This window comes from Gobius niger, assembly GCF_951799975.1.
Source record: "Gobius niger genome assembly, chromosome: 6".
Classification (NCBI taxonomy): Eukaryota; Metazoa; Chordata; class Actinopteri; order Gobiiformes; family Gobiidae; genus Gobius; species Gobius niger.
This window is the reverse complement of record NC_136857.1, coordinates 29,946,792-30,069,349: the sequence shown is the minus strand read 5'-3', so window position 1 is coordinate 30,069,349 and position 122,558 is coordinate 29,946,792. Positions and strand designations below refer to the sequence as shown.

The 122,558-nt window shown below is 43.3% G+C and overlaps 3 protein-coding genes across 3 annotated transcripts; 1 reads left to right on the top strand and 2 right to left on the bottom strand.

Moving 5' to 3' along the window:
* Positions 1 to 1,019: 1,019 nt before the first annotated feature.
* Positions 1,020 to 77,357, bottom strand: prkcz (protein kinase C, zeta). Its single transcript, XM_079558128.1, has 18 exons — positions 77,248 to 77,357; positions 74,425 to 74,546; positions 74,166 to 74,255; positions 72,300 to 72,350; positions 48,428 to 48,513; positions 47,967 to 48,098; positions 46,995 to 47,079; positions 44,913 to 44,968; positions 43,130 to 43,444; positions 31,721 to 31,818; positions 29,421 to 29,507; positions 24,353 to 24,488; positions 23,801 to 23,888; positions 22,594 to 22,713; positions 20,259 to 20,338; positions 19,081 to 19,170; positions 3,582 to 3,697; positions 1,020 to 1,803 (listed from the first exon to the last, which is right to left on the bottom strand). The coding sequence occupies exons 1-18, from the start codon at positions 77,316 to 77,318 to the stop codon at positions 1,716 to 1,718; spliced, it is 1,911 nt and encodes a 636-aa protein (XP_079414254.1). The 5' UTR covers positions 77,319 to 77,357; the 3' UTR covers positions 1,020 to 1,715.
* A 19,233-nt stretch (positions 77,358 to 96,590) lies between these two features.
* Positions 96,591 to 100,486, bottom strand: LOC306964640 (uncharacterized protein). Its single transcript, XM_079558723.1, has 4 exons — positions 100,422 to 100,486; positions 99,359 to 99,409; positions 99,094 to 99,288; positions 96,591 to 96,918 (listed from the first exon to the last, which is right to left on the bottom strand). The coding sequence occupies exons 1-4, from the start codon at positions 100,483 to 100,485 to the stop codon at positions 96,638 to 96,640; spliced, it is 591 nt and encodes a 196-aa protein (XP_079414849.1). The 5' UTR covers position 100,486; the 3' UTR covers positions 96,591 to 96,637.
* A 10,402-nt stretch (positions 100,487 to 110,888) lies between these two features.
* On the top strand, positions 110,889 to 122,179 carry renbp (renin binding protein). Its single transcript, XM_079558686.1, has 10 exons — positions 110,889 to 110,996; positions 111,257 to 111,332; positions 111,406 to 111,481; positions 111,631 to 111,809; positions 115,001 to 115,228; positions 117,567 to 117,648; positions 119,733 to 119,908; positions 120,046 to 120,177; positions 121,438 to 121,525; positions 121,615 to 122,179. The coding sequence occupies exons 1-10, from the start codon at positions 110,896 to 110,898 to the stop codon at positions 121,710 to 121,712; spliced, it is 1,236 nt and encodes a 411-aa protein (XP_079414812.1). The 5' UTR covers positions 110,889 to 110,895; the 3' UTR covers positions 121,713 to 122,179.
* Positions 122,180 to 122,558: the final 379 nt, after the last annotated feature.

The window sequence follows — 122,558 nt, the reverse complement described above, 5'->3', positions numbered from 1 at the left end:
AAAGCTTCATGTTGACATGGAAAAGAATTCAGCTCCAGTTTGAAATTTTTTAAAATCATTTTCAAAATTCTCTCTATTTGATCAATTTCATGGTGTATTCATTGGGAATATCCGATTTTTGACATTTAAAGCTTCATCAGATTACATTTGATCTAAAACAGAAATCTGACATTTACTTAGTACTCAAGCATTTTCACCAAATACTTTTCTACTCTTCAATAATTATAAGTACGACGGCTTTTTACTTCTACTTGAGGAAAAATAGAATTACTCTTGACAGAGTAATGTTTTGGCTACTTCCACATTCGAGCGTAGCAAAGCGCCCTTTTGCACCTCTGTAGATCCGGGCCTGACAGTGGACATGTTGGCGCCAAACATACAAAATACAAAACAAAAACTACGAAAACCCTCATTTTATCTGCGTAGAAGACCGTACGTTGTATGGCTAGCCAGGTTAGCTAAACACAATAAACACATGGCCAGAACAAAAAAGAAAACGGAGGCACTTCTTAAATTAAAATCCCACTGAAATATGAAATGTGTCGACAATAAAAAGTGCTAAGAACAGACGGATGTGAGCTCAGCGTCCATAAAAAGGCATCGTTCATTTCACCCACATTAATTTACACATTTATAACTTAACATAGTATCATTACTTGTACATTCTGGTTTTGTGTACCAAGACAAAATAGAAAAAAAGGATTGAACTCAAAAGTGCAGGAGATGTTCTGGACGCGTGAGTCTGTCCATGTGTCCATCTCATCCCGGGACATTCTGAGGAGACTGGGGTGGCCCCATGTAGGGCCACTAAGAAAATATCCTAAAAGATCGATATCTCTCCTTCTGAAGTTCAGGAGAATACAGTCTGAGAGAAACAAGAGACAAGAAGTCTAGAAGATCCCAGGCCGACGAAGGACTTAGAGTCTTCAGAGGACAGGAGGCTCCCATCCAGCGGAGGACACATGGTCTTCATAGGATAGATCTCCATCCAGTGGAGGACACATGGTCTTCATAGGATAGATCTCCATCCAGTGGAGGACACATGGTCTTCATAGGATAGATCTCCATCCAGTGGAGGACACATGGTCTTCATAGGATAGATTTCCATCCAGTGGAGAACACATGGTCTTCATAGGATAGATCTCCATCCAATGGAGGACACATGGTCTTCATAGGATAGATCTTCATCCAGTGGAGGACACATGGTCTTCATAGGATAGATCTCCATCCAGTGGAGGACACATGGTCTTCATAGAATAGATCTCCATCCAGTGGAGAACACATGGTCTTCATAGGATAGATCTCCATCCAGTGGAGGACACATGGTCTTCATAGGATAGATCTCCATCCAGTGGAGGACACATGGTCTTCATAGGATAGATCTCCATCCAATGGAGGACACATCGTCTTCATAGGACAGGAGGTCCCCATTCAGTGGAGGACACATGGTCTTCATAGGATAGATCCCCATCCAGTGGAGGACATAGGCTCTTTAGAAGACACGAGATCCCAGGCCGGTGAAGAACATGTGGTCTTCATAGGGCAGGAGGGCCTGGTCAGGGGAGGAGATGTGCTCTTCGGAGGAAACATGCTCTTCAAAGGATGGGGACCCCTGGTTTGAATAGAACATGTGGCCTTCAGAGAGTATGAGATCCCTGTCCGATGGAGGACATACTTGTCCCCGGCCGGTGGAGGACCTGCCTGGACACTGGTCTTCAGACTGTCTCCTCGGAGGACAGCAGCAGGGGGTTGATGTAGTCGAAGCCCTCAAACTCAGACTGGTCTATTCTCTTGATGACGTCCCTGGAAACAGCAACACCAGGAGGAGAAGTTGGTGAGACATCCTACAACTAATCAGATCATGATCTTCTAAAGTAAAGGCCATTATTTAATGACATTAAGAGCTATCTGCTTCATCAGAGAGCTCACACTTCAAAGCCATCTATCACTCAAGTGGATGCCTGAGCTGACCAATAGGAGTGAGTAGAGAGAAGCAGACATACCTATAATAACACCAAGTGTGTTTGTTTCCCCTCGCAATTTTATATTATTATTTATAATCCAAAATGTTTGTGGAAGCTCTCAGTTGTCCAGCCGGTTCTATCATAATAAAGGTTTTCATCTGATTTGTTGCTCCTGTATCTGTGCTTTTACTTAAGGCGAGATGCTGCAGGTGAATAGAGAAAATATATACATTTAGCTCTATCTATTTGAAACTAGATGAATTTTGGATCTTGTTTTGTTTTCGAATAAATTTGTGATAAAAGTTATTCAACAACAAAATGCCACCTTGTTTTTTTGAGGTTCAAAGCTCAATAGATCAGGCAGGGATTAGATATTGAACAATTCCTGTGAAAAAAACCTTCAGAATATGAAGTTCTTTAGTACTTTGGTATTTGTAGTGGAGACAATGTCACAACAATGTGAGAAAAAAATGCATTTCAAGAAAATGGCCCTTCAAGATAAATTTAAATAAAAGATTAGGTCAATTATTTGTTTCCAGGCCAGTGTTTATACACGCCTTTCAGTCACGTGACTTTTGTTGTCATGGTGGCCATTTTGAATACCGAATTAGAATTATGCAGTACTACAACATGTAACAATATCTCTACTCGGGATGAAAAAGACAACTGATTGACAGTGGCATTTTTATGCACTCAAAATTATTGCTCAAGAAGTCAGAGTCAGTGTTTAAGCTGCTCAAGACGTTAGCATGCTACCGGCTAGCATTTCAACGCAGTAAGCCTCTCCAAGAGAAAGCCCTGAACCAAACTCCAAACATCTAGCCTTGGATACAACATGTGACAGGGGTCAGAGTTTGTCGTGTCGATTGTTGACAGTTGCTAACCGGTAGCATGCTAACGTCTTGAGTAGCTTAAACACTGACTCTGACTGAGACTCTGACTTCTTGAGCAATCTGTCAAGCAGTTGTTTTTCATTTTCATCCTGAGTAGAGATATTATGCATGTTGTAGTACTGCATAATTCTACTTTGGTATTCAATATGGCGGCCAGAACTACACATGATGTCTTTGGAAATGCATGAATATAAGTTAAGTTAAGTTACACTTTATTAATTCCCGTAGGGAAATTCATTCTGTGCATTTGACCCATCCTCAATGCCGCTGGGGCGACCTGCAGGAGCAGTGAGCTGCCAGCTCGGGCCGGCACTCAGGGACCCATCTCCATGATGTGCAACCAGGCTGGTGGTCAGAAACACCTCGCTGGAGGATTCACCTATTGTACATGTTTTTAGTGGTAGGGGAAACCGGAGTACCTGGAGGAAACCTACACAGGCACGGGGAGAACATGCAAACTCCACACAGAAAGGCCCCGTCCCTGGGAATCGAGCCCCGACCTTGTAGCTGTGAAGCACGAGCGCTAACCGCTGTACTACCGTGCCGACGTGTACTACCGTGTACTACCGTGTACTACCGTGTACCGTATCTTAAGAGCAAACAGTTTCGTCTGCAGTGTCGCCCCTGAAGTTTAAAAAATTGTACTCATTCCACCACGGTAATCATCAAACAGGCGAGAAACCACAATGGCATGTCTGGCCCTGACAGCGCGGCGGATACTCACTGGTCGTCAGGCGTGAGCTGCACTGGCTCATTAGTGAACTGCGTGTCGAAGTTCTCCAAACCCAGCTCGTCTGAGATCTGAGGCTGGAAGGGCGGAGTCACCTGCTTCTTCTCCAGCTGCAAACACAAAAGCACACACGTCAGGGGTGTCTTCATACACACTGACGGCTTATTAACAGGGGCATGACTGGAGGGGCGGCGTCATGTCATTACTGAAAATCACAATCCAAATCCCTGGGACTCAAATGGTTTCCTTCAGGAGAGACTCGTCTTAAGTTAGTAAATAATGTATTCCCAGTGAAACAATTTCTTGAAAGAAGATTTCAATTTGATGTTGACCCATGTACTTTCTACGACCAAGATGTGGAAACCATTTGTTTTTTGATTGTCACTATTCAAAGGGTTTTTGGAATGATGTCCGCAGTTGGATTATTCTAAAGCTCAGTATTCCCCCTTTGAATATGTCACATGTTTTGTATTATATATTCTTCATCATCAAATGTCATCATTATTATTATACTTTTGGCCAAATACCATATTCACTGCTGTAAATGGAGGGAAAATATGCCCTCTTTTTTTCATGAATTTCATATTACAGCTCCTTAATAACACTAAAAGCTTGGACGATCAGCCACCAAATTTCTTATTTTGCTCAACACTTTCAGTGTTTTTACAGTTTTTCTCCATTGGTTTGGCTCATTTCTTGAAACAGAAATTACATTCTCAAAACAACATGGAAAAATCTCCAAGTGAACAGATCTCGTTGATCTAAACTGAATGTTGATTCTCAGTCTAATGGTTGTTCGCTACAAAACGTGTCAGTGTCATTTCATTGTAATGAACATCTCAGATGACCACTAAAACCCTATGTCTGATTGGTTAAAACATCTCTGTGTGAGGATATTACAGGAGAGCAGTGTAGGGGATGCAAGGGAGAACATACGCTGTGATGTGGACGAGAATCCACTGCCAGACAGCAGCGTGTGGATGGCCAGGAGAGGGAAGTGAGGACAGCGACCAGTGAAGAACTTTTGTGAAACTCCAGCTTGATTTACAGCACTGTAGACTGCATATTTTCATGTTACAGTATGTTATGCTGAATACATTGTCTTTTTACTCTGATGTATGGAAATTACTTTATTTGTGTGAATGATAATGGTTACAATTTCTTTGGCAGTGTGAGTGTAATGTGTGATGTCAAACCTTGGAGGCCACTCTTACCTTCTAATCCTCTTTCTTTGTTGTTGTTTTTTGGTTCAGTTTTATACACAATTGTATTCTGTTAGCTAGACAAAAAGTTACAGGAACCATTGTCAATGAAGGACTGGGCTAAGACTGAAAGGTGGACATGAATTTCAATGGTCCTTTGCCATCATGACAAAACATCTAAACATTTAGACTTGCAGTGCTCGCACAAAGCCAAAGGGACAAAGCATTTTGGGGGCACTGACTGTTTAAATGAGACGGAAATGTAGTTTTGACACATGAGTGAACTGTTTTGGGAGAGATATGAGCTTCTGCAGGTGAACCATGGTGTTGTGCCGAACGTCTGGTCTGTTTCAAGAAATGAGCCAAAGCAATGGAGAAAACTGTAAATGCTCTGTACGCCCCTAGCGTCTAATTTGTACATAGCCTCTACGATAGTTTGTATCCTTTTGCTATTCATTAAAAAAACATGTCATAAAATAAAGTTTTGTTCTATGCAAATAGTCTCTTTTCTTCCTCCAAACTCTATTGACTCTGTGCACATTATTAGAATGAATCAATCTAATTGTAGCTCCACAAGACGCACAGTGAGTTTTTTTTTTTTTTTTTTTACAACGGATTGAATGCTAGTTTTAGCTATGCTGCTAGCACAAATGCCGCTGATACTCCATTAGCCTACCGGTTTATTCATAATTCTTTCTAATTACTAAATTGCTTATAGGATGATTTATGCTTTAAAGGTGCATTACGGAACTTTTTATGTGAAAAAACAAACTTGATGTTTGTGCATGACTGATCTTTTCTGTGACCCAGAGGCTGTATTGTGGTTACTATGGCGCCTTTACTTCCCATCACAGTGGCCTCTACAACGCTCCAGGATCTGTTTTATTACTTAACTTTCCGTCAGTGGAGAAAACCTGCCAGAAACTCTAAAAACACTGAATCCTGGAGCGTCATAGAGGCCACTGTGATAGAAAGTGAAGGCGCTATGCTAACCACTACTGAACGGACAAATACCCACAGATGGGTAAAAGTGGTTTAAAGGTGCATTATGGAATTACGTTTTTTTCCTCGCTTTTGGTGGCAGTGGTGAGTATAAAATGACCAACTTGCATATAGCCCCTTTAAATGTCATTAAAAAGCATTCAATTGGATTCAAACAGTCTCTAAATATTTATGAAAACAATATTTTACAGCAGAAGTTTGTCGAATACAAAACTGATGGTTCAAGACACATTCAGCCACAGTTTAGGCTGAAACGGATGACGGTACAGGCGGGTAATCCTGGATTTAGTTTTAGACGGTAAAGAAAGACTGATTTGAAAGAATGTTGTTTAACCAGATGATAAGCCCCTTACATTGGAACAAATCCCATTAAGGGGCCCCTCATGACGATATTATTTAAAACTCCACACAGTCAGGAGGAGCATGCACACTATCTAAGAATCAAACCCAGGACAGGGAGCCTCACTCTGCCGCCATTGTGCCACTTCCATACGTCGGATAATCTGGGCACTCCACTCTGAACAGTCTCTCTGTAGAGTTGCTGCTTGTTTGTGGTTGTCTGCGTGAGGCTCCCCGCTGCTCTCGGCTCACGGCGTTTCATTAGTGTCCTCCTGACGCTTCAAAGTGCAGAGATACGAGCCCAAATACACAAAGCTCGCGCTCCCCTGTGACCGTATGTGGGGAAGACATCTTCATCCTCCCTCTCCTCGGCGTACCTCCCTCCAGTGGCAGGCTGATTGCTGAGGAGCGCCAGCTTTCTGCACTTCCACTCAAGCTGTTGCAAAAAGATTTGTGCGAGAATAGAATAGAATAGTTTCTGTAATGGGGTCATGTCGAGTTTAGCGTTCCAGCACTTAGAATTGTGTGCACGTTAACCTCTTAACTCCCGCCTAAACTGAGAGAACTTTTCCTCACGTCATCAGATTTTTTTGCCATCATTTTTTTTTGTTGGGTATTCAACTCATTTTTGTAACTTTTTTGTCATTTTTTCGTCAATTTTTTTTATCACATTTTTGTCACATTTTTCTCATGTTTTTGTCAAATCTTTGTATTTTTTTTTTTGCCAAATTTTTATCACATTTCTGTCATTTTTTCGTCAATTTTTTATCAAATTTTTCTCATTTTCTTGTAATATTTGTGTCACATTCAATGACATTTTTTCGTAAATTTTTTTAATCACATTTTTGTCACATTTTTGTCAAATTTTTGTATTTTTTTGTCACATTTTTATCAATTTTTGGCCGTTTTTTTGTCACATTTTTGTCATTTTTTCGTCAATTTTTTTATCACATTTTTGTCACATTTTTGTCATTTCTTGGTCAATTTTTTTTTTTTTGTCACATTTTTATCACATTTTTGTCGTTTTTTGTAACATTTCTGTCATTTTTTCGTCCATTTTTTTTATCACATTTTTGTCATTTTTTTCATCCATTTTTGTATTTTTTTGGGTCAAATTTTTATCACATTTTTGTCGTTTTTTGTCACATTTCTGTCATTTTTTCGTCATTTTTTTAAAATCAAATTATTGTAATTTTTTTGTAATTTTTGTCAATTTCTTGTGACATTTTTGCCACTTTTTCATCCATTTTTCATCACTTTTTTGTCACATTTCCATCATTGTTTTCGTCTCAGTTTTGTTGCTATTTTCACAGCTTTTTTCCGAGAAGCTTTTGGACTGGGGTAAAGCCAAACTGGAGAAAATGTGCTCGGCTCAGGTGGGAGTTAAGGGGTTAGGGATTGACCTTTTGCAAAAGCCCCGCCCCCTTAGACAATGTATGGAGTTTAACACGTATCATAGCGGGGGGAGAAGCTCGTGTTAGTGACTCTTTTTGGTGTAATACCAGCGCGACATCCTCCAGATCGAGGCTAAATGGGTTGCAATGTTCAGTGGGGGAATGTATCTAAAATATGGACCAAAGGGGACACTATAACGAAAGAACCAGGACGCTTTAGGAAATCAGACGATATCCCTTTGTTAGTCCAGTGTTCATTCAAGAAACTCTTCCAACTTCTTCAACATCTGCACCTCTGATATGACGAAGCATTGGTTCCCTTTCCTACAGGCCAGGATTGATTCAAATATGTCCATCTCTCCACAGGCAGCCTCCTGCAATGGAAGAGGGAGAGGCTGCTGTGGCTTTGTCTCCCCCACACAACTGTGGCCATATTGATCCATCCTGACTGAGCTTTAGTCTCTATCGGCCGATCGGCAGTTCTAATCCTGCGCAAACAGGGTTTAAGATGGCTGTAACTGTACATGCTAGATTTGTGTATAGTAAGTAGTGAGTACAGCGGTGGAGTAAAGCGGTAGAGTACAGCAGTAGAGTAAAGCAGTAGAGTAAATCAGTAGAGTACAGCAGTAGAGTAAAGCAGTAGAGTAAATCAGTAGAGTAAAGCAGTAGAGTAAATCAGTAGAGTACAGCAGTAGAGTAAAGCAGTAGAGTAAATCAGTAGAGTAAAGCAGTAGAGTAAATCAGTAGAGTACAGCAGTAGAGTAAAGCAGTAGAGTAAATCAGTAGAGTACAGCAGTAGAGTACAGCAGTAGAGTACAGCAGTAGAGTACAGCAGTAGAGTAAATCAGTAGAGTACAGCAGTAGAGTAAATCAGTAGAGTACAGCAGTAGAGTAAAGCAGTAGAGTAAATCAGTAGAGTACAGCAGTAGAGTAAAGCAGTAGAGTAAATCAGTAGAGTACAGCAGTAGAGTAAATCAGTAGAGTACAGCAGTAGAGTAAAGCAGTAGAGTACAGCAGTAGAGTAAAGCGGTAGAGTACATCAGTAGAGTAAAGCAGTAGAGTAAATCAGTAGAGTACAGCAGTAGAGTACAGCAGTAGAGTAAATCAGTAGAGTACAGCAGTAGAGTACAGCAGTAGAGTAAAGCAGTAGAGTAAATCAGTAGAGTACAGCAGTAGAGTAAAGCAGTAGAGTAAATCAGTAGAGTACAGCAGTAGAGTAAATCCGTAGAGTACAGCAGTAGAGTAAAGCAGTAGAGTAAATCAGTAGAGTACAGCAGTAGAGTACATCAGTAGAGTACAGCAGTAGAGTAAAGCAGTAGAGTAAATCCGTAGAGTACAGCAGTAGAGTAAAGCAGTAGAGTAAATCAGTAGAGTACAGCAGTAGAGTAAAGCGGTAGAGTAAAGCGGTAGGGTACAGCAGTAGAGTACAGCAGTAGAGTACAGCAGTAGAGTACAGCAGTAGAGTACATCAGTAGAGTAAAGCGGTAGAGTACAGCAGTAGAGTACATCAGTAGAGTACATCAGTAGAGTAAAGCTGTAGAGTACATCAGTAGAGTCAAGCGGTAGAGTACAGCAGTAGAGTACATCAGTAGAGTACAGCAGTAGAGTAAATCAGTAGAGTAAAGCTGTAGAGTACATCAGTAGAGTCAAGCGGTAGAGTACAGCAGTAGAGTAAAGCGGTAGAGTAAATCAGTAGAGTACAGCAGTAGAGTAAAGCAGTAGAGTAAATCAGTAGAGTACAGCAGTAGAGTACAGCAGTAGAGTAAAGCGGTAGAGTACATCAGTAGAGTAAAGCAGTAGAGTAAATCAGTAGAGTACAGCAGTAGAGTACAGCAGTAGAGTAAATCAGTAGAGTACAGCAGTAGAGTACAGCAGTAGAGTAAAGCAGTAGAGTAAATCAGTAGAGTACAGCAGTAGAGTAAAGCAGTAGAGTAAATCAGTAGAGTACAGCAGTAGAGTAAATCAGTAGAGTACAGCAGTAGAGTAAAGCAGTAGAGTAAATCAGTAGAGTACAGCAGTAGAGTAAAGCGGTAGAGTAAAGCGGTAGGGTACAGCAGTAGAGTACATCAGTAGAGTAAAGCGGTAAAGTACAGCAGTAGAGTACAGCAGTAGAGTACAGCAGTAGAGTACAGCAGTAGAGTACATCAGTAGAGTAAAGCGGTAGAGTACAGCAGTAGAGTACATCAGTAGAGTACATCAGTAGAGTAAAGCTGTAGAGTACATCAGTAGAGTCAAGCGGTAGAGTACAGCAGTAGAGTACATCAGTAGAGTACAGCAGTAGAGTGCAGCAGTAGAGTAAATCAGTACAGTAAAGCTGTAGAGTACATCAGTAGAGTCAAGCGGTAGAGTACAGCAGTAGAGTAAAGCGGTAGAGTACAGCAGTAGAGTACAGCAGTAGAGTACATCAGTAGAGTAAAGCTGTAGAGTACATCAGTAGAGTCAAGCGGTAGAGTACAGCAGTAGAGTACATCAGTAGAGTAAAGCGGTAGAGTACAGCAGTAGAGTACATCAGTAGAGTACAGCAGTAGAGTACAGCAGTAGAGTAAAGCGGTAGAGTACAGCAGTAGAGTACATCAGTAGAGTAAAGCGGAAGGGTACATCAGTAGAGTACATCAGTAGAGTACAGCAGTAGAGTACATCAGTAGAGTACAGCAGTAGAGTACATCAGTAGAGTACATCAGTAGAGTACATCAGTAGAGTAAAGCGGTAGAGTACAGCAGTAGAGTACATTAGTAGAGTAAAGCGGTAGAGTACAGCAGTAGAGTACATCAGTAGAGTACATCAGTGGAGTACAGCAGTAGAGTACAGCAGTAGAGTACATCAGTAGAGTACATCAGTAGAGTACATCAGTAGAGTACAGCAGTAGAGTAAAGCGGTAGAGTACATCAGTAGAGTACATCAGTAGAGTAAAGCGGTGGAGTACAGCAGTAGAGTACATCAGTAGAGTAAAGCGGTGGAGTACAGCAGTAGAGTACATCAGTGGAGTAAAGCGGTAGAGTACAGCAGTAGAGTACATCAGTAGAGTACATCAGTAGAGTAAAGCGGTAGAGTACAGCAGTAGAGTACATCAGTAGAGTACATCAGTGGAGTAAAGCGGTAAAGTACAGCAGTAGAGTACATCAGTAGAGTAAAGCGGTAGAGTACATCAGTAGAGTAAAGCGGTAAAGTACAGCAGTAGAGTACAGCAGTAGAGTAAAGCGGTAGAGTACATCAGTAGAGTAAAGCGGTAGAGTACAGCAGTAGAGTACAGCAGTAGAGTACATCAGTAGAGTACAGCAGTAGAGTACATCAGTAGAGTACATCAGTAGAGTACATCAATAGAGTACATTAGTAGAGTAAAGCGGTAGAGGACAGCAGTAGAGTACATCAGTAGAGTAAAGCGGTAGAGTACATCAGTGGAGTAAAGCGGTAGAGTACATCAGTAGAGTACAGCAGTAGAGTACATCAGTAGAGTAAAGCGGTAGAGTACATCAGTGGAGTAAAGCGGTAGAGTACATCAGTAGAGTAAAGCGGTAGAGGACAGCAGTAGAGTACATCAGTGGAGTAAAGCGGTAGAGTACATCAGTAGAGTACTGCGGTGGCAGTTAAATGATATTCAAAGGTGTCATCTCTTCAGAGAGCCCGCTCCCTCTGGACTGTCTGTTGAATATTAATGCTCTCGTCAGGTGGAGACGGCGTGCGCTGCCAGGGCACACAGCGCTCCCGTGCGTTTGATTCGCTCCCGTCCGCCCCTGGCGCCTTTGGTGTGCACATCAAATGCTCCCTGGCAGCTCTCATTAACCCCGTGCCAATTGTTTTCTCCTCTTTCACCTGGCTGTCCCCGGGGAGGCAACAGAGCGCACACTCACACGCAGGAGTAACAAGGACTGGGCTGAATGAATCATCTTCCAATATGTAGACAAATACTGTACAAATGCAAGTACATCCACACGGTACTGCGACACTGGGGAGTCCCTCCAGGATATAACGGGTAATTGTTGAAATATGTGCTAGAATGCCTTTCCAAAAGTTGTGATGAAAAGTTGGTTTCATTAATTATGTCTGACTTTTCAATGTAAGTCCATGTTTTACACATTGAGTTACATTTGTATGGATAAAGCTTGACTGATGCTTCCACAGCCCTCTTCCCCTCCTGCTCCTCCACTTCTTCTTCCCCTCCTGCTCCTCCACTTCTTCTTCCCCTCCTGCTCCTCCACTTCTTCTTCCCCTCCTGCTCCTCCTCTTCTTCTTCTCCTCCTGCTCCTCTTCTTCTTCTTCTCCTCCTGCTCCTCTTCTTCTTCTTCTCCTCCTGCTCCTCTTCTTCTCCTCCTCCTGCTCCTCCACTTCTTCTCCTCCTGCTCCTCCACTTCTTCTCCTCCTCCTCCTCCTCCACTTCTTCTCCTCCTGCTCCTCCACTTCTTCTTCTCCTCCTGCTCCTCCACTTCTTCTTCTCCTCCTGCTCCTCCTCTTCTTCTTCCCCTCCTGCTCCTCCACTTCTGCTTCTCCTCCTGCTCCTCCACTTCTTCTTCTCCTCCTGCTCCTCCACTTCCTCTTCTCCTCCTGCTCCTCCACTTCTTCTTCTCCTCCTGCTCCTCCACTTCTTCTTCTCCTCCTGCTCCTCCACTACCTCTTCTCCTCCTGCTCCTCCACTTCTTCTTCTCCTCCTGCTCCTCCTCTTCTTCTCCTCCTCCTGCTCCTCCACTACTTCTTCTCCTCCTGCTCCTCCACTACCTCTTCTCCTCCTGCTCCTCCACTTCTTCTTCTCCTCCTGCTCCTCCACTTCTTCTTCTCCTCCTGCTCCTCCACTTCTTCTTCTCCTCCTGCTCCTCCACTACCTCTTCTCCTCCTGCTCCTCCACTACCTCTCCTCCTCCTGCTCCTCCACTTCCTCTTCTCCTCCTGCTCCTTCACTTCTTCTTCTCCTCCTGCTCCTCTTCTTCTCCTCCTGCTCCTTCACTTCTTCTTCTCCTCCTGCTCCTCTTCTTCTCCTCCTCCTGCTTCTCCACTTCTTCTTCTCCTCCTGCTCCTCCACTACCTCTTCTCCTCCTGCTCCTCCACTACCTCTCCTCCTCCTGCTCCTCCACTTCCTCTTCTCCTCCTGCTCCTCCACTTCTTCTCCTCCTGCTCCTCCACTTCTTCTTCTCCTCCTGCTCCTTCACTTCTTCTTCTCCTCCTGCTCCTCTTCTTCTCCTCCTCCTGCTTCTCCACTTCTTCTTCTCCTCCTGCTCCTCCACTTCCTCTTCTCCTCCTACTCCTCCTCTTCCTCTCCTCCTGTCCTCCTCTACCCATCCTGCTCCTTCTCCTCCCCTCCTGCTCCTCCACCTCCCCTCCTCCTGCTCCTCTTCCTCTTCTTTTCCCCCTCCTTCTCCTTCACCTCTTGTCCTCTTCCCCTCCTACTCCTCCTCCTCTTCTTCTTCTCCTGTTCCTCCACTTCCCCGCCTGCTCCTCCTCAGCTCCTCGTTCTCTCCCTTTCCCCCTCCCCCTCCTCCTCCTTCAACTTCCCCTCCTCTTCCTCTCCTCCTCCTGCTCCTATCCTCCTCTTCCTCTACCCCTCCTGCTCCTCCACTTCCCCTCCACCTCTGCACCTCCTCCTGCTCCTCTACTTCTGTTCACCCTCCTCTTTCTCTCCCCCTCCTTCTCCTCCACCTCTTGTCCTCTTGACCCCCTGCTCCTCCTACTGCCCCTCCTCTTCTGCACCTCCTCTCCTCCCTTCTCCCACCTCGAAATCCATGTTATATATATTGAGTTACATTTGTATGGATAAAGCTTGATTGATACTTCCACAGTCCTCTTCCCCTCCTGCTCCTCCTCTTCTTCTTCCCCTCCTGCTTCTCCTCTTCTTCTTCCACTCCTGCTCCTCCACTTCCCCTCCTTCTCCTCCTCCGCATGTTCTCTTGCCTTCCTGCTCCTCTTCCTGTCCTTTCCCCGCCCTTCTCCTCCTACTGTTTCTCTTCCTCTCCTCTCCCCCTCCTTCCCCCCACCTCGCTCCTCCTCTTCCTCTCCTCCTTCTGCTCTCCCCCCCCTTCTCCTGCTCTTCCTCTCCTCCTCCTGGTCCTCCTTTCCCCCTCCTTCTCCACGTTCTCTTTCTCTCCTTTCCCCCCTCTTCTTCTCCTCCTACTCCTCCCGTTTCTCTTCCTCTCCTCTCCCCTCCTTCTCCCCGCCTCTTCTCCTCCTCTTCCTCTCCTCCTACTGCTCATCCGCTTCCCCTCCATCTCCTCCTACTCCTTTTTTTGCTCCTCTTCCTGTCCTCTACTGCACCTCCTCTTCCCCTCCTGCTCCCCCACCTCTTCTCCTGCTCCACATCTTCCTCTCCTCCTCCTACTCCTCATCCTATCCTCCTGCTCTTTCTCTTCTCCTCCTCTTCCTCCTCCTGCTCCTCCTCGTCTTCCTCTGCTCCTCCTCCTCCTCCTCCTCTTGTCCTCTGCTCTCCCAGGCCTGTATGGCAACAGTCGCCTCCGCTCACTCAGACCCGCCGTGTCGAGTGCTCCTCCCTCTTTCAAAGCTGCTGCTGCTGCTCCGTCTGTGACGAGTGGGAGACAGACGCTCCGCTGTAGCGCATGAATATTGGATGGCCTGTGTTCTGCTTTCAACTAGTTTTCAAATGAGCGAGCGCGATTACCCACACAGGCGCAGCGCCGCTCTGCCGGGCCTGTGATTACAAATTCACTTTATTCACTGGAGCTCGAGGGAGGGGGGTTTACACACAATGTCTCACAGCACGTCATTCGGTACAACCTGCTCCCAACGCACCTACAACTCCGCTCTCAGCCAGGGGGGAGGAAGGCTTCCATTTGTTGACTCAAAGAAAGAATGCAGTCCAACAGCTGAAGGTAGCACCTGATCTGAGAACAATCCAACGCCCGGGCGTCGAACTGCAGCGGCTCGTGTTCAAGTCTCCTGTAAAACTGTATTAGTCCGGAGCGGGTTTAGAATGTGCCCGGTGAAATCAGTCATATCTTGTTTACAGTGTACTATACCAGTCAAAAGTTTGGTGTTTCTTTATTTTCAACCCTTATAACCGAGCACATTTTCTCCAGTTCAGCTTTTCAACAACAACACATAAAGACACTGAGATGGCGACAAGAAAGTTGGAGTCATTCGGACATTAACAATGGCGCTCCCTGCCACAGTAGGGAAATGACTTCACAGTTAAGTAAATGTTTATGTCAGAAAAACTTAAGAATATAAGCATATAAGCAAACCGGAGCATTATGTGAAGTGGAAGCTTGTGTTGAAAAACTACAAAACAAAGGCGCAACAACGTGACGCCCGTTCAGGGAGCTGCTCTGATTGGTCGGTAGGCTCCGTGTTGAATCAACCATCCAAAAATGTAATTTAGGTGTACCACAAGGGTCCATATTGGGCCCCTTGCTGTTCTGTTAATACATAAATGATTTACTGGAAATCTGCAAAAAAACACCAGTTGTATGCAGATGACACAATCATCTATGTAGCTGCAGACTCCCCGAAGCAGACCTCAGAGTTGTTGAACAGGCAGCTTGTCAGCATATCTCAGTGGCTGCGGGACAATAGTCTGACCTTAAATTACACTAAAACTGTTGCCATGTGTTTTTCTCTTGAGAGAAATTCACCAAATGAGCTAAAAATGAATACTGACAAAAATAAAATCGAGCAGGTCGATGAATTTAAGTATTTGGTATTATTTTAGATTCTAAACTGAAGTTTGATGCCCATGTCAGGAAAATGTCTAACAACATCAAGACAAATTTGAATTGTTTCCATGATTAGGTCTTGTGTAACAACTCAAGCGGCACAAGTTTATCTACATGCTATGATTTTATCTCATTTGTCGTATTGTTCAATGGTTTGGGGCCAGGCCACACAATCTGTCCTAAAGCCTTTAACATCACTCTACAAGCACTGAAAGTGTTTGATCAAAAACCAAGGAAGTGGCATCACTGCACTATTATTCAAAAGTATAAAATGATAACATTCGATAACTTCATCAGTTTTTTTTAAATAAAAACTATATTTAAGTGTCTTAATGGTCTTGCTCCGTCTGTTATGTGTCAATTAGTACAAAAATAATCCAGGAGTGAGCACCAGAGCTGGAGTCAGTGGGAAGAGCAGAGTGAAGCGGTGCACAACTGCTCTGGGTCAGTCTTTGCCACTGGAGCTAAAGTCCCAAATGGACCTGAGACTTTTCTCACAAAAGCTGAAGCTGTGGCTAAAGAACAAACAAATGTGTGAGCATGAACTGTATGGCTGGACTTGGGATGGGAAGTGGTCAGAGATTTCTTTCTCTTTTATTGTTGTATTGTTTGATACTTTTTACTGATTTTTCATCTTTCTGTTCTGTGATAAACCATTTGAAAAGCCTAAACAGGGACGGGGGCTGCAAATTAGCCGATGGCTAGACGCCTTATGGACATAACATCAGCCACCGAGTTGGCAATGTTTTTGTGTACTGTCCCTGTCAAATAAACTAATCCATTTTTTTTTTTTAAAGCAGTACTAAGTAACTCTTGCCCCTAGAGGCCATTAGCGCAACTGCAGGTGTCACAGAAAGTTGCACATTTTTCAACGTATTAATTGTCTTGGAGAGTAAATACTACACTGACAGAAAAGACAAAGGGAGAGAGGGATATTGTACATCCAATTAAACAATGGAAATAATGTTTTTCACTCAAACTTGGCTGTAAATACCGTTCAAGTGGCGCTAGCTTTGCCCGTTAGCCTGTTAGCTTCTTCTTTGTGATTCCATTAGTGTGTATTGGTGGCTCCGGTCCGGTGGCAGTCAAGTTGCAACTGTGGTTTTCTGGCCAGAGACACCAGGGGGAGAGGAAAGACCCCCCAATCATCCCATTAACACTTGTATTACCCCCAGAGGGACTACGAAAAGGATTTATTAAGGTAAACCCGTTACTTAGCACTGTTTTAAATGAATGTACTCTATTCTTTCTATTTAATGGAATTTGTTATTATTTTACAGCTAAAGTTCTATAAAAAGCGCTGTGTAGCAATGACAGTGAGCTAAATACTGGTTTAAAGTCGTACATTTTCAAAAATCATTTTCTTTTTTTAAATGTAGGTATCTGAAGCTTGGGAGCAGGACCACACCCTCACGTACGCCCTTTCCGGTCTCCATCCTATAAATACCTCTAAGTCCCTCTCAGTGTTCCCGTTTCCATGCCCCTCTGTCCCCCCCTTATTGCACTACATTTCATTGCCATTATCTTTCATGTCAGAGGGGATGAAAGCCTGAGAGCTCGCCGTCGTCTCCTACGAAGCCCCAAAACGACAACATTATTCGGCTCCGAGTCTCTTCTTTTCATATTTTCAAAGTATAGTCAACGGAAATCTCTGGACATTTTAGTCACAGTGTTAGTCTCATTAACAACTTAGTTTTAGTCAGCCAAAATGATGACTTAGACTAAAATTATGACGACAAAAATGAACACTGCTTTTGGAATGCTTCAGTTTTCTGCTTCTGTGACGTCTCCTCGTGAATCCGACAGACGGGATTAACTGTCAGATAAAGCAGAGAAACACCTGGTCCGTACCCAAACTAATATGATTATATCAGAACCGTGTGAGACGAGCGCAGTGTGAGAGCTCCTCGTCACTGTCAGAGCGGCTGTCAGCGCTCGGCTCAGAGCCCCCACATGTCAGCCTCACTGCTATCAAACAGCTTTAAACAAATCCACATCAGCAGGTCATATCGAGAGTGTGACAGCGCGGGATCAAACATGTTACAGGTCATATCGAGACGAGTGTGACAGCGCGGGATCAAACACTTTGGGGAAAGTGGTTTGACATGAATGAAACTCCTGACGAGCCAATCAGGATCTGTTAGCTGCACCGCACACACATCTTTAAACCAGGGGGCCAGTTAGGAACCACTCATTCACTCAGGTGGTGGTAAGCTGTTATTGAAGCCACAGCCGCCCTGGGGCAGACTGTCCATTTACCACGTGGCTATATAATGTGTTGTTCATATCCTGAGCTTTTATTATGTCAGTGCCCTCTGCTGGACAAGTGTGGAACTCTTTCCTTTAAAAAATAAATAATTTGAAACTTTTGCTGAACATTGCAGATATAAATATGAGAAAAAAATATATTGCATTTTTTTCTGTCATTTTATGTTTTCACAAAAAAAAGGCATTTTGAGCATTAAAATGGCCAAAATTGCCTATATTTAGGGCAACGAAATCAAAATAATGAATTGAGCCAGATTAAATTTGATGGTTTTATTTTATTGACATATTAGTAACTAAGATTTTTTCAGAGGGGATTTTGGATATTTTGTTTAGTTTTTCAATAAACTAATCATCAGTGAAAAAATCTGTAAAAACTCAAATTTCGCCTGTTTTTTTTATTTCAAAGCTGAATAAATCAGGCTAGGAATTAGATATTAAAAAATCCCTCTGAAAAAACCTTCAAAATATTGTTAGGTCTCAGACTGGAAAGTTTGGAGTCTGTGGGAGCTTCAATAAGGGCTCACCCGCTGCCCGTGTGCGGCTTCTCTCATTCAGAGAAAACCAGCCCTGAAGTTCTGTAGTGACTGCGCATGCACGGCCCGTTCTTCCACTTTTCCGCACCTGCGTCTCGGTGGAGGAATAATACCATATTTGGGGGAAAGCGTCATCACGGGGACCCTTAGCAGGACACGTGGATGTAAAATCTGTCAATATTTATGAATGAAAACCCGCTTGAAAGACGGACTTTCTACGCAGCGCAGCAGCTACTTCCGGGTTGCCCCCACCTCGCAGGCGGACAAAACATCATAAAATAAACATCATGCCGGGTGAGTTTTGTCATTTTTATACTCGGGAGGAAAATAGATAAAAATCTCCACTTCGACCACTGCGTGAAAAATCAATACTTTCACCTGCCGTGTCTCCACTTAAACTACAATACAAACACTTGGCTTCAGCAGTGGTTAATCTAATGTTTTAGGCTTCTTTAGGTATTTCTATCATAGTTTCTGACCCAGCTTTGGTTAGTTTTCGTTAGCAATAGCATGCTCCTGCTAGCTTTAGCATGCTGTTACTCGCGCAGCATTTTGCGTGGCGATCACATGACATACAGCATGCCCATATTCGTTAGATTTAGTTGGTAAAAGTTGTGTTTTTAAGCCGTTGAGATTAGCGGATTTTAGAAGCCGATACCCATTATTGTATTTTTTTCAGCATCGGCTCCGATATCCGATATGAGTATCGGGTCAGTGCATCCCTAACCGAGAACATCGCGTTACGCTCTTTTTCGCGGGTAATTTAGGGTAATTTGCAATAAATAAATGCATAATTTTTTCATATGTATCTACAAATATAATTTACTTACAACAGTATTAACACTTGTTTACGTTTGTTTCAATGTGAACTTGTACTTTAAAATCTTAAAGCACAGACGTACAGGGAATCAAAATGATGCTACTCTCAAACACTTGGTCCAAAAAGGAACTTGTTAACACGATGTACAGAACGACATCAAACACAAGTGCATGTACACAAGAGGCTCAATCAGTTGTCTTGTTTGAACATCTCCTTTCTGATTTGACCAGAGTAGGTTCATGGCGTTGTCTCTCTAAGCTCAAAGCCACAGAGGTCAGTCTTACCTGGTCCCAGTCTATACTCCGGAAGAACGTGTGGGACTTGATGTCTGTGTAGCCCGTCTGAACCTGGCACCCCAGCCGCTCCTTGGGATCCTGAAGAGGTTAACAGAGCAAGTGTTCATTCAGAACTCTCAAGACACTCTCAATTCTGGATGATATCTGATAAATCATTTTGTTTTGGTAATTGCGATAAGCGTCCAGTAAATCAAACCAACTGGATTATCTTGGCCTAAAAGTTACAGCAATTCAGTTTCCTACAGCAGGGGTCGGCAAGTTTGCGTTGTGGAGGGCTGATTTTCACCAAAACACCCAAGGGCCGAACCTCAACATTGTAGCCTAAAGTAAAGAACTATTTTCTGCAAATACCAATGCTTTACATCAGTGGTTCCCAAGTGGCAGGGCTTTGGGACCCACCAGGACCCAAATAAAACTGTCATTTGTCGTTTATATCGTATAAAATATTGTATTTTCCACTCAAGTTTTTGTTGAACAAGTACATTTCCCTTCAAGGCTGAAATTATGACCAAAACAACCCAGTAACATTCATTTTAACAGACACAGTTAGTGCTTCCATGCAGTTTCAGATGGAAAATATTGAATTAAAAGTTCCCTACAGACTCACGACCCACTGAAAATGGTTCCGTGACCCACTTTTGGGTCCCGACCCACCAGTAGAGAATCACAGTTTATCATTATATGACCTAGCGGGATGTTCTGACAGGACATTTTTTTTAAATACTGACACAACTCGCATTTTAAGACTACTTTAATAGGTATTTGATCTCTTATTTGCATAGTATTATTTCTCAAAATATCTTGGGGGCCAGAGGTTCTGTGCTGGAGGGCCGGATTTGGCCCCCGGGCTTGAGGTTGCCTACCCCTGTCCTACAGTGTCTCCTCACTAACGCTCTTTAAACCTTCTCAACATCATTCTTCTGTACGACAACTCTCCTGTAGCGTTTCATATTCGTTTCATATTCCTGTAATAGAACACTCATCCCCTACACCAAGTGAGAGCAACAGCATCATAATGGTCAATCTCTACATAAAAGCTGTTTACACCTCTCCAAATGTATGTGGTGGTTGTTGTTAGATAAGCAGTTCAGATTTGTTATCTTCCCTCAATGCTAACGCACAACCATGAAGTGAACCAAAAAAAAAGCGTCACATTACAGCCGTACCTTGTTGAGAAAGCCCTTGAGAACGCTGGCTGCTTTCACCGACAGAGACCTCGGGATCCGAATGGGCTTCTCCAGAATCACTGCGGCAGAAGGACGGGCGCAGAGCGAGAGGCGGCGTTATTGTAAAGGGAAAAAAATAACAAATGTTCAAACTGATTCAAAAGAGAAGGTTCAGTGAATGGTTAAAAAAAAAACGAGGACACAATCATGTCTCCGCCACAGAAAAACTGGAAACACAACTGCTCGAATTTGCAGTTAGCGCTCGCGATTCACAGCAAGAAGGTCCCAGGTTCGACTCCCACCTGGACGGGGCCTTTCTGTGGAGTTTGCATCATCTCCCCTTAATCTCAGTGGGACTTTCCTGGTTAAATAAAAATAATATAAAGAGATATGGACATCTTTATGAAATCATTTTGCCTTAGTTCAGATGTTCTGACAGAGAGGACGTTGAACTTTGCGCCAATTTCTGTTTCACGTGGATACTTCCAAGAATTACAGATATTAAGAAAGAAATCTTCATTTGACAGTTACCATAGAAACCATCATAGAATTCTCAGCTGCCCTCAGGAATGTTGTGAAGCACCGGGAAAATATGTAAGGGATAACGTATAGAACGCAGCACCGACAGGGCGAACCGGGGTCTTGTTTCGCCCTGAAGGCACTTCTTTTCCCGATAATGACCAGCGTTCTATACATTATCCCGCTTATTACACGGCCATTTGCCAACTGAACACCATCCATCCATCCATTCATCCATCCATTTTATTTTGCTTTATCCAGGGCGTAATAATACCAGGAGTAGTTCGAAATCCGCGCAGTAATCTTCACTTTACTGCACAGTAACATCTTCACTTTACTGTGCGGATGCCAAACTACTCCTGGTATTATTACGCCTTACAATATAGTTCCCCCTTTTATCTGCTTAGAAAATCCACATTGTTTAATTTTGTGTGATTATACTTTGTAGTGGAACACTTCACGTAACCATATCTAAATAGGGAAAACATGGAAGAGCTTGGTAGCTTCTATCTTGACCTGTTTTGGAGCTATAGAGGAGAGAGGGAGAGGCTAAATGCTAACGCCGTCTGCGCTGTGTTTACGTGACTGAAGGCACGGGTGAAGACCAGACAGGTCCTAAAGAACTCGTTAAAGCTAAGGTAAGAACATATCTCAGTATGTAAAAATGGTGGCCTATTCCTTTAAACAGCATAAAAGTGAAATAACTCCTGCCCACTAGTGCTGCATATCGGTGTTTACTTCCACGGAAAAGTGCCGGGTTAGTCCTGTTGTGTTGTGATCCTGGCAATGCAGCGTCTGAGACGAGCCTTCAGTGACCGGCTAATAACCCACATAAAATAATCCCGGTAGTCTGGCATATTTAGTGAGTTTAGTAAATGAAAAAAACATTTGCTGTAAATGCTACGTTTGTGGGACCATGGTATAAGTGGATTAAACAACGAGGAGCCGTGCATTAGACGGTTATGGAGTATGGAGTAATTTTAATTTTAATTTTAACCATTTTGCATTTAAAAGACCTTATATTTGAGCAGCATTAGCTTCGTGGTTGTATAAGCTACGCAGCGGCGGAGTGATCTGCTAGAAAATAGTCCCTCAAAATGCGATCATTCATGTGATGCAAGGTCAGTTATATTCCAGAAATTATTCTATCGACACAGACATTTATATGGTTAGTCTGGTGTTATAAGTGATTTGCCTCAGGTGCTCTGTGGAGCGGGTCACACTGTTTTTAATGCAGGCTAGCTGATACCATAGAAATGTGCTAGCCTTGCACAAGCCTAGCGCCACGAAACTCTTTGAATATAAGAACTGCATGAATTACAAAAATCCTAAAATATCCCTTTAACCAGGAGAGTCCCACTGAGATTAAGAATCTCTTTTCCAGGGGAGTCCTGGCCCCAAAGGGAAACCTATTGTACATGGTTTTAGTTGTAGGGGAAACCTATACAGACACAAGGAGAACATCAAACTCCACAGAACGACCCTGTCCAGGTGGGAATCAAACCCAGGACCTGTGAGGCACGAGCGCTAACCACTGTGCCACCGTGCCGCCAAACTAGAGCTCTGCGTCTTGTACATACCCCTAAGTCTGAAGATGTTAGAAAATGTAGTTAAACAAAATGCCAACAGGGGGCGCAAACCTGCTCCTATAGTGAGAAGGGAAACGGTTCAAAGTGATACTAAAGCAGAAACACTGGACGTCACTCCAGGTGTGATCGCTTTGTTTTCTGCAGAAGATACATCATGATGACTTCTACAGATGTGGTTCGAACAGGGCTGTGCTGTCCACACATTAAAGCCAGTGGAGTGTCCTCACCCTGGAACAGGTACTCCTCCGTGTTCATGTCCGGGTTGTCAGTGATGATGTCGAACGGCGAGCGGCCGGCCATCATCTCGAACATGAGGACGCCCAGAGCCCACCAGTCCACACTGAAGCCTGGCCGCAGAGAGGTCAGAGGTCAGTACGATCAATACAAGGTATATATGATTTTTAATCAATCAACCTTTATTTGTATAGCGCCTTATAACAGCACCTGCCGAACCAAAGTGCTTTCCATAAGTGCAATGTAATAAAAGACAAAAGACAAAATAGAAAAAACATATACATTACACATGGGCAATTAGCAGTCAAAAGCAGAACCAAACAAGCTCGTAACTCAACAGGCCGAGTGATCCAGAGCCGAGGACCAGCCACTGAAAAAGGAGGACCCCCCACTGCTTACTCCAGCAGGTTGGGCTGGGCTGATGTGCAACGAGCAGGTCCCTTAAATAAAATGGATTTTAAGGGCATCATGTCAACGTTTCAGTGCCTTTGTTTGTGATTCTCCTTTATGTCCAATTTCCAAGCTTTTAGGAAGGTTGATGGTGATAATCTACTTAACGCACGTGAGGAGTTAGTAAGTGAGTTATTTAATTTTTTTCTTAAAAATAAAACTAAACAAAATTCTTATGAACAAAATTGGGAAGGGTAACTAAATTCTTCCCCTCCTGGAACCGCCACCTTAACGTGGTGGAGGGGTTTGAGCGCCTGAATGATCCTGGGGGCTCTGTTGTCGAGGGCTTCGTGCCCCTGGTAGGGTCTCCCAGGGCAAACAGGTCCTAGGTGACGGGTCAGACAGGTTCAGAAGCCCCTTATGAGAGACCAACAGGCCCTGTCAGAACCATGAGGCCGTCCTTCTGTGGACCCACCACCTGCAGGAGGAGCCATGGATGGATGGATGGATGGATGGATGGATGGATGGATGGATAGATAGATTCTTCTGTTGATTGATATAGATAACTTCTAACAGCATAGGATTTGCTTGTTATTTTTTGTTCTGAACAAACCCAAACCCTAATCCTAATGACCATAAACTAACCCTAACAATAATCGTAAAACATAAAATATTAACAAATAATACCGTTGTGGATCGTCTCCTACCAGCAGAGGGTGCACTATCACGGTCGTGGATCAGCCTCGGCTCCGGGCCTGCAGCTTTCTATCATTGCTCCAGACATGTGGCACATGCAGGGGCTGGACTCACCATAGTCCTCTCCTCGGAGGATCTCCGGAGCGATGTAGTTGGGAGTTCCGCAGAAGGTACTGGTGGTGTCCCCGGGCTGGATGCCTTCCTGAGGAGAGGAGCACAGCATGAGCACACATCCTGGTCCTGTTCTCAATGGAACATCTACGAGGAGCTTCCCAAAGGCTCTCAATGCAAGTTTGATGAGGCAAATGGAAGCGTTTTAATTTGTTCTCAACATGTTGATCACATCCACAAACATTTGGGTAAATATAGTACAGTATATAGTATCTGCGTTGTTGTGACTGCTCTCATTTCATCTGACCGGCCCTAAAGTACGTCTGTCCCTAACCCGGTGAGCCGCCTGATTAGCTGCTGTTACAGAAGTGTCAATGAAATCACAAGTGAGAGCCGTAATTATAAAACATGTTGGATTTTCTCGGAAAGGATAGTTAAATATTTTACATTAAAAGTATTATTCAGCAGCCCCCTTGAAGTTGGAGTATCTGAGACGATAAAAGGACTGTGGCGGAGCTGGAGCTAACTGACAGCAGATCGGCCAGTAGGTCTGACCTTGCACATGCCGTAGTCCGTCAGCTTGATGTGGCCGTCATGGTCCAGGAGAACATTGTCCAGCTTCAGGTCTCGGTAGATGATGCCCTTCTCGTGCAAGAAGTTCAGTGCAATACAGATCTCAGCGGCGTAAAATCTGTTCAGAGAAAGGAAGAGAGTGTAGTGTCATCGTTTGGAAGCTACAATCGGGTGTGGCGTGTTTACATGCATGAGACCCATGTGTGTTCATTAACATGCACTGTCCCGACCAAATAAACCAATAAAAAAGAAAATGGAAAAAAGAAAGGAGAAAGTAGTTGGAGGCCCAGAGGGGGTACCTGAGGGATCAATCACCTTCTCACCAAAAGCACACCTGCAGTAGTATTTCCTGGATTGTATTGCATCACAGAAGGAACACTCAACTGTCCTCCAAGAATTTCAAAACCCATAATCCAACAATGGAACCCGTTCCGATGACAGATTAGACAGTATTTTCACAAAAACGTAGTTAACGCAATTACATTCAAGATTCATGTAAAAATGTCCTCTGAATTTGGCAAAAAAACCTTTCTTATTCAGAAAAAAAGAAAAGAAAAAAAAAAACACTTCCGCATTTGCCATGGAACACCGGAAGTGACGTAGAACGAAACAGAAAATTGTTAATGGACACTGAAAGCCATTGAAGTCAATGGGATCGTTTGTCCAAATAAACTGTAAACTGCCTCTCTCCCACAAACATACAGTGAACCACAACATTATCACCATGAACCTGGGACAAAATGTGACAGGCTAAGGACCAACATTAAGAACAAATGTTGAGCTCTGACATTTACAAGGGTCTCGGTACAATGAATGGAGATCAGCGCTTGTAACGCAGAGGAGGAAATAGGCTAAAGCTAACTAGCCAGCCAGCAGCTAGCAGATTCATTCAGGATTAGATTAGATTGTTTACACCACACCACTTTATGGTGTGCTTTGCATTAACGGGAGAGCGATTAGCCATGGCAGAGATGTAGCGCACGTTTACTTTCTAAGTGTCACAGTGCAACCAGTAACAGAGGCATCTGCACGAGCAGCTGGTGCACTCGGCTCCTGTATAGGTTTAGCAAACCAGCAAACTTAACACTCAGATTCTTTTCAATACTGGACTAAAATAAGAAGAGAACTCAACCCCAGAGCAAAAGCGTAACCAGTCCACATGACTGTGCTGGTTGCATTTACAGTAACTCCGGGTTTGTGTGATTTTTCATTTCACCTGAGGCTGGAGCACCGAGTCAATAATGGTCCTGAAGAAAGCAGCTTTTTAAAAGTAAACAGCTGGCTGATCAGCTAAACCCATTTGAGACCTACAAATGTCTAAAGAGGCACCAAGAGCCCCCCACACCTGCAGCACAGTGGGGGCAGCACAAGAGGAGCTACAGGAAACAAAAAAGGGACAAACGAGGAGGTATCCGGGCAAGACTCACAGCTCAGCCACACATGCCTTCTATTGGAAGGAGCTGACCAATGCAGGACACCACGCTGCACCGTGTCCGAGGATCAGAGGAGGCTGAAGGCAGCCAGCCAGGTTTCCTCCGGGTGCTACGGTTTTCTCGACCTTCGGGTCAGGTTGACCCACAGTGGTGGCGTGGCTCAGTCGCAGTGGCTCAGGACTAACACCCGAACACTGCTTCGTTGTACGCTTGTACAATGATAAATAAAGCACTTACTTACTTTCACCCCTGTCCCTGCTTTAAGTCAGTATTGAACACAGGCCTGTGTGTTGCTTCAGCCCGTGCTGAACTCTGTGGGGGAAGCCTCGCCCCCTCAGTGTATTCTTTATTTTACAGTTTATGATTGTAACCCATTTTGCCTCAATCTGGAGGACATCGCGCAGGGATTGCCCCAAAAAGAGTCACTAACTTCTCCCCGTTATGTTTTAAACTGTACTTCATGATGGAGCAAGCAACAGAAACCAAGGGGGCGGGGCTTTTGCAAAAGGTCAATTATGCAGGTTACGCTAAAGAAAGACTTAAACCCCTCCCTTTACAACGACACAGTCTGCAGAGCAGTGCACCTCGTACTGTGAGAACATGGTTTTGTGCCTTGCAGCTTTCCGTACGACACTGTGGTACAAGCCTGTCTCCCGCCCAGTGCCAGCCTTACCCCGGGCCCCGTGTGAGCCCCCTCCTCCTCACAAGCCTTTATCTGTTTAACCTGCCTTTACTCTGACAGCCAGCAGTCAGGGGGCGGGGAGGTACCGTCCCCCCACTGTGGCGCAGGGGGAACGGGCTGCTCTTTCCAGGAGCGCTCATGAATATGTACCATCATTACCCGTGATTAACACGCTGCTCCGCATACGCATACAGCCCCGCTCCTCTGAATGCAGACCGCGGGGGCCCACACTAGAATGCTGTTGCCGCGGCGAATTAGGCGTGCTTTGATCGGCCGTTTATCGGGGCAGGAGTGAGCGCGCCCAGGGTGCGAGGGCGTGCGTCTGTATGTATGGGTGGATAATGTAAAGTGGAGGTTTTGGCAGAGGAGCTGTAGAGAGCAGCGGCGGCTCGGGAATACGGCCGGTCTCCACCAGCGCCTCAGAGCGCCTCCATAAATATTGTATTGACATAACGCCTGTGACGAGGGATTGAGATAACTCTGAGACACCGCAGAGAAAACTCGCTATTTACCATTCCCCTAGAAACAAAGAGTCGAATCCAGAGGTTTTCAAACTTTTCACACCAAGTACCACCTCATGAAGCAACCTTTCCAAAAGTCCCCCTTTTCCATCCCAAAATCTACTATATTTACTCTATAAATGGAACTTATTATTTTACAACTTTTTACTTATTAATTGTCTGTGAGAGTAAATACTACGCTGACAGAAAAGACAAAGGGACAGAGGGATATTGTTCATCCAATTACACAATGGAGATCATTTTTTTCAATCAAACTTGGCTGTAAATACTGTTTAAGTGGCGCTAGCCCACAGTTCGCTTTGCCCGTTAGCTTCTTCTTCATGATTCCATTAGTGTGTGTTGGGGCCTCTGACCTGTAGGCAGCGAACTTGCAATTGTGGTTTTCTGGCCAGAGACACCGGGGGAGATGAAAGACCCCCCAATCATCATTAATTTTGTATTATCCCCAGAGGGACTACGGAAAGGATTTATTAAGATAAACAAGTTACTTAGTACTTTTTTAAACACTATATATTTTCTTAAATGTTTTTGTTTTGTAGACAGGCTGAGGCCCCCCAGGGGGCCCAGGACCCACTTTGGGAATCGCTAAAGTAGTTGACCTTCCCAGTCCCACCGGGCCTAGATCTGGATCAGATCAGAAATAAACCGGGTCTAAATTAGTAAATGGACGTACATTGGAGTAATGGTGACAGTGTAGAGCAGTTCACACGCTCCACACATGCCATGAGTAGTTTAATCCACCAATAACTGTGTAGCTTTAAAATATTTTGTTTTTAAATGTATTTCACAGTTACATTTGTGAAGTGGGAAGTCGCAATTCATTTTTAGGATTGTTTTAAATACTTCAAAATGTTATGAAATATTGCTTTAACGTACAGTTTAACTCCAAACTTGCAAAAACATCAGTTTTTGATGAAAATCATCATTGTTCATTTGCTTCTTAACCTCCGCCTCAACAGAGCACATTTTCTCCAGTTTGGTTTTACCCAAATCTAAAAGCTTCTGGAAAAAAGTGACAAAACGCCACAAAAGAGGAAATAAAAGGGATAAAAACGCAATTAAAAATGGCAAAAATGTATTGGACAAAAAAAACTGTTGCTTCTCTTCACAGCCTGAGCGCCTTTGAGGAAAAGAGCCACATATAAAAGTAGTGATAGATAAAGGACAAATGGCCTTTGATATTAATGATTAAATCATTGAAATACGAATAATAATGATCATAGCAAATCAATGTTCTTATCTGAATCTTTATTCTTTGGCTTTAGAGGAGAAGCCCCACTGCCAGTGAGTCTGTCTCCACATATTATATAAATATTTATAAATATATCCATGTTTGCACCGCACTGATAGTGCACGTTAAGGCGCAGGACAATGCCCTGTGAGCGTCCAGCTGTAGATACACACTGTTCAGAGGCATCTCTCCTGCAGCAAACAGTGACCATCACCGCTGAATGTGGGAGTAAAGAGGATAAAGTTTTGATCGTAGTCTCCTTGAAAGTGAAAGGAAAAGAAACAGGACTGGGGACAGCTGCAGGACGCACGGCTCACCCGCGCTTTGGAGACGCCCGTGGACAAAAGGAAGAGGTGAACAACGGAACACGAGAACGTCTCCATCAGTGTTTTCAATACACCGTACACAGACCCTGAGCCTTTTATAAGGACTTTAAAAGGCCGTCCTGAAGTGCAAAAGGAGCAGTTTTACTCCTCGCAGTTGTGATCAATACAACAACACCCGCAAACCATATCATCTGCATTGTCTCCGCCTCAAATTTTGCTCATTGTAGCAAAATCGCCCCGTTTAGCATACCGTATGTTCCAGACTATAAGTCGCTCTGGAGAACAAGTCGCACCAGCCCTGGCAACCTGGGCCTGGAGGCGTAACTGCACCGTTGACAAGCCTCTCCCGGCATCATGCTGTTCAAGCTCTCATTTGCAAACTCGTTCCTCGCGATTAGCTCATTTTGTTTTCTTCATTGCAGTAAGAGTAACCTCCGCTTTTCATTGCAAGTTCTTGCTGCTGCTCGATTATAGTTTTTAAAAAATGTTGTGGTATAGGAGGAGTAGCAGATACTGGTACAGAAGCCTTTAGCGCGATCTAGTGGCTGTCAGTGTGAAAAGAACAAACATGTAAAGTGATATATTTTGATATGTAAGTTGCACATGAGTATAAGTCGCTAGGAAAACTGACAACAAAAAGCAACAAATGAAGAACGATAGAATAGACGAAAACCCTGGTTAGACGCACGACTTTTTCCCCTCTATTTCTGTCCTGAGATGCACATAATCACTTTGCCCTCTCGCAGAAAATCCATCTCCAGATCCTGAGGTAATGACTCATAATGATCCGCCCACAGCGGCCCCTGGCAGTGTCGGCCTGACCTCCATGCTGATGTTCGCTCAGTGTCGGCGTGTACCTGGCGTGTTCCTCCGGGAGTTTCCTCTGGCGCTGCATATGGAACATCAGGTCTCCGCCGTTCACGTACTCGATCACCAGGAACAGCCTGCACAGCACATCGTTACCGGGTTAGACTGGGAGTGTGCGGACTTTTTACACTGAAAGTACGCGCAGAAGAAAACACTTAAAGGGATATTTCAGGATTTTTGACATAGGGCCTCATTTCCTAGTTATCCAGAGTGTTGTTGATTTCTGGAGATATTTTTTTCTTAAACTCATGCAGTTCTTGTATATTTCAAGTGCTTTGTGGCGCTAGGCTAGCGCATTTCTATGGTATCAGCTAGCCTGTATTAAAAACAGTCTGACCCGCTCCACAGTGCACCTGAGGCAAATCACTTATAACACCAGACTAACCATATAAATGTCTGTCAATAGAATCATTATAACTATTTTGCATTTCAAATAACTTATATTTGAGCAGCATCAGCTTCGTGGTTGTATAAGCTACGTGGCGGCGGAGTGATATGCTAGAAAATAGTCCCTAAAAATGCTGTAATTCATGGTATACAAGGTCAGTTATATTTCAAAATGATTCTATTAACACAGACATTTATATGGTTAGTCTGGTGTTATAAGTGATTTGCCTCAGGTGCTCTGTGGAGCGGGTCAGACTGTTTTTAATGCAGGCTAGCTGATACCATAGAAATGCGCTAGCCTTGCACTAGCCTAGCACCACTAAGCTCTTCAAATACAAGAACTGCATAAATTTAAGAAGAAAATTTCTCCAGAAATCAACAACACTCTGGATAACTATGGAATGAGGCCCTATGTCAAAAATCCTGAAATATTGATTTAAGGCCAGACACTGCAGGTGGATAGGGAAAAAATGTCTGCCATTTTATGTTTTCATGTAAGAATAAGGCATTTTCTGCATAAAAATGCCAAAATATGTCATTGAATGAGTGGAACAAAAACCTCATTTAGAGAAATCCAGACCTAAGGTTTAGTAACGAGTGTGCATGAGTGAGAACATTTCTCCGCTCTTCCAAAACCGTCCGTCTCGCAGAAAGAAAAATCCCACATTTGGATTATAGTGTCTCGTGGAGCCTTCAGGACACGAGGATATAAAATCTGTCAATATTAGTGAATGAAATATTAGTCAAAATGTCGTATGAGGTCAGTTTGTTCTTTTCTATTCTCTGACATGAAAGCTAAAATGTTAAAGGAACAGGCCACCGTTTTTCCATACTGTGGTATGTTCTTACCTGAGCTTAGATGAGTTGATACGTACCTGCCTGGTCTTTGTGCCCATGGAAGCGTGTTGTCGCTTCCAACTTCACCCCCGTTTGGAGCTATAGGAATATACTGGGATAGGCCAAATGCTAACAACATCTTTGGTTGTTTGGCGTGACTGAGCGCAGGCACAAAGACCAGACAGTATCAATTCGCCAAAGCTCAGGCAAGAACATATCTCAGTATGGAAAAGCGGTGGCCTGCTCCTTCAAAGGGACTATACAGAGTTTAAAAATGTTAAAATTAAGTATTTTCCTCCCCCTACATGTTCCAGCCATGACCTAATGTGAAGAATGAGCTCAGACCTGTTCACCACAACTGCCTCTAAAATCCTGCACTGTCACTCAAAAAGGTGTTAATTCGGGTCCGAAGTGCCGTCATGCACGAGCTTAATATAGAAGGTGCAGTTACACGTGTGACCTGAGGTGGCAGTAGTGAGTATAAAATGACAAACTTGCATCTAGCCCCTTTAAGGGAAGAAACTAGCTAAAAATCGACCACTGCGAGAAAAATCAATACTTTCAACTGCCGTGTCTCGCATACCATAAGCTTATAAAGTATATACTGTAGTTATGATAGCTTAGGTTTGGTGTCACTATTGGTGGGGACACTTGACCCGCATATAACTCAGAAGAAAATGATGCCTTCAGACTTGTAAAATATAGCTGCTTAATGATTTATGTTAGTGTTACTTATTAATATTATCAATATTACAATCTCACCATGTGGCCCCATGTGCTGGGCTGGGACAGTAGAACAGAAGTCGCTCTCCTCTGCCCTCTGACACTTGATTTGTGACTAAAACTAATTTATGGAAAGAGCAAAGCAACTATTTTCGGAGCGTTTTTGAGTCGAACATCTGACATCATCAAAGTATATTTTCATGTTTGGCGGCACACGTGATCAGTCTCCATAAACTGACTCAATCAACACAAAACATGCCGATCGTCCTGTCCAAGCCTGAGGTTACACCAGTTGATCTGAAGTTTACAATCCTCCACAGAAGCGGCTCAGGAGCGGACGTACCTGCTGGGCGTCTGGAAGCAGGAGTGCAGTCCCACCAGGAAGGGGTTTGTGGAGGCCTGCTCAAAGACGTGCTTCTCCGTCTGCACCCAGTCTATGTCCTGTGGAAACACGGGGGCAACATTCAGAATGTTTTATAGAAACATCATGAAGTCAGTATTATGGAGGACCAAGACTGCCAAATCAAACAGACAATATGGAAATGTTCATATTGGGAAAAACGAATTTAAATACAACTAAAACCAATGTGGACATTTGTGTACTTGTTCCTGTGCTCGACACATGCCATGTATGAAACTAAAGTTGTATGAATTTGTGATTGTGAGCATATGCTGAGTTTTCTCAATGGCAAATTAACTCTTCATTTATTGATGGATGGATCGTTTTAGCAGCTACACTTTGGAAATGTAACTTTTTATTTTATTTCTTTTATGTTTAGGTCGACTAATATATATTTGTGTATTTTTCAATATTGGCTATTGGCCGAACTAATGCTGATAAAATCCGATATCTCCGGAACTGAAAGTGCCAGACTTTCCGTTTATTTGCATTTGAAAGAGCTCAGTCAGAACCCTCACACAACTTCCTCGGCCTCAGGGGAAATGAGAAACAATATATGCATAAAAAATATATATAAAAATCTGGCAGAACTAAGTAACTTGTTTACCTTAATAAATCCTTTCCGTAGTCCCTGTGGAGGTAATACAAGTGTTAATGGGGTGATTGGAGGGTCTTTCATCTCCCCCTAGTTTCTCTGGCCAGAAAACCACAATTGCAACTTGACTGCCAACCGGGTCGGAGCCACCAATACACACTAATAGAATCACGAAGAAGAAGCTAACAGGCTAACAGGCAAAGCTAGCTGTGAGCTAGCGCCACTTAAAAACAGTATTTACAGGACTCCCTATGATCCGCCCAGAGGAGTAGACGTGTTTGTTCGTGCTCCCGAACTTTTATAACTTATACATGGCCATTTACCTACTTTAATGCCATTTTTGTTCTGGGCTTCTCGTCTTAGAGTGCTTTGTGTCTAACTTTTGGAAAATGTCTAAAAAGACGAGGAAAGATGGCCAAGAAGAAAAACAAGACCTGGCTACTTTCACTAGCACCATGACCGCGCTGCTAACCACGAAGCTAGCTGAGCACAAAGCAGAACTTTTGGCGGAGATCAAGGAAACCTACACAAGATATGAGGCCAAGCTGGACAGTGTTCAAACGACTGTCGATGACCACAAACAACGTATTTCCAGCTTGGAGCTGACTGCGAATGTCACCAGTTCAGATCTTATGGGTATCCAAGCTACGTTGGGCGTTCTGTCGGCGGAGAATGCTAGGCTAAAGGCTAAAATGCTGGATCTTGAAGGTAGAAGCCGGAGAAGCAATATTCGTATAATAGGTCTTCCCGAAAACATTGAGAGGTCTGCTAAGCCAACGGACTTTTTTTCGAAGTTGCTTTGTGATGTGCTTGGTACTGATATTTTACCATCACCTCCGGAGTTGGACCGGGCCCACCGCACGCTAGCTGCAAAGCCAAGTTCTACTGACAGGCCGCGAGCGGTGGTGATCTGTTTTCACAACTTTCAAACTCGGGAACGGGTGGTTCGTGAGGCTCGCAAGCTGAGGGGCAAGTTGAAGTACAAAGATGTTCCTGTTCATATTGTGGAGGATTACCCCCCCGAGGTGATGGAGCAACGCACCCCATACCGAGGCGTCATGAAGCGGCTATATGATATGGGCCTTAAACCTGCTCTGTGGTACCCTGCTAAGCTATCCATCGTACTCAAAGACGGCACCAGGAAGTTTCTCCCATCAGCGAAGGATGCCACAGACTTTGCTGACTCCTGGGACCAGCGTGAGGCAGGGTCGTCGGTGGACGATTGATCTAATATGTGTTTCTATTGATTACCGTGAGTACGGTAGAACTTTACGTTAGCTCAGGTTTGTTGGCTATAATGCCACTTAGCTGCTAAGCGTTAGCTCTGTGATGTATGTTACGCATGGTTGAGCCAGTGATTTTATTATTATTATTTGTCTTAGCATTGTTACTGTTTTTTACTCTGGCTCCATTGTGTCTGTAATCTCTTTTTTTTTCTCTTATTCCTTAAAAAACGTTGTCATTATCTCATTGGAACATTCTACAGTCTTATATTTTAGTTATTGGTATGTTTTGACCACTGTTCACATCTGCCAGGATTTTTTATTTTTATTTATTTTAAGAGGTAAAGCGACCATAAAGTACTTTTTATAATATGGGAGATGGGACTTAGGATCCATGTTGGGAGTCCCTCGGTCGGTGTCGTGGACACCTTTGTGCAATGGACACAACATTTCTTTAACGTTTGAGGGTTTTTTAGGCCAAGGGGTTTCTTTTGCTGTTCTGTATGTGTGTGGGTGTATGTGTGGTCTTGTTTGTTGTTTAATTTTATTTATTTTAATTTTATTTTTGCTGTTCATATTCTCTCATGTTTTTCTTCATCCCTTTTTTTCTTTTTTCATAGATGCCTGTTCTGCTCAGTTCATTTGTTCAGAATCCCAGCTGTGTTCGTCTATATAAAGCTAATAAAATCTCGCTGCTGAGGTATGACCGCCACTCATAATGCACTTAGGTTTGTATCGTGGAATGTGAAGGGGACGGGGAACGCCACAAAGCTGGGGCGAGTAATGGCTCATTTGAATCAGCTCAAGGGTGATATTTATTTTGTTCAAGAGACTCACATGCTTAATAAGGAAGTTGCACGACTTAAAAGAGGTTGGGTTGGGGAGGTTTACCATTCTACTTTTAATTGTAAAGCGCGGGGTGCTGCTATAATTATTCGAAAAGGTATTCCTTTTGTGAAGGATAGGTCTGTTTTAGACACAAATGGCAGATATGTAGTGATTTCTGGAACACTTCAGGGCACACCTCTTTTGTTAGTCTGCATTTATGGTCCTAACTGGGACAATAGCTCTTTTGTCACAAAGATTTTTGCTTCTTTTCCAGATATCCAAAACCATTATATAATTATGGGGGGTGATTTCAATTTTGTTCAGGACCCGGTTTTGGATCGTTCATCTAATAGAAATATCTTATCGACTCGGTCAGCTAGGACCCTGCTCACACTAACACAGCAGTATGGCCTTACGGACCCTTGGAGACATAAGTTCCCGAGTGCTAGAGCTTACTCATTCTTTTCTCATGTTCACCATTCGTATTCTCGTATAGATTTTTTCCTTTTAGACGTTCGATTACTTTCAAAGGTTGTATCTGTGGATTATCATAGTATTGCGGTATCTGATCATGCACCAACTTCTCTAGACTTGGCTTTGCTTGCCCGACCTGATTCACAAGGAACATGGAGGTTTAATTCTGTTCTTTTAGCGGAAGAGTGCTATATAAAATTCATACAATCTCAGATATCTTTATATTTTGAACTTAACGATTCACCGGATATGAGTAGAGCTGTCCTCTGGGAGGCATCCAAAGCTTATATTAGGGGTCAACTCATCTCGTTTATTTCTAATAGGAAAAAGAATGACATTTCCCATATTTCTGGTCTTCTTAGGGATATTGGAGAGGTTGACCAACAGTATGCTGCTAATCCTGATCCCACTCTTTATAAACGACGTGTCACTTTGCAGACAGAGTTTGATTTGGCTTCTACAACAAAGGTCCAAACTCTGCTATTGAAATCTAGACAGCGTTTTTACGAGTCTGGCGATAAAGCTGGGAAGCTTCTTTCACATCAGGCGAGGGCTGAGGCATCTTCTAGACTTATTCCAATCATAAAGTCTTCTTCAGGGGAGACTTTAATTGACCCGAAAGATATTAATCATACTTTTGCAGATTTTTATGCTGCTCTTTATACCTCCGATTGTCCTCGTCCTCCTGATGTTCTGGATAATATTGATTTTCCCCAAGTAGATAGTGATGCAGCGAGGATTTTGGGTGCCCCCATTACCCTGATAGAGGTCCAGAGGGCCATTGGTGCTCTTCAGAGTGGCAAGTCCCCTGGACCTGACGGCTTTACAGTTGAGTATTATAAGACTTTTTCTACCTTGCTCAGTCCCATCTTGAAAGACATGTACAATGAGGCTTTCGCCCTTGGTTGTCTTCCGAATACCCTGTCGGAGGCTACCATCTCACTGCTTCTTAAGAAGGATAGGGACCCTTTACTTTGCAGCAGTTACAGGCCAATATCGCTTTTGAATGTTGACTTTAAGATTCTGTCGAAGGTTCTTGCTTCCCGTCTACAACTTGTTTTGCCAACTCTTATCGGGATGGATCAGACGGGATTCATGCCGGGTCGGCAATCTTCATCAAATACCAGACGCCTTTTTAACATCATTACCACGACAAGTTCTCATGTGCCGGAGGTTGTAGTATCCTTGGATGCTGAGAAGGCCTTTGACAGGGTTGAATGGGGCTTTTTGTACTGTGCACTGGCCAGGTTTGGATTGGGTAGGGCCTTCATTGACTGGGTCAAGCTTCTTTACTCTTCCCCAAAGGCTTCAGTTCGAACTAATGACACGGTTTCTCACTCTTTCCCTTTACATCGCGGCACTAGGCAAGGCTGTCCGCTTTCCCCTCTTTTATTTATTTTGGTAATAGAACCTTTAGCTCTTTGGCTACGTTCAGAGGTCAACTTTAAAGGCATTACACGTTTAGATACTGTTCATAAGGTCTCTTTATACGCGGACGATCTCCTCCTGTATGTCTCAGACCCAGCCACTTCTTTTCCTACGATTCTTAATGTTTTAAATGAATATAGTAGCATTTCTGGGTACAAACTTAATTATCAAAAGAGTGAGTTGTTTCCTATTAATGACGCTGCCAAAGCAGTTTCTCCATCCATAGCGCCATTTAAGTGGTCAACCACTGGTTTTCGATATTTGGGTATCCATATCTCTCTTTCTATTTCAGACTTATACAAAATTAATTTTGCCCCTCTGATCAACAGGACTGAGGGGGACTTTGCCCGCTGGTCGGCGCTTCCTCTCTCACTTGTTGGTCGAATAAATCTGGTCAAGATGGTGACCCTCCCGAGATTCTTATATCTGTTCCAGCACCTTCCCATTCTTCTAAACAAATCCTTTTTTGACAAGTTAGATAAACAGATTTCAACATTTCTATGGGCTGGCAAACCAGCCAGAATCCGAAAATCAGTTTTACAGTCTCCTAAGGATAAAGGGGGGTTTGCCCTACCAGTGTTCAGGTATTATTATTGGGCAGCCAATATGCAGAAGCTTTTATTTTGGATGTATGAGGATCCAGTTTTACTACCTGGCTGGGTGCACTTAGAAAAGAGATTATCCCCATTTTCGCTGCGATCACTTCTGTGCTCACAACTTCCACTTCCGCTCTCACGCTTGGCAGGTTGTCCTGTAGTTCTAATTTCATTGAAGATCTGGAACCAATACAGAAAACAATTTGGGCTTTCGGGCCCTTCTACTCTAACCTCCGTCTATAGGAATTGCACATTCGCACCATCCAGAACTGATCCAGCTTTCCGGGTCTGGTATAACAATGGGATAAAGTCAGTTTTTGATCTATATAAGGATAATGTATTTTCTTCATTTGAACAGCTTTCCACTACTTATAGCCTTCCAAATCACCATCTTTTTCGTTTTTTTCAGGTTAGGGACTTTGTCAAAAAACTTTTTCCTCACTTTCCAAATCGCCCCCCAGAAACTCTGTTAGACTCACTTCTCTCTGTGGATCCTATTGCTAAGGGATGCATCTCAATCCTGTATGGATCTATTTGGTTAGCCTCCTCAACCTCCCTCACAGCTATTAAGAATGTATGGGAGGAGAGCCTTAATGTTAAATTAACTGAACAACAGTGGACTTCTGCTTTATCTTTAGTTCATGCATCATCTATTTGTGCTCGACACCGACTCATACAATGTAAAGTTTTTTTTAGGGTTCATTACACTAATTCTAAGTTGTCTAAAATTTATCACTCTGTGAGCGATTCCTGTGGCAGATGTAATTTATCACCAGCAAATCATGTACATATGTTCTGGTCATGTCCCAAGTTAGGACCATTTTGGTCATACATTTTTGACCTACTGTCCAGAGCCTATGGTTGTACTATTGTTCCAAATTCCATATCTGCCATTTTTGGTATTCCTGCTGTTTTGGGCCTGCCAAAAGCATTTAAACGCGTATTAGCATTCACCACCTTGCTGGCCCGCAGGCTGATTTTGCTTAATTGGAAACTTCCCTGTCCCCCATCACATGTTCGTTGGATACGAGAGGTATTGTATAATCTGAAGCTTGAAAAGCTGAGGTTTTCGCTCAATGGAGCAGTAAAGTCATTCTACGACACATGGGATCCCTTTTTGCGACACATCGATTCTTTGAATATTCCTTTTGAGGATGATTAGAATGTTTGTACGTACCTACATAATTTTTCTTCTCTTTTTTTTTTTTTTTTTTTTTCATTTTGGTATTTATTTTATTTTTATTTATTTACTTATTTCATTCCTTTGTTTTTATATATTTTTCTCCCTCTTTTTCTAGATTCAATTTAAATTCTGTATTTTTAAGGAAGTGTGTTTTTGTTTGTGTGTGTGTGTGTATATGTTTTGTGTGATTGGTTTATTGGCCTTTGGTTGGGGAGGAGGGTGGGTGGAGTTTTTTACATGCAGTTAATTTCTAAGAAATGTGACACACTATATTTACAATCTTGCAACTGTATGTTGGGTTATATTAAAAAAAGTTCAATAAATAAAGTTTGAAAAAAAAAAAAAAAAAAAACAGTATTTACAGCCAAGTTTGAGTGAAAAAAATTATTTCCATTGTGTAATTGGATGTACAATATCCCTCTCTCCCTTTGTCTTTTCTGTCAGCGTAGTATTTACTCTCACGGACAATTAATAAGTTAAAAAATCACAACTTGCGACGACACCTGCAGTTGCGCTTATGGCCTCTATGGGGCAAGCGTTACTTAGTACTGCTTTAAACACAAGTTTCACCAACTAAACCTCAGTGTATATGGTGCATGTCATTTTGAAGCTCAGAACCAGAGAATTCAATGAGCTAGTGTTAACCTACTTGATCGCTGCGCTAAATGCTGCGGCTAGCAACAGTATGCTAAAGCTAGCGGCCGATAATTAAGGCACAAACACTATGACTGGATCACATACAGTAATGAAATAAAATGTGTTTTAGTTTATGACATAACTGGTAAAACATGTTTGCAATAATCCCTTTATGTGAGTTGTTTATATGAATGTAAAGCCTGTGATATACTCCAGGATGTTTAGTGATCTGACACTGGAGATAAGAGGACCATTCACTTTTCACTCAGAAAACACCATGTTTAAGAAAGTCTCCTGGTATCGACTAATTTCCGATATCTAAGATACTCAAACCAAACAGTGTCGGCATCTGAAGCAAAAAACCTGGATCGGTGCATCTCTAGTTCCTCCTAAACAGGAATGTTTTTAATAAATCAGCCCTATGCAGCTAATACAGCGCCCCCTGCTGTCACCGTTCAATGAGAAACAATGATGGACTAAATTAAAAAGTAAAAAAATAAGTTTTGATTATTTCATGATTTTAAGTATAAATGTCATCTTTAAATGTGGTGGATCAGCTGACCCCGCCCCCGGGATAAAGTGAGCCACAGGACGACGTTTTTTATCCAATTTCTCCAAGAACACATGTTTTTAGATACAAATAATTACTGCTACTGTTGCTGCTACTGGATGACAGGGTGACGCAGTAGCACTCGTGCTTCACAGCTAACCGGTCTCTAGTTCGATTCCCTGCCGGACGGGCCTTTCTGTGTGGAGTTTGCATGTTCTCCCCGTGCCTGTGTAGGTTTCTCTGATGCAGATGCTCTGCTTTCACCTACCACTCAAAAACATGTCGAATAGGTGATTCTGACCATTGGCCTACCTTACTGCTACCTTACTGCTACTGCTGCTGCTCCTCCAACTACTACTACACTGACTACTCCTACTACTTTAAACAGCCCCAGTATGGCCCTAAAGCCTAACCCAACGTGATGGGGCAGCAGTGTGTACATGGAGAGTGTTTGATGTGTCTGTGCGCGGGCAGCCAGTGCTTAGCCTGAGGCGTGTATGTTTTATGCTCTTTCATAGACGCATTATGTTTGGAGATTTACGGAGGAAACAACCAGAGCCTGACGTCCACATGCTAGCCCACCCTACCCCCCCGCACAGATACTGCAGCGGACACCCAGACCCCTGGCCCCATGCCCCATGCCAGGCTTCAGACCCCATACCGGCCCGGCTCCTGGAGGAAACATCACAATGAGAATGTTGTGAATGGGTTATGACTGAGCTGAGGGCCTGTGGAGCACTTTCCCCTCTGCACTCACACATGCTGACTGAAGTCAGGAGTAAACTACACAGCCATGGATTATTGAAACAAGTGAAGCATCACTGTTGGATCATTATTTTAATAGCATCGATGCACTGAAATCCGTCTATCTGGACCTGGCACTTTACCATTAATGAAGCAACAAGCAGAAGTGACTTTGACACATTTCTCTTTGATTAAAGCCCCACTGAGGGGCGTACATTTATAAATGCAAGGGTAAAGTTTAGGCCTTAGCTGCTCTTTACTGGTCTGTGGACAAACCCGTCTCCAAATGCACGGTTAAGGCCAGTCCTCCTGACCGAGTCCAGGAGCCGCCCTCAGGTAAACTTGATCCCGTTCTTTTGGGACTCGGATCATGTGCTGCGCCTGTGGTCAGTCCTGGTGCATGAACCACTGAGCAAAAGCCTGCTTTTATTCTTTAATTAACAACATAAAGAAGTTGATAAAGAAATAATCTAATAATAATGATAAATCTCCAGAAATGGTTGTACAAATTTTATTTGATTAAAATTAAATAAAATGGGGCTGCAAAGGGAAGGAAATACATTTCCTGAAGTTTCTACAAACTTTCAACAGGAAGTTCTGTTGTCATGAAATGAATATGTGTATTTTATTAGATTTACTGTGTTGCAGAGCTTTAGAGCTGGTAATACTTGGTAATACATTACACATATTTAAATATGTACTTTAGAAAAAAAGCAAAAGCACAAAACAGATTTTGAGCCAAGAGCTGTCTCTGGTGTTTCAGGTGAAAACCACTTTACCACAGCTTTATTCTGCCGTATGTAAGCTTTTGAATAGAAACTTTCACTTCAGTCCAGTTCAAAAAGTGAGGACTGGGCCGACAAAGGTTATAAACATCAATATCAGCTCTCACCACAGTATTTACAGATATGCCAAAGATAAAACCAAAGGTGCACATTAGAGCGGGCTGGTCTCAGAGATGGCCTGTACAACAGCACCATCAGGTGGTGATCTGTCGCTATAACAGTGGTTATGAACATAGGTTTGTCAGTGAAGTGCTGCCCCTCTTTAATGTCACACAGTTACAGTGTCTTCAAGGCTTAAGCCTCAGTTATTTTCGTTCTGTCAAAGTAACTCATGAATAAACACGGTGTAAGAGGCGCAGAATGTTAGTCTCATCTGACCAGAGTGCCCCGGGCAGCTGTTAGGGATACCACTCTTTCTAAAACTGATACGAGTACTTTTGTTTGCCTGCTTGCCGATACCGAATGCCGATACGAGTAGAAGGCATTTTCTTCAAATATACTTAGGTTATAGACCGAGTTTTCACAGCAGATGGGTTAGCAATTAGACTTTTCAAGAAAGTTCACTTTAAAGAGGATTTTTTTTTTCTCATGCTATTTCATTCGATTCATTTCTTCTTCTTTTTTTCTTTCTTTTTTTTTTTTTTACTTTTATTGAATTTCATCATTGTTTTTCCAGGCTAAATGTTGTAATTTGTTTCTTGTGTCTTATTTTGTTGATTTATAACAGCTGGTATCAACTCGTCTGAGCTCAGGTAAGAACAGATCTCAATATGAAAAAATGGTTCCTTTAAGTAATTCAATTTGATGTTTTTTATCTCTCAAATTGCCTCTAGTTAAACATGTATTATTAAAGTAAGGGTTTCAATCATAGAAATATATAGAAATATATCCAATGGAGGTTGATGTGGGTTTTTCTGAGGAGGATCTGCACCGACGATATTTTTGGCCCAATTTTTCAATATGTCTGCCTGTAATCCTGTGCTTGACAGCAGGGGGCGCTGCATGAGGGGTGTAGGGCTGATTCAAACGTGCATGTTTAGTGGGTTCTTCAGAAGGAGCTTGTTTAAAGGAACAGGCCACCGTTTTTACATACTGAGACATGTTCTTACCTGAGCTTAGACGAGTTGATCCATACCTGCATGGTCTTTACGCGTGCGCTCAGTCACGCAAAACGACCAAAGCTGTTGTTAGCATTTGGCCTCTCCCAGCGTATTCCTATAGCTCCAAACGGGGGTGAAGTTGGAAGCTACCACACTCTTCCACGGGGACAAAGACCAGACAGGTACGTATCAACTCGTCTAAGCTCAGGTAAGAACATATCACAGTATGGAAAAACAGTGGACTGTTCCTTTGAAAGACAAAATATCAGTAGATTCCAAAACAAAAAAAGGTACGTCTCTGTCTCTTATGGTTCTGAGATGATATACTGTACGTACAAAAGTCTGCAACATCAAATACATGAAACAGGAAGTTGTGGGCTCATTTTAAATCTCTGACTGAGCTCTTTCCAGTGCAAAGTATTACTTTCGCTTTCGGAGATATCAGCATTTTTATCGGTCGATATCGGCCAGAAGCCGTTATTAAAAATACCTAAATATCGGTTGGGCTTTACAGCATTAGCCTGACTACAACTCCATGTGGATTTTCCCGTGTGTTTGCTTATAGCAAGTACAACATTTTGATTTGTGTTGCTGCTGCTGAATACGGACACGCTGTATGTCTTCACAAAGCATTTTTTGCTGCATTTGTTTAACAGATGTATTAAGTCCCTGAGCATGAACTACTTCTTACTAATAATGAAAGAGGAAGCCATCAAAGGCACTATACCTGACTTTTTCTCTCGTAGCAGAACAAAATTTGTTTAGTCCTCCTTCAGTATACTGTAAACACTAGGGATAAAAAACACTGCATCGAATTATAAAGCATTTGGAACAATTTCATAAACTTACAGATTTCTAGCATTTCTGTGACAGTGACCCTGAAAAGTGACCCTGCAACTTGTGAAACGTGTCGATAAACCTGTCCCTGTGGTGAATTGGGAGGCTACAAATACGTTTAGAAGGTTAGGAATGAGTTTTGGACTAACAAATTGAATTCAGTGGCTTCCTCTTTCATTGTTTGTAACCAAATAAATCAGGCGTAGGGCCTTGAAATGAGAACAATGCTTGTGGTCCAAGACAACACTTGGCTGTGGTTAACTTCAGTGCGGACTCTGATTTAGGCATCACCAGTATGAGCACGTGTGAAGGGTGTCGGTGCGTCCCTCATAGCGAGACCCCGGGGCGTTGCCGCTGTGCGTCATGGCCTCACCTCGTCGTCGTGCACCAGCTCCTTCTTCACCACCTTCATGGCGTACAGCTGCTCGCTCTTCTTCAGCCGCACCAGGAGGACTTTGGCGTAGCTCCCTCTCCCGATCACCCGCACCAGCTCGAAGTCCGCCAAGCCCAGGGTCACGCCGGGGGACAGGCTCTGGGACAGGCCCGGGGAGAACCCGGGGGACAGGGCCGGGGACAAGGCCGGGGACAGTGCGGGGGACAGCGCCGGGGACAAGGCCGGGGACAAGGCCGGGGACAAGGCCGGGGACAGCCTAATGCCATCGACACCATCCACAACCACCGAGAGCTCCTATAGGGTTTGACAGACACAATTAGGACTCAAATCTGACCTATAACAAACATCAAAAAGGGGGTTAACACTGTACATTTCAACCTCCAAAAGTGGTTTGGCTCCTCCCCCTGTGGAGGAAGTTATAAAACAGTAATCCCTGAACCGTATTAGCCACTAGAGGGCACTGTGAGACACCATTTGAGCTACCAAGACTGGACTAAAGAGTTTTTGTGAAAGGGTGCTCAAAACTCAAACAGTTTTCCACTTTTAGAGCCTTATTTATTTATTTTTTCCTTATATGACTCAGCCAGGTTATGGCACTAATCTTTACAACCGTTGAACTGTAGCTTGTAGAACGCTGCAAGACTTAAAGTAATAGGCCACCATTTTTACATACTGAGATATGTTCTTACCTTAGCTTTGACGAGTTCTTTAGGACCTGTCTGATCTTCACCCATGGCTTCAATCACGTAAACACAGCGCAGACGGCGTTAGCATTTAGCCTCTCCCCCTCTCCTCTATAGCTCCAAAACAGGTCATGATAGAAGCTACCAAGCTCTTCCACGTTTTCCCTATTTAAATATGGTTACGTGAAGTGTTACACTACAAAGTATAATTACACAAAATTAAACAATGTGGATTTTCTAAGCGGATAAAAGGGGGAACTATATTGTAAGGCGGAATAATACCAGGAGTAGTTCGAAATCCGCGCAGTAATCTTCACTTTACTGCGCAGTAATTTTCACTTTATTGTGCGGATGCCAAATTACTCCTGGTATTATTACGCCTTACAATATAGTTCCCCCTTGTATCCGCTTAGAAAATCCACATTGTTTAATTTTGTGTATTATACTTTGTAGTGGAACACTTCACGTAAACATATTTAAATAGGGAAAACGTGGAAGAGCTTGGTAGCTTCTATCTTGACCAGTTTTGGAGCTATAGAGGAGAGAGGGAGAGGCTAAATGCTAACGCCGTCTGCACTGTGTTTACGTGACTGAAGGCACGGGTGAAGATCAGACAGGTCCTAAAGAACTCGTCAAAGCTAAGGTAAGAACACATCTCAGTATGTAAAAACGGTGGCCTATTCCTTTAAGTTTGTGTTTGCTAACAGAGAAGGCCACCCAATCCCGTCAGACCTCTGAAGCTAAGCAGGGAAGGGCCTGGCAGGACTTGGATGCGAGACACCAGGAAGCCTAGTGGATGTAGTGAGTGAGTGAGTGGTGGTAGTGGTCGGAGGGGCCGATGGCGTCCGTCAGTCTACCCCAGGGCAGCTGTGGCTCAAATAGTAGCTTGAGTGAATGAATAGTGCAATGTAAAGCGTCTTTGAGTGTCCAGAAAAGCGCTATATAAATACGATGCATTAGTATAATTATTAGGCCTTTGTGCCAGTTTGTGCTTCATGCGGAAAGAAACATCAACCATAAGCCAAGTCCAAACATCTGCATTTTGACAGTTTGACAGACCAAAGCATTCTGGTTCTCACCTGTGCATGGTCCTCATCCGTTTTATCCACGGCGCAGTTGTGTGGTATAAACGATACTGCAAAGAAAAGACATGATTTCTGTCATCTGGGGAATGTTGATGCTCATGCTGCCCAGGAATAGGTCAGTACACTAGCAGTTTTAAATGGCACAACAAAAATGAAGAAACAAAGCATGAGGTCAGGTAGATCGGCCTCACCCTGCCATATAGTTACTGTCAACTGTTTCTTAAAAAATCTGAACCCAAACTGTCGGGACTTTGGACAAGTAGATGCAGAAAAAAAAACAAATGCACATAAACGTATTTCATGATCATTGCGTAAGGTTTTTATATCTGCGGACGCACAAATGTGTTCATGAAATAATAACATAAATTCCCTGCTTTTGACTGACACTAGCAGGTTTTAGTATGCATAATAATCAATACGGTTCTGTACTTTAAACACACGGCAGAGCAGAGAAAAACATCAGACGTATCTACAAAACAACCAAGAACAGCACAACTCCAGGCGCTCCGTCATCGTGGGACAGCACTGTAACATGGAAACAGAGCCTTTCTACTATTTAGAGCTTTTTGAACATTAATCAGTAATGCTGCGTGTTTAGTCCGTCTCCTTCTTCCACACTTAAAACACCAACCCACACTGAGTAAAAAAGATACATGTAGCTCTGAGTTTGAACAAACCTGCTCTGAGTCTGTGTGTAGATTAGCCTGTTTAATAAACGCTGTTATTGTTGTTCATTTTGAACTGCTTCCCTTTTCAACCACAGCAGCAGGGAAAGTCTGCACCTAGAAAGGCCTATAATTATAGAGGCGATACTTTTTCCCTCTAGAATAGAATAAAGTTAGTTTTTTAGCGATGGTGAAGTATCAGCTTATGGTTGTTGTTTACATTGCCGTGACAGTGTGAAATATGGTTATGTGAAGAAGTGGGATGTTAGGAATGTAGTTCTCTGAGGTGGAGCGGGTGTGGTGTAAAGTTTAGATCTTAGGCCCAAGCCTGACCCAAAATTTGGACCGGGCCGGGCTTTTTTAATAATTAATGTCAAAACATTAAAATAAGCTATATGCTCAGTCTATTGGAGACAAAATGTGATTACACTTAATATAAAATAGAGGAGTTGTTGGTAGGGAGGTGCTGACTGTGCTGGTCATGTTTCAGAAGTAGCGAGGCCAGGGCTTTGACACCAGTGCTACACAGAGAACATCGCTATTCACTCTTTCTCTCAAACAGTGTTTCATTTTGTTAGGTTCCTGTTAGTGCATAAAAAGTAGGCTTGGCTATTGTTAATGGGTGGAGTCGGGTTAGGAAATCGACCTCAACTCTTGTGTGGTGTTAAGGCGACCAACCTTAACTCATTGACTGCCAATGACGTCTATAGACGTCAATTAGGTTTTTCAATGGGAACAGCTGCAGCAAAGCCTTGAGCATGTCTGGTGTTAAAATCTTAGTTGTGCTGCCTAATGCTGCCACCGCATTTTGGGCGATTTCACCTATTTTCTACGGACTATAACTAAAGAGTGGAAAGAGGTACAAACAAACTTAGATGAAAGAAGAGAGTCTTATCTTTCTTTTGGTGGGTTTCATGTTGACATAGACCTACATTTTCTGTGGGTCTTGAAAAAACAGTCAAAATCCTGAAAAACCTCTGGCAGTGGGGAGCTCTCTGATTTGAAAATGACTGGCAGTCAATGAGTTAAAGGGACTATACAGAGTTAAAAAATATTAAAACTAAGTATTTTCCTCCCCCTACATGTTCCAGCCATGTCCTAAGGTGTAGAATGAGCTCAGACCTGTTCACCACGACTGCCTCTAAAATCCTGCACTGTCACTCAAAGGGGTGTCACTTCGGGTCTGAATTGCCGTCATGCACGAGCTTAATATAGAGACTGCAGTTACGCGGAAGACCTGAGGTGGCAGTAGTGAGTATAATAAATAAGGGGTGTCAACAAAGTGATTTCATTGGTTAGGAAAGTTAGGAATCAGCTTCAACCACAACAACGTCACCATTCAAATTTGTCTCGCTCCCTGTTTCGATGTGTGTAGACAAAAACTATTGAAATGCGTTAACAGGAGCCTTACTTCCATCTCTTTGGCCTCGGTCGTCCGGGGGAACATCGGCCTCCTCGCCCCTGGAGTCTGCGGGCGGAGAGGGCATGCCTGGATCCTGGACAAACACATCCAACAAGCTCCTTAGACACCCGCAGGACAAGCCTCTGAGATACCCACAGAGGAGCCCGTTCAGAGCCTGGTCCTTCAGCGGCGTAGGGGTGCTCATGCCCGGAGCAGTGTGGAGGAGCAGCAGCCTGGCCCAACACTGAGGCCTTCGGGGTTAAAAGCCCGATCAGCCCCTGCTCCTTATCAGAGCTCCAGTCATCAGCTACACATCAATACTGTACTTCACTCATGCCATTGATTATTTAGTCAAGTTGGGCTTTGCTGGGGCTGTGGACGGCAGAGGACGACCAGCGACGTGCAGTAGAAAGTAGTAAGATACATGCAAAGACTATGGAGGTGGGTCCTATGGAGGTGGGTCCTATGGAAGTGGATCCTATGGACGTGGGTCCTATGGAGGTGGGTCCTATGAAGGTGAGTCCTATGGAGGCGGGTCCTATTTTGGAGGGTGTTTTGTTTTTTCTTTTTACAAATGTTTCCACGTACAGTATGTTTGTTTAGATAGGACGGCTAAGGATAAAGGGGCTTAAGAGTGGGGATTCAAACCCGCGCCGCTGTGCTGGGGGTACAAGAGGTCCTCACCATGCACCTGGGGCAAATCAGTCTGGTCTGGGTAGTGTTGTCGATACCGATTTCGATACCACTGCAAAATATACAATCCCCCAGTAAATATTTGCTGTAGGAAACTTGTATTCTGCACTGTTTTATATGCATTACAGAACACTCAATAAGGTCAGGGGGTATAAGGGGTTCTCACCATGCACCCGGGGCAGGTCAGGGGTATAAGGGGTACTCTCCATGTGCCCAGGCAGGTCAGGGGGTATAAGGGGTACTCACCATGTGCCCAGGGCAGGTCAGGGGGGTATAAAGGGTACTCACCATGCGCCCGGGGCAGGTCAGGGGGTAGAGTCGGTGGCAGCGCTTATGCAGTAGCAGTCTGCAGCTGGTACACTTGTAGCCCTGACTGGCCAGGCCCCATATCCTCTCCGCGCAGTGGGCACACACAGCCTTCTGCAACACCAACAACAATGTGTGGAACGGTTTGTTACAGTTTTACACTGAATAGAACACTGTGTAGAACATCGTTGCTATATCATGTTTAGTTTCATGAACTGAATGTCCAAGTGCACAGGAAACGGCCCTAGCTCTAAACCTGACTTTGATATTTGGTCGTTTCCCTGTTCACCTAAAACATTTTGTTAGAGCATTTCGATTTGAAAATAAGCTTTGGTATGCTGCGCTCATGGACCGGGCAGGACCAGTGTTTTCCATGGGCATATGTGCGGACTTGGGCATGGTCTGGTGAGTGTGAGTCTGAAGGCAGAGGTCAGCGGGCTCACCCTGTTAAAGCGCTTGGCCTGGAAGAGATGTCCGTTCACCAGGTACAGCTTCCTCCATCTCCGAGCCCCGCGCCGGTAGATGGACTCTACACACACAGGGACAAAGTAGAGAGGTCAGTGTGTGGTCAGTGTGGTCTCATTTCACTCATACAACTTGGTTTGACTCAAATGTTAAGGTTGTTGAAATGTGCTATACAAATAAAATGACATGACTTGGTGTTTCTTGAAGGTCTCCCATCCAGATACAAACCAGACCCTCTGCCTAGCTTCCCCCTACACCCGCAAGGCTTAAACTGAATTATAGCTCGAAGTCCGTGGTGCCCTGTTTAGTCCACTAGATGGCGCCCTTGGCCCTGCTCCCCTCCTGTCCTAACAGCGGTGCTATTTTTAGCCCGCGGCCAGTGGAGCGTGGTCCCCCAGTGGAGCCGAGTGTCCTCCTCACTGAGCTGCTGCCTCAACAAAGTCACCTTCACTTTCATCAACACCGATCACAATCACGTACAGCTAATCGGAACGAGAAATGCTGCTTATTGCAGAGACGAAAAGGGTTTTCTGGGAGGATTGTGTTGTGGAGAACGTGTCGCACAGTTCTCTAGCATCACAAGTGCTTTACCTGGGGTGGTGTGACATAAATAAAGCATGACACAGATGGAGGAAATACAGCATTAGGAAATATCTTTAAGGAGACATTATCCCACTGATTATCCTCCCCCTCCACAGACCTGAGCGATAAGTTACACAGATGTACAGTCCGGGACCTGGAGTTATCTGCCTATGTTGCGATGGGCATGACTGACTGGCAGATGAACCAATTAGGAACAAGAAGGCGACCAACAAAAAGTGTGCACTTCCCCAGAAAAGCGACTGGTCTTTTACTGCGAGCATAGGAGCGAGCAGGAACCTCAACAGGAAGCTGAAACTTTTGGAAGTAGCTGTACTTCTTAGAAGTAGTTTTGTCACACAGTACTTTTTACTTACACTCATTATTTTTAAGGCATGTCTAATTGGACAGCCAGAGCCCAAACGCCTTTCAGTCTAAAAGGCCTTCCTCAGGGGGACAAACAGTACTTTTACTTGAGTAAAACATATTGTATATCTGGAAGTAACAAAACTTGAGGTTGACATTTCATTTAAACTCCAATCATGTATTTTGTCTAAGAATGAGCAGGTTATTTATAGTGTGTTTTTTTGAATATCAGAATTTCCACAGTATTTCATATTTGTCTGCCATACTACATGAACACTAGGGCTGGGTACTGCCAACAACTTCATGATACGACACTCATCCTGATACAGAAAGTGTATCACGATAGTGCCATAATACAAGATATATTCTGAATTTTAAGAAAGAAAGGATCTTAAAGGTGCACAAAATGGAGGTTTATATTCTGCTGAATAAGATCAGCCTTTCATCGGAGCAGTTAGTGCATGTTGTGATACAATCTGAATAAAGACTGTGGTCAGACAAACATATTTGCGTATCACGATACAGGAACTCGATACAATACGCGTATTGTCACGTACTCTGATATATTGCCAATACGTTATATTGATCACAGCCCTAATCACCACTAAAGCATGACAAGACTCGGTTACTCAGTACTAGAGTCGCATTTTCACCAAGTACTGTACTTTTACTTTGAGAAGTCATTAGAAGAAGAACAACAACTTTATTTGTATAGCGCATTGTCACAAAGAGTACCCGGAGGAAATCTACCCAGACACGGGGAGAACCTGCAAACTCCACACAGAAAGGCCTCGCCCAGGTGGGAATCCAACCCGGACCTTCTTGCTGTGAAGCACGCGTGCTAACCGCTGTGCCACCGCGCCATTTGGGTCTGTGCTATTTAAAAGTAAAGTTGCTCTAGTAAGTAAGTAAATATTTTGGGCACTTCTGAGCATAAGTCATTTTTACAAAAAGGGTGCCTTCAATCTGAGACTGCTATTGTGAAAACATTAAATAAATGTTTTTTTCTGCTACAGTTTCCCTTGCCACTTAAAACATGTACAATAGGGTGTCTGTGTAAGAGTGGTTGGTGGTGGTTGGAGAGGCTGATGGCGCTGATTGGCAGCCTCGCTTCCGTCAGTTCCAGGGGCAGCTGTGGCTACAACAGTAGACGTGAATGAATTATTACTCGTGTAGCTCTTTGAGGAGCTTGGTAACAAAGGCCTGTAAAGAGCAATACAACTGTACGCAAATATAAATATCATTGTCATAGGTATGTAGGACAATACCCTGAGTTTACATCACCAGCTAGAGACAATATGCAGAATCTGTCTGGCTTCTGAAAAAGAAGTGAGCCAGTCTTTTGAACGTCTCTTTAAAGTTTGACGTGATATCAAAGAGCCCAAAAGGAAGGCGACAGTGCGAGGAGCAGTGAGGCCCCGGGATGTGGCTGAGGCAGACACTCCCCCAGCTCGTCTCTCCTGACACTCTCCCCCGCCTCACCGCCGGCGTGCGTATATATCAGCCGCCTCTGGACACTGGGAGGCTGTGTAAGCATTTTCAGCATTCTTTCACACTGAGGCCGAGTCTATTCCAGCATAAACCCTTCTTTATCAGAGCAGCCTTCCAGACATGTGCACCTACTCTGTGTCAGCAGCTCTGGGAAGTATACTTTCTACTTCTTCATTTCAGAGCTCGTATCTGGACTTTCTCCTGCACTACATTTTAATCAAGTGGATTCAAAGTATTTTTGATTTTCGGTTCGAGCACAAACAGCGGCTCACTCGGTCTCCATTTGTCCTCGTTTGACAAGAGCACAATTCTTCATTTTGGTTCTAGTTTTTCATCTGTTGTTTGTATGTGTGACTACTGTGTGCAGCTGATAAACTGTAATAAAGTATATCGTATCAGTTCATGTTAAACCTTTGTAGAACTGCCGTGTCTCGCACTCTTTCAGTGAGATACTTTAACTTTAGTAGAATTTTATCTGGGGTAAATAGAGTTTAGCCTTAAAGGAACAGGCCACCATTTTTACATACTGAGATATGTTCTTACCTGAGCTTAGACGAGTTGATACGTACCTGTCTTGTCTTTATGCGTGCCCTCAGTCACGCAAAATGACCAAAAATGTTGTTAGCATTTGGCCTCTCCCAGTATATTCCACAAAGACCAGACGGGTATGCATCAACTCGTCTAAGCTCAGGTAAGAACATATCTCAGTATGTAAAAACGGTGGCCTGTTCCTTTAATAGTCTCCGTTAGGGCTGTGCAATTACTCGAAATTCGATTACGATTTCAATTATAACACTAAACGATTACAAAATTAGCATAATTTTTTTCTTTGCAAATCACACTTGCATTATTTCATGGCGCTGGGATTATTTTCCCTTCACATTTCACGTGCCATGGCTCACGCTTTTGCCTGACATAAACACAAACAGCGCTGTGTGATGATGTCATCAGGCCGCGCTGCTCAGTTTACTTGTGCAGGTGTGAGGGCTGGCCAGCAGGGGGCAGGTGTGAAACAGAGACCTCTCCTTAATCGAGGCATACATGAAATCATTTGTACTTTGATGACTGTTCAGAAAACAGACAATATTCAGCATCGTTTTTTTTTTTCATTAATAAATATATAAATAAAATAAAGACTTTCCTTGAAGGCAACAAATAATCGTTTGAATAATCGTGATCTCAATTATGACAAAATTAATCGTGATTATTACTTTTTCAATAATCGAGCAGCCCTAGTCTCCGTTCCATAACACCTGGTACCCGCCCTGCCCAACACTGAATACAGACGCACAGCAGGCAGAGGGGCAGTGGGAGCAGCCCCTTCTTTTGCTACAGGGGACACGAGGCATTTTCATGGGGCGACTCCCTCAGCCTCTCATCTGTCACAGGAAGGACCCCCCCCCCGCAGTCCCCTCTGCTCCTGTTCACTCTGAACAGCAGGAGGCGCCGCAACGGACGTGTCTGCATGAACCTAAATATCAAGCCTGGGTTTAAATTGAGGAAATGTGACTTGTTTTGAGCAGATTTCAGTCATTTAGACTTTATTCCTGACCTGACCAAGTTTCCTTTTGCTAGCTTGATGACATTTCAGACTAGTTCTAAGATTATCTCGCTTGAAATAAGAAAGTGAAACTCTTACCCCATTGGCAAATAAATAACCTGAGATAAGGACGAAATTGTGATGAAATGAGTCTCAGGTCAAATGCTCAACGAAATCTTAACAAAACAAAACAGCTTAAATGTGGATTATTATGCTCAAATTGAGGCATTTAAACTAATCGAGTCGATTACATTTTGCAGTGTGTTGGCAAAACAAACTTTGCAGCATGTGTTTGGGATCGCACTTTTCACGGCAGACGATTCATAATCAAGCCGCGTGGGCAGCTCTGGGAGTTTGCAGAATAACACGGATTTACAACGTTTTACCGCTTCTCTCCATGGTGCACAAAGCATCCAAAATGAAAGACGACGAGTCCAACTGCCGTTAAATTAACGTCAGTTTTAAATCAATATCATGTAAAGATCGTTCCTAAATGCAGTGATGCGTAACATGTACGACGCGAGTCTGGTTCCCAAGCCATCAGTGCGCACCTTCAGAACCCCTGACCTTTCCATCATGAGACGACCATCTGCGCCACTGTCTCCTAAAAGTGTCCCTGAAGTCCCCAGAGCGGGAGGTGAAGCGTCTGTCTGAAAACAGCCCCGTCCCAAAGCAATAAATGTCTAATATATAATACAGATTTTCACCTGCAGCGTCTCGCGCCTTAAAGCTGCACTGCACTGTTCCTGGATGACTGAAAGTCTCCGCAAAGGTTCAATAGTGATATAAAAATGTGCTGATGCTGCAATAATACACGAGCAAAGGACAAGACAAAGAGCTTCTCCTTTTAAACACTGCTGTCCCATCACTGTAGCATCACTGGGGGTGGGGGTCACATGATCTGGCCGTGGTCAGTTACATCACTAAGCTGTATGCACATATATAGATTACATCATCATCATACTGCTGCACTGATCTTCTTCTTCAGGTGGTACAACATCGATAAACATGCTAGCACTGCTCCCTTTTCAAAATAAAGCATGTTCATTTTGTGCACTAAAATATTTGGTCATAATTTCAGTCAAAGAAAAAACCCTAACACTATGGCTAAAATCTCCAGCTATTTTATAAATGAAGAAGGAGAGATGGGACTAAAAGGATGTGAACGTCACTGACCCAGTTTGAAAGAGCCTCATGCCAAAGGAACAGGTCTGTGCTTTGTCCAGGAAACATGAGCTCATATGATCACATTCAAAAACTAGATGAAAATTGACCAAAACACGGATGCTTGATTCTATGACTTTGGAAGGTTTGAAATCGTGTCTATGTCCGGCCACGCGCTGACGACTGGGAAACGGGGGCCGGGGCTGATCGTGAAAAACACGGAGCTCAGAGCGGCTCAGAAGAGATCTGGTAATGGATTATGGGCTTTAAAAATGTGGAGGACAGTTTTATGCAACATAATCCAGGAAGTACAGAATAGAACGCTTTCAGCAGTAGAAGAAGAACCAACCAAATTGACGAACGTTGGAATCAAGCGAACGGTAGCTCAACAACAACCCGGTCCAGCAGCACAAGAATATAATTAAGCTAACGAGACACATGTACGCTCTGACTTTCTTCAATGACAAATTGAAAAAAAATATTCAAAAGATGCACAAATATACAAGTAGGTTAAAGGAATAGGCCACTGTTTTTACATGCTGAGATATGTTCTCACCTTAGATTAGACGAGTTCATTTGTACCTGTCAGGTCTTCACGCGTGCCCTCAGTCACATAAACACAGCACAGACAGCATTAGCATTTACCCTCTCCCCCTCTCCTCTATAGCTCCAAACGAGGTGAAGATAGAAGCTACCAAGCTCTTTGGTCACTACCAGGTCAAATATGTCAACTTTTATTTTTCCACATAAAATGTTGCATAATGCACCGTTAAATACTACACTGATAGAAAAGACAAAGGGACAGAGGGATATTGTACATACAATTACACAATGGAGATCCTTTTTTTCCCTCAAACTTGGCTGTAAATACTGTTTAAGTGGCACTAGCCCGCAGCTAGCTTTGCCCGTTAGCCTGTTAGCTTCGTCTTTATGATTCTATTAGTGTGCAGAGAAGTTGAGATTGTGGTTTTCTGGCCAGAGACACCAGGGGGATATGAAATCATCCCATCAACACTTGTATTAGCCTCAGAGGGACTACGGAAAGGAGTTACTTAGTACTGCTTTAATGCAGCTAAAGCTTAAGGCGTTGGCGCTAGCAGCTAGGGTTGCCAAAAAAATGGATTCCTCGATACTAAATCAATACTAAAAGTGGTATGGACGCAAGATATTCAATTGAGCATGTATCGATACTTTCTGTGTTTCCTCCAGGCCCCTCCCAGAGGCAGCAGGAAAGAACCTGCACCATTAGCTCCAAACTTGAATTTCAGCTAAAAAGCACTCACTTAAACCCTGAAAAATATCTCTATAAATAAATGCATCCAAGGTCGAAGTGTAGGATCTGATTACAGCACCAGGTGGAAAGGAGCAGCGATTTTCATAGAAACTTTACAATTTGCTAAAGTGGCTAATGTTAGCCTATAGCTGCATCCATTGGTTTACATGTGTCAATTAGCATGGGATATTAAAGCCGGGGTTGTTGTTTTTTTGGTATTGAAATCGTATCGAGAATTGAGTTTTATTTTCTGTATCAAAATCGAGTTTGACACAACTAGCAGCTAAACAACTTGCCTTAGAAAAGTTTCTTGGAACAGTTTCAGGGGCAAAAGTGTTAAGAGTCGACTGTGCGGGTTGTGGCGCTACCGTTAGCTTGATTCTAGTGCAAAGAGACAATTCAATGAGGACATAACATCAGAGCTGAGGTCTTTGCGAGTCTTTGTCAAAATGAATAAAAGCCTTAGTTGATTGTGATTCCGTTCACTTTGCTTCGAGGTCCGTCCCTCTCTGTAGATGGGCGACTGCCTTTACGGGTGGCTGCATTCCTGAGCACTGTGAACAGAGAGTGGAGTGTGAAGAGTGCCACCAAGGATGCCCTTCCACCTGTCACCCCCAGCCCACTCCTTTGGCACAGAGTAAAACAAGACTTTTTGTGGATCTGTACTTTTTTTTTTTTTTTTCAAAAGCAAATGTGAGAGTGAGGAGTTCAAATTGCTAGTGGTCCTAACTTTGCCAACACACTCCCAACATTCCGAGTCTTCAGAGGGATGAGTTTAAAAAGCATGTTTTCATAAATGTATTACAAGTCCGATCAGGCCACGTTCGTTTTAGTGCTAATGAGGGCTTGATCAGGTGCCAGGATTTGGGCAGTATTTCGGAGGCTGTGTCGGAATATCCACCCTCTCCCCTAACCCTCAATCCCACGTGATGCACTATATACAGATTTACACTAGTGCACTCATTCTGCTGGCGATTCGGTGACTCACTACTTTCTCCTCACAGCAGATCACGTAGCTCTGGTGCTTGGGTAGAAACAAAGTTCCCAAAAAACTCTTGTGAAAATGGATTCTGCAGTAAAGGCCGACTTAAGGACAACCCCAAAACTGTTTCTAATACTTATGTTTGCATTCTCGCGGTGTTTAGGTACACCAAAGTATCCAAAGCTATCTCTTTCTTAAGTCATTGCCACTCAGAGGACTTGGTTTGTTTCTTTAGGTTTTCACTGCTGATTGAGCCGTCTCCATGGTTACGTATACATTCCCTTCCAAAAACATGCCAGAAATCCTACAAAATCTGAAATAAAATGGATCCTGAAGCATCAGAGGAGCCTGCTGCTTGGGCCCCTTCTGAAACCGCATCGTTCTTCCTTTTCCGATACGCACTAACAGTCCAAATGTGGAGGAAAGGTCTTAGTGAATCTGATTAGTTAATTCACTCAAAGGGAAACATTTGTAGCCGTACACCGCCTTTGCTCTGCCTGATCCCGTCAGATCTCAGAAGCTCAGCAGGGAAGGGCCTGGCAGTGCTCGGATGGGAGGCTGTTTGGGAAAGATCAGGAAGTCTGGGTGAATGTAGTGGGTGAGTGAGTGGTGGGGGTCGGAGGGGCCGATGGCACAGACTGGTTGTCTCGTCAGTCTACCCCAGGGCAGCTGTGGCCACAATAGTAGCTTACCACATCACCAAGTATGGAGTGAATGAATAATGACGACAGTGTGGCGCTTTGAGAAACTTGGTAATACAGCCTTATAAAGTGCAAGTGTAACGCATTATTATTATTATTAAAAATATTCAAATGAATTAAGTAAAATTATCACCAGCCAAACTTGGGATTCTTGTAACAGCAGTGGGCAGGGCTGTAACGGTAACGGGGCGTGTCTGTTCCGTGGGACGAGGGAGAGTCCGTCTGAAGGACTTTGGCTGCGTCCGAAACCATCAAATTGTAGCCTCTAAGCACTAACACTAGCAACTAACTCCTTAACCTTTCATGGGGTCAACTGTTAGACCTCTATGCAGTTAGTGAACTAGAGCTTCAGCAGAATTTGCACAATCCATCCGTCCTTAAACAGGGGAAAGGGAAGTGACATCACCAACAGCTGTTTTTCTTCTTCTTTAAAGTTATTGGTGGAGTGAGGCCAAACAGAAGTGCATGTCGCCCCCTAGTGTACAGTGTCCAACAACAACAACAACATAGTGTCCAAACAAAGACATTAGAAAAATAAATCCAAATGATCCAAACATTTCCCTTTAGTGTTATTTTATTTCAACAGCTGTTTCATAAAGCTACATTATGCAAATGATCCATGTGGCTTAAGTTTCTACTAAATGAAAACAAAAGCATGTAATCCGTTTCCTGAGTTTCCTCTTTAACACTGACATGTGACTGAGCTGTGGGGACGACAACATGGATTTATCACTTTTATAAAGTTTGGCTTGTGCAGAATCTTAATTTTGAATTATTTTTATTTTTATTATCAAATGTGCTCCTGTCAATCAACAGTGGTTGCGCATGAATCACTCGAGGGTGGGGGCGAGGGGGGTGGGGGGATTTGGCGCAGTGGCTTGTGGGATGGCACATAGCTCCTAATCACCGGTTAGTTAGCATCAGAGGTCCCTATGCTAAAGTGGCCATGATAGTTAGCATCAAGGCTCCTTTTCCTAACTACTTCCTAACTGACAGACCAATTCTGAAGCAACTTGCCATGGCGGACGCTGACGCACATCCGGTTTGGCGTAAGAGCTCTTAGCAATCTGACCATTTCGGACGCAGCATTTCTGTAGGAGCCTTCACTGAGGAACTAGTGGGTAGGAAAAGGAAGGAGGGGCCAGTTTCTGAAAGGGCCTTGGTCTCCGACTTTTGCAATGCATTGTGGTCTATAGCGACCTGTCTAGTGCCCATCTACGCTCATTACTACAATACAGTGTGGGTTCTTTTGAGTACCGGGGCGGCACGGTAGCGCAGCGGTTAGTGCTCTCGCTTCACAGCTAGATTCCCACCAGGGACGGGGCCTTTCTGTGTGGAGTTTCTGTGTTCTCCCCGTGTCTGCGTAGGTTTCCTCCGGGCACTCCGGTTTCCCCTACCACTAAAAACATGCATAATAGGCCAGGTTGAATGATGTGTGTGAGTGAATGTATGGTGGTCAGAGGATCTGTTGGCGCGAAAAGTCGCGAAAGCGCCTCTGACAGTCTCCCCCAGGGGAAACTGAAGCTACAAACGTAGCTTTCCACCACCAAGTATGGAGTGAATGTACAATTGTCTCATGTAAAGCGCTTCGTGACCATGTCTGTGAAAGGCGCTATATAAATAAAGATCTTCTTCTTCTTCTTCTTCTACCTACAACAGGGAATGTCAGGCAGAGCCAGGGTTACTTCAGGGGCTGTAAAGTGTGGAGCTCGTTTTCATTTGTGCACAAAGATCATGTTCATGAAAAGATTAACCAACGTGCCAAACCTTTGAGCTGAGTTTGAGACAGCGCCCAGCTGTAGAAAACTACTGTGAAGGGCTTCAAATGACACCACTGCACTGCGGACACATCCACACAATATGATACACAAAAGTCTATTTATAGATCAGAGTCCAGTCAGCACAGCCAGGTCACACAGACTCCGCTCAAGACCAGACTCAAGTCACTTCCCCAACTCATGCACTTTTCCTTCACTCTTCTCCGACAAACATGTGCCACAGCTGCCCAGGGACTGACCGGAGGAAAAGTGACTGCCATTAGGTCTTGCCTTATTTACACAGGAAAGATTGTAGGATCTCATTGTCTAACATGAGGAGGATGAATGTTTGAGAGTGCGAGTGCTACAATCCAGTGTGACGTGTTTACATGCATGAGTCCATGTATGTTCATTATTATTTTCAATCACATAGCACCAGTCTATCGCACACTACAATGATGATGAAACCTTCTGTTGGTCTGTAAATGCAGTAAATTAGAAAAACTGCCTTGTATAAAATTGCTCTCTCAAAATGGCTGTAGCGAATGTCTTGAAATAGGCCTCTGTCTCTTTAAGAACCTCTGACCCTTTCAGACATAATAACATGATGTAAAGCTTGAAAAAGTCCATTTCGCATAATACCCCCCCTTTAACATCTTATCACAATAACATTGTCCGGAACAAATAAACCACTAAATACACGTAAACACAGTACAACTGCCCTTGGTTTTGAACAGTCACAGCATGATATACAAATCACTACGGGGACAATATGGCCAAACATGAAACAGTAAATCGAAGCGTGGGATGCAGTGATACCGGACACCAGTATCGTGTATCGGCTCGAAGCCACACGCTTGTACTCGTACTCGTAGGCATTAATGTGGAGAGCGACAAACTGGAGAATTTCTTTAGTGGAAAAAGTCACATAAAATAGAGCTGACTTTATCATAGGGCTGGGGGATATATCGATATTTAGGATATGTCGATATATTTTTTAATGAGATATGGAATTAGACCAATCGCATATATCAGGATATTTCAAATTCAGATGAGTTCTTAAGTTATATCTTTATATTAAAAAAAATATATAAAAAAAATATCTCTTTATATATAACCGAAGAAAAATATAGCCTAGAAAATAAGATGGGGCAATTTTTATTTAAGATATTTTTTATTTAAAGCAGTACTAAGTAACGAGTAAAGTAAAGAGGCCATGAGCGCAACTTCCGGTGTCGTAGCAAGTTACGATTTTTTAACTCATTAATTGTCTTGGAGAGTAAATACTACGCTGACAGGAAAAGCGAAGGGAGAGAGGGATATTGTACATCCAATTATACAATGGAAATATTTTTTCACTCAAACTTGGCTGTAAATACTGTTTAAAGTGATGTTAGCCTGTTAGCTTTGCCCGGTAGCCTGTTAGCTTCTTCTTCGTGATTCCATTAGTGTGTATTGGTGGCTCCGGTCCGGTGGCAGTCAAGTTGCAAACATGGTTTCCTGGCCAGAGACACCAGGGGGAGATGAAAGACCCTCCAATCATCCCATTAACACTTGTATTACCCCCACAGGGACTACGAAAAGGATTTATTAAGGTAAACACGTTACTTAATACTGCTTTAAATGTGCACCTTGCGGAGCTTTGTTCTACAGTATTTATGTTTACATTTTATTGACATCATGGCCAATATGGAGCGGAAAATTTAGCTGCAGTGAAAACGATAACATAATGCTGTAGGCTACTGGCTAAGCTAAATTTCTGAAACAAATTGTAAAATGCCGTAAAGGAAGGAAATCATTATTAGTTTAAAGATATGCGCGAGATCCTTGGATTAGTTTAGCAGTTCATATTTCAGTCTTCTCTCAGACGTTAACGCTCCTGGACCGGATCTAGACTTGATCCATGCGGCACAAATCTCACTGCGATCGCGGCACTTGTCGGCGTACTGTAATTGCGATTAGGTCTTTTTCAGAAGTCGTGGCAGCTTTACGGGGAGCAGCCTTCAGTCTGAGTCAGCAGCACGTTGCTCGTAAGCGAGAGTAGACCGAATAACTAATCTGATCACAGAGAGAAGGAGGAACTGTCCAACCCGTGACTGACCACTGACTGTGGGGCTACGTGGGCCAGAGCACCACACTTAAGTCAAAAATCTATATTCACGGTTATCCAGTGGAACAACTTGTAAGAGAAAACAGCAGACGATTCTGGACTCAGGGTCTGGTGTATGTCAGGATCAATGAGACGATCAATTGGTATTCTCAACAAAGCTCCTTGGATGAGACACGTTCTTGCATAGAATCACTTAAACCCACCTAAGACTTTCTGATACTTTTTGCCATTTTGTATATCCAAGAAACTGTGTGTGTTCACAGACAAACACCGGGGGATTTTGAAGAACGAAGAAGCAACAGTGTGAAATTCAGTAAAGCAGCGTTTACAGTGAGACATGAAAGTGCATCCACATCCATAACTCTCACTGCAAACATTGTATCTGGGTGTTAAAATGGCATTAAAAAGCATTCGATTTGACTTGCTATCACATGTAGAAACCCTACTGATAGAAATATGAGGAAAACATTTTAAAGATTTTATATCGTCTCTGCTCTGCCCGATCTCAGAAGCTAAACAGGAAGGGCCTGGTCGGTACTTGGATGGGAGACCGTTTGGGAAACACCTGGAAGCCTGGAGAATGTACCGTTTTTTCCGGACTATAAGTCGCTCCGGAGTATAAGAAACATTGCCTAATGACGACAGGCTGAATAGGCGTGCGGTACGCTAGCATAGCACATTGATGAACATGAAGCATAAACAATGAACTAAATAGGTGTCTGGTGTGTTAACGTCACATACAGTTCAGATAACTATAGATACAGACGGCATCTCTGCAATCGCCCATATATGGTCATGTTTGAAAACAGCTAAGGGGGAAAACAATTTTGAAAAAATGTAAACTTTCTCAAATTATTCAAAAACTACTTTAACAAATGCTGAATTATGAATATAGTTTTAAACTAAACAAAGATACAAAGACATGGAGAGGAGCAAAGTGGTTCAACAGCCCATAAATACATAAAAAAAAGTGTTATGCTAATGCTAGCTAGTACTTGCTACCACTGCCGTTTTTTCACTTCTACAGAACAATCTGCTGTGAGAAAATATCCATATGGGCCTGATTTAGACTTGACTTTATTTGTATGTTATAAACTAGTTTATATTCCACCAGAAAATGGCTAAAAAGAATGAAAAACGTTGTTCCCCAAAAGATTGTTTTCCCCCTCGGCGAGGCCACGCCCCCTTCTATGACGAGATGCCGTCTGTATACATTTCCCCGCCAAGCTATGAAAAAAGTGCGACTTAAAGTCCGGAAAATACGGTAGTGAGTGAGTGGTTGGTGGTGGTCGGAGGGGCCGATGGCACAGACTGGTCGCCTCGCTTCCGTCCGTCTACCCCAGGGCAACTGTGGCTACAACAGGCACACTGCGTAACATTTTGGACTGTACTGTTGCCATCAGTACAAAACATGCTCCTAATGACCAGCTAGACACAAAATGGTATTACTGCAGTGGGTAATCAAAGAATGGATTTGGATGAGGACATAAAGGAACAGGCCACACTGAGATATGTTCTTACCTGAGCTTAGACGAGTTGATGTGTACCTGTCTGGTCTTTGTGCGTGCCCTCAGTCACGCAAAACGACCAAAGATGTTGTCAGCATTTGGCCTCTCCCAGTATATTCCACAAAGACCAGACGGGTACGCATCAACTCGTCTAAGCTCAGGTAAGAACATATCTCAGTATGGAAGACGGTGGCCTGTTCCTTTAACCCATTTAAATCTCAAATTCTGCAGCTTTTAGTCACATCTCCATGGAGACGAGCTGGAGATGTACCCACTCCCGGTAAAGCTACAGTCATGTCTGAGGAGAGCTGAGCCGCGCACAGCAAAAACACGTGTTTGTTTGTTCGTTCATTTAAAAGGTATATTTCAATTATGAAAATATCTGTCATAAAATAAATGCTTGTATGTTCATTTTATTCATTGGGTCAAATCTTACGCGGTGTGGCTTTAAAGTTCCGCAGGCAAGAACCTAACATTTAACAACAGGCAGATCTCCAAATACTCAGGAGCACATATAATGTAACAAAGTTCTGCCTACACTGTGCTGCTGTAGTGATTTCAACAGCTCTTATAGTGTCTCTATTAAAGAGATCAAAGGTCACACAATGATGTTCTCTGATTGGACAGAGTGCCTCAATAACAGACACAGCACTTTTCAACTAAATCGGATCATTTTACCATAAAACTAAGAACAAAGGTACAGCCAGAAAATTAGCATACAGTGTCTCATTAAACTCAGCTATAAACATGAAGCAATAGTTTCATTCTTGAATAATTCTTCTATAATTATTGTTATATTCAAATATGACAGTTTGTGCATAACATGGCCTTAACATTACGATGTTTTCAGCAACGAAATCTAAACAATGGGTTTAAAATGATGTGTTTATTTTGTTGATATATTTTTCAGACGGGTTTTGGATCGGTTTCGTTTTTTAATTTGTAAAAGGAACAAAAATCTGCCCAAACGTCCATTTTGCTTTGCTCTTTTAGGTTCAAAGCTAAATAAATCAGGCTGGGGTCTAGACACTGAAAAAAAAATCAGTAAAGTGTGGAGTCTGTAGGATCGGCTGAAGTGGAGATGTTGTTAAAGAGTAGAACGAAAACCTCATTTGGAGAAAACGGCCCAAATGTTTTGTAAAGTCGGCTCAAGCGCCCTGTGTATATTTCTCCCGTCTTGAGCCACTTCATTTGCAAAGACAAGATTCTTTAGGACGCGTACACAACGACGGCGCCAAACCGTCATCCGCTATAGGCTACTACTGCTGGACACAAGCGATGCAGCAGCGTGAGGAGGAAGGACGCGGATCAAATAACAGGGCGCGATACTGACCTGGACAGAGCAGAGTCAGGCAAAACCGTGGCTTCTACACCTGCTGGCTGTTAAATTTCACATTTTGTAACTTAAAGGTGCATTATGTGGCAAAAAAAAGAGTGTGTATTTGACCTTACTTACTTTACTTCCATCCCAGAGGCCTCTATGATGAGCCAGGACAAGTTTTATTTCATTTTATTTAGGGTTTCTGTTTGTTTTTTATATATATAATGTATAGGTAAATATGGAGACAGATCCATCAGCAGTGAAAACCTACCAGAACGCCTACAAAACTTGAAATAATTGGTCCTGGGTGTCCGAAAGGCCGATACCTGGATGGAAAGTAAAGGCACCATGCTGACCACCTATACAGCCACTGGGCCACTGAAAGGTCAAATACGCACTCACATTCACCCCCCCCCCCCCATAAAACGTTGCATAGTGCACCTTTAAGGCCAGACTCTGCAGGTGAATAGGGAGAAAAAGACATAGATATCAATTTGAAACTTTTGCTGAACATTACTGATTTGAATCTGAGAAAAGTTTTCTCTCATTTTATGCTTTTATATTCAAGTACATCCTATGCATAAAAATTACAATATTTTCAGCAAACAAAGTCTAAATACTGGGTTAAGCCAAAAAAACAGAGAAATCAAGGCACTCTGTGGTGAAGTTAGAATGCCATGTTTTTTGAACTACTCTCCCTGCTCCAAAGAACTCTGTTTTTTAATCACACTCTGTGGATGTCCAGGAAGTGCTTCTCCCTTCCTCTTTTTATTTCATTAATATGTTAGTTACAAAGAATTTTTCGGAGGGTTAGGGAAGATTTAAAAACGTCAAAATATAGTCCAAGACTTAAAGTAGAGTAGAGCGGCTAAAGCAGAGAAAACCGGAAAAGGAAATAACCATATTTGGATTATAGTGTCTTCTCAGGTGGCCTTCGCAGTACGTGTGGATATAAAATATGTAAATATTTGTGAATGAACACACGTTGCTTCCTGAATATCTCCAGCTCGCTAGTGACATAACATCATAAAACAAGCATCGAATGAGGAAACTTTCATCTTTTTTTATACTCAGCAGTTCTACACGGCCATCATCGAGTCCATCCTCTCCTCCTCCATCACCGTGTGGTTCCCGGCGCTATAGACCGGGACAAGCACCGACTGCAGCGCACTGTGCTGCTGCTGAGAGGGTGACTGACAGTGAGCTCCATCTCTCCAGGACCTGTTCACCTCCTGAGGCGTGAGGTCGGCTCACAGCTGACCCTTCTCACCCTGGACACGGACTATTCACCCCCTCCCCTCAGGCAGGAGGCTACGGTCTATCTAGACCCGTACCTCCCACCACTTGAACTGTTTTTTCCCCTCCGCCATCCCAATAACTCTGTATCAGACTCATGAATGTAATGTGCTCTACTGCACTATGTGGTTTGTCCACACTATTTGCTGCTAACACTCAATGCACCTGTACATCTGTAAACACACTCACGCTGATGTTCTATGTCAAATTGTTGTCGTCTTTATCACAGTTTAAATTGGATTTTCTTAAACATGCCCTTATAGTCTTATAGTTTAAAGTTATGTGTTATATGTTTCATGTTTCTTGTTGCACAATGGACCTAGTTGTGAACCTGTTCATAACCATGGCAATAAAACCAATTATGATTATGATAAACACATTCGAGCGGGGCCGGTGATGGATTAAAAGTCTGTATCCCACCAAATCCAGTTACGAGAATAGAGACATGACTTTTGACGTGCCTTTCAGATGGAACCATTTGTTCAGATTGTTATTAATTATTAAAGCCTTTGTTAAACCCCTATTTAGCTTAAACACGCAAACCTCAACAACCGTGGTCTTAGCCTTTTCACGGTGAATGCCATCAAAGCTAGGGGAGTTAAGGGGTACTAGCAAACATTGTCTGGGGACTAACATTAAACAATTTGAAAGAGTAGAGAAAAGAAGTCTGTTAGCTGTGGTCACGACAGGTAAATCACACTAGTGTTCAAATCCAGTCATTTACATTACAACACTGACTTGTTGGCTAACTTCCTGTTGGCCAGTGCAGGGCAACGACCTCTTCCTGTCCACATTATCTAAGTTATTTCAAAACTAAACTGAGAGTAAAAGACAAAAGAAAGCTTAAAAATAAATGTAGAGACGAGTGCTTTAACAAATAAGAACAAAGTAGCTCAGACTGTGGCATTATTTAAACATTTTTTTGCATTAAATTAAGAATAGCATTTAGCATGAGCATTCAGGTGATGTCCTGTGTAGAGTGGCAAGTGGTTATCCAACAACAGCTGCATGTTTTCTGCCACATACTGTCCAAAAGAAGTATTTATTTCAGCGAGACACGGCGGGGATAGAACAAGGACAGGGAACAGTTGTTATCCTTGTAGCTAGCATCATGTTGCTATTCAACATTCCGTGCACAGAGCCCATTACACAGTGTGCACTGAGATGAATTCAAATACCAAAAATTAAACTTATAAATATGCCACATTTCTTTTGATGATGTTTTGCCATGGAGACATCCAGGCAGCTGTAGTCACGTTGGGTAAATCACACTATTGTTCAAATCCAGACATTTACATTACAACACTGACTTTTTGGCTAACTTCCTGTTGGCCAGTGCAGGGCAACGACCACTTCCTGTCCACATTATTTAAGTCATTTCAAAACAAACTGAGGTCAAAAGACAAAAGAAAGTTTAAAAATAAATGTAGAGACGAGTGCTTTAACAAATAAAAAACAAAGTAGCTCAGACTGTGGCATTATTTAAACATTTTTTTGCATTAAATTAACAATAGCATTTAGCATTAGCATTTAGGTGATGTCCTGTGTAGAGTGGCAAGTGGTTATCCAACAACAGCTGCATGTTTTCTGCCACATACTGTCCAAAAGAAGTATTTATTTCAGCGAGACACGGCAGGGGATAGAACAAGGACAGGGAACAGTTGTTATCCTTGTAGCTAGCATCATGTTGCTGTTCAACATTCCGTGCACAGAGCCCATTACACAGTGTGCACTGAGGTTAATTCATATACCAAAAATTAAACTTATAAATATGCCACATTTCTTTTGACGATGTTTTGCCATGGAGACATTCAGGCGCCCAACAGCCTGCCCAGAACGCCAGTCCGCTGTCAAGTCGAGCTCCTCCGGCTAACGTTTTGATCCCTGTTCCACTGGCTGCCGCGTTACAGGTACTGAAGGTCAACCGTGCAGCGCTCATCCCCTCGCGCCGCTGCTAAAGGCTCATCCTAAACCTAGCCCCATCCATCCATCCATCCCTCCATCCATCCAGACAGGCTCCCCCCCCCTCCCCCCGGAGCCAGGCCTACAGGCAACAGCCACGGCGGGGCTAACAACGGCGCTAACGGGGCAGCGCCGCAGACGAGACGGGGTGGATGATGATGGTGTGGGAGAGGATGGAGGGGAATCTAAGGGGGTGGCGGTGGGTTTTTGGAGGATGGACTCGGAAAGAGCTCACCAGTGCGGGCTTGTTGCAGGCTGCCGTCCTCTCTCCTCCCCCCCCTCCTCGTCAGCGCATGATCCCAGGCTTTCGCGAGCGTGGATGTTGGAGAGAGGAGCCGGGGCGACGGGCGCTTCTTTTTTTTTTTTTTACATCCCTCCTCTCTCTTTCACGGCGCGGACAGCGGGACGGACAGGGGCGCTTCTAGTTCCCCCCCCCCCTCCCCTTCCCGCCTTGGCTCCTCCGGGGATTAAGCGGCAGGATGCTAGGCTGTGGAGCTCGGTACGGCGCGCTCACAGCCAGCTCAGCCTGCGTCCGTCATGGAGAGCTTCCCCGCGATTTTCTCTTTTTTTTTTTTTTTTTTTTAAAGCGTTGAGGCGAACACAAAAAGCTGCATTGAGATGAGGGGAGGAAGCACTGTGCCTGATGCAGCTGAGCAGAGCAGGCTCCTCCCTTGAGAGAGGGAGAGGGACGGAGGGAGGGAGGGGGAGTGGGATGAGAAGAGGAGGGAGGGAAGGAGGGAGGGGAGCCTGGTGGAGCTGGTGCCCGCCTGGTAGTAGTGGGGCTGAAGGGGGGAGTGCGGGGGTGATTTCTGTGTGGAAGTTAAGACGCTGCAGGTGAAAACATCGATTTTTAATGAAGTGGCAGATTTTCTCCCATAACATCTTATTTCTATTGTCAGAGTAAGAAAAAATGGACCAAACTCTCCTTTTCACGACTCCGAACTGTCCGGAATCACCGTTTCCCACGCGTATCCATTCACAAACTGACATGTTTGGGATCCATGTGACGTACGGGATCCTGCCGACAACGCTCCATAAAACGAATACGGTCGTTTCCTTTGTGGAAGACGCCGGCTGTCAAAGTCCACAGGGAGATGCACGCGCATGCACATGAGCATATGTTACAAAACTTCAGGGCCATTTTCTCCAAATGAGGTTTTCATTCCACTCTTGCAACAAAATCTCCACTTTAGTCGCTCCTACAGACTAGGGCTGAAACAACTAATCGATTACTAAAATAGTTGTCAACTATTTCAGTAATCGATTAATCGTTTTCTAGTAAACACAGACTAAAATAGAGCTAAAAAGACATGACAATTATGTATTTTGGATGAAAACCTACTTTGTTTTTAAAGTGAGGGTCTGCAGTGTTTTGTACATTGTAAATTTCACAAATATCTGTCTTTGTCTCGTCCAATCAGAAAGCAAAAGTAGCACAAAGAGCTTTAAGTTTACTCCATCAACATGTCCTTAAACGGCGCCACTTTAGCTTTATGTGATGAATTAAAAAAAAAAAAAAAAAAAATTCCATGCACCTTTCACAGTCAAGCGATTAATCGATTAATCGTAAAAATGATCGGTAGATTAATCAATTACCAAAATAATCGTTAGTTGCAGCCCTACTACAGACACATTTCTTGGTCTTGGAAAATGTATTTGAAAGCTTTAGAATTTCTCACATTTCTGCCTAAGTTGATCTGATCTTCATCAAAATAATGAGAATGATTGAACAGTGTCTGCTTAAACCCAAACATTTGCATTTTATCATATTTTTACAAGCCATAACATGTAAACATTCCCAAGACAGGGAGGAAAAAGTGAGTGAACCCAGGAATCTCGCTCAACTGCAGCGGTTTTGTAAAGAGGAATGGTCCAAGATTCATCCTGATCGTGGTGAGCGTCTAATCTGCAACTACAGGAAAGAAGTTATTGCTGTAAAAGAAGGATCAGCAAGTTACTTATTCCATGCATGTTGTGAATGTTTTAGGTTTTTCTGCAAAAAATTCTATTGATGACAGCACTTTGTCCAGTCCCTGAGGCAACAAAACAGCCCCAACACCATGATTCTCCTGCTCCAGACTTCACACTGAGGATAGTGTAAGGATGTTGGTGTGCTGTTCCATTTGTCCTCCACACATGGCATTACATGTTCCCCAGAATATATTCAACTTTGGTTTGCGAAAGAGCACTTGGATGCTCCACAGTACTGCTTGAAAAATATTCAGTGGACTGATGGGCCCAAAGTTGAATTGTTTGGGAGGAACACACAACGTCATGTGTGAAGGACAAATGGAACAGCACATCAACATCTTTACACTTTGCTCACCGTGAAGTCTGGAGCAGGAGAATCATGGTGTGGGGCTGTTTCGTTGCCTCAGGGTCTGGACAATGTGCTATCATCAATAGAAAAATGAATTCACAAGTTTAGCTAGATAATTTAAATAAAGACCTGAGACATTCACAGCAGCGTGGGACAAGTGAGTAAACCCTTGTATTTAATATCTGGCTGATCCTTCTTTTGCAGCAATAACTTCTATAGTTGTAGATTAGACGCTCACAACGATCAGGATGAATCTTGGATCATTCCTCTTTACAAAACTGCTGCAGTTCAGCGAGATTCAGGGGTGTACTTACTTATTCCACACTGTCCTGTGAATGTTACATGTTATGGCCAATAAAAATAGGATCAAATGTAAATGTTTGGGTGGTATTAGTTCAAGCAGACACTGTTTAATCATTCCTGTGATTTGAATAAAGATCAGACCACATTTTATGACCAATTAAGGCAGAAATGTGAGAAATTCCAAAGCGTTCACATATATTTTTCTCCCACTGTACTGTATCTCATTCCTGCCTGATTTATTAAGCCTTGAACCCCAAAAAGCGAGACAAAATGATTCTACTAAAAACTAAGGTAACAAAATTACACAATAAAACTATACATTTAGTCTTTGTCCATTATTTACGTTTGGTTGTTAAAAATATAAGCAACTTCAGCCATTTTCTCTGCATAAAATTCCACATTTTTATATGTTAAAACATAAAATGGCTACAATTATACATTATGCAACTTCTGCAATACATTTTCCTCCTCGTTCTTAAATCAGTAATCTACAGCAAAGGTTTCTACAGCATTCTTTCACTGAATTCACCTCCCACATTCATGACAATACCAGTAATATTTTTGGAAACTGATGTGGCTGCTCTTGACTGTTACTTTTTTTTTTGGATCAACTCGTCTCAAAACAAAAGCAAGACTCGGAAGGTGATTAGAGATACTGTATCGATGTGAAACTTTTGCTGCAGATGACCAACATTACTGGCATGAACGATGGAGGGGGGGGGGAGGGGGGGTTGCACTGGAGAGAGTGGTACAAGGACCAGTGTGCACACAGAGCCACTGTTCATGGTGGGAGACTGAAAGGCCACTGTCTGGAGAAACTAGTTGTGAATGTTACACAGTGGGTCATGGAAACGGGTTAAGTTTAGTTTTACTTCAATTCATTATCAGTGCTGTGTAGAAACGCCAATAATCTAAATAATATTCACGATTAGCAAATTAAGGAAGAAAAGAGGAATTTCTTCAATCCTTTACAGCACTGTCTAAATATTCAGCCATGTGCACATTTTATATTTATTTAAGGGTTGTTTAATCGGAAAAACGAATGAGCATTTATATGTGCATGCTTCTACACTTATGTCAAAAACCTAATAATAATGATTTTTAATTTTTATCATGATTGTTATTATTATTAGCCATATCTTAAGCAATCTGGTGTGAATGATTTAAAACTAGTGAAAGAAATTCAAGGACAATCGTGAGTATGACACTAATCGATTACAAAAATATTATTTAAAAAGTTAATAATATGTCTCATCCTTCTAAAAAGCGTGCCCTGAGATTCTGTTATTGCGACTTAATTACAGGCCACAGTATTTGTTTATAATGAACATGATTGGTATTACCCTTTTTTCCAATACATATTTTAATAATAAATAATAATAATCTCTCTGGATTTATATAGCGCTTTTTAAGACACCAAAATCGCTTCACATCGTATAACTGTGTGTCATCGGCATATGAGTGAAAATTGAGTCCATATTTCCTTATGATCTGTCCCAGCGGAAGCATGTAAATAGTGAAGAGGAGTGGCCTGAGAGCTGATCCTTGTGGAACACCTTGATGAACCGGGGATGATGGCGAGCGGGAACCAGTGATTGAGATGGACTGTTGTCTGTTGCCGACATTTGACTGAAACCAGGAGAGAGTCCAATGTATTTGGAGAGGCGGTCAAGGAGAATGGAGTGTGAAACTGTATCAAATGCGGCGGATAGATCGAGGAGGATAAGTACGGTGATTGGTCCGGAGTCACACACTTTTTTATTTCTTCAATATATATTTTACTATGTTTCTTTTTAAAAAGTTATAATAATCGACATTTGAAACATGACTATATTAATTCTGAACATTGTTTTTCCTATAATGGAGCAGCCCTACCTTGGAGCTTAAGTTTTCCCAGTCACATTAATGGAGTGTGATGAACATATACCATAAGGGCTATTCTCTCAGTCACATTAAAAACATTAGTCAGTATGGACTGTGGTGTCGGTAATAAAAGCGTCAGCTGTTTGCTCGCTCAGAGGAGTCCATCGCAGTGACTCATAGCCCCTCCCACTCACCTCTGTTTAGATTTCCTGCTCTGGACTGGACAGAAAAGGGCTAATTCTTCTTGAACGTATGATTAGACACTGCAGACATGACACGAAGCACATGCACACACAAAAAAAACACTGGGATTTGACTGCCATTCTTTTTACATCCGTGCTTCTCATCGGTCTTCGTAGCCACAACAAAAACAACAAATACACAGTTATTCTTCAGTGCCGTCAAATGTCTCTGGAATTTTGACCATGAACATTTCAGAAACAGTAACCACTGCTCCGGATACATCAGCTCTGATTCACCGCAAACAAGCAACAAAGTCTCCGGTGAAGTCCTTTCCCAGTGGCAAACAGCACACACTCCACCTCAACAAGGGCCCAGATATGTCCACACACTGTGACCTCAAGTATTTAAACAGGCTAATATTATCAACGGGACAAAAGCTTCACATCATTTGACCTTTATTTATGATGAGGAATAATAATAAACCCTCGTGATGATCAGGAGGTGGGGATCTAGGCGTTCCTTTGTGTAGTCGTATGTACAGTGTTATTACAAACCACTTTATCTGAGGTGGGACCAGTGCAGTCTGAAATGATGCGCTGTATGAGGAGGTTTATGTCACAAGAAGCCATGTATTAGCACTAATAAAAAACTACAAGAAGCATGCACATATTATAATAGCCTATCTTTATTTATTTGGAATCAATAAGAGAATCAATAAAGAAACTATCAATGGCACTGATATCAATTCCCATCCCTATGGTACACTCACTGCCCACACTGCCCACTCATAGTAAACATAGCTGACTTCCTGCCCACACCGTCCACACACTGTCAACACCGTCCCTTCTCTTCCCACACTGCCCACTGTCGACTCTCTTCCCACACTGCCCAATGTCAAGTCTCTGCCCACACTGCTCAATCCCTACCCACACTGCCCACTGTCGACTCTCTTCCCACACTGCTCAGTCCCTGCCCATACTTCCCACTGTCGACTCTCTTCCCACACTGCCCACTGTCGACTCTCTTCCCACACTGCTCAATCCCAGCCCACACTGCCCTCGCTGCTGTGGCTCACCCCCTTTCACATAGCAGTTGCAGGGTGTTCTCAGTGTGAAGTGTGGGGGTACTCACTGTCCTCTCCGGGGCAGGGCAGGCCGGGCCGTTCTGGAGCGCCGGGGAACACTGAAAACCAATGCACACAGACAAGTATGAAGGTTGTGGGGCATAGACATATTTTTATTAGACCGTCATTCCTCACTCATCATTTTAGACTCCCCCTCCCCAGCTCTGACAAAGCATCTTCCTAAAAAGGGCATAAGGATCTTAGACTCTTGCGTGACGTGTAGTTCGCGCAGCTCCAATGCCAACAGTCCGGCCCTCATTAGTACGAGATTTCTAAAAAAATTCTTACGAAAAACCAGCCTGGTTTCTTTAATTGTAACTATCCCAGCATTATCACAGGAGGAATATCTAGCTGTAGAAAGTTTAAGAAAATTAGAAACCAGGCTTTAAAGTTGTTTTGAATGTGTCTAAAGCGCGATCGAAAGGACAAGATCGCGAATACATGCGGCCGAAATTAGTTTCCTTCGCAGGGTTCGAGATCGGGTGAGGAGCTCAGTTACCCGGGAGGAGCTCGGAGTAGAGTTGCTGCTCCTTCATGTCGAAAGGAGCCAGCTGAGGTGGCTAGGGCATCTTTTTCGGATGCCTCCTAGTCGCCTGCCGCAGGAGGTGTTCCAGGCATGTCCAAGTGGGACAAGGCCTTGTGAAAGGCGCAGGACACGCTGGTGGGACTATGTCTCCGAGCTCGCCTGGTGTCGCCTCGGGGTCCCCCCAGAACAGCTGGAGGAGGTGTGCGTGGATCGGGAAGTTTAGGCATCTCTGCTGAGACTGCTGCCCCCGCGACCCGGCCCCGGATAAAGCGGAAGAAAATGGATGGATGGATGGATGGATGGATGGATGGATGGTGTCTAAAGCGCAATGCATTCCAATGTGACTAATGACTAGTGGCTATATGGAGGTACTACAGCAATGGCGGAGCAATGGCGGCCTCTTGTGTCGTCGTCTCAAAGCAGAGCAGCCAGCGGCCATTGATGTGGGGACTTTATATAGTGAGTTTGTTTTGAGCATAGGTAATGGTCAGGCGTGTGTGTGTGTCTGTAAAATACCCCAATGACTTCCGATGTAACAAAATGTAGTAATACAAAACAGCAGAGGACCAGCAACCTGGCTCTCTTTCGTCCAGGAAGTATTCATCCTAGTGAAGCTTAAATCATCGCCTGGACTGGGTTTGTTTTCAGTTGAGGACGTTTCCCTTCTATCAGCAGAAGCTTCCTAACTCTTGTTGTCAGAGTGAGACACTGGAACCAAAGCCAGAGCGGTCATATATAAGACTCAGGCCCCTGCCAGGAGGAGGGAACCAAAACACCCACCTCATCAACTTGTTTACAGTTTCACTCAATTAGCAAGTCTTTGTTCTGCTCTGTACTGAACCAGAGCGCAGAGACCCATTAGTGCAGTCCCGACCAAAAGTTTAAGATCAGTTGAAAACCTTAACAAGGTTCCAAGTAGAACATCAGTATGCAACAAGAAGAAATGGGAGTAAATATTTTTATAGAAAACAACCATTAAACTGAAATAGTGAAGGCACTGGACGATCTTCGACTCAAATGAAGGCCGTTATTTGAGGCAACTGCAGCCCTTCAATTAAACGTTTACAAAATGCGTCAAAAATGTTCACTCCCATTTCTTCTTCTTGCATATTGAAGTTCTGCTTGGAACATTGATACGATCCTACCATGCAAAATGTTAAAAAGTCTTCAACTCAACAAAACCCAGTCCAGTCGACGATTAAGGCTTCACTACGAAGTTTGGTGAATGTTTCTATATTTGAAAACTTCCTCTGTATGGCAATTACCTAACTTTGGGTGTGGACGGGACAAGAAAGCCTATACTAGTAACTGCACCATACTATACACCGGACGGGGTGCAGTGACTGACCGTGCAGCAGGAGTCCCGTCCTCTTGGTCCGACTGTAAATGCGGAAGGCCTCTTCCCACTCCATCTGAGACGACACGGTGCAGGGATCGCCTGAGAACAGCACACAGGAACTTATATGTGTCATATTGTGTCTAAAAGTCGGCTCTACAAATCTGCTCTGAAATGTCTGTTCACTTCTGCAGTAGAAGCAGAAACGACAAAAAGCCTAAGACTGAAAGCAAACCATTACTCCAGACATATTTTCAACAAGGGGACTCACCTTCGTCATCGATCCACTTGAGGGTGATGGCTGTCCGCAGGTCCAGGCTGCACATGCCACGGACCTCGGCACACAGCTGGGCGAAGGAGAGCGAGGACGCCAGCTCTGTGATCAGAATATCGCTGGAAGACACCAGGAGTGGACATGAGCACCAAACACTCACTGACTTAGAAGGTCTTATATACTCTCTGTCCGGGAAGAATTGACACTTCCCCCACATTTTGTTTTGTTACAGCCTCATTCCAAAATGGATTTATTTCAGGGTTTTCTCAGCAATCTACACACAACACCCCGGGGAAAAAAGTAGTTTTAAGATTGTTTTGCAATTGTATTCAAAATAAAACTCTCTCATGTACATAAGTATTGGCTCTGACACTCAAAACTGAGCTCAGGCGCTTCCTTTTTCCACTGATCGTCTTTGAAATGTTTCTACAACTATCCTGGAGTCCAGCACTATATATAAACACATTTGACTTGATTTGGACAGACATACACCTCTCTATAAGATCCCACAGTGACGTCAGAGCAGAAACTAAGCCCTGAAGTCAAAGGAATCGTCAGGACTCCGAGACAGGTTTGTTTATTGTTAAGGAACCCCATTAGCTCCCACCGTAGTGGTTGCTAGTCTTCCTGGGGTCCACGATTAAAAAGTATTTAGAATAAAATAACATGCATTAAAAACAAACATGCACAACAGTAATACATGACCAGATATAATTACTGAAACCATACCAAGGATTTTAGTGTATTTTTGAAAACATGTAAATTGGATGAATCCCTCAAATTCACAGGCAGCTTATTCCACAATTGCGACGATCTAAATTCAACATATTTTAGTAGCAGACTTGTTCTCGGTCGATTTATCGCCACGTCGTCACTGCGAGCGCCGCGTAGAAGAACAGTGTGTCTGCTCCACATATTTAATGTTTTCAAATAGTGCGATCAGTTTGCCAGTCAAAATTATCTTTAGAAATAATAATAAATTATAATGGAATTTATTTTGGAGCAAGGGCCAGTTTAAGGTAGAACGCATTTTGTCAACACTGGTGGAGTGGACACCTGACCACCAGGCGGGCGGCTCTGTTCTGAACCACCTGGGGCCTTGCTATGTCAGCTTTATTTGCAGCGGACCATATAACGGAGCAATATTCCAGATGTGAGAACACAAAAGACTGAACTACTAGTTTTTTAATAGCTTGAGTTGTGTAATATGAGCACCTTCTGACCACAGCTATAGCTTTACCGATTTTCCTGATCACATGATCCACGTGAGGCGACCATGAAAGATGGTGATCCACTGTGACTCCCAGAAGTTTCATCTGTAGCACTTGTTCCAACGTGGAGCTATCGGTTCTCAGTATTAGCTGAGTATTACTATTTAGTATGTATGAGTACTACTATTTGGTATCGAGCCTCAGATCTGGGGAAGGGAACAGCAAAACTGTTGCAGCCTTGATGGTCCCGAAGAGCACAGTGGCCTCCATCATTCGTGAATTGAAGATGTTCAGAACCACCAGGACTCTTCCTAGAGCGGAGCCCGTCCAAACTGAGCGATCAGGGAGAAGGGCCTTGGTCAGGGACGAGACCAAGAACCTGAGGTCTCTGACAGAGCCCCACTTATTCTGAGGAAATGGGACAAGCTACAGATGGAAAACCATTTCATTGTCCAATTCGAATGTATTGTACAATGTAAATGCAAACAATGATTGTATGAAGTATAGTTTAACTAGAATATAACACAAATGTGTGGGGGAAACTGTTTTTGTGGTCATGTTGCCCAGCCATCTGCAAAGTAAATGCATTATACACCTTTAAATGATACTGAAACAATGCACTGTCCCATGAAGCTTGTGTTCCAGCAGAGGCAGATGGAGCAGCGTTAATGAGTGACAGGCTGACAGGGCAGGGCTCTGACCCTTGAGCTGTAACATACCGACACTCCCTCTGGAGAAATGACACTGTCTCACAAACAACGCTTCAAATGATTCACAACCATGATTGGAACAAGACACTGTGCACCTCGAAACCCACGTTAGTTCTGGAAGTACATCTTTTTTTCACATTTTAATTACTTTTATTATTATTGAGACATTCTTATTGTGTTTTATCAAATTACAGCTGGGGCTTGATTACCAACCCAACATATTTCAATTCAGTTACAGATTGGAGATGCAAAAACCACGGTGGACCTTAGAGCCTCCAAAACATGTGTAGAAAACAAATACATGGACAATGTTTGAGTTTGAGAGGAAATGCCCTGTTCTCATTCATCCCTCTGACGGCCAGAGGCGATGCTTCAAGCACTGCGGAAAAAGGTCATTCAGTGCTTGAAGCTGTGTCAGAAGGGATTCAGAGAACCGTAGTTACATACGTAACATTCATTTTAAATCAGGATTTAGGCTACAGTCAAATGCCATTATAAACAGTAACACATTACAATTATACAATTGTTGCACCAATAAAAAGGAGCATAGATTCCAGACTTTGGGAATGACTGATATAGATATAGGCCTATAGACAGAAGTAAAACAAACAAACAAAAAACTTTACACTGACACAGAGTTTGCCAAGATTAAACACATCATCAGTATGTTTTCTTGAAGTTCCTTCCTTCATTGTTTGTAAGTAAACAGAAAAACAGGGCATTTAATTTCCCTAAAGTACGTCCCGGCATGGCCCCACCACATTATCTAACTTGTGTCACTTTACTTGTTTGTGAAGTGGTCATCCATCCTACTCGGACTTTCATATTTGACACTGCCCCCCCCCTTCGCCTCCACAGGTGTCTCTCTCCACAGCGCGCCCCGGACCACACGGACTCACCCGCAGTAATGCGCCTTCACTCGGACCCGCTCTGCGCGCTGACCCATGGCGATTCCGTCCCGGGGGTGCATGGTACGCCACTCTTCCTCTTCTCCTCTTTCTCTCCAGGCCGACACTCTCCTCTCCCCACTTCAGCCCACGCTCCCTCCGCTCCTCCAGAAAGTTTGGAGGCGTTTCTCGTTCATCAGGAGGAGGAGGCGGTTGAGGAAAGTGTTGCCAAAGTTGAATCAAACGTACATTTCCGCTCTTGCGTTTCAGAATAAAACTCTCTCCACCGCATTGGGCGGCTGCGGGCTTTTATTCTGAAGCTGGATATTGTGCGTCATGTTCCTGTCTGTCCTAAACTTTACCCCGGTGGATCTACCCCGTCAATTTAACAACGTAACTGTCCTCAGAGGGTCCGTCAGATGGTGACGGTTTGGTGCGCTTTACTGCGTTCATAGAAATGGATGAAGGAGGTCGAGTCAGTGACGGTGTGCAGTGATCTGCCGCCCTCTACTGGCAGGTCTGACATTGTACAATTTAGTCCATCAGTTTTGCAAAGGGGGAAAAATGGAAAAATGTGACCCCAGCGGGCAATACTACTTCTACTTTTACTAATTTAAGGGCGCTGAATTCAAAACTCAATGTCGTCAAGCCCAATTCTTGCGCTAACGTATAGGGTAAACTATTTTTGATCTGATCTATTTCTACAAATTTTAGGGCGTGATTTTTTAAAAATCAATGTTGCCAGGTCCAATTCTTACGTTAACATGGTCACCAATCGATCGCTGACCGATTTAATGCAAGAGAAAGATAATAGAAAATAGAAAACTTTATTGTCTACCATGCACAATGATGGCAGAACTTTGCCTTTGGCTTGCTCATACATTCTAATACATTTGCCCAGCAATGTACATAATAAAATCAGTTCATTGCAGACACAGCTCCAGACTTGTCAAACACCGTCACTTAGCCATATTAATATGACTCTTTGTTTTAGTTATGTTTTTGTAACTGAAAATCAGTCTCTGATCTCCCCATGGATGTGTTTTTGAAACAGGAACGCATCTATTTGTACTGATTTGAGGACGCTGATTTCAGAAATCAACAGTCCCACCCACTCCCGGTCACGTGTCGGGGTCCAAAATAAAAAATCCCATGTATTATTAGCACTGACTTTTCGAAAAAGTCAATGAGACTGTACGCTAGTCATAAGGAAGGAGTAGGACGGCAGGACTATAGTGTCTACAACGGGGGGCCAAATCCGGCCCTCCAGCACAGAACCTCTGGCCCCAAGATGATTCTGAGAAATATTATGCAAATAAGAGATCAAATATCTGTTACTCTTAAATGAGAGAAATAGTGTCAGTGTTTAAAGGTTGCTGGCTGAACATCCCACTTGGTCATGTATAATGTGATACAGTGATTCTCAACTGGTGGGTCGGGACCAGAAAGTGGGTCACGAGCCTTTAGGATACATTTCTTAACCTCTTAACCCCCATCTGCACCGAGCCCCTTTATGGCTTAACCCAAATCTAAAAGCTTCTTGAAAAAAAGTGTCAAAACAGCGACAAAAATGAGCTAAGAAAGAGGATGAAAACACAACAAAAGAGTGGCAAAAAGACAACAGAAGAGTGACAAAACATGTTCCTTTCGGTAACAGCATTTCCCCTCATTCCTCTGCTTGATGGAATGTTTACAAATCTTTAGAAACGAAATATGCACAGATTTGTTTTGATTTTGGCATTACAAATATAAAATTTGGGTGTTAATAATAAAATAATACTGGCATTAAAATAACAAATACAAGTAAAATATCTATTGTATTTTGTAGCACATTTCACCAAAGCCCTTTAATAAATCATCGTCACAGAACAGTAACAGTCAGAAACAATGAATGAATGAATCTATTCAAATGATTAAAATCATTAAACATAATGAGCATTAAATCTGTGCAGTTTTCAGGGGGAGGGAGGTTCTTTGACTCCTGGTTGCTCTGTGTCCTGTGGCGGCCCCTGGTGGCCTGAAACAAAAACACATAAGATTCCTCCATGAAACCGTTCCTGCAGCTTGCATTTAAAGTATGTTACAAATTATTAGGCAAATGACATTTTTCTCAGATTTTCTAAATTGTCAAGTGAAATGGCAGTCAGCATAATTTTAAAGTCTTTAACTGCTAGAGGATAATATGAAAGTGATTGAAAAAAAAAAGTCCCAGCGATAACAGTATTTTTTCCAAAAATAGATATAAAAAACAAAATCTACTGTTCCAAATTATTATGCACGGCAGCGTTTTAATACATGTTGTAGGTTGTAATAAACAAATGGTCATTTATTGAATTTGCAGCATGAGGACGTCATATTTGCCGAAATCAAAAGCTATTTCAATCAAAAATATCTAAACAGGACAGGTTGTATTTTAACATGACCCTTCTGTGATAGCCGCTTCAAAATTCTTACATCCATTAAACTTGTCTCCCAGAGCTACTGTTTGGATGGAAACTGCCTCCCACCCTCATAGATGTTTAGCTTGATGCTCCAAAGGTTCTCAATAGGGTTAAGGTCAGGGGAGGAGGGGGTCCACATCATGAGTTTCTCTCCGTTTATGCCCATAGCAGCCAATGATGTGGAGGTATTCTTTACAGCATGATATGGTGCGTTGTCATGCATGAAGAGGATTTTGTTAAGGAAAGCAGTTTTTGTACCATAGAAGAAAGTGGTCAGTCAGAAACTCCACATATTTTTCAGAGGTCATTTTCACACCTTCAGGGATCCTAAAGGGACCGACCAGCTCTCTCCCCATGATTCCAGGCCAAAACATGACTTTGCATTCAATGAATAGTTTAGGGGAGGTCTGATAGAAGGTTTATGCACAACTGCAGCCTCTGGAGGATCCAACACCTTGATTTTCGGGGGACTCCAGAGGCACCAGCAGCTTTGAAGCAGCTGTTCTCTTAATCTGATATATTTGTCTGGCAGAAACCGTCCTCATTGTGCCGTTATCTGCACAAACCCGGGTGTGCTCTGAATCAGCCACAAATCTCTTAACAGTACGATGATTACGCTTAATCTTTCATGAAATATCAAAAGGTTTTCATTCCTAGTCCAAGGCCTTCAACTATTTCACGCTTTTCATCAGCAGAGAGATCTTTTTTGCATTCAAAGCTGTCATACGTGCTTCAGACTTTACCTGAACACAGTGTCTGCATGCCGACATCATAACCTGAGAAGCTTGCAAAGACACAGTCCCTCACAGAGGTCTTCTTCGCACACGAAGCTCTGGCGACCCACACAGCGCTGCCGTTAAACCCTCGTCTCTCGTCTGCGGAAACAGCAGAGCCACAGTCCAGGTCCCGACACACTCCGGCCATGGCCTCCAGGTTCCAGTGCTCAGAGAAGACTATCAGTCGTCTCCACTCTCCTCGGTACTTCATCTCCACAGTCCCCTCACAGCGGCTAGCCCCTCCCACCAGCCTCAGCGGCTCTGGACACAAGAGACAGGTGACCAGACATCAACGATTGCAAACATTATCATCATCACTGTCCATCTTTCACCATGTCTCCTCAGGGGCAACATAATCCCCTTTCAAATGCCCTGACGCATACCTCCAGATCTCATCACAGATTTACCTGAGCAGGTGAGTCTGAGAGTGGAGCATGTCCCTGGGTGGGTCCTGGTTTGGTTCCGGGGACAGTCCATCACAGCAGACTCGTGGCCCTCACAGTGGAATGTCTGCCCCAGAGGAGAGAGCTCCCCCTGGAGGAGAGGAGCCTCCTTGAGGAGAGGAGCCCCACAGCCCAGCTCCCTGCACAGCACCTCTGCCCCCCGACGGTCCAAGGCCCCCTCACAGACCCCGGCCCAGGACTGGTCCAAGGACTGGTCCTGGATCTGCAGAGATCCTGAACACAGGCTCTGCCCCCCGACCAGCCGCACAGAGTCTGTGGGTACACACATGATGTCACAGTCGGTCACTTAGCCCCTGTACTGCATAAAGCCACGCCCTGGCCCTGGTCTTTGGCCCTGATTGGTGAACACGCCACAAATTGATAAAAAAAATAATAGTAATATGATGATGACACTTCCATTTCATACATGAATACATTTGTGAGTTCCAAGAGTATTTACTGGGGATTGTTGTTGTGATGTTTTTTTTATTTATTTTTTTATTTACAGAATAAAACAACAAGACAAGCTTCAAACCCCCCACCCACCTCAACCACTCCCCTAGACATTCATGCCACAGTCACAACCACAATCATCCACACATTCAAAGTGTCTCGACAGCAACACAAACTACAAACAGAAGAAAGCACGAAGCAAACAAAAATAAATAACACAAGGAAATGAAAAATAAACTAAATGCATAATTGACAAAACATTTTTGATGCAATAAATGGCATAGCAAGTACACTCAATATATATATATATATATATATATATATATATATATATATATATATAAATATTCTGAGGTGTGATTTGCAAAACAATACCCATAGAGCTTAACCATAACTGTGCAGAGACCCAAAACAAAAATAAAACAAATGCATCAGGTCCTCCTCCCCACAGAACCTACAACAAGGATCTTTTTCTATCTGCCATTTGAACAGATATTTTTTTGTTGCAATAATTTTATAAAAGTTGAAATATTCTGGAATATGAATCTATTGTAGTTCTATAAATCGTTCTAAAGTAATCTTTCCACAAAATTGGATCATTAAATTCATCTCGTGATGCAATTTGTGTAAAGCACTTTGGGCAGCTGTAGTTGATAATGTGCTATAGCAATACTCTCACACTGCATTCATGCTTTCACACGTTTCTAATGTCCAGTCTGTGTTGACAAAACTTACCACCAGTGGGCGCCGGTAGTGCGTCAGAAAATGCATAAAATGAGAAGAAAAGTAAACAATATCGCGCTACAATCATGGCTTTTTAAAGCGCCATTACTGAAGAATACACAGCTAAAGCAGGTTAGTTTGCATATGGTTCAAATTGCTTTACTGAATGTACCGATACTCAATAATCCTTTTTTAGCTTCACTGTGTCAGCACCTGTGGCTATGTATTTTTGTATTTATTTTTTTATTGAAAAATATACAAAATTAGGCTCAGGTGTGCAAGGCTTGAGTTTCCAGTGTAAACAGGGTCTGCAGGGCTTTGGCATTTGTGCAATAATTCAAGGAGGTCACATAAGAGGACATTAGTGATTCAAATACAACAAGTTTTGTTTTTTGGTTAAGGTACTTACAGCTATGGATATGATACTTTGCCATTATTAATATTAAATACATAGGCTACTATAAAGTTTATTTGGGGGTAGATTTTTTTGATAAATACCAAACAAAATATCTTTAAAGGGGGGGTATTATGCAAAATCGACTTTTTCAAGCTTTACATCATGTTATTAAGTCATTCCCTCATTAAAACCATGACTGAAGTGTTGCCTTGGCACATTCACGTATTTTCGAGTAATCTGTAGAAACTCTGATGGCGGCCATTTTAGGGATAAAACGCCTGATTCCTTCAGGAAACGCCCTCGACCTCCAGGATACGCCTCCGACCTTTCGTCACCAGCCGAGTAACCAACCACTGCTCCTCAGCAGAACCCCCTCCCGCAGTGTCTAGGCCTAAGATGTAAACAGAGTCATCATGGAGGACTAGCTTCATGTGTTGTGAACCAGAGCCACAGCAGACTTTTACAAAGACACACATCAGTGTTTCTGTTACCTAAACACCCAGGATTAAAACCGGTGACAAGAACACTTATTTCAGTGTCTGGTTCTGCGCTGGGCCTTGATGATGCACAGAGCCTCCGGAGAAAGCTAATGTTAAGCTAAACCTCGAGTCATCACGTGAAACGAGAAATATGCACACATAAAGTCAATAAAACCACCACACACATAAAGAACCGTTTAACAATGATCACACACGGAGCCAGGCTTGTTGATTTGGAAGTTTATTGCTCACATTTCATCTACAATGGGTCATAGCCGAGTGGCTTTCTCCCGGAGCTAACAAGCTAGCCGCGACAAGCTAACGGGAAAATTCACTGAATACAAGCAGCATATTATGCATTGAAAACGTCACTAAAACAAGCAACTGCTTGAAGCAGCCTTTATGATGATCACACACGGAGCCTGGCTTGTTGATTGTGTAGTTTATTGCTCACATTTCATCTACAGTGAGTCGTAGCCGAGTGGTTTCTCCCGGAGCTAAGGCACTATTAGCCGCGACAAGCTAACAACCTTCACCTTCACAACATTCATTGAAAACAGGCAGCATATTATGCACAAATAACGTCAATAAAGCAGCAACTACTCGAAGCAGCCTTTACGATGATCACACAATGAGCCTGGCTTTACACATTTGTGGTTTATTACAGACTTTTCATCAACAATGAGCTGTAGTCGATTATAACAAGCTAACGGGTAACCTCGAAAAACCATTGTCCACCTGCACAGATAATGTCCGTCTTTTGAATCGTATGGGCTCCTGCAGATCCTGGTGTCGTCCATGGGGGTATAGTTAGAGATCCATAGGGCATGGCAGATGCAAAGAGAGAGCCTCCAAACAGCAGTTATTTTTCAGGCAAGAGCCCCTTCCAAGCGTCCGGTGTGGAAGGTTTGTCTCCAAATAATATCCTGTGTGGCCATTGTTCACAAAGTGATAAACAGTAGCTCCTTTCCAACAATAAAAATTAAAATGCCCCGATCGTAGTTTCAATACTGTTGAGACAACGAGCGGAGTGTTGTGATGCCACAGACAGCGTGTGGAGGGGGCGTGTCGGAAAGGGTCAGAGGTTCTTAAAGAGACAGGGGCCTATTTCAAGTTATTTGCTACCGCCATTTTGAAAGAGCAATTTTATACAAGGCAGTTCTTCTAATTTACTGCATTGACAGACCAACAGAAGGTTTCGTCATCATTTTAGTGTGCTAGAGACTGGTGCTATGTGGCTGAAAAAAGCATAATACCCCCTCTTTAAGGTTGAGTTGTAAGTTTTCTATTCACAAACAGATTGATGTCTTTCCAAAATACTTGTGTGTAAGAACATTCCCAGAAAAGATGGCTAATCGATTCTTCAATACTATAACAAAATGGGCAAAGAGGATCAACATTTAAACGTTATTTGGATATTACACTGTTAACAGGATAGCATCTGTGCAAAATCTTGATGCATACTTCACGATACTTATTGGTAACAAAGAATTTTTTAGGTGGCTATGTATATCCGGTGTCACTGCCCTCTAACTGACGTCACTGAAAACATTGAATAGGAGCAGAGTTTTCCTAATCCCTCACCTGAACAGTTGAGCTCCAGACTCCAGTCCGTGCGAAAAAACCTGTCGACAAAACAGAGGCCGAGTGAAGCATTCTCGCAGGCGTTTGGAATGACTAAAAACGCCTCTCTGTTTGACACCGGTTTCCTCCTGGCAGCCAGAGCAGAGTCACAGTCCAGCTCCGTGCACACTCTGTGTCCGAGCCGCAGAGGGAAGTACCAAGGATCCACTCCGATCCAGTCCTGTCCCAACCTCTGGACCTCCAGCTCCCTCCGACACCGGCTGTCTCCCCCGACCAACCGCAGACTGTACGGCTCTGAGGGGCTAGCCTGGCTCTCAGTGGGAGGTTGTGGGTTTGACTCCTGGGTGGATTTACCTGTTGGGTTCCTGTTCACAGCCGGGTTCCCTGCAAGAGAAGTCACAAAATGGCTCCTGTGGGTCACGTGGCAAAGCGCTTTCATTTCACGTAAAGGTTTATTTCAACATTTCTAGACATGTTACATATTATTATGATATTGTAGTAGAGTAGTTCGAAATCCGCGCAATAGTATCTTCACTTTACTGTGCGGATGCCGAACTACTCCAGGTATTATTACGCCTTACAATCTAGTCCCCCCTTTTATCCGCTTAGAAAATCCACATTGTTTAATTTTGTGTAATTATACTTTGTAGTGGAACACTTCACGTAACCATATTTAAATAGGGAAAACGTGGAAGAGCTTGGTATTTTCTATCTTGACCTGTTTTGGAGCTATAGAGGAGAGAGGGAGAGGCTAAATGCTAACGCCGTCTGCGCTGTGTTTACGTGACTGAAGGCACGGGGGAAGACCAGACAAGCACAAATGAACTCGTCAAAGCTAAGGTAAGAACATATCTCAGTATGTGAAAACGGTGGCCTATTCCTTTAAAATGGAGAAAAGCGTCAATTTTTTCACTGAGAAAAAGTCACGTTTTTTTTGGTATTGGTATCGGTAAATATCGGATATCGGCAGATACTCAAACCCCAGTATCGGTAGCAAAAAAGCTGGATCAGTGCATCTTTAGTCTTGATTATAAACTATTTAAAGGTCCTATATCATGCAAAATCGACTTTTTGGAGCTTTTAGCCATGTTGTTATGCTATTTCCTTATCAAAAACACCCCCAGAGTGGTTTGTGGCTTCATTCATGCAGCTCTCAGTAATCCTCCTGAATCCTGCTCTATGAGCAGCTGCTCCTCCCTCTCCTGGTGAACGACTGAGTGTTCAGTTGTGTCGTAACGGAACGGAAGTGCTCGACGTCTGTAATGTAATGTCTTAATTCTATGCTTACGGCCGGATTTTAATTTGTAAAACAGCGTTTTCATTATTTCTGTTGTAAGAAATAAATAAATAAAGGGAAAGGAAAAAAAAAAGAAAGAAAAAGAAAGGATGTGCCCGAGGAGCTTCCAGGTCAGCTGTGGCCAAAACAAACACATCCCTGAGCGTCTGAACAGACGTCATGTTTGCGCTGCAGCTGTGAAGATGGAGCTCGTTATAACTGGACACTCCTGTTCTTTATTCTTAACTAACGATCATGTCACGGAGAAAAAGAAGCGCGTTTGGTTACGTGGACAGGAGTATATATACAGTCTATGATTCAACCTTCGTAAAGAAGAGGCCACTCCCGTCAGAAGTTGTTTTTTTCTCCGGGATTCAGCGACTATCACCAAAATATTGTTTTTCTGTGACTGTCTCTGGTGAAGGTTCACCAAACATCCATCAGTGACAAAGTGGATTAACTTTTATAACCAACGCGAGTCCCAAAATGTAAACAGCGATGGACGAGAGTGGTGAGTCAATCCAAACGCGTGTTAGCATGTGTGTTAGCCATTTATGAACCTGTGTTGCAGATGTCAACTCCTTATAACTTATAACTGAAAAGTATTTTCACTTATTGCTGTTTATTTATATTACGGTAAAGTTGTATGTGCGGAGAGAGGGAGCGGAGTTAACTCAATCGAAGCGTTGTGTCTTCCGGGTTTGAAAAATACCTCCAGAAAACACTTACATTTATCACAAAAATGAGTGCTCAATAGCGGTAGAGGTACAATATATCATATAAATGCCTATACTTAACTTTGGAATGGCTAAAATAGCAGGATACAGATCCTTTAAAAGTAGTCACTTACCCCAACAGAAGAGGAACCACACCATGACCAGCACGAGCTCCAGTCTGGGGAACATGTCCAGGACTAAAGACCGACTGAACCGGGACTAAAGACAGATTTAAAATGAACTCTCCCAATATTTGCACATCAACGTTACAAAAACAGCTTGGTTCAGTTGAGGTCATTCCTGTCTGTCGTAGTTAACCCTTGGTGAGTCAGAGCTGGGTTAAGAGGATGTTATGTAAGGATTAAACAACTCGGAGCCGTGCATTAGACGGTTATAATGCACAACGCGGAGTCAAGAACACCACGACGCGCAGCGGAGCAACTCCGCGAAGTTGTTGTTGAGTTGTTTGATCCGCTTATACCAGGGTCCCACAAACGTAGCATTTATAATAAATGTTTTTTTTTTCATTTACTAAACTCACTAAATATGCCAGAATACCGGGACTATTTTCTGTGGGTTATTAGCCGGTCACTGAAGGCTCGTCTCAGAGCGATCTCTGTCAGGCGCAACAAAACAACATAAGCACACGCCGCATCGCCAGAATCACAACACAACAGGACTAACCCGGCACTTTTCCGTGGAAGTAAACACCGATGTGCGGCACTCGTGGGCAGAAGTTATTTCACGTTTACGCTGTTTAACCTGAAGCTAGCTAGCTAGCTCAACCAGCTCAACTGTTTATGGAAACAGCTGTGGTGGAGTCCGCTGGGCCCCACGAACTTTGACTTTTATGTTTCACTTTATTAATCCAGCCAAATATGCTTAAATTCTGGGATAATTTTATGTACGCCTGAAAATTATAAATAGTGCCTTAACAGTTTAATAGAAATGGAAAGCTCATATTTTATTAACAGTAGCTAACCTAGCTGCTCACTCTCCTCTACTTCCCATTTATCAAACGTTTTGTTTTGGCCAAAAACGTTGAAATTAAACAAAATCCATCTCATTCGTTCCTGTCAGTCACTAATTACGCGTTTATCTGATTCAGCTGTGTCATGCGTTGCTATGGCGATGCCCACAGCGGTGTGATATCCGGATAATTATACCATGGTCTGGGTGAATACTCGATTCTGATTGGCTGCTGGGGGATAACAAGCGTGCATTATTTTCGTGTAACCGCACACGTAGTCCGGTAGTTAAATCACTGGGATATCACTGCGCTGTGGGCATCGCCATAGCAACGCATGACACAGCTGAATCAGATAAACGTGTAATTAGTGACTGACAGGAACGTATGAGATGGATTTTGTTTAATTTCAACGTTTTTGGCCAAAACAAAATGTTTGATAAATGGGAAGTAGAGGAGAGTGAGCAGCTAGGTTAGCTACTGTTGCTAAATATGAGCTTTCCATTTCTATTGACAACAGTTAAGGCACTATTCATGATTTTCAGGCGTACATAAAATGATCCTGCATTTAAACATATTTGGCTGGATTAGTAAAGTCAAACATAAAAGTTTCAGTTTGTGGGGCCCAGGCATAGACTGTAGAAAATAATGGACGTCTTATGCTCACTCCTCCCCGTTTACCAGAATGACCACGGCCGTGGGGCAATTCATGGCGGATTTACAGGCTCCCCCTCCCCAGCTCTGACGAAGCATGTTCCTAAAAAGGACATACGGGCGGGATTTTCACCGTAGACTCGGCCCTTGCGTGACGTGTAGCTCGCGCTGCTCCAATGCTAACAGTCCGAGCCTCGTTAAATACGAGATTTCAAAAAATCATATTACGAAAACCAGCCTGGTTTCATATATTGTTATTAACCCAGCGTTATCTCAGGAGGAAGATCTAGCCTAGTCTAGCGTTGAAACAATTGAAACCAGGCTTTAAAGTAGTTTTTAACGTGTCTAAAGTCCAATGCTTTTCAATGGGGGCCTAGCGGCGATATGGAGGTACTGCAGCAACGGCGGAGCAATGGCGGCCCCCACGTTTGTGGTCAAAAAGCAGGGCAGCCAGCGGCCATTGGGCCCAGGTGTGAGCGACTCCACCGCAGCTGTTTCCATAAACAGTTGAGCTGGTTGAGCTAATAACTCCTGCCCACGAGTGCCGCACATCGGTGTTTACTTCCACGGAAAAGTGCCGGGTTAGTCCTGTTGTGTTGTGATTCTGGCGATGCGGCGTGTGCTTATGTTGTTTTGTTGCGCCTGACTGAGATCGCTCTGAGACGAGCCTTCAGTGACCGGCTAATAACCCACAGAAAATAGTCCCAGTGGTCTGGCATATTTAGTGACTTTAGTAAATGAAACAAATATTTATTATAAATGTTACGTTTGTGGGACCATGGTATAAGCGGATTAAACAACTCTGAGCCGTGCATTAGACGGTTATAATGCACTTCGCGGAGTAACACCACTCCGCTGCGCGTCGTGGTGTTGCACGGCTCCTCGTTGTTTAATCCTTACTTAAACAACGTTAATCCGCAGTTATTCAGGTGATTAATTCAGTCTTGTAAAATTTAAATGTAGCCGGTGGTAAGTTAAAGTACTTTTAGTAGTGTAACACTTGGCCCATCCCTTGATGGAGGCCCGAAGCTCAGCCTGTGGCGGAAGCCTGCCGTGCACCATCCAGTCCATTAACTCTGTGACTTTCAGAGGGTCCATGGCCAAGTAAAATGTCCCTCAAACTTACCCTGAAATCATGTAATGATCTCAAATAAACTAAACTCTGTCTATGCTTTACCTTTCTAAATATCTAATCTCAACTAAACTGATCTACACCTTTACTAACTCAAAACTAAACTAGTTAATAACCTTCACTCTATTCTGAACTATGTTTAAACTGAAATACACTATTCAGCCAAAAACGACTAGCTTCGACCTCCGTGTCTGTAATTTCTATATTAATCTAAATCTCTAACTATTTCTACGTCTACCTACTCACTATCACAATCTAACTCACCTACTGTTGTACTTACTCTCACATCTCACAGAATCAAGGATGACTGAACCTGAGGACCTGTTCAAGTGCAATGCAACACTGGTGCAAAGTGTAGTCGTCACAACTGGGTATAAAAAGCAGGTCCTCAGGTTCAGTCATCCTTGATCCTGTGAGGTGACAGTGGTGAGTACGTTGATAGAACAGTGAAAATACTATTTAACTTTGGAAAAGTTCAAAGAGGCCGCCACAGGCTGAGCTTCGGGCCTCCATCAAGAGACGGGCCAAGTCTTACACTATTAAAGGGAATCACAGTTGCACAATGTTAAGGATATGGTTTTCAAAACTGGACCAAAATGTACTGACAATGTGGTTCACTCACACATCCTCAGTAGTTTGTGTTGTATGTATCAGATGGAGCGCTGCATTACGTGTGCCGGAGGAAGAAGAGGGTCCACCTGGCCAAAGTGGTGACCTTGGCCAAGGAGGCCAGCCAAGTCTTTGATCAGTTCCATGGCAGCAAACTCGGAGGACCGACGGCCCGGGCTCTGCACTGTGGCGACTGGCAGTGAGTTGTGTCTCGTCTTTGTCGTGTTTGCTGTGTAACGGTGCGTGAATCCATCAGATTTGGCACAGACAACTACTACACTGTGGCTGGGAAAAACGCACAAGACCATTACTGCTCGATGTTATTGGCCTGGGATGCAGAAGGACATCCAGGACTGGGTGAGTAGAGGAATAATTGCTTTATTTATGAACATTTTATTAGAGGATCCACCCCATGAGATGAATCGTCTCGTTTTCAAAGGGGTTCTCAAAATCATGTCCAACCCATGCAAATGACTAACACATGACAATCATCTTTATAGATCAAGATGTGCCCTCCCTGCCAAACGCGCAGCAGCAATATAAAAGAAAAGGTTGTTGTTGTAATTCATTTGAACATTGTTTTTTTTGTTTTTTTACTTGAATGCAGGTAACCGAGCCCTTTGAATTGGTGGGGAAACTTACAAAAACTAAAAGTGGTTATCAGTACATTTGTGTCATGATCGACTACTTCACAAAGTGGGCTGAGCCTACCCTTTGAGAGGGAAGACTGCCGAGGAGGTGACAACGTGCGTCATGCGGTTTATTCACACTTTTGGCGTTCCAAAAAGGATACTCACGGACAATGGCAAGCGAGTTCCGCAATAAGGTAAGTCTTCACACGATTTACTTCATTATATTAACTGTGCTCATGGTCTGCACGTATGCATCTTTTAAGCTGAATGCTGCGGTGTGCGCCAAGCTGGGCATTGAAAGGAGCTATTACTCCCCCTACCACCCCCAGACAAATGGTTTGGTTGAAAAAATGAATGGCACAATTCAGGGGTAAGGAGCAATCCATGTTTACTCACTTGATATTCACTGTCTTGGTACTTTTAGATGCCTAAATAAGGTGGTGAAGGACCACCCAGATACTTGGGAGGAGTATTTGCAGCCAACAATGTTTGCTTGCGCACAAAGCCGCAGCACACCACACAATTCAGTCCATACTAGTTGCTGTTTGGCAGGGAGGCCAGATACCCTCTGGAAATTCCAGGGTAATGGCATGTTATGTCATGTTACCTAATCAAAGTGATATTGTTGATACTTTTACTTTTAGATTACTGACGAAGGAGTCCTGGCAACTGCGAGTGCAGATTTGCCTTTTAAGGGGCTCCAGCAGCAAAAGGAGGTGTACGAGGAGGTCAGGGACAACATCGTGCGAGCTAAGGAGAGGACCCGCAAACAAAAACTAATTTGCGGTGGGGGACCAGGTTCTTCTGCGCAATAAAAAGGCGGAACAGAGGACTCTCCGCTCGTATGCTGAGACCCTTTACTATTGTGTGTCTCCGGAACAAGTATGTGGAGCTCATGGCTCCACAAGGCCAGAGCAAAATACGGGCCAACTTGGACCTGCTGAAGCCTTTCATTACACCGAAAGCAAGAATTCCTTCTAAACTGAAGGTCAACCAGGCAGAGGAGTCGGGCGGTGAGGCGGGACCCAAGGCCAAGGTGGAGTCGGGCGGTGAGGCGGGATCCCAGGTGGAGTCGGGCGGTGAGGCGGGATCCCAGGTGGATCCTCAATATGGACACCTGTGAGTACATCTAAGAGGGTTAGCATATGTATCAAACTATGAAATTACTTTATGAATTTTTAAATATACTTAGTCCTTCAACTAATGATGGCAATTGTACACCCTGGTACGGGCCTTTGGTCGAAGATTGGGCCATACAAATTGTTCACAGAGGCTGTGCATTGACTGTCCATTTTGTATTTCATTTTTGTAGTTTGACATCCTGAGCCATGATGTGGCATTTGGGGCGGTGTGCTCTCACCACCACTGGACACTTGTAGTAAGCTTGGCCAATGTTGTCTATAGTATAATGCCAATTTAACATTTACTCATGACCTACTGCCACAGATAATGTATCTGAAGGACATGAGGGGACTGTACATTACTCTCTTTGGCCACAGCAGCTCAAGTGAAGCGCTGCGAGCGCGTTACCAGGTTGGTGCCTTTTAAGCATGGCGCACATGAAATGTGACGCGTGTGTGTGTGTGTGCAGGAACCTGCTCCTTACTGTAGCTCCATCCTTGGACTTGACAAGATGGCGTTGTGAAACCCTGGCACATCCCATCCAGAAAGATGGCACCTCCTGCGAAAATCTTAAATCGCAAAAACTAAACTGCATACATTCAACGTAACCTTATTTGTTGACTTGTGCGTCTTCGTGGTCAGTGATCGATGTATTAAGCCTGCCTTCACAGCTGTAGAATCACGGCCAGCTGCGGCAAGCCACACCTACCGACAACTGTCAGCCATGCTGTCATCCACGCTGTCAGGCAAGATAAACTAGTTGGCGATATAAACTGGGACACCGGCGGTTTGGCGAGAAGTGTGCGGGCATCGGTGAGTTGAGTGTATGCAGGCTAGTCCACATAAACGTTCGTCAGAGCTAACAGGTGTGTGTCTTAGTGGCCTCGGCGTTGGACTCCTCGTGTGCGTGATGGGGCTTGTGTACGAGACCTGTGGCGCGCCAGGTCCTGCGCCTCCCCCGCTATGCCAGTAACTTTAGCCTGTATATTGGATTAGTGGTCAAAACCTAACCTGCTTCTCTATAGGTTCCTGGTTCAGTCAAGCCTCCCCTTTGGAAGCATCTCCAGCTCTTCCATTGCCTGGAGATGTTTTTCTTGTTGGACTCTCCTGTACTGCTCATGATTTCAATTCTGTCGAAGTATGTGCCTCGGACATAATGGCTGCGTCCGAAACCATCAAATTGTAGCCTCTAAGCACTAACACTAGCAACTAACTCCTTAACCTTTCATGGGGTCGACTGTTAGATCTGTGCAGTTAGTGAACTAGACCTTCAGCAGAATTTGCACAATCCGTCCATCCTTAAACAGGGGAAGGGGAAGTGACATCAACAGGTGTTTTTCTTTAAAGGTCCTATATCATGCAAAATTGACTTTTTGGAGCTTTTAGCCATGTTGTTATGCTATTTCCTTATCAAAAACACCCCCAGAGTGGTTTGTGGCTTCATTCACACAGCTCTCAGTAATCCTCCTGAATCCTGCTCTCTGAGCAGCAGCTCCTCCCTCTCCTGGTGAACGACTGAGTGTTCAGTTGTGTCGTCACAGCGGAACGGAAGTGCTCGACGTCTGTAATGTAATGTCTTAATTCTATGCTTACGGCCTGATTTTAATTTGTAAAACAGCTTTTTCATTATTTCTGTCGTAAGAGAGAAACAAAGAGAAAAAAATAAATAAAAAAAATAAAAAGGATGTGCCCGAGGTGCTTCCAGGTCAGCTGAGGCCAAAACAAACACATCGCGTCTGAACAGATCAGTCATGTTTGCGCTGCAGCTGTGAAGATGGAGCTCGTTACCTACTCTGACACACCTGTTCTTTATTCTTACCAACGATAATGTCACGGAGAAAAAGAAGCGCGTTTGGCTACGGAGTTTATTCAACCTTTTTCAGGAAGACGCCACTCGTCTAGCTGTTTTTTCCTCCGGGATTCGGCGACTATCACCAAAATATTTTTTTATCTGTGACTGTCACTGATGGATGTTTGGTGAACCTTCGCCAGAATCAAAGTGGATTAACTTTTATAACCAACGCGAGTCCCATAATGTAAACAGCGATGGACCAGAGCGGTGAGTCAATCCAAACGCGGGTTAGCATATTAGCATGTGTGTTAGCATATTAGCATGTGTGTTAGCCATTTATGAAGCTGTGTTGCAGATGTCAACTCCGTATAACTGCATCGTGAAGTAACTTCACTTATTGCTGTTTATTTATATTACGGTAAAGTTGTATGTGCGGAGAGAGGGGGCGGAGTTAACTGAATCGAAGCGTTTTGTCTTCCGGGTTCGAAAAATACCTCCAGAAAACACTTATATTTATCACAAAAATGAGTGCTCCATAGTGGTAGAGGTACAATATATCATAAATGCCTATACTTAACTTTGGAATGGCTAAAATAGCATGATATAGCTCCTTTAAAGTTATTGGTGGAGTGAGGCCAAACAAAAGTGCATGTCGCCCCCTACTGTACAGTGTCCAACAACAACATAGTGTCAAAACAAAGACATTTAAGGAGAAAATTATGCATTATGCAAATGATCCATGGGGCTTAAGTTTCTACTAAATGAAAACAAAAGTATTTAATCCGTTTCCTGAGTTTCCTCTTTAACACTGACATGTGACTGAGCTGTGGGGACGACAACATGGATTTTGTCACTTTTATAAAGTTTGGCTTGTGCAGAATCTTACTTTTTAATTATTATTATTTTTATTATTAAATGTGCTCCTGTCAATCAACAGTGGTTGCGCATGAATCACTCGAGGGTGGGGGCGAGGGGGGGTTTGGCGCAGTGGCTTGTGGGATGGCACATAGCTCCTAATCACCGGTTAGTTAGCATCAGAGGTCACTATGCTAAAGTGGCTATGATAGTTAGCATCGAGGCTCCTTTTCCTAACTCCTTCCTAACTGACAGACCCTGGACACTGACGCACATCCGGTTTGGCGTAAGAGCTCTTAGTAATCTGATGGTTTCGGAAGGAGCCAATGTGTGTGCGTCCGACGTAATTTTCCTTTTTAACCAAAAATACCAAAAGAGAAACGTATTTATTAATAAATGAAGTAACAAAGTAAATGCCATGTCTCTGTCATCATTAAGCCTGTTAAAAACCTGTGTTGCTTGCTAGAAGTGAAGTATTGTTTACATGCATTTAAAGTTATGGACGCTTACTAGCGCCTTTCCATTCGGTTACATAAACATAAACTCACCGTGTAGTAAATAAAACATCAGCGTGACTGGCCTGACGTGTGGATAATCTGTTGAAAGACTGACTTTGGTATATTTTTTGTTTTAGCTTGTTAAGATGTGCCCTATAGATTTCCGTTATAAATGCATGCGTTTGAGGAAATTATAAAGGGTTTAGAAGATTTTTTTGTTTGTTATGTATTCAAGGTTGACATTCAGGGCTACCACATTTATTTTGCGACTTCAACTCCAGCTTTGCTCGTATCACAGAGTTTAGTGTCTCTGACCTCAACTGAGTAACACATTGTTATTTTAGTCAGCTGGTCATTTATACCCATTCAAAATCAGACATATTTAATTTCTCTCTCCTGTGGCTGTTTGTGCCAAGGACACTGAGCCTTCACTAGAGAAGTCTCACATATTCCAGGAATGGGTGGACCAAAAACTATTTTTTAGCAATTTTTTGTTCCCAAATTCCTCATTTTCCAGTAATTTTGGAGCATTTTTAACTGGTCCTCTCATGGTGATTTTCTTTTCTTTTATTAGACATGACACAGTTTAATATAAAAAGAACACTGCTCACATGTGTCACGTATTGTCATGTTTTGATAGATTTTGATGACAAGTACTTTTTATCAGTTGTATTATCTCGGGAAAAAAAATCACCCAGCGTTAGTGATGGTGTTTTGAATTTGAGCGATAGTGTTCTAGGGTTAAACCGGGCGGATTCAGAGGATCAGATCAGAGAAAAGATTAGATTAGATTTACATTATTGTCCGCCGAGGTGGAAATTTGTCTTTGGTTCACCATCACAGTCACAAAATCACGCATAGTCACAACAGACATGACAGACAGTATCAAAGACAATAAGTTAATAAGAACAATTAAAAACAGTTGTGCTGCAACTCCACTAGCGCTTATTCAGCAGGTTTATTGCATTAGGCACAAATGAGCCCTTGTTCACCTTCTTTGTAGCTTCATTATGCATTCTAAATTAATCAAGTTTTATTTCTAAAGTGCGTTACAACAACCGAAGTTGACCAAAGTTATCACAGATATGTTAGAACTCAAATGCAACGCAGTATGGAGTAAGGTTAAACTGAAAATATCTTTAACAGACGAACAGGCACCAAACCAAAACAGGTAACTTAAATTCTCCCAAACAGGACTTCTTGATTTAGAAGACAGGAGAACAAAACAGATTTCTTACAATCAGAAACTCTCAATAATTTCACAGAGCTTGTGTCTCTCTTGACAGGTCGACAATCTAGCAAGAGACTGACTGAACTGAGGGAGTATATATACTCTCCCCCGAATTGACGAGGAAATGGGGAGCAGCTGTGGAGAGCAGGAAAACATGAACAGGAGCAGGCACAATCCAGGAGAAGGGAGTGAATCAGGAGGTAAACAATGACTAAATAAGCAGAATATGACAAAAGTGCTGTACACAATAAAATACAATTAAAAAAGTTAAAAGTTATAAAATGTCATTTAAAACAGACAATTTTCACATTCACAACGATGTGCCACAGAACTATGTGCCAAAGACCTTTCTAAACACATGAGGCTTTAGTTTTGCTTTGAACGTGGGCAGGTCTGTGATGGCACGTGACCCCACTGTTTGTAACGTGACCTGGGCACCTCCAGCAGGTGGTGCTGGGCAGAACGCAGGGCTCTGCTGGGCTGGTGAGGGGGCAGAGTCTCACATAAAAACGCAGGTGCGAGGCCGCGGATGGAACTGAAAACAAACAGCAAAAACTGTCAGAGCTGGAAACTCGAGGACTTCCATCTCTGACTGCAGTGTTGGTAAAAACACGGCGTTTGGATCAGGAGGTGAAATATTTGACCACCAGGTCGCTGATCTTCATGAAGCCGCACAGACATATCAGGATGACCAGTGCGTTCCCGGCGAACGCGTACACTATTGTGTGCGTCCAGAAGGCAAACAGGTACAGAGAGCGGTCACAGTGCAGTCCAGAGCTGGCAGCTGGAGACGCCTTCGTGTGGTTTTGGGTCAAATGGACCTCTGGAGCCGACGTGGAGTTTCCCAAGACCGTGGAGCTGTCCAGGTACTGCGGCGGATACACGGAGTAAACCAGGTAGCTCCCTGCAGAACAGACACACACTCATATTGGTTACAACGTAAAGAAAAGACAGAAAGGAGACAGATACTAGGGAAGTCACAGCAGCCCAACACACACCACTAAAGGTTTTAAGGTATTTTGGCACGTACACAAAGTATTAAGTGCTTTAAGCAATTCATGCGTCTGAGCAAAACCAGATTGTCCAAAGCGTTAAAAGATAAAAGTTTAAATTTAATATAATAAATACATTTTCTCCATCCAAAAATGTATTTATCATACACTTTTTAATTTAACTTTTCAAATTAAATTAAAAAGTTAAATTAATTTAAAAAGTTAAAGGTATACAGGAGGATTTTCCCGAATTTTAGGAAAGAACTGCCCTCTCTACTTTAAAAAAAAAAAAAAGTGCATGCGCAACGCTCTACCTGCCTCCGAGGAGGAAGAATCTCCCAAAAACACTCTGGTCTTGTTTCTCTCTTCTGAAGCCTTTCTCTTCTTCTCATACACTTCGAAGACACTTTTTCTCTTGACCCTCTGCCATTTTCAAACGATTCGGTGCGTTCTGCGAGCAGCAATGAATGGCTAACAGCGTAACTCACATAGGCTTGAAAGTGACGCATGTGCAGAAATGAACAAGGGGCGAGCGCGCACAATGGCCTTACGTAGGCATATCACCAGAATGATTGACAATTAGGAGGACCAATCGTCTTGATGATCCACCCGGAAATAGAACATCCTCCGCTACACCTTTAAATTAAATTAACTTTTTAATAAAAAACAAAACAAAAAACTGTTTCATTAAAAAGTGTATAATAAATACATTTTCAGTATCCAAAAATGTATTTATTATACACTTTTTAATTTAGCTTTTTAAGTTAAATTAAAAAGTTAATTTAATTTAAAAAGTTAACTTTTTAATTTAATTTAAAAGTTAAACTAACTTAGTTTAAACTAACTAGTTAAATTAACTTCCATCCATCCATTTTCTTCCGCTTTATCCGGGGCCGGGTCGCGGGGGCAGCAGTCTCAGCAGAGATGCCCAAACTTCCCGATCCACACACACCTCCTCCAGCTGTTCTGGGGGGACCCCGAGGCGACACCAGGCCAGCTCGGAGACATAGTCCCACCACCGTGTCCTGGGTCTTCCACGAGGCCTTGTCCCACTAGGACATGCCTGGAACACCTCCCTTTTAGTGTGCAATTTTGGAACAACTTATTTTGTATTTAATCTATGTAAGTTGAATTTAAATTGCAATAAAATTCAATTCCAAGTGCATTTAATATACTTACATTTTGATCTCATAGAACAGGGGTGTCAAACTCAAATACACAGTGGGCCAAAATGTAAAACTTGAACAAAGTCGCGGGCCACCATTGAACAAATGAACCTTTTAAAATGGACCCAAACAAGATTTGCTTTAACATTGAATATGGAACAAGCAACACTTATTACTATACAATATATAACTTAATAGTCCAGATATGCAAAATCTGAAAAAAAAATGTATAATACCGGTGGGCCAGCTCGAGTAGTCATTTGGTATAGCCTCGCGGGCCAAATATAATTACATTGCGGGCCAAATTTGGCCCTCGGGCCAGAGTTTGACACCTATGTCATAGAACATTTAAATGTAACTTATTTTATATAAAGCTAAATTTAAATATATTCAAAGCATATTTTTTACATATTCCAACATATTTTTTTATATATTCTGTGGCTCTGTGGAAGCTCCGCCCACCCCACGAGCGTAACCCTTCCCGCCTTTTTGCCCTTTAAAGGAACAGGCTGCGTAGGAGGAGATAGAGCAGCCAGAACCTTCTTCAATGAATGGGGCTGAATGAGACCCGCTCATCTTTATTATATTATATCAATGCCCACGACACAGCACATGGCGAGACGCACTCACGAGGAAGGAGACGGAGAGATCCCCCCGTGACGGAGGCAGAGGTGAGATGCATCGCGACCCAGTTGGTGGAGGGAACACCTGGGTGAGAAGGTGAGCCGCGGACGTAAAAAAATAAAAAATAAAATAAAGAATGGCCCGTGGTCCACACAACCGGTGGTCTCACGGTCCAGGAAGAGATCACGTGGGGACATGGTGCATATAGCCCATGACATGTGTGTGTTTTACATGTATAGCATGACTGAGCTGAAACAAATGGACTCCATTACATATACACAGTGTGGAAGTGCTGACCGTAGAGGAACCAGGCGCAGTACAGCAGGCCCACACTCATCACCCACAGAGTCCACAGCGAGCCGGTGTGTCGAGACGGACACAGCAAATTGGGGAGGGCCAGCAGGTTGAGGAGCAGGAGGGCCCCCACACCACTGACCAGCACATGGACAGGCAGCACAGGGGCCACGGGACAGGAGCCCATGTACAGCGCGCCTGCAAACAGGGAGGTCAGAACCAAGGGACTGGACCAGGACAATCACACGGTCCACATGAGAGGACTCACCTAGCACAATCTGAAGCACGGGGAAGGCAGACACAAGAAGAATGGTGCAACCTGGACGTAAATAAGAACAAGGTAAAGGAAATCAGGAAATCATTCAAAGACAACAATTTGAAACATCTGCTGTAGAGAATGCAACATGAAACAAAGAATTTAAAATCCGAATAATAAAGAGTCAGGCTTAAATTTCTGAGTTAATTTTGTGACATATTAGATACATTTATTTATTTTTTCGAGGGGATTCAGGATATCTTGTATATTTTGAGTATATATTAGTGAAAAAATCTCTGCTATACACTTTTAAATGGGGTTTGAAGCACAATAGATCAATCTCAATATTGCACAGGTGTCGTAATATTTGTGTATAATATCACGTTTGTGCCGCTCCTTCTTTGCATTTTTCAGCCTTGTTTTTGTCTTATTTTTGTCTCTATTTTGCCGTTTTTTTCCAAGAAGCGTTTAGGTTTGGGTGGACCCAAACTGGAGAAAATGTACTCAGTTCAGGTGTGGCTTAACCTCTTAACCCCCGCTTTAACTGAGCGCATTTTGGTTTTACCCAAATCTAAAAGCTTCTCGGAGCTCACAGCCTATATGCCAGTGCAAAGCCTCATTTGAAAGCTAAGACCTACCAAAGTGATAGTAACTTTTTCGTGGCTTTGTCACTGCGTTTTTTGTCACTTTTTTTAAGCTTTTTATCGTGTTTGTAGTTTTGTAGGTTTTTTTTTAGTGTTTTTGCTATAAATCACTTTTTTTTTCATTTGTGCTTTTTTGTTGCATTTTTATCACTTTTTTGTTGGGTTTTCGTCAATTTATTGTTGCATTTTTATCACCATTTTGTTGAGTTTTGTCACTTTTTTCTCTCGGTTTTCCATTCTGTTATTATTGTATTTCTGGCCTGTTTTTGTTACTCTTTTGCCGTTTTTTTTGTGCGTTTTCTTTTCCCTTTCGTCGCTATTTTGACCTTTTTTTTTTTTTAAGAAGCTTTTACATTTGGGTAAAGCCGATCTGGAGAAAATGCACTGGGTTCAGGTGGGGGTTAAGAGCTTAAAAGGTAAATGAATCTCACCTGCGACACACCCTCCGGCCCCCAGGAGCGTGCTCAGACAGTTGCCTTGGAAACTCGGTGCCATGGCGACCTATTTGTATCTCCTCCTCTTGTCCTTTTTCCTCTCGTGGTAATCCTCTGTCCTCCTCGTGTCCCTCAGTCGTTCCGTCTCTGTGTTATGAAGCCCGTGTGCCGGTCTGAGCCCACATCCTGTGTCAGCGCCGTCTTAAAGGCCTGTGAGGCAACAGCTGACTACACCACACGGCGGACTTTCCCCACGTGCCCTGTCACTGAAGTAAAAGTACACAAGATCATTTCGACATAACCCTCACCTGAACCCAGCACAGGAACTCCATGACAAAACACGCCGAAAAAATTAAACAAAACGAGACAATGACAACTCCAAAAAGAGAGACAAGAACGAAACAACAATGTGACATAAACGTGGCAACAACACAGCAGAAAACGTCACGATCAGTTTTGTTGGTCTTAGCTTTCAAATAAGGGGGTTGCACTGGCCTATATGCTGTAGCCTCCAGTCGAGAAGCTTTTTAGGTTTGGGTAAAGCCGAACTGGAGATAACGCGCTCAGTTAACAAGGAGGTAATGTGCAGTGTTTTTTTGATAAAAGGCTCTGTTGACCGACGTAATAGATACAGACGGCATCTCTGGAATCGCCCATATATGGTCATGTTTGAAAACAGTTAAGGGGGAAAACAATTTGGAGAAAAATCTAAACTTTCTCTAATTATTCAAAAACTACTGTAACAAATGCTGAATTATGAAGATACAAAGACATGGAGAGGAGGAAAGTGTTTCAACAGCCCATAAATACATGAATAACGGAGAATGCTAACTTGATGCTACATGTTAGCATCGGGCTAATGCTAACGGTTAGCTAGCGCTTGTTACAACTGCCGTTTTTTCACTTCTACTGAACAACCTGTTGCGACAAAATATCCATATGGGCCCGATTTACACCTGACTTTATTTGTGTGATAAATAGGTTCATGTTCTACCAGAAAATGGCTTAAAAGAGTGGAAAATTGTGTTTCTCTGAAGATTCTATTTTCCCTCTTGGTGAAGCCACGCCCCCTTCTATGACAAAACGCCGTCTGTATCTATGTTTTGGCTAACTTCCTGTTTTAGGGTAACGACTACTTCCTGTCAAAAAGCTTGATGTTAGTCTGCATTTGACCTTTTGTGCTGTGTTCCACATAGTTCGCTTCAAACCGGGGTTTTTTCATTAGAAACGGGCCGCAGTGGTTGTGGGCTCGCTGGAATAATATTAGCCTAGTGAAGGAAAAACAGAACGGCAATGAAAAGTCAGGATGAAAACACTTTTGTTTGAGTGGAATTCATGGAATTAATCACAGGTGCCAAAGCAAAAAACTAGAGGAAAGAAGCAGCTAAAAGACAAACTATGAAGATAAGCTTCATGCTAACATAATGCTAGCACCAGCTAAAGTTGTGCTTACAGCAGCTGAATGCTGTCACTGGCAAAGACACCGTTTGTGAAATGGGTGTTTTTTCGTGTTTCTGGTTGGTATTCTCTGCTGATGGAACCATCTCCATGGTTACGCATACATTCCCAGTGGCATACCGAGGGGCCCAAGCAAGAATGTCGGTAGAGGGCCCTCTGGTGGCCGCTCGGTGTACTGCGCACCGGGAGATAGGACGTCATTTGGGCAGGAGCGGGTCACCTGACAACTCCCATAATGCATTTCTCTCCATAAGTTTTCCTCAGAACAGAAGGATGAGGTTCTTTAGGTCATGAAGAGTGTTACAATAAACTGGTTTCACTATTAGAAATATAATCTGATGGAGCCATGAGTAAAAAAGTCTGTCCTCTGCTCATTATAAGTTAACATTAGGGAACCATGACTCACTAAAGCAGCAGCAGGATGGGGATGAACAGCGCCAGAGAGCGTTGGTGGAGAGATGGTGTAACTGCATCATCAAAATCATTAGGAAGACTGTGTGTATCAAGCGTTTACTGCAGGCTTCTGAATAACAGGTTGGTTCATGGGGGCCCTTGACTGTTGGAGCCCTTGCCTTGCTACGCCTCTGTGCATTCCAAATTTTTGAGATCCATCAGCAAAGAAAACCTGGCAGAAACCCTAAAAACAGTTCTAGAGCATCATAGAGGATGCTAAGTAAAAGTGCCCTGCTAAACACCCACAGCCGTGGGTCACTGAAAGGTCAAATACACATGTAACATTTCAAATTTAAACATAAGAAAATTTGAAAAACCACTATGCACACCACCACCACTATTAGGACATCACAGCAGACTTGTCCCGCACGTCTCCTGGGGACAGCCAGACGTGACTCAGAAGCTGCCGTCGTGTGCCTGTTCAGACAGAGTGCGGTGAAGAACGGGCCCAGGCTGGTTTACTCTCCGCTTGCCAACTCTCACTGGTTTTTTTGGCATGTTGGAGCGACGAATAAACTACCTTGAGATTACAGCTTCACCGATTCACTTGAAGGTTGGGGGATGGTGGACACGCTTTTGAATGAAAATCACACACACTCCCCCCTCATGACTGGCCCTCACAGACCGGTTCACAGGGAAGCGGGACTCATTGGTCAAAGTGACCATACACCAGTGTCCAACTGGATTTTGTGCTGCATTTTATTTGGGGGTGTTGGGCATTTTTTTGTTTGAATTTAACTTTTAATTTAACTTAAATTGTAATGACTAACATATGATCGTATTGTGTTTAAGTAATATGTTATATTTCTCAGTTACAATAAACGCGGTTTGACTCGTTGAGTGTGCACACAGCTTTAATCATTTCCTGAACAGCACAGGGACAGGCTGTTCACTCAGGGTTGCATCATTTGTGATTTCAATATGAGTCTATTCTGTAAATTCCAGAGGCGTGTAATAGTAGTAATACTTTAGTAGTTACTTTTACACAAGGGTATACCATAGTGGTGTATTAGGACTAAATAAATAGTCAGTTAAAAGTTAAACTAAAAAGGTGGGTCTTGAGCCTGCTCTTAAAAACATTTTTGTTCTCTGCAGCCCTGAGCTCCTCCTCAGGTCGTTCCAGAGGCGAGGGCCATAATATTGGAAAGACGCCTCACCATGAGTCTTTTTGTTGACTTTAGGAACAACTATGAGACCCCTGCCGGAGGAGCGAAGGGGCCGTGAAGGTTCGTAAGGTAAAAGCAGTTCTGAAAGATAAGAAGGACCAAGACCATTAAGACATTTAAAAAACATTAAAAGAACTTTAAAATCGATCCTGAAACACACAGGGAGCCAATGCAGTGATTCTAAAACCGGTGTAATGTGGTCCCGCCTCCTGGTCTTCGTCAGGACACGAGCTGCTGAATTTTGTTAAAGTGTTAAACCTGAGATACTCTTTTTGGGAAGACCAGAAAGCAGGGCATTACAGTCGTCGATACGACTGGTGATAAAAGCATGCATGAGCGTCTCCGTGTTGGCCGGAGAGAGAATGGGGCGGATTCTGGCTATGTTCTTTAGATGGTAAAAACCTATCTTTGTGATATTCTTAATGTGTGGAATAAACACCAGCTCAGAGTCAAAGATCACCCAGGTTCTTCACCTGTGAGGAAGGATTAACAGACAGTGACTGTAGTTTGGGTAAAAGTCTCTCTCTCTGGGCCGATGATTAACATTTCAGTTTTGTCCTGGTTAAGCTGGAGAAAGTTTTCTGCCATCCAGGATTTGATTCTAAAATGCAGTTAAAAAGTGCATCTATTGGCCTGGTGTCATCAGGAGACATGGAGATGTATAACTGTGTATCATCAGCATAACTGTGAAAGTTCACTCCATGTCTCCTGATGACATCACCAAGAGGGAGCATATACAGGTTAAAAAGCACTGGGCCTAAAATTGAACCCTGGGGCACACCACATGTAATTTTGTGGACCTTACTATACCATACCATAACATACCATACACTAGACCATTCTATACCATGTAATGTACATTACTTGGAATCAATCAATGATTGTGTTGTCGGTTTACTCTGGAGTCATATTTTCACACGGTTGGTTTTGTCAGTGAGATTATGTCACAGCGGGAACACTTCAGTCCGTCAGTACTCACACAGGCCTAGTATTCAGAGGTTGCATCATAGCCAAAAGAATGACTCAAGTAAGAGTAAGACAGTACGAGTGGAATAGTACTCGATATGTGATATGTTTCAGTGACATTTTACAAGTGAAAAAACTATAAATAATGTGAAAATCCTGAAATATCTCACAATGTTTATTTTTTTTGAAGAATTAAACCTGAAACATGAATGAAATGAAGCTTTTGTCACTGAAATATTTACTCACAGAAAAGAAACAAGTAATGTGCAGCTACTGCATTATTAATATAGCTGATTAAACAGTTAAGTAAGGGCAGTTACTTCTAAAGATTAGTAAATCAGTAAATGTACTTGACTAAAGGTAACTAATAATGATTTGCTGAATACAGTTCATGTTCTTGTATGAATTTGTATCTATTGTTTTCTCTCGTGTTTACGGTGTGTTCTTTGGAAATGTCATTTTGATTAAGTTTACAACTCAAGTAGCATTTGCACCACGTATTTCTAGTAACCATCTGGATGATGCTTTTTATTGTACTTGATTAATATTCACATTGACCAGAATAGCCTGTCTCTACTTTGTTAGGGCCCAAGCAAGAATGTCGGTAGAGGGCCCTCTGGTGGCCGCTCGGTGTACTGCGCACCGGGAGATAGGACGTCATTTGGGCAGGAGCGGGTCACCTGACAACTCCCATAATGCATTTCTCTCCATAAGTTTTCCTCAGAACAGAAGGATGAGGTTCTTTAGGTCATGAAGAGTGTTACAATAAACTGGTTTCACTATTAGAAATATAATCTGATGGAGCCATGAGTAAAAAAGTCTGTCCTCTGCTCATTATAAGTTAACATTAGGGAACCATGACTCACTAAAGCAGCAGCAGGATGGGGATGAACAGCGCCAGAGAGCGTTGGTGGAGAGATGGTGTAACTGCATCATCAAAATCATTAGGAAGACTGTGTGTATCAAGCGTTTACTGCAGGCTTCTGAATAACAGGTTGGTTCATGGGGGCCCTTGACTGTTGGAGCCCTTGCCTTGCTACGCCTCTGTGCATTCCAAATTTTTGAGATCCATCAGCAAAGAAAACCTGGCAGAAACCCTAAAAACAGTTCTAGAGCATCATAGAGGATGCTAAGTAAAAGTGCCCTGCTAAACACCCACAGCCGTGGGTCACTGAAAGGTCAAATACACATGTAACATTTCAAATTTAAACATAAGAAAATTTGAAAAACCACTATGCACACCACCACCACTATTAGGACATCACAGCAGACTTGTCCCGCACGTCTCCTGGGGACAGCCAGACGTGACTCAGAAGCTGCCGTCGTGTGCCTGTTCAGACAGAGTGCGGTGAAGAACGGGCCCAGGCTGGTTTACTCTCCGCTTGCCAACTCTCACTGGTTTTTTTGGCATGTTGGAGCGACGAATAAACTACCTTGAGATTACAGCTTCACCGATTCACTTGAAGGTTGGGGGATGGTGGACACGCTTTTGAATGAAAATCACACACACTCCCCCCTCATGACTGGCCCTCACAGACCGGTTCACAGGGAAGCGGGACTCATTGGTCAAAGTGACCATACACCAGTGTCCAACTGGATTTTGTGCTGCATTTTATTTGGGGGTGTTGGGCATTTTTTTGTTTGAATTTAACTTTTAATTTAACTTAAATTGTAATGACTAACATATGATCGTATTGTGTTTAAGTAATATGTTATATTTCTCAGTTACAATAAACGCGGTTTGACTCGTTGAGTGTGCACACAGCTTTAATCATTTCCTGAACAGCACAGGGACAGGCTGTTCACTCAGGGTTGCATCATTTGTGATTTCAATATGAGTCTATTCTGTAAATTCCAGAGGCGTGTAATAGTAGTAATACTTTAGTAGTTACTTTTACACAAGGGTATACCATAGTGGTGTATTAGGACTAAATAAATAGTCAGTTAAAAGTTAAACTAAAAAGGTGGGTCTTGAGCCTGCTCTTAAAAACATTTTTGTTCTCTGCAGCCCTGAGCTCCTCCTCAGGTCGTTCCAGAGGCGAGGGCCATAATATTGGAAAGACGCCTCACCATGAGTCTTTTTGTTGACTTTAGGAACAACTATGAGACCCCTGCCGGAGGAGCGAAGGGGCCGTGAAGGTTCGTAAGGTAAAAGCAGTTCTGAAAGATAAGAAGGACCAAGACCATTAAGACATTTAAAAAACATTAAAAGAACTTTAAAATCGATCCTGAAACACACAGGGAGCCAATGCAGTGATTCTAAAACCGGTGTAATGTGGTCCCGCCTCCTGGTCTTCGTCAGGACACGAGCTGCTGAATTTTGTTAAAGTGTTAAACCTGAGATACTCTTTTTGGGAAGACCAGAAAGCAGGGCATTACAGTCGTCGATACGACTGGTGATAAAAGCATGCATGAGCGTCTCCGTGTTGGCCGGAGAGAGAATGGGGCGGATTCTGGCTATGTTCTTTAGATGGTAAAAACCTATCTTTGTGATATTCTTAATGTGTGGAATAAACACCAGCTCAGAGTCAAAGATCACCCAGGTTCTTCACCTGTGAGGAAGGATTAACAGACAGTGACTGTAGTTTGGGTAAAAGTCTCTCTCTCTGGGCCGATGATTAACATTTCAGTTTTGTCCTGGTTAAGCTGGAGAAAGTTTTCTGCCATCCAGGATTTGATTCTAAAATGCAGTTAAAAAGTGCATCTATTGGCCTGGTGTCATCAGGAGACATGGAGATGTATAACTGTGTATCATCAGCATAACTGTGAAAGTTCACTCCATGTCTCCTGATGACATCACCAAGAGGGAGCATATACAGGTTAAAAAGCACTGGGCCTAAAATTGAACCCTGGGGCACACCACATGTAATTTTGTGGACCTTACTATACCATACCATAACATACCATACACTAGACCATTCTATACCATGTAATGTACATTACTTGGAATCAATCAATGATTGTGTTGTCGGTTTACTCTGGAGTCATATTTTCACACGGTTGGTTTTGTCAGTGAGATTATGTCACAGCGGGAACACTTCAGTCCGTCAGTACTCACACAGGCCTAGTATTCAGAGGTTGCATCATAGCCAAAAGAATGACTCAAGTAAGAGTAAGACAGTACGAGTGGAATAGTACTCGATATGTGATATGTTTCAGTGACATTTTACAAGTGAAAAAACTATAAATAATGTGAAAATCCTGAAATATCTCACAATGTTTATTTTTTTTGAAGAATTAAACCTGAAACATGAATGAAATGAAGCTTTTGTCACTGAAATATTTACTCACAGAAAAGAAACAAGTAATGTGCAGCTACTGCATTATTAATATAGCTGATTAAACAGTTAAGTAAGGGCAGTTACTTCTAAAGATTAGTAAATCAGTAAATGTACTTGACTAAAGGTAACTAATAATGATTTGCTGAATACAGTTCATGTTCTTGTATGAATTTGTATCTATTGTTTTCTCTCGTGTTTACGGTGTGTTCTTTGGAAATGTCATTTTGATTAAGTTTACAACTCAAGTAGCATTTGCACCACGTATTTCTAGTAACCATCTGGATGATGCTTTTTATTGTACTTGATTAATATTCACATTGACCAGAATAGCCTGTCTCTACTTTGTTATAACCTTACTCCAGCAGAAGAAAAACAATATAGCGCCTCCTGAAGGTGCACACCGTCGTTGTGTCCTTGGGCAAGACGCTTCTTGACACTTTTTTTTTTACATGCTCAGGAATTTTATTTATTTATTTATTTGTAATAGATGACTTTATTTGATTTTTTTTTTTTGATTTTTTTTACACAAACCCACACCTTTTAATTATTAGCTGCAACTCCCATGACACTGGGGAAGCATCCATTAACAAAGCTGTTACTTGGCCATAGTACTTTGGCTCTGCTCTCTGACCCACCAGCTGATCAACAGTCTTTACGCGCGTCCCCGCCGGCAGATGCGCAGCAGCGAGTGAGGCGCGCTCACACTGCTCCTGTTGTCTGTCCGCTCAGCTTCACTTCCTCACCAGGCAGTCACGTGATCTCCGCCCCCCCTCTCTCTTCTCCCCTGTCCGAAAGGCTGCGCAGACACAGACACAGGCAGAGCAGGAGCGACGAAAGCACCGGGACAGGAGCGCACACACGCGCACGGGAAGGATCTGACGCGCGGCTGAGCCAGGAGCCCGGACTTTGCAGGTTGGAGACCGTAGTTTCAACTTGATTTCGCCGTAGGGTCTAACATGCGGTGATACAGATGTGTTCTCTCGTTGTTGAAATTGAAACCCCCCATCAGACTCAAGGCTCTAAAGCTTGTAGCCTAATAGTTTAATAACCGAACCAGCACAAACGGAAATCTTCACAGCACAACAGCGCAGATGTACAGGGAGCGGTTGACACCAGTTTTTCCCGTTTTGGAACTTCATAACGAGCAGGGTGACCTCAGATCTGCCCAATAAATCGACATATGTTTTATTTAAATGTGAGCATGATGAGGGGCTAAGTTCACGGAAGTTGTTTATTCCCTTGATGTGAATGAAGACGTGGAGCACGAATCCATCGCTACGGTCGATCGCGCAGTGTTTGTTATCTGCACATGTGACCTCCAGGAAAATTAAAGCACCAGGTCAGCACTTTCCGAGGACTGTGCCGGGAACTGGGAAGTGTCGTAAAAACACAAAGAGGGGGAGAAAGTAACTAACTGACACTAAAAGCCGGTCAAATGATTAATAGCGATCATTCAACAGGTCAGTTACAGGGGCAGTTGTAACACTTTTTGCTTCAAGGCTGTGTGTGATCACGTGACATGTATCTGCTCTCTAAGTGGTTGAACTGGAGCTGTTATTACAACTGACCCCGTGTTACAACTGACCCTGTGTTACATCTGACCCCGTGTTACATCTGACCCTGTGTTACATCTGACCCCAGCCATGTTACAACTGACCCCGTGTTACAACTGACCCTGTGTTACATCTGACCCCGTGTTACATCTGACCCTGTGTTACATCTGACCCCAGCCATGTTACATCTGACCCTGTGTTACATCTGACCCCGTGTTAGATCTGACCCCGTGTTACAACTGACCCCGTGTTACATCTGACCCCGTGTTACAACTGACCCCGTGTTACATCTGACCCTGTGTTACAGCTGACCCCGTGTTACATCTGACCCCGTGTTACATCTGACCCCGTGTTAGATCTGACCCTGTGTTACATCTGACCCTGTGTTACAACTGACCCCGTGTTACATCTGACCCCGTGTTACAACTGACCCCGTGTTACATCTGACCCTGTGTTACAGCTGACCCCGTGTTACATCTGACCCCGTGTTACATCTGACCCCGTGTTACATCTGACCCTGTGTTACAGCTGACCCCGTGTTACAACTGACCCCGTGTTACATCTGACCCCATGTTACATCTGACCCCATGTTACATCTGACCCTGTGTTACATCTGACCCCGTGTTACAGCTGACCCCGTGTTACATCTGACCCCATGTTACATCTGACCCCATGTTACATCTGACCCTGTGTTACATCTGACCCCGTGTTACAACTGACCCCGTGTTACTTTTGACCCTGTGTTACATCTGACCCCGTGTTACAACTGACCCCATGTTACATCTGACCCCATGTTACATCTGACCCCATGTTACATCTGACCCCATGTTACATCTGACCCTGTGTTACATCTGACCCCAGCCATGTTACATCTGACCCCGTGTTACAACTGACCCTGTGTTACATCTGACCCCGTGTTACATCTGACCCCGTGTTACATCTGACCCCGTGTTACAACTGACCCCGTGTTACATCTGACCCCGTGTTACAACTGGCCCCGTGTTACATCTGACCCCGTGTTACAACTGACCCCGTGTTACATCTGACCCCGTGTTACAACTGACCCCGTGTTACATCTGACCCCGTGTTACATCTGACCCCGTGTTACATCTGACCCTGGTCTCCCTACAAGGCCATAAATAAACAAAATCAGTTACAATTCAAAAATACCACATAAGTGCAGCACAACCAAATTATGAACAACTGGTTTCCGCTGTCGCAAGAAACATGCACAATAGGGGACTCCTTCAGTGAGACTTTTGCCGTTTATACACCAGGATCTGCTTTTCAGCACCAGGCAGCCAATCAGTGAGCAGCAGCTGCATGTGTGTCACTTCACTTCAACAGGAGGGGTGGTCCCTCACAGAGCAGAGGTGGTCTCACACAGAGCAGAGGTGGTCTCACATAGAGCAGAGGTGGTCCCTCACAGAGCAGAGGTGGTCTCACATAGAGCAGAGGTGGTCCCTCACAGAGCAGAGGTGGTCTCACATAGAGCAGAGGTGGTCTCTCACAGAGCAGAGGTGGTCTCACACAGAGCAGAGGTGGTCTCACGTGGAGCAGATGAAGCTGATTTTCCTCTCTTTCTACAGAAGCCATGTCTGTGCAGCAGCTGGAGCAGTTCAGAGAGACCATACGCAACCAACTGGACCGCACTGTGGACTTCTGGCTCAAATACTCCCACGACACTCAATATGGGTACTCTCTTCATTCAACATGAGTACTCTCAGCACTCAACATGGGTACTTTTAGTACTTAACTTGGGTACCTTCAGTACTCAACACGGATACTCTCAGTACTCAACACGAGTACTCGCAGTACTCAGCACTGGTACCTTCAGTACTTAACACAAGTCCTGTCAGTTTCACATTGTAATTGGATATTTGTCCTATATTGTTCAGCCTAAATCCGTGCTCATAAAACATATTTGTCCCAGTGCTCATCCTGTCTCTGTGCAGGGGCTTCTTCACCTGCCTCGGCAGAGATGGGCAGGTGTATGACGAGCTGAAGTACGTGTGGCTTCAGGGCCGCCAGGTAGGGGACCTTTAAATACCCTCAACTAAGGCCTGTTTCTGGGCTACACCATCACTGACTGCTGCCCCCTCAGGTGTGGATGTACTGCCGTCTGTACCGGACCGTGCCGCGCTTTCACAGAGAAGACATCCTACAAGCCGCAAAAGCAGGTGAGACATACGCTCTGTAAGTGTTATAACATACTATAGCATGTTGCTTCAAAGGTTGAGTGAGTAATATGGGGCTTCAGTACCTATGCTTTTCCCCAGATATGAGGAAAGTGGAGTTACTGAAATGTATTTCTTGTTTTGTGCTGTAGGTGGAGCGTTCCTAAGAAAGCACGCCCGTGTGTCCAACAGCAGCGGCCAGTGGAAGTGTGCCTTCTGTCTGACCAGAGACGGGAGAGCGGTCAAGGTGCAGAGGACCATCTTCAGCGAGTGCTTCTACATCCTGGCCCTGGATGAACTCAGCAGAGTAACAGGGGACAAGGACATGCAGGTGTGGCATTTACTTAAAAATGACAGTGATGCTGTGATGAGCCTGTGCTGTCTGTGGGAATCTGTGACGGTGCATATTCATGAGTGTGTTTCCATGCGCTCGGTGTCCAGGTTATTAATGGGGATTTTAAGTATCCAGGTTTTGTCTGTGTCCATGTAAGTGCAGTTGATTTCAATTTAGAAAACCAGGATCCTCTCACTGGGATATTCCCAGTATTTCCAGGAGGCTGTTCCATGTAAATGCAGTATCCTGGTTTCTCAGCACTGCTGACACACTGAGCATATGCAAACTTTCGAAACAGACATGACAGGAGCATAAACCTTCCTGATGGTACCTACACTTTTTATCTTGATAAAAGATGCACAAAGATACACGTCATCTGTCGCTGACACTGGGACAGAGCTCTACAGTTTAAAGTGCTTCTTTGGATAGTTTTTGTCTCTGTGTTTAGACAATCATCTAAAAAAAAAAAAGCGGCCTCACTAAAGTGTTTAATGTATACCATATTCATTTGCCCGTTCTGGAAAATCCAAGATACTGTAGTACTTGTAAACAAAAAGTCTAATTTCTGTGCGGAGTTGTGCCACTGGGGGGCAGCAAAAAATGTAAAAATAGAAAAGAATCTCACATCTGTACAGCGGTGGGTGGTGACAGAAGAGATCAGGATATAAACAACACATATAGCAGCAACCATGTGTTTACATACACTTTATAAAAAGACACATTTGCATTTTTTTTCTCCACTGTCTGACATGAAATCAGGTCAATTAGAATTTAGAAAAACATTTCTGTTCGCTAAATGCCAGAGGAATGCGTGCTTATGCCTTTTCAGCTCTGCCCATACATTTTCAACTGGATTAACATCAGGACTTAGTAATGACCACTTCAAAACATTGACTTTGTTTTCCTAAAAGGGGGGGTATTATGCAAAATCGACTTTTTCAAGCTTTACATCATGTTATTATGTCATTCCCTCATTAAAAACATGCCTGAAGTGTTGCCTTGGCACATTCACGTATTTTTGAGTAATCTGTAAAAACTCTGATGGCAGCCATTTTAGGGATAGGTTTGCCTGAGTCCTCCAAGGAACGCCCCCACCTCCTGGAGACGCCTCCGAGCTTTCGTCACCAGCCGAGTAACCAACCACTGCTCCTCAGCAGAACCCCCTCCCCACTGATGCCACAGACAGCGTGTGGAGGGGGCGTGTCGGAAAGAGTCAGAGGTTCTTAAAGAAAAAAGCATAATACCCCCTCTTTAACTTCTTGTAACCAGTTGGACAGTTTGCTTTGGGTCATTGTCCATTTGGAAAACCCATCTGTGCCCAAGCTTTAACTTCCTGCTGATCTCTTGAGATGTTGCTTCAATATTTCCACATAGTGTTCTTTCTTCAGGATGTCATCTATTTTGTGAAGTGCACCAGTCCTTCCCACAGCAAAACAGCCCCACAGCATGATGCTGCCCCCCGTATTTCACAGTTGGGATGGTGTTGTCAGGCTTTTTCCTCCAAACGTGACCATGGTCATTATGGCCCAAGAAAATCTCTGTCAGAACACAGGATTTGTCTCAAAAAATGTAAGTCTGCACCCTTTTTTTATCTGCAAACTCCAAACTGGCTTTTTGATGTTTCTTTTGGAGTAAGAGCGTCTTCCTGGCAGAGTTCCCTCTCAGTCCATGTCGGTGCAGGACTTGTTTCACTCTGGATAATGGCAAACTCTTACCAGGTTCAGCATCTTCACCAGGTCTTTTCATTTGTTCTTGGGTTGATATTCACATTCCAGACCACAGCACATTCATCTTTATTTTAAAATCACAGCGCTGATATTATTATCAATTTAGTGGAAAAATTATAGTTCATGTTATATGCAGTAGCTGAATTTTGGCCCATGACCCAAAATGAGTTTGATACCCCAGTGTCTCATGTAAACAAGTATCCTGGTTTCTCTGACGCATGTGAACAAGGCATGTTTAATAACCAAGATACTGGAGAGCATGCAAACACCCAATGTTGTGTCTAGCAAGTAAATGTTTCTGTGATCGGGAATAAATTGTGGAAGTGAACATTACAGTTGTTATCAGTAAACACTCTTTTCGACCTGGAGACACAGAGGTCATGTTTATGAAATGTGCTGTATGCTTTAAGCTGTTGTTAAAGGAATAGGCCACCGTTTTTACATACTAAGATATGTTCTTACCTAACCTTAGACGAGTTAATATATCCCCGTCTGGTCTTTGTCCGTGCGCTCTGTCACGCAAACGGAGCACATACGCAGCCTCTCCCACATGTCATATAGCTCCAAAAATGCTCACGATAGAAGCTACCAAGCTCTTCCATGTGTTCCCTATTTAAATAAAGTTACGTGAAGTGTTTTCATGCGAAGTATATTTACACAGAAATGTAACATGTCGATTTTATAAGCAGATAAAAAGGGGTACTATATTGTGAGGCGTAATGATACAGGAGTACAACGTCCGCGCAGTAACTCCTAAAGACTTCCCCGCTCACTTCCGTCAATAGAAGCTGCGTGACTTGTACAGAGCCTTTTACAACAAGTAGAAAATATATTTTCGGAAAGTGCTGGCGCATTCCTACCTCATGGTCGAGGTCCTGAGTCCTGTGTCGTCGTCCGGGGTGAGTTGGAAATCTGTGAAACATTACTACACTATATACTTTCTGCTTGTTATCACAGCCCGGCACGATGCACGTAAAAGGCATTGTTCACAAGTTATCGACGCTTCTTCAACTGTTCTCTGCGAGCTCTCTACAAGTCACACAGCTTCTATTGACGGAAGTGAGCGGGGGAAGTCTTTAGGAGTTACTGCGCGGACGTTTTACTCCTCGTATCATTACGCCTCACAATATAGTACCCCTTTTTTTCTGCTTATAAAATCGACATGCTACATTTCTGTGTAAATATACTTCGCATGAAAACACTTCCGTAACTTTATTTAAATAGGGAACACGTGGAAGAGCTTGGTAGCTTCTATCGTGAGCTTTTTTGGAGCTATATGACATGTGGGAGAGGCTGCGTATGTGCTCCGTTTGCGTGACAGAGCGCACGGACAAAGACCAGACGGGTATATATTAACTCGACTAAGGTTAGGTAAGAACATATCTCAGATTGTAAAAATGGTGGCCTATTCCTTTTACCCAGTGTTATGGTACAGTATATGGTAACGTGCCTCTCCTACAGGTGGAGGCCGAGCAGGTGATGGCCCAGCTGGTTCACTGGGTGCAGGTGGACCCCTCAGGCCTGGGCCGCCCTACGCTCCCCGGGGACACGCCCACCAGTAGCATGGCCGTGCCCATGATGCTGCTGTGCCTGGTGCAGCAGCTGAGCGAGGCCCGGGGCCCCCAGGAGGCCCTCAAGTACCAGAGTGTGGGCCAGTGGTGCGTGCAGCAGATTCTTCGACATGTGCAGGTATCGCTCTGGTCAACAGAAAGCCTTAATACACAACATATGCACCTAATAACACTGTACAGGCCCGTCAACACTGGGGCCATCAAGGAGCCCACTTCATATTTTCCCTTTTTCTAATATGAGTAACTTATATTTTATATTTTTACGTCCGTGTTCGCCGCAGTAAAACACGAACTGAACAGGCCACATTGACCAGAAAGTTCAACTCACTCTTCACAGACAGCACAGGACACTGTCTAACAGAGGACAGACAGATCTGGACAGGAGTTTGTCCGACAGAAGTGAGTTAAGTGGCTTTTGATAACCTTTGATAGTTTCAGTTTATAGTATAGGCCTGAAGCTGAGGAGCCTACAGTTTATGACATGAGTGGATGAAGTGTTCGTGAGGCCAGTGGCGTCAAATCGTGCGATAGTGCCCAAAAATATAGTCTATGAAACGATTATTATGCTGTGACAAACAGTTGCCATGGTGCTGATGCTGTATGATAGAGTGCAGCTATACTTTAGGCCAGCAGAGTGTGCACTTTCTCCTTTTGTACACTGCTGTTCAGAGTGCGGAAGAGGGACTGAATATGCAGGACTACTGAAACATGTTACTCTGTTGTTCATGAGGGTTTCAAATAATGTGATTAATTTAACTACATATCCAGATGTATTTAATCTTTTTTTTATGCCAATATCAATCATTTTGATGTTGTCAACAGTATTTCCAGTGTGTGATTCTCATTGAAGACGTTAAACGAATGGGATTATGGAGGAAACAAAAGCGGGTGAAACAACTTCTTCCAGATTGCCGCCCTTTATTCTTGGCATTTTTCCAGCGAGCTTCATAAGGTCCTTGTCCCTGAAATGGTTTAACAGTCTTTAAGTGAAAACCATTTCCGTCACCTAGGACCTGTTTGCCCTGGGAGACCCTACCAGGGGCATGAAGAACCCGACAACAGAGCTCCCAGGATCATTTGGGCGCTCAAACCCCTCCACCATGTGAAGGTGGTTAAAGACTAAACTGTTATAGTCTTTAAAGGTACACTGCGTAACATTTTGGACTATACTGTTGCCGGCAAAACAAAACATGCTCCTAATGACCAGCTCAACACAGAAAATGCCTTTACTGCACTGGGTGATCAAAAAATGGATTTGGATGAGAAACTACCCTGTTAAAGTCTCAAATTCTACTGATTTTAGTCACATCTCCATGGAAACGAGCTGGAGACGTACCCACTCCCGGTAAAATTTACAGTCATATTTTAGGAGCTGTGAGCCTCATAAATGTTTGTTTGTACATTTATGAGGTATTTTTCAATCGGGAAAATATCTGTCCTAAAATAAGTGCTTGTACTTAAATTTTATTTATTGGGTAAAATTCTACGCGGTGTGGCTTTAAGAATTTTGACCAAAAATCCAACCGTAGTCCTACAGACTCTGTTTCCCGTCTCTCTCCACATGAATGAGAGTCTGTATCTCTCTCCTCGCCCTCTCTCTTGTGTGTAGAAGGTGCTCGTGTTCGCAGTCAAAGGTCAAAATTAGGAAATGAACAAACACAAGCTCTAACGAAGCATAAATGATGCGAAGCGTGACATCGCGATGACAAATAAACACATTTATTGACTTTTCTTTTACAAAAGCAACATAAAACAGAATCTCAGACGTCCTCCAGAGGCTCCGGATTAAAGTTTGCAAACTCAGTGCAGCCGAGACTTTCTCTGCACAGTCCAGTCCATTCATAGTAATGATCCCGAATGGTCTGTGTGAAACTACCATGGCTGCTCAACATCCTCATACGAAGCCTGTTCCTTAAAAGGGCAAAAAGGCGGGAGGATTCAAAGTCCTCAATAATTTGAACAATTTAAATGTGCTCAAACCCCCCACTTTAACGGAGCGCATTTTCTCAAGTCTGGCCTTACCCAAATCTAAAAGCTGCCTATAGCCTCTAGGCCAGTGTAATGCCTCATTTGAAAGCTAAGACCCACGAAACTGAAGATTTTTCCTTGTGTTTCCACGTCGTCACCTTTTCATCGCTCTTTGTTTTTGTCTCATCATTATTTACGTCTCATTATTGCTGCTATTTTGACGCTCCTTTCAAGAAGCTTTTAGATTTGGGTAATGCCTGGATTTCTGGATAATGACAGGAGAAAATGTTGATTGAAATGAAAATGACACCAGAGAATCAGCAGGTCCATGTTAAGTAAGTCAGGGATCCAGTATTTACAACACATACGTAAACAAACTATAAATCCTGAACATATGGAGCAGGTAGTGGTCAATAGAGTAAAGCTTGTGGATGCAGGTGGAAGTCGAGGGAGGTCAGTATAAATGTGACGTGTGCTCTATCTTGCAGAGAGGAGGGACAGCCGTGTTGGAGAGCGTCTCAGCGGACGGGCAGGAGCTCAAGGGCTGTCAGGGCCGACTGCAGAACCCAGGTGAGCTCCAACCCCTCCGCTCTGCAGGAGACACTTGAAAGATCAGCACTTCTTATTTGGATTCATTGATTTCATGTTCTTTAATTACTGCGTGTGCTTTCTGCCCTCTGATCTGTAAAGCGCTCGGAATCAGGGCCGTGGTGCTTGACTCTGACCCAATCGGAGAGACAGGGACAGTAGCCGATACAGTGGCCCATAAGTGTTATCATGTGTGGAAATGGACATCAATTAGACCAGGGGTGCCCAAAGTGGGGCCCCCCAGAGAGTGACCTACTTTTGCGTCATGTATGGGTAATGGCCAACTTTCTCCCATTCATTCTCAATGGTAAATATGGATGCAGTACGCTTTTTGGGCACCAGCGTCAAATTGGGGGCGCTGTTTCACTACTTTCGCAAAGTTAAGGAAACACTGTTGTGGTGTGTTGGTGTTTATTAATCACAGAGCGTTCCACTGTACTATTTTTCCAACTTTTATTGCAAAGGTCGTTGAGAAAGGACTTGTAAAATATTGTATGCTGAAGTGACACTTTCAAAATGATCTAATGTGGCATTTTCTTTGAGTTAACAAATGAATGAGGTAAAAAGACCAGACAGGTACGCATCAACTCGTCTAAGCTCAAGCAAGAACATGTCACAGTATGGAAAAACGGTGCCCTGTTCCTTTAAAGGGGCTAGATGCATTTCGCCATTTTATACTCACTACTGCCACCTTAGGTCATACGTGTAACTGCACCTTCTATATTTAGCTCGTGCATGTCGGCACTTCAGACCCGAAGTAACACCTTTTTGAGAGTGCAGGATTTTAGAGGCAGTTGTGGTGAACAGGTCTGGGCTCATTCTACACACTAGGACTTGGCTGGAACATGTAGGGGGAGGAAAAAAAATATTTTTTAAACTCTGTATAGTCCCTTTAAGCCTTAAATGTCTCTCCCCTGACTTCATTCGGTACGTCTTTGTGGGAAATGAACAAGTGCAGAGATGCTCTTTGTGAAGTTAACAGGTAAAAGAAAGAGGCTGAATATGTGGATGAGTGCGCCATCTCCAAGGAGCGCTTCTTTCACGTTTTCCTTATAAAGCGGTCTGGACAGAATAGTGGCTCAGGTGCTTTTTCAGCATAAGTCCCCTCAGCGCAGAGGAGCAGTGGCTGAGCAGGAGTTTCTCATGTTGTTTGAGATGACCTGGTCTTGGTTCAGTTGGTCCATGTAACTGTCTTTTTCTGTGTTAGGCCTTTGGTCGGGTTTAGATGTGATTTAGTCCTGCCTTAGCCCTGGTATTGCATGTTTTGCCCTGGTTTAATCCTGGTTTAGTTCTGAGTTGTCCCACTTTATTATTGGTTCTTTATTATTCTGTATTAATATGTTGTTGCAATGTTTTAAAGCCTTAAAATGCTGGAATATAATACAACTTTTGTGTTTAGGCCATAGACATATTATTAATAGACCGTCATTACTCACTCCTCCCCATTTGACAAAAAAGCTACGTTCGAGGGGGAAATCATGGCGGATTTACAGACTCCTCCTCCCCAGCTCTGACGAAGCATGTTCCTAAAAAGGGCATAAGGGCGGGATCTTCACTGTAGACTCCGCCCTTGTGTGACTTGTAGTTCACGCTTCTCCAATAATAACATACCGGCCCTCATTAGTACGAGATTTTGAAACATTTTCTTAGGAAAACCAGCCTGGTCCCTTTTGTTGTTACTAAGCGTTATCACAGGAGGAATGTCTAGCTGTAGAAAGTTTAAGAAAATTGGGCACCAGGTTCTAAAGTTGTTTTTAACATGTCTAAAGTCCAAAGCATTCCAATGGGAGACTAGAGGCTATATGGAGGTACTACAGCAATGGCGGCCTCAAGTGTCGTCGTCATAAAGCAGAGCAGCCAGCGGCCATTGGTTTAGGCCCAATTCTATTATATTTAAGCAGTAATGATAATGAAAAATATGAATACGTTTGCTGGCAGTGGTAGGCTCACTAACTGACCGGCCCAGTGGCAAATGACCTCCGACAAATCTTACCCAGTGAAAAAGCCCTGCCCTACACATTGGACAGTGTGTGACTCACCTGCACTCCTCCCTCTCCTGTGCCCAGGCCACGCCCTGGAGGCGGGCTGGTTCCTCCTGCAGCACGCTGCCCAGTGGGGACCGCAGGACCTCCAGGACACTGCCATCACTCAGTTCATAAAGCAGCCCTTCCACAGAGGCTGGGACAAGGAACACGGAGGGCTCTTCTACTTCCTGGACGTGGATGGACTCTGCCCCACACAGGTGACACACCAGGACAGAAACCACGTGTTGCTAATGTAACACCTGCTCAGTATAGTTAGGCTGGGCTTAAAGACGAGGTTTGAGAGGAGTCAAATGAGGTAAAGGTAGATTCTTCATGTAGTGCTGTTGTTCTTCAGCTGGAGTGGAGCATGAAGCTGTGGTGGCCTCACTGTGAGGCTCTGGTGGCCTTCCTCATGGCCTACACCCAGACCAGACGCCCCGAGCTGCTGGAGAGCTTCACCCAGGTCTACAACTACACCTTCAAACACGTGAGGATGCACTTTTTCATTTTTACCGGGTAATAGAGACACCTAATCCGTCTTCTGCTCTGATGAGACTTACAGAGCTGCATTCTGTATCACAGGTTTATTCATTAAACAGTATTTTAAACGTGTGCTTTCAAACTCATTTCTTGTGTGAGGCAGTGCATGGAATGAAAGTAGGGGCTGTGAAAGAGATGACAAAATGAGGAGAGCGAGAACAAATTTTCAAATGTAAACAATCAAGCTCCTCCCCCTCCCTCCTAATTGGACCAGACGGTTCAGAGGAAAAGCTCGTCTCATTGGTCAAAGTGATGGCTCAGGGATTCTGATTAGTGCCTGAGATCAGCAAAGGGAGGGATTAGAGGACCAAAAAGCAACAATTATTTAAGATTACGCGTTTGGAGCTGCTGGTGTTGTCTGGTCCATTTTGTACGGCCATTCCCCATTTGAAAGCTAAGAACCTCCAGAGTTCAAAGCTTTTACGACAGGAGGCTGCACTGGCACTGACTGGGACTTTATCGGGGACAGAGCTGGAATGCTGAGAAAGTTTATTTCCAAACTGGTTAAAACTATAGGATCTGGCAACAATGAGAGGAGTTAATTCTGCTTTCTGATTGGATAATTGTCCTGAGGCACAGACAGATAAATTATGAAATGTATAACGTACAAATACTCTACGCACATAAAGTTTGAAACAAAGTCGTTTTCCATCAAAAATACTAAATGTTCATGTCATTTTTTTTCTGTTTTTGAGTCTGTAAACCAGAAGACGATAAATCGATTAATACAATGGTTTACAAGTATTTCAGTAATTGATTTGTTGTCTTAGTTATACATTGATTCGTTGTTTCCGCCTTAGGTTAAAGGGATTTATGCTCGAGCGTTTGAGTGGGTCGTGTATTTTCGTTGAAAAATACCTCACAAAATACCTCATAAAATGTACACACAAATCTTTTATAATTGTGGCCAGAGAGATCCACAAACACAAATGCCATCGAAATGTATTTTCTTCGTATTTTTTGTGAGTGATCTGATGGTACAACACAGCAAATCGATAATTTGACAGATGGAAATGTACCCTCTATATTTGACTCATGGTGTAGATATACATGTTCCTAAGAATATGCGATCATTTCCCATTATGTGAGTAACCTACAGCAAATGTTTCAGGTTGATATCTGCAGAGCTTTTTGTCATTTTAAGCCTGTGGGAGTTGCAGCCGAGTTCTGAGTAGAGAATGACATGAAAATGCGGTCTGTTTTGCAGTTCCCTGATGAACAAAGTGGAGAGTGGTTTGGATATCTGGCGCAGGACGGTAAAGTGGCTCTCGACTTCAAAGGCGGGCCTTTCAAAGGTAACGTTTCTGTTCCTGTTGTGCCAGCCCGGCCTGGTGTTACTATGATCCTGCTTTTGACGGTGGGTTGGCGTCTTCTCTTGTCTCAGGGTTCTTCCACGTCCCGCGCTGCCTCCTCATGTGTGAGAACCTGCTGGACCAGCTCCTCCAGGAGGACGGTGCCGGAGCGGGGCCAGGCCCAATTTGAGCCAAACCCAGTGGTGCTCAAAGAACTTCATTATACTATAACTCCAGATACTTCTAATCAAATAATACTCCAATAACCAAGAGAAAAGTACAGATCTGTTTAAAGGAAGCTTGAGCACCACATCTGAGGTCACCACCTGTACGGCAACACAACAGGGACAAACCGCTTTTGTCGGGAGTCCGTGGCATTGTCAGAATCTGCACAGCGCCACCTACTGTGCTGGAGTGTACATCGCAAGGCATTTCATTTGGACACTTTAGAGCTCGTATAGACATTTAGTGGAGTAAAAGTAACAAGTTCTCTACAAAAAATACTACTCAAGTAAAAATACAGATCCTCCAAAACCCTACTTAAATAAAGCCTTAAGTCACATCACTTTAGTTACATCTCTGCCCAAAGCAGGACCGGAAAAAGTTATAAACTCCTATAAATCACCGCTAATCTGTAACTAATTTTGGAAGATAAAATAAAATTTAAAAACTTGCACAACAAATACAACACATTCGTTAAAAAATGAGTGGGTTAAAGTGTAACCCTGTTTAGCCCCTCCCCCTTTCCTTTTCATAATAATCACTGTTTTGTTTTTTCGTTGTTGTTTTAAATAAAGATCAGTTATGTCTCTCTTAATCTAGTAGACTTGTATATCCTTACACTGTGATAATTGTATCTTTATGTAAATAATCTCTGCTGAACTTCTGCAATCACCATTATTTTATTTATTTATATGTTTTATTTGGTCGGGACAGAGCATGTTAATGAACCTACATGGGTCTCATGCATGTAAACAAGCCACACAGGATTGTAGCCTTGGGCCAATTTCCATCCTTCGTCCCCCATTCGCACTCT

Excerpts from the sequence above, each read along its gene's own strand:
- prkcz (XM_079558128.1), bottom strand. The coding sequence starts at position 77,318 with ATGCACCCCCGGGACGGAATCGCCATGGGTCAGCGCGCAGAGCGGGTC. Across the intron at positions 48,514-72,299 it reads GCCCTGCCCCGGAGAGGACA|AGTCCATCTACCGGCGCGGG; the intron begins GTGAGTACCCCC and ends CTGTGTGTGTAG. Across the intron at positions 44,969-46,994 it reads CCGAGGCCAAAGAGATGGAA|TATCGTTTATACCACACAAC; the intron begins GTAAGGCTCCTG and ends TTTTCTTTGCAG.
- LOC306964640 (XM_079558723.1), bottom strand. The coding sequence starts at position 100,485 with ATGGCACCGAGTTTCCAAGGCAACTGTCTGAGCACGCTCCTGGGGGCC. Across the intron at positions 99,410-100,421 it reads GGCCGGAGGGTGTGTCGCAG|GTTGCACCATTCTTCTTGTG; the intron begins GTGAGATTCATT and ends ATTTACGTCCAG. Across the intron at positions 96,919-99,093 it reads CTGCGCCTGGTTCCTCTACG|GGAGCTACCTGGTTTACTCC; the intron begins GTCAGCACTTCC and ends TCTGTTCTGCAG.
- renbp (XM_079558686.1), top strand. The coding sequence starts at position 110,896 with ATGTCTGTGCAGCAGCTGGAGCAGTTCAGAGAGACCATACGCAACCAA. Across the intron at positions 111,482-111,630 it reads CCTACAAGCCGCAAAAGCAG|GTGGAGCGTTCCTAAGAAAG; the intron begins GTGAGACATACG and ends TTTGTGCTGTAG. Across the intron at positions 120,178-121,437 it reads ACAACTACACCTTCAAACAC|TTCCCTGATGAACAAAGTGG; the intron begins GTGAGGATGCAC and ends TCTGTTTTGCAG.